The sequence below is a fragment of the Prionailurus bengalensis genome, chromosome B4 (genome assembly GCF_016509475.1).
Source record: "Prionailurus bengalensis isolate Pbe53 chromosome B4, Fcat_Pben_1.1_paternal_pri, whole genome shotgun sequence".
NCBI lineage: Eukaryota > Metazoa > Chordata > Mammalia > Carnivora > Felidae > Prionailurus > Prionailurus bengalensis.
In genome coordinates, this window is record NC_057358.1 from 130372215 (window position 1) to 130513473 (window position 141259).

General features: G+C 54.4%; 1 protein-coding gene and 1 long non-coding RNA gene across 2 annotated transcripts; both read right to left on the reverse strand.

The window, feature by feature from the left end:
* Positions 1 to 14717: 14717 nt before the first annotated feature.
* MYH9 (myosin heavy chain 9) lies at positions 14718 to 107702 on the reverse strand. Its single transcript, XM_043563663.1, has 41 exons — positions 107367 to 107702; positions 76427 to 76778; positions 70911 to 71067; positions 57310 to 57337; positions 56434 to 56527; positions 52297 to 52389; positions 51710 to 51773; positions 51005 to 51103; positions 50516 to 50659; positions 49630 to 49725; positions 48676 to 48794; positions 46172 to 46324; positions 45077 to 45250; positions 43303 to 43476; positions 41346 to 41460; positions 39001 to 39194; positions 38558 to 38679; positions 37755 to 37824; positions 35917 to 36077; positions 34955 to 35063; positions 33437 to 33568; positions 32814 to 33020; positions 32362 to 32499; positions 31196 to 31319; positions 29094 to 29265; positions 28143 to 28355; positions 27624 to 27768; positions 26118 to 26324; positions 25879 to 25983; positions 25475 to 25627; positions 24166 to 24414; positions 22906 to 23118; positions 22567 to 22779; positions 22121 to 22282; positions 20091 to 20219; positions 19069 to 19157; positions 18855 to 18978; positions 18377 to 18585; positions 17802 to 17910; positions 17526 to 17698; positions 14718 to 16300 (listed from the first exon to the last, which is right to left on the reverse strand). Exons 2-41 carry the CDS (start codon positions 76757 to 76759, stop codon positions 16183 to 16185), a joined length of 5883 nt encoding a protein of 1960 aa, XP_043419598.1. The 5' UTR covers positions 76760 to 76778; positions 107367 to 107702; the 3' UTR covers positions 14718 to 16182.
* A 20281-nt stretch (positions 107703 to 127983) lies between these two features.
* Positions 127984 to 131006, reverse strand: LOC122473303. The gene is made up of 2 exons (XR_006294640.1): positions 130875 to 131006; positions 127984 to 128366 (listed from the first exon to the last, which is right to left on the reverse strand). It is a non-coding gene; the product is annotated as an uncharacterized LOC122473303 (long non-coding RNA).
* Between the last annotated feature and the right edge of the window lie 10253 nt (positions 131007 to 141259).

Sequence of the window (141259 nt, forward strand, 5' to 3'; positions counted from 1 at the left end):
CGTCAGGCTCCGCACTGACAGTGTGGAGCCCGCTTAGGATTCTCTCTCTTGATCCCTCCTCTCTGCCCCTCTGCCATTAGTGCTTTCTCTCTCAAAATAAATAAACTTAAAAAATACATATATACCTATGGGCATTTTCCCCCTTCTATTTATTATATGATTGTGATAAGGGACCGAGAAAGAAAACCACAAGAGGCCCTGACATTGGCTGGCTAGCCTGGCACTCCCTCCAGGTAATATTCCCTCCCTTGGCTAAAAAGAATGACTGTTACTTCTCTAGCAAGTTTTGTCCTTGTTCTGTTCTCTCCCCCCTTTTTTTTTTTATGCATATTTGTTTCAGCATAGAGTCCAACATGGGACTGGGTCTCATAAACCATGAGATTCATCATGGCCTGAGCTGAAATCAAGAGTCAGATGCTTAACTAAAAGGCAACCGACGGAATGGGAGAAGATATTTGCAAACGACATATCAGATAAAGGGTGAGTATCCAAAATCTCTAAAGAACTTATCAAACTCAACATGCAAAAAAAAAATAATCCAGTGAAGAAATGGGCAAAAGACATGAATAGACACTTCTCCAAAGAAGACATCCTGATGGCCAACCGACACAGGAAAAATGCTCAACGTCACTCCTCATCAGGGAAATACAAATCACAACCACAATGAGATACCACCTCACACCTGTCAAAATGGCTAAAAGTCAACAACTCAGGCAACCACAGATGTTGGCGAGGATGCGGAGAAAGAGGATCTCTTTTGCCCTGTCGGTAGGAGTGCAAGCTGGAGCAGCCACTCTGGAAAACAGGATGGAGGTTCGTCAAAAAACTAAAGATAGAACTACCCTACGACCCAGCAATTGCACTACTAGGCATTTATCCAAGGGACACAGGGGTGCTGTTTCAAAGGGACACACGCACCCTCATGTTTATAGCAGCACTATCGACAAGAGCCAAAGTCTGGAAAGAGCCCAAATGTCCATCGATGGATGAATGGATAAAGAAGATGTGGCGTATATAGACAATGGGGTATTACCTGGCAATCTGAAAGAATGAAATCTTGCCATTTGCAACTACGTGGATGGAACCGGGGGGTATTATGCTAAGCGAAATTAGAGAAAGACAAATATCATATGACTTCACTCATGAGGACTTCAAGACACAGAACAGATGAACATAAGGGAAGGGAAGCAAAAATAATATAAAAACAGGGAGGGGGACAAAACAGAAGAGACTCATAAATATGGAGAACAAACTGAGGGTTCCTGGTTGGGGGAGGGGAGAGGGGCTCCATGAGGAAGGGGGCACTAAGGAATCGACTCCTGAAATCATTGTTGCACTAGATGCTAACTTGGATGTAAATTAAAAAAAAAAAAAAAAAAAAGTCAGACGCTTAAGCTTAATCGACTGAGCCAGGCATCGCCCTCTGTCCTCTCCTGGGCTAGATAAGATTACTGAGACACCCACTGATAGAAATGCCCCCCCTTTCGGCAGCACAGCACCCCATCTAGAACGGCCCTGTTTCCTTAAGAGCCTCCCTCAAAGCCCAGATCCTAGAATCCGTTCTAACGCCCTCTTCCTCAACCACAGGAGTGTGCCTGGCGGCTTCAGGCTGAAGGGCACGGAAGGTAAGGGTGTGGATCTACACGGTGGGTATCATGGGTTCTACCGAGGAGGAAAGAACGCACACAGGCAGCTGTCAGGGGATCAAGGCAGGCCCAGCAAGGGTGCGGCCGGCTCCCAGCAGGTTATCTTCCTCTGTCCAAACCACTGCTGCCCTGGTCATTTGCTGACACTGATCCGTTTCTAGCTACTGATCTTTGCTCTCAGCCTTGATGTTAACGACAAAGCAATGCTCGCGGCCTCTGCTGCTTTCCAGCCCGCCAGTTCCCACGCACCTCCACCTCCTCCCAGGCCACCGGCCTCCCCCTCCACCCTGCTGCCTCTCATGTTGGGGCCTGGACACCAGGTATGTGTTTTCTGGGCGCCTCTGCAGCGACGGGCAACTGTCCGGCCCGGCCTTGGCCACAACAAGACACAAGGGGAAGTCGGCTTGGGGGGGGGGGGGCCTGGGGCCTTCCTCCTGCAAGGGACAGGCGGGAGAGGAGATCTGGCTGGCCGCCTTCTCCTCCTTCTGGTTTGAATGCTGCATGACCCTGGGAGCCCAGGCAGCCAAGTGACATCATGAAGCATGAGCACCAGAGACCAGGAGGACTGCGTGGGTAGACAGAACCAGACCCTGGATGACACCAAACGTTTGCAGATGTGTCTGCAGCCTCGGGCTCATCCTTCCCGTCCTGTGCTGTTCTTGGCCTGGCCCTGACCCTTGTCGTGGGTGTCTGCTGGGTTTTGATCCTGGACGTTGCTCCCTCCTGCTTGGTTCGTGCGTGGCGGGGGGGTCCTCACTAGCCTGCTGACTGGTCAGTTCCCGGCCAGGTTGTGGGGAGGAGGAGAAGAGAGGGGCCTGTCCCGTGCGACGACGTGGCCCAGACTGGGAGCCTCCCATCCTCACCAGCTCTAAGCTCTCCAGATGCGGTAGGGCAGAGGTTCTCACCAAAGCATCTCCCTGCAAATGGCTGCGGGGTATCCTCCTCGGGTAGGGAAAGGGGAGGCGAAGACAGCACCAGGTTCAAACTCCTTAGCCTGGCGCCCCATCCCCCTGGCGCTGCTACTCCTGTCTTCCTCGTTGCCTTGGTCCAGGCACCCTCACGGACCCCGAGCTTCCTTGCTTTTTTTTTTTTTTTTCCTTTCTCTTTTAAAATTTTTATTTTAAGTAGGCTCCATGTCCAACGTGGACCTTGAACTCACAACCCCGAGATCAAGAGTCGTTTGCCCTACTGGCCAAGCAGGTCCAATGTTCTGCCCCTTGCTTCTGATTAACCTCAGCCTCCACACCTGTGCTCAGGCTGCTCCATCCCCCTGGAAAGCCCTTCCCCACCCTCCTTAACGTGTAAACGTTGATCTGTGCTTAGGTGCCCAGCTCAAAGGCTCCCTCTCCTGCCTGCTTCTCCCCCGACCCCACCCTGTTACTCTCCAGGCTCTCCTTGCCTGTGCTCTGTCCTCTCCGTGGTTCTCTGTATCTTCTCCAGCCTTCTGTTTCCTCCACTCTGAGCACGCAGAGGCCCTGTCTGTTCCCTGCCGCATTTCCTATTCTGCCCGGGGGCACCCTCTGCCCTCCAGGGCACAGCCAGGCTAAGATCTGGGGTGCAGGAGTCACGGCACACCCCAGTTTCATTCACCGTTGAGTAATTTTCTTTGTTTTTCCTGTCTATCTTGACGAGAAGCTCTTTCTGGCCGAGAACAAATAAGACTGTGCCTCAGGTTTGATACAAATTACCCTATTGATTTAGTGCGCTTTTGACAGGCCTCTCAGATTTCTGAGAGTTTCCATTCACTTCTTCGTGTCTCCGTACTCCAGCCATAATATTTTTATACGAGGAGACAGAGGAAGAGGAAACCGCAGAAAAACATGGGTGTCCCGATGCCTGAGACCCAGAAAGCGCCTTCCAAAGCCTCCCCTCCCCCCAGGGTGGCCAGGCCAGGTGTGGATGTCGGGCCCAGCTCCCTCCAGCCTTAGCCCAATTTTGTTCACTAACTGCTGCCCGTTGGGGAGAAGGGTGGAGGCCGCTTCCTTACTGCTCCTTGGAAAGCACACAAAAAAAGCCGTGTTCCTTTGGATTGCAGTGGCAGCCATTAAAGACGTTCTGAAGAAAGAGAAGAAGTGGGGGGGGGGGGGAGGAGGAAGAGGAAGAGGGAGAGGAGGGGGAGGGGGGGAGAAGTAACATCTGGGAGTAGGAGGAAGAGAAGGAAAAAACCAAAAAGCTTGTGCAAACTCAATCAATCAACCCCAACAATGGGACGCCTGGCTGGCTCAGTGACTGGAGCGTGCGACTCTTGCTCTCGGGCTTGTGAGTGCAAGCTCCACGCGGGGCATAGAGATTACTTAAAAAAAATAAACTCTTTAAAAATCAATCACTCAGTCCCAACAGAACCCATACGTAAGCGAGAAAGAAAAAGCTACAAATATCCCGGAAGAAATGTTAAACAAAACAGTAATGATGTTGAGTTGGGGCTAACTTTTCTAATCAAGATGGAAATCCCAGACCATAAAGGAAAAGGTACAGCTATTTGACCTGCTAAAAATGAGAAATTGCAGGGGCGCTTGGGTGGCTCAGTTTGTTAAGCGTCCCACCCTTGGTTTCAGTTCAGTCATGATCTCACTGTTCATGGGATCGAGCCCCACATCGGGCTCTGCACTGACAACAAGGAACCTGCTTAGAATCCTCTCTTTCCCTCCCTCTCTCTCTCTCTCTCTGCCCCTCCTCCGAGCGCCACAGGTCTCTGACTTTCTCAAAGTAAATAAACATCAAAAAAAAAAAAAAAAGGAAAATTGCACAGGACACCTTAGGAGACACGACTGATGGATGCTGAGAACAGACAAGAGCGGGGCAGGCATGATACGCGAGAGATCCTCCAAATCAACATGAAAACACTGAAGCCAGTTTTTTAAAAGATGTGAACAAACAGTCGCCAGGGGAAGGGACTGGCCCAGGGTCACACGGCTCTCGGCGGGCAGGGTGGAAGGGAACACCAGATGTTTGGGGAGAAATGAGATTTTAACGACCACATACTAGGTCTGACTCGGCCTGTGTGAACACACAGGGGTAAGTTCACGCCCCCACAGTCGTCCCCAGGAGTCCCCGGCTTGGTGTTTTAAGAGTACAAAGGTGGGACCGTATCACAATGTGGCCCTTGTCACCCCAGCACCGCCTCCCTTCTTGCTGACAGGGGCACCCACGCCTGCCTCTCCTCTTACTGCCCCACGGCACGCGGAACAGAGGGCCCGGCGCGGGGCAGCGGGGGAAGCCCGGACGTCCTGCTCTGTCTCCCGGTCCAGGCACCCTGGGCCAGAAGGTCCCTTTCTGGCCCTCAGTTTCCCCGCAGAGCCTGGCACCCAGCAGGTGGCTCAGAGACACTGTGGGTGACGCGACCTTGAGTCCTTGACCGTTTGCATCTCAGAAGAAATGCTTTGCCAGTCAGGTCACCGCAGGGAGAGGCTCCCACTCACCTGCCCTCCTTCACCTCCTCTGCTTCCTCCAAATTCCCCAAAGGGATGAGCACCCCTGCCCACTCCCCACACCTCCCCCCTCCCCGATATCCACCTCCCTCCTGGGGTCTGCTCAGGTCGCTGGCAGTCTGGAACCTGGGATGAGTAGTGCCCCCCTCCCTCTCCACTGTTTCGGGGCACAGGGTTGGAGGGGGAGAAGTCAGACAAACCCGGCTTCAAATCCTGGCTATGCCGCTCTTTGGGGCACGACCTTGGGCTAGAAATCCGAGCTAGGATCCCTCTTCCTTCAAGAGCTGTTTGGAGGGTGAGTAGAGGGGCAGGGGTTCCCACCCTCCACACTTACCAAGGAACCATCTTCTGAGCTGAACACCGTCCGGCTTTTCTTTAGCCGTGTGGACCCAGTCACCTGCGGTGTGTGTAATTAACACACAACTCCGGGCCCAAATGCATATGGGACTGAAAGGGAAACTGGAAGTCTCCACTTCAGAGCCACTCAGGATGGACACACACAAGCACAGGGCCCGTCCCACCCCCTCAAGTAGGAGCCTCAGATCTGACGTTCCAGGTCCTTCTGGCCCCATCCCTTCCTGCCTTGGGCTTCTGGAAGGAAAACCCGCCGCTGAGGGACCGAGGAACCCTCAGCCAATGACCCCTCGCCCACCCCCCCCACGGGGGTCTGTCCCCAGGCCCCTCCTCTCCGCCCCACCCACCTCCCTTCTGGCATTATCCACCTTCCTATCGCCAGCACTTAGGACCGACGCCAGACATACCCAGATGCTCGCTGCATATTTGCCGTTTTGCGGCTGCTTCAATGCCATCCCCGCGTGGCCTCTAGGCATTTGGGTTGGCAGATCCTTCGCCAGGATCACCTGCTTGTACCACCTGGAAAAATCAGGCCTATACTTCAAAGCCCAAATCTAGCATCACCTCCTCTGAGAAGCCCTCCACCCTCCACGCAGGCAGAGTCCGCTGTCCCCTACCGTGCTCCCGTGGCACCGGGGGGGAGGAGTCTAAACCCGCGGCACGCATGCCACCCCACCACGGTGTCCGTGTCTCCTCTTTGGATCTAGTCAGGTCTCACCAGACCTGTCGCTGATGGCAGGGACAGCCCCAGTGCCCGAGGAGGCCCGTCCTTGGCGGCCGGTGCTGTTTGCAGGACAGGGCTGAGGCCAGGCTGCTGTTTTCTAACCTCTGCTTAGTTCTGCTTGACCACAGACCTCTTTCTAAGCGCAGGACTTGTCCGGGAAGGCGAGTGTCAAGAAATGGAAAATGAAAGCAGGTAGCTAGGCTTCCTCCCTTGTGTGGTTCCGAGGGGACGCATGGACACAGGGCTGGACGGTGGGCCCGGGACGGGTGTGAGTTTGCAGATGAGGAAACACGGCTGAGGGGAGAGGGGGTGGCTTTCGTGCAGCAGCTCAGGGCAGGGCGGGGGAGGGAGCCAAGCTCAAAGGCGCTTTGTCACTTCGACCCTTGACACTTGCTTCGAGTTATGTTTTGTCCACCTCTGCTTGTTTCGTGATCTTCTGGTCATTTTTTCTGTAATTCCCCTTCCTCCTGATTCTTCCGCTTGACGGCCAGATAAATCCACTGTGAGGTACAGAATTCAATGAACTATCCATACACCCGCGGCCCGATTATCTACTGAGGACGCAGAATGGATTCCAGACACGGATGGACTCCACCAACCAGGCTGGGGTTGCAGACACGTCAAGTGAGGATTAGGCATCTTTTGACTCCAGGGACGTGCGCTGAGCCCCCCCCCCCCACTTGGGGACCCTAGAGATCTAGCGACTATAAAATAGGGCTCAACTTGACCCCCAAGATCACAAGAAGAGTCACCCAGGATGACTCTAGTTCCAGAGTGGGGCGGCGGGGGGGGGGGGGGGGTTGGGGCAAAATCGTTGGTCAGCAAGCAATTTCAGCCCACTGTGAAGGCAATCCCAACTCAATGGGAAAGGGACCCTAACATTGCTGAGGGAGGTGTCCCCCAGCATCATCTGGTGGAGGCTGGGGGGAGTCAGCAGGCGGGCACACAGCTAGCACCCCCACGCAGTCTCTCCATCCCTTGGGGAGGCGGGCTCGGTTCAGCCACACTGGACGTTATGACTTGTATGTTTCAGTGTACCTGCTGCCGAAGCGAGCACTTGACTCGTATGTTTCAGAGCAGGGACCCCACCTCCTGGTTCTCCCTTTCTCTAGGGACAGTGGCGGGGGGGGGGTGGGGAGTGGGGAGCTGTAAACTGGGCATGTGACAATGGGGACATCTGGAGTCATCGGGTGGCTGGCAGAGACAGACATCTTAGGATTTCAGAGCGTGGTGAATGCATCCATGCTGATGGCACCTGGTCACTCGGGGGACGTGGAAGGGGAGCCACGGGTCTGGGTCACGCGTTGCAAGGCCGTTAGCACCACGCAGTGGACAAATGCTATTTGCCTTTGCTCACATCGGTGGTAAAATCGGGCGCCGAGTAGCAACTGTCAAGTTCAGGAAGGCTTACAATAAAGTATGAAGATGACAATTCAGGGTGCCTGGGTGGCTCAGTCCATTAAGCGGCTGACTTCGGCTCAGGTCATGATCTCGTGGTTCGTGGGTTCGAGCCCCGCGTCGGGCCCTGTGCTGACCGCTTGGAGCCTGGAGGCTGCTTCCGATGCTGTGTCTCCCTCTCTGTCTGCCCCTCCTCCGCTTGCTCTCTCTGTCTCTCTCTCTCTCAGAAATAAACGCTAAAAGAATTTTTTTTTAAATTACAGATGACAACCTCAAAAGCATCGTCTTAATAATTGTATGTTGAAGCCAAGGCAGGTAGATGTGTGGTTAATGTTAATGTGTGTATGAGGTTTAAGAGAATTGGACGCATTCTCAGAGTGAATAAAGCAGCTTTTGGATTCCAGTTGAAAACAGGTAATTGCGTAATCAATTTAGATGAATGATTTCAAGTCGGAAAGTACTGAGGGTGTTGCAAATAAACTTCAGCCCAGAGGAAGCAGCTTCAAGTTCAGCAGGTCCCCAAACAGGATGAGTAAGCCATGGTGGGCGTGGGGATGGGCTGTGAGAGCCACATCACCAGACATTTCCCGGGCGTGTGTGTGTGTGTGTGTGTGTTGGGGGGGGGGGCCCGAGAACCAACCTCTACCCCCAGCAGTCAGGAGATCGAAAAGAAAAACTTCTTGAAGACGTCTTTGCAAAAAGGTGACTTTATTAAAGCATGGGGCAGGACCCTTGGGCAGAAAGAGCTGCACTGGGGTTGTGAAGGGTAACTCATTATATACCCTCAGGTTGGGAGGGGGTCAGGGATAGAGTATGTTTCTAAGAAATTTTGTAAGCAAGTTTTCCAGGACCTTGAGGGGCTAGCTGTTGCTAGGGAAACACCATTTATCACCACTTAATAAAACCTCAGTCATGAGACCCCCCTCAGATGCATATGGGAGGGCATAAGCTTGGAGCATGATTGCCAGCATATATCCTGGGGCAGTTGACATAAAGGAAGTAGGCTTCTAGGACCCTCGAGGTTGGAACAATGTTAAGCCAAGGTTCTCTTTTGCCCCCAGCAAAGTGTCATCATCAAGGGAGCTGAGCTCCTAGAGGGAGGTCACTCTGCTGGTTTCCAGGACTTGGCAATGGGCTGTAGGCAGTAGGGAAGTTAATTTTTCACTTGCCTTAGTTTCCCACATGGCAAGCACTTAAACCCCTTTCCTTTGTTCTTGGGTAGCCAGGAGTGTCCGAGGAATATCACACAGATCCCACCTGGGGGGCGGGGGTGGGTGCTGGCTTGTACTCAGCCTGCCTTATGCTTCCTCATCAATAGCATCTAGCTGCTGTGGAAAACAGTATGGCGGTTCCTCAAAAATTTACATATAGGTGACCATCGGGCAAAAAAAATTACCACACGACCCCGCACTTCTGCTTGGGGGTATACACACAAAATAACAGAAAGAGAAGTCTCCAAGAGCTATTTGTATTCCCGTGTTCAGAGCAGCATTACAACATCCAAAGAGCGGAATATCCAAGGATGGACGGGTGAGAAAAACACGGTCCACCCACACGGTGGGATATTATTCAGCCTTAAAAACCAAGGAAAGCCGGACACCTGCTGCAACATGGATTGAACCTTGAGGGCATTATGCTCCGGGAATAGGCCAGTCACGAAAGAGAAAGATACCGCACGATTGCGCTTAGATGCGGAACTTGGTCACATTCATAAAGACGAAAAGTAGATGGTGGGTGGGCGGCGGGTGGGGGCCAGGGGCTATGGAGGGGGTTGTGGGGAGCGGGCGTTTGAGGGGGCAGAGTTTCGGTTCTACGGGATGAAAAGAGCTATGTGGACCGATGGGTATTTTGTGTCTGGTCTCGGCCTAACGGATAACCAATGCTGTGGTCGGGACGGCCTTTTGGTTCTCATCAGGACTGCAAGGTGGCCCGCAGCAACGACCAGCGAGAAACTGAAAAAAATACGGGTTTATTGCTTACCAGACCAGGAATTTGATCAGCACATTTGGGATCACGCAGCAAGTTCACGGGTAGAGAAAGCGCGTGTACAAGGGCCTGGACTTCTGCTTTTACTGGGGCTGAGGGTGGGGGCCTAGGGTTTTGAGGGCTCACTCTTTTCTTTTAATGTTTATTTTGAGAGCGTGCGCGTGCATGCGTGGGGCGAGTGGGGAAGGAGAGCAGAGAGAGGGGGGCAGAGAGAGAGAATCCCGAGCAGGCTCCACGCTATCAGCACAGAGCCAATGTGCGGCTCGGTCCCGCGACCCTGAGATCATAACCTGAGCCGAAATCAAGACTCGAACACTCAACCGACTGAGCCACCCAGGCGCCCCATGGGCTCACTATTGGTGACTAGGAAGCTTGGGAGAAAACAAAACAAAACAAAACAAGCGACCTAAATGGTCAGTTATCGAATTCAACTAAGATTTCTTTTTTTTTAAATATATATATTTTTAATATTTACTCACTTCTTGAAATATAGAGACAGAGTGTGAGCAGGGCAGGGGCAGAGAGAGAGGGAGACACCCGAGGGGCCACCTAAGATTTCTAAGACAAAGAAGCCTCTGGTGAGGGAGACAGCTCCTTATCTAGCGTGTTTATGCAGATAGCCCTCTTTGAAGTGGATGCTCTGGCAATCAAAGCTTGAATCAGAAATTCTATTACAAAAAACACAAACCCACAAAAACCCCAAAACAAACAAACAAAACCAATGGTGATGCGGTCCCACAGCACAGAGAAAGTGTTTAAAAAATTTTTGTTTAATGTTTTTATTTATTTTTGAGACAGAGAGAGACAGAGCATGACCAGGGGAGGGGCAGAGAGAGGGGGAGACACAGAATCCGAAGCAGGCTCCAGGCTCCGAGCCATCAGCACAGAGCCCGACGCGGGGCTCGAACTCACGGACCGCGAGATCGTGACCTGGCTGAAGTCGGACGCTTACTGACTGAGCCACCCAGATGCCCCAGGAATTAAAATTTTTAATTAATTAAAAAAAAAAAAGGACAAGGGCACCTGGGTGGTTCAGTGGGTTGGGAATCTGATTCTTGGTTTTGGCTCAGGTGATGATCTCATGGTTTAGGAGTTCGAGCCCTGCATCGGGTTCTGTGTTGACAGTGCAGAGCCTGCTTGGGATTCTCTCTCCTTCTCCCTTTGCCCCTCCCCTGCGCGGGCACGCACACGCTCTCTCTCTCTCTCAAAATAAAGAAATAAACTTAAAAAAAGCAAAACATATGGGGCTCCTGAGTGGCTCAGTCGGTTAAGCGTCTGACTTCAGCTCAGGTCACGATCTCACGGTTCATGAGTTCGAGCCCTGCGTTGGGCTCTGTGCTGACAGCTCAGAGCCTGGAGCCTGCTTGGGATTCTGTGTCTCCTTCTCTCTCTCTGCCCCTCCTCCACTTGTGCTGGGTCTCTCTCTGTCTCTCAAAAATAAATAAATGTAAAAAAAAAAAATTTTTTTTTAAAGCAAGAAATAAGAGTATAGTTACCGTGATGAGTCCTGAGAAATGCAGTGAATTGTCCAATCACATCGGACACCTGGAACGAATATAACACTGTATATTAACCAGACTTGACTACACGTAAAATGAAACAAAAAACAAACCAACGAAAGGAATGAGTCCTTAAAAGCCCCACCTTCGTGGAAGAGAGTGGTGCATGGGCGCCTGATCCCTTTATAAGCTTGGCAAGGCATCTCCACCCAGGACGGTATTCGCTACAAGAGCCCTGCGATGAAAACCTTTCTTCTCCTCGCCTCGCAGAAAACTATGGTTCAGATGGGCGAGATGATGTGCTCAAGACGTGGGGGGGGGCGGGCGGCCTCCCTGCTCTGGTTTCTTGTTTTCTTTTCTGGCTCCTGCGCTTTCCCGGGAGAAAAGGGGGGGCGGGCCCTGCAGGGGGCGCTCTCTGCGGCTCCCTCTCCACGCAGCCTGTGGCACCAGCAGGAAGAAGAAAGATCAGCATCATCTGGACGAGGGAGGACACTCTCCAGGTAGGAATTTCGTCCTCTGCTTTTAAGAAACAGGAGGAGGCTCCCTCCCTGCCCAGACACACCCGGCCAACGAGCAGCCGCCACACCCTTGAACTCTTCTTCTTCCCGCTGAACTCGCATTCAGAGCAACCCTCCCCAGTGTCCTCCCGACGGGTAGAAAAAGCCGCCTTCCCTTTGTCTCTCCAGACTCGCGTGTGGTTCGCCATGGTCTGTCCCGAAGGGCGATTCCTCTGCTGTTCCCGAAGGAAGTCATTTCGCGGGTGAAAGCGCTTTTGGATTTTTAAGGCTGGCAGCCCAGAGGGAGGGAAATCCTTAAAACCCTCAAGTATTCCAGAAATGTACTTTCCGGCCCTGAACTCTCCCTGTTGGCTCGAGATAAGTCCATGAGACTTCACGTACCGCGAGATCTTGCTGCCCAGTCTCAGCGCTCAGCTGGTGGGGGAGGGGGGCGAGCCCGGCAGTCTGAGCCCCCGATGACGCACGGCGGCTGCCACTTGGCATCACGGGCTCCTGACCCAGTGCCCCGCGTCCAGGGGGTCAGGAAGGCGGCCCTGGCCTGCTTCCATCAGCGCGCCGTGGCCCAGACTCGGCCGTGTCCAGGTCTCCCGTCCGTGACCTGCGCACACTGTGGGGACGCTGCGCAGCCCTGCCTGAGTTTGCCTCCCCGATTTTCGCTGTGACTCAGTTTCCTTGCTTTGGGGAAGAGTACATACCCGACAGGGGTGCTGAGGGGGCGACGAGAGGCAAAATAGGGATGGCGCTCGGCTCACAGTAGGTGCTCAGTTAATAAGAACTGATATTTTCTTTATGTAATGTTTATTTTTGAGAGAGAGCGACAGAGCGCAGGTGGAGGAGGGGCAGAGAGAGAGGGAGGCACAGAACCCGAAGCGGGTTCCAGGCTCTGAGCCGTCAGCCCAGAGCCGGACGCGGGGCTCGAACTCACGGACCGCGAGATCGTGACCTGGCTGAAGTCGGACGCTTAACCGACTGTGCCACCCAGGCACCCCTGTAATGTTTATTTTTGAGAGAGAGTGACAGAGCGCAGGTGGAGGAGGGGCAGAGAGAGAGGGAGGCACAGAACCCGAAGCGGGTTCCAGGCTCTGAGCCGTCAGCCCAGAGCCGGACGCGGGGCTCGAACTCACGGACCGCGAGATCCGTGACCTGAGCTGAAGTCGGACACTTAACCAACTAAGCCACCCAGGCGCCCCTAGTCACAGACTTAAAAAGGAAAACAACCACAGACTCACAAGACAAAAAAGCACGGTCCCGTGTCCCTTACACCCAACTTTCCCCGATGGGGACAGCTCACGTAACCGCAGTCATTGTCAAGGCCAGCAAACGGACCCTAGCACCGCGAACTAGCTGGCAGACCTCACTCAAATTTCACTCGTTCCTGCACGCGCTCGTTTTAGACATAAAGATGGTCCTGCGACGTGTTACCACCGGTCCAGTTCAGGTGACCATCGCAACACTCGAGACCCTTCTGTTGCTGCTGGGGCGCTCCACAGGACCGAGCCTTGAGGGTGACACCTTCTCAGGACGTCCCTAAGTCCTGGCGACCGCCGATCTGCTGCCCACCTCCATAATTTGGGCCTTATGAGAATATTTCACAAGCGGATTCGTACAGTGTGTAACCCTTCAAGGCCGGCCTACAAACAATTCACCCAGAGTGATGCCCTCGAGCTCCATCCGGGTTGCTGCCTATATAAATAGCTCTTTCCTTTCTGTGGCTGAATAATCAGTCTCTAAAGGAGGGACAGGACCTCGGAGGCCCCTCCCAACCTCCTTCCGCTGTGCCGGGATCCCCCGCGGAACCCCCACGTGTGGAGGTCTCACCTCCAGGAGCCGGTGGCCCTTCCACATCGCTTGGCTCTTCTGCAGGGAGAGTCCAGGGCACGGCTCCCTCGCCTCTGCCCCTGTCTTTCTCTCTTTACTCCCTCCTTGTCCTTTTCCAGAGTGCACTCTGTGAACCTCCTTCCCCCTCTGCCTGGTGGGCGGGTCAGGCAACCCAAGACTGCCCAGCCCTTGTGGGCAGAGGTGGGGACCCGGTCCAGCACTACCCCTGCGCAAAGTGCAGCCAAGTCACGGATCTCAGAGGGGAGAACCGGTATTTGCCGAGTAGCTGCAGGGGGTTGAGTGGGGGGGGGGGGGTTTCCCCTCAAAAGATGTGTCCATGACCTAATCTCTGCAACTCCTAACTGTGACTTTATGTGGAAAGACCTTAGGTCTCTGCAAATCCTCTAAGTTAAAGATCTTGAGATCGTCGCAGGTTGTCCGGGCGGGCCCTAAATCCGATGGCTAGTGTCCTTACAAGAGACACAGAGGAGAGACGACAGGGAGCTGGGGGGAGGGCCCAGGCAGAGGCAGAGATTTGAGGGACGCCTGGAGCCAGAGAGGCAAGCTCTCCCCTGGAACCCCCAGGAAAGGGCAGAGCTAAAAGGAGGAAAAACACCCCTAGCCCTTGGGTGGCGCGCCCCCCCCCCGCCCCCAGCTCTGTCATCTGCCGGGCCCTCGAGTGTCCTCGCTGGAAGCTCACAGCCTTCCTTAGCAACCGAGGTGGCCAAACAGAGGTCCCGGGATGCTGGCGGGCGGGGCAGCCACTTGGGTCCACAACGCTGACCAAGGGGGTGGGTGCCATGGCCCTTCTCTAAGGAAGGCCTTCTCCCCCTCCTTCCCTCTTGTTCTCACTGCCCTCCAGGTGCCCAGCAGGGGGCCGGGGTTGTGCTCAGCCTATGTTAAAAGAACGAATGAACCAATGAGCAGATGAGAGCTTCAGCGGTCCCCAGCAGTCCCGTGGAGTCTCCCGCGCTGACACACGCAGGCCCAGTCACCGCCTCCCTGGGTCCTGTTTATACACAACTTGGGATGAACCCCCACACAGGGCAGGCTTTGCTTCGTCTGATGACTCCGGAAGCTCCTGGAACTTAGCATCCCGGTCTGTGTCCCTGTCCCCAGTCAAGCACACAGTCGGTACTCAATAACGGAAGCGGACTGAGGTTTCTAGGAGTCCCTCTTAGCGGACTGAGGTTTCTAGGAGACCCTGGCCACTGGCCCAGCCTCCGCCATGCTGAGCTACCGGAAGCTTCTAGAAGATGCGCAAGTAGGTGCCCGCTGCGGAAGCAAAGCACAGTCCCTTCCAGGCCACCCGCTCTGGCAAGACAAGACACCGGCAGACACATGGCTCGTAGCACGTGGTACTCTTTATTGTGACGCTCAGTGGAAAACATCTGTAAACCAGCTAACTGTAGTGGTGACAGCCGTAACGCATGCTAAGGCACTTTTATTATATAAAAAAGGGGTGGGGCTGGGAGCTCCGTTCACTCCTTTGTGACAGCAACTGGGACCTGAATTCAGAGCTTTTTAGGCATATGTAGCTTTCGTGTATCTTCATGATTTGTTGAGTTTGTTTCCTTTAAAAAAAAAAATGCCTTCTTTGCCATAAGTAAGTCTAAATGCAGCATATACAAAACAGGAACACAGGTGAATTAATTCAGCAGCCAGTGTAGACCAGCGCAGGACAAACTATTCTCTTCTAAACGTGGTTCCAAAGGAGAGGCAGTGATAAAGACTTGGAATTGTATCATTTATTATAAGAAGGGGAAAAAAAAGAAAACTTTTTTTTTTTCCTTTCAAAAACATCTGTGCGGATGGCAGAGATTCAAACCGTACTCAGTCAATGCTGCAGATAATCTACCCTCGGGCCCCAGTCCTAGAGTAGGTACGAGATCACGGGAGGGCCACTGGCCCTTTGCAATGAATGCTCTGGCTGTCAGACTTGGGACAAGTCCCTTAACCATTAAATATATTTGGTCCCCAAGAATGTTGGGAGAAGCCACTGCGGGCCTTTCCAGCTTGGCCCCTGGGCCCGGTCTGCTTGGCCCCACAGCCTCGCTGTGGCAGGGGGCAGGCTGCCCTCGGCAAAGGAGGGAGGGGGGCCGTCATTGCACTTGAGACGCTGTAGAATCAGGAAGAGGACAGTGGCGCTGCCCAGAGGGGGTGGGGAGGAACGACCCTCCTTCCCCACCCCCCCACCCCCCGCATTCTGTGCCCTGCACAGAGGTGGCATCCCTGGGCCTGCTCCTGCCCGATCGCCCAGGGCCCACGGGAGTGGGGGGCCGACGGGCCGGAGGGTGTGAGGTCACCGTGTGTGATTGCCAACAGCAAAGAAGGAGGGGGAGCTGGTGGCGGAGGAGGGGGAAGGTGACAACTCTGCTGGGGTGTCGAGCTATCAAAACTTCTTAGTCTGGAGAAAAATAGATTCGTAGAAAACTCTCTTGCCCGTCCCCGGTGGCCTGCCCGCCTTGCCTCACCATCTTGTGCTTTTTGGCAAGAGAGGGCCAAAGATCCTGCTGGTTGCTCTGTTCCCAGGCCAGGGGCCCAAGACTCTGACTCTTTGGTATCAGATTCTGGGGGGCGGGAGGGGAGCAGGAGGCGGCTGCAGCAGAGGAAGCCAAACGCCCTCAAAAAGGCCTGGGGGTGGGCAGGGGGTGGGGTGCAGGCCTGAGGTCCCCTGGCCTGGTGGGATGGGGTGGGGAGGTCACGATCACAGCAGTCCCAAGAAGGCGGAGGGGGTGCTGCGGGGGCTAGGAAGGGGAGGCGGAGTCGTCTGTCGGTCGGTCCGTCCGTCTCGGGCAGCAGGAGGAGAGGTTACTCGGCAGCTTTGGCCTCGGCCCCGTCGGCTTTGCCGTCCACCTCCTCGTCCGAGCAGTCACCAGCACCTTTCCGGGCCATCCGGCGGGGCACGACAAACGGCAGGTCTCCTCGCCTGGGGGCAGAGGCACGGGGTCAGCAGGGCCGGCCAGGGTGACTGAGTTCAGCTCACACATTTCAAAGCGCTTTAGAGGGACCCCAGGCCCCAACATCGCACGGGGAGAAGTAACACGGAGCCCCGGGAACACAGCCTCCCGCTTTAACCCGAGACACTGGTGAAGACGAACGTCAGCAAGTTGGGACCGATCGAGAGGGAGAACGCCCAGAAGCAGAGGCACCTTCTGCAAAATGCCACCCTTCGCTCAAACTTCGAGCACACGGGTGTAACCAAGAGATACAGAGTAACTCCACACGGTACACAGATACCAACACCCTCTTCCCCCCACGTGCAAGAAAATATTAAGTCCTGGCTAGAACATCTGCTCTCGTCGATGTTTCACATTTTTTAACATTGATTTCTTCTTGAGAGAGAGAAGCAGGCTCCAGGCGAAGTCAGACGCTCAACCACGTCTTATCTTCTTTAGGCATAAAAGCAACGAGGGGCTCCTGGATGGCTCAGTTGATTGAGCGTCTGACTTCGGCTGAGGTTATGGTCTCACAGTTCGTGGGTTCGAGCCCTGCGTTGGGCTCCATGCAGACAGCTGGGAGCCTGGAGCCTGCTTCCGATTCTGTGTCTCTTTCCCTCTCTGCCCTTTTCTTGTTTGTGCTCTCCTTCTCTCTCTCAAAGATAAATAAACATTAAAAGGTTTTTCTTAAAAAAATTTTAAATTTAAAAATTAAAAAAAAAAAAAAGGAGATAAGAAGTGAGACCTGGGGGAAAGACCCATCTGATACTTCTTGAACGGAAACGCTCCTCGAGAAACGCAAGGCAGCCATCCTTGTGGGCACGGACCTTGTGACTGGGCACCGGGACTCACTCAGCAAATGTTTACAAGGCACCTAGCACGTGCCGGGGACGTGCCCGGTCACTTCCAGCAACTTCTAATGCAAAAAACGCAGCACGGAAACATCCTCGTCGCGTTGAGAGCGGCCACGTGAACAGATTTTTCAGATGAGATGGGAACGAATTACCCAGACTTCACGGTTTACTCAAAAGGCCGGGCAACGGCCCAGGGGGCAGAGCCGGCCCAGGGCCAGCGCGGAGCACGGGGCGCCTTGCCCACGGACATCTAGTTGATGAATGGAACCAGTTTCTAGGAGCCGAATTTGGTGAAACGTGCTCTTCGGAGCGCACTGACTTTCGGGAGGAGAAGGAAGGGTGTCGAGGGGGCCGGGCTCACCTGAGCTTGTTCTTGAGGGAGCTGACCTCGCGGTTCATGGCGTCGGCCGTCTCGGTGGCGTCTTCCAGCTCGCGCTGCAGTTTCCGGCGGGAGGCGTTGGCCCGCTGGGCCTCCTCCTCCGCCTCCTCCAGCTGCCGCTTGAGCTGCTTCAGGCGGGTGGATGCCTTGTCAGCCTGCAGAGATGTGTGGCCGGCGGCCCCGGTTAGGGGCTCTGATGCGGGAGGCCGGGGGACCCCTCGCCAGCCACGACCCGGGCGGCCCCGCGCGCAAACACACCTGGTCCTTGAACTGCTCGGCGTTCCTCCGCTCGTCATCCACCTGCAGCAACACGTCCTTGAGCTTCTTCTCGGCCCGACGCACCTGCTTGCAGGCCGCCTGGCGCTCCCTGCGAGGCACAGACACGGTGGCTCAGGGACCCTCCCTTCGAGGGTCCAGCCACACGCCACCAGCTGGACAACCTGTTCTGGGGCCTCGTGGGCATTTCCTCCCCAGGGAGGCCCTGAGGCCGAGGCAGGCCACCTCCACCGAACACCCCAGGTCCCCTAAGGGAGGCGCCGTGACCAGCCCCGTTTCACAGATGAGGAAACAGGCTCAGGGAGGGAGGTGACATAGTCCAAAGAGCAGATGTGGAGCCAGTAAAGGGGAATTGAGATGTGGGGCCCAGTGTGACCCCCCCCCCAGTACCTCCAAAGAAGCCTCAGTCTCGCTGAGCCCACAGGAACCCCCACCTGCATCTGAGTCAGCCCCCAGACAGCTGTCAAAACCCCCGCCGTAGAGGTGGCCCTCGGGCTCCGACCCCGGCCCCGTGAGGCCCCCGCGGGTCGCTGCAGGAGCCGAGCAGGGGCACCTACTTGGTCTCGTTGTCCAGCTGCTCCTCCAGCTGTGCGATCTTGGCCTCGAGGGCGGCGATGGAAGCCTTGTATTTGGACTTGACAGTGCCCTCCATCTCCTGCAACTTGACCTTGAGCTCCTTGTTCTGGCGCTCCAGCTGCTGCCGCGCATTCTCGTTTTTCTGGGCGTGGCTGCGCTCGAGGTTCAGGTCGGTGTTGATCTGGTCGATCTGCGGGAAGGAGGGCCGGTGACCCGAGGAAGGCTGGGGACCCTGGCTGGGGCACACGTGAGGCCGCTGGGTCCCCAGGGCTCCCTGATAACACCAGGCCCTGGGGCCGGCAAGCTCTGGGTCTTCCCAGGAAAGGGAGCTCCTCCAGAGCCAGGGTCCAGGACGTGCTCCCCTAAGCACCGCGAGCGCTCGGCTTCCGCCAGCCGCCGTCTGGGAGGAGCAGAGCCTTGTCTGGAAGGAATGCCCGCGCAGCCCCGGCCCCCGCCCACCTGCAGGTTCGCCTTCTTCAGCCGGTCGTTCACCAGCTCCGTGTTGCCCTGCTCCTCCTCCAGCTCCTCCTCCAGCTGGGCGATGCGGGCCTCCAGGCGCCGCTTCTCCTCCAAGGCCAGGGCTCTGGGCGAGGGCAGGGAGGAGTGAGAAGGGGCCTGTCCCAGAGGCGGGACACCCCCAGCCCCCAGCCGAACACGCCATGCCACGGCTCACCCTTTGCCGCTGCTGTTGGCAATCTCGTCGGCCAGCTCGTCCCGCTCCTGCTGGGCCTGGCGCTTCGCACGCTCGGCAGCTGCCAGTTCCTGCCACGGGGACCCAGACGGTGACCCCCTGGGGCGGCCCAGAGCCCCGAGAGCCCCCCCCCCCCTTTCCTGGTACTCTGCAAGTGCCACGTTCCGGGAATCCTGGCCCTTCCTCTCGACTCCCCACCCAGGCCTGCCTCCTCCACGAAGCCCTTCCTCATGAGCCCCTCTAACTCACAGGGCTGATTCCTTCCTCTCAGACCATAGCTTAGGCACCACGTGTTTGCAAAGCCCCTACGTGTAAGTGTTAGGAACCAAGCCATATGCTGGGGATGGAAATAAAAAACCGTCCTGCCCTAACGGATATGCTGGTTCCTCTGTGTTCTGGGGAGACTGGAAGTCGGGGGGATAAGGCAGGGATGTAATTAGGGTGAGAGCATGGGGGCTCTGAAAGCCTCAACAGAGACCCACACGTGACCTCAGAGGGAGGGATCAGCCCAGGGGCACTGGGCAGCCAGTCGGCTCACGGTACAGGAGACTGCCTAGGGCCGCTGGAAGGTTTTCACAATATGCCCCTCGCATGTGACCCACAAGGCTGGCAGGTGGGGGGCATGCCGCGCACCAGCGCTGGAGAAGGACCCTCCTTCCAGGTGCCAACTCCCAGCAGGAGGCGACGATTACCACCAAGCCTCATCTCATGCAAGGGAGCTGACCCCAAATGGTGACAATTTAATTCACACACACGTTTTACTCACACGAGGGAGCCTTGCTGCTTAACGAAACCCCTCGGGGATTTCCTTCATAAAGCAACCCCCCCCCCCCCCCCCCCATTGCCGGAGTTGGGCTAGTTCCTGGCCAGCAGCGCCTGGGGCGGGGCGGGGGGGGGGGGGGTGGTGGTGCCCAGGCTGGGCGGAGGCCCTCCGCTGCCCCCTGCTGGCCAGAGGGCAGCGACCCCCGAGTGCCCCCCGACTGCCATCCTCGCGGCCTGCCCACCTCCTGCAGCTGGATCATCTCGGCCTCCATACTCTTTAGCTTCTTCTCGTTCTCCTTGGCCTGTGCCAGGATCTCCTCGCGGGAGGTGCGCGTGTCTTCCAGCTCCCGTACGTAGTCCTTCATCTGGGCCTGTGGTGGGCAAGGGAGGCTTGACACCCACTGCCACAGCTGCCAGCCCCCCCACCCTGCGCACGGACACCCTACCCACAGGCACCGGAGGCTGGTTCTCGGCCTGACGCCACATTTAACCAACTCAACAGCGATAAGGACAAATGTCTCTTTACCCTGTGTCCTTTTTACACTTTTGTGACCACTAAGGTTACAGGGCATGGTTTTGGCAGTGTTAGTCACTGGTTACACATTAGTTCGAGCTGCTGTCTGGGTTTTGCCTTCCACGACTTCCTGTTGACTCGAGTCTGGCGCTCTGGAGCTGTCCCCCCCGTGCCACCCACCGCTCTAGGTCAACGCCCACCTGCCAGGTCAGCCCCGACCAGAGGTAGAAACCCATTTCCTCTGTTCTTCTCCTGTGATTTAAACTCTAAAGATCTTGGTCAAATAGGGTTTTGTTTTGTCTTTTTTCTCTTTCCTTTTTCCCTTTCTTTTTTTTTTTTTTATAAAATTTTTTTTCAACGTTTATTTATTTTTGGGACAGAGAGAGACAGAGCATGAACGGGGGAGGGACAGAGAGAGAGGGAGACACAGAATCAGAAACAGGCTCCAGGCTCTGAGCCATCAGCCCAGAGCCTGACGCGGGGCTCGAACTCACGGACCGCGAGATCGTGACCTGGCTGAAGTCGGACGCTTAACCGACTGCGCCACCCAGGCGCCCCTCCTTTTTCCCTTTCTGCAGGTAAATCCCAAATTGGGATTCTCCAAGCCAGATGGTACCAGGTGGAACCACCACCAGCAACGAGAGCATCTGGGCCCTACGACCTCGTCCACCGACACCGAATTTGGTCTTCCTGTTGCTGGTTTTCTGGGTGTGATGTGGCTTCTCAAGGATGTTTTTTAGGATTTATTATCTTTAACACTTATTTTTTAAAATTTTTTTTTTAACGTTTGTTTATTTTTGAGAGAGAGACAAAGCTTGAGCGGGGGAGGGGCAGAGAGAGAAGGAGACACAGAATCCGAAGCAGGCTCCAGGCTCCCAGCTGTCAGCACAGAGACCGATGCGGGGCTCGAACCCACAAACCGCGAGATCGTGACCTGAGCTGAAGTCGGACGCCCAACCGAGCCACCCAGGCGCCCCTCTTTAACACTTATCTTGGTCAACACTGAGTTACATACAGAAGTGCTCAATCACTATATCATATACCTGAAACTAACATAACTCTGTACGTTAACCACACTGAATTTATCGTAAGAATAAAATTAAGGGGCGCCCAGCTGGCTCAGTCAGTTAAGCGTCTGACTTTGGCTCAGGTCATGATCTCCCAGTTCGTGAGTTTGAGCCCCACATCGCTCAGAGCCTGGGAGCATGCTTCAGATTCTGTGTCTCCCTCTCTCTCTCTCTCAAAAATAAACATTAAAAATTTTTTTGAATAAAATTAAAATTAAAAACATGTAAGCGAGTAAAACTTGTGAACTTTAATCACTGGTGAGAACTCTCCAAGTATGTGTTCTGTGCTCTGTGCTGCATGTAGGGTTCCGTGCTCAGGTCGGAACCTCCCATCGCCGTCCCCCAAGGCTGGATTGGGTGGTTACGTGGGCCAGATCTGGTTTACTCTGGAAATCTGCCACCAGGTGACTACTTTCCTAACGTCATTGAGTTTCCAGGTTTACGTGGGTTTCTTTGTTTAATGGGCGCAAAGCCTACGATCTTAATGCAAGTTTGCTTCTGTTTTGCTTCCACTTGACCCCTGGGTCTGAGTCCCCACCCGTGAGATGGGGCTAAGGGCACGCGGGTCCTTCCTCAGAGAGGGGAAGGCGGTGCCCCTCGGCACTCAGCAGCGCCCCACTAGTGTCCCAGACCCCTGCGAGGCCAGAGCCGCGGGGGCAGCCGCGCCCAGCGTGGCCCGGCCTGACCTCACCTGCAGCTTCCGCAGCTGCTTGATGGCCTCGTCCCGGTTCTTGTTGGCTGAGTCGACGTGGGCCTCCAGGTCTTTCAGGTCCATCTCCAGCTTCTTCCGAGCGGCCACCGCCATCGAGCGCTGCTTCTTCTCGTCCTCCAGCTCTGCCTCCACCTCCCGCACCTAGGGGACGGGAGGGCGGTTCGGGCGGCTGCACCAGCCCCCAAGCCCTGCTCCACTCCGTGCCCGGGGGGGCTACTTGGGGCCAAGGACGATTACTGACCGAGAGGGTCCCTGACCCCGGTGACAGAGGGCTGGGGCGCAAGGACGTGGGAGGGGTGGACAAGGAGCCCAAGACAGCCCGGGGAGAGGAAGGAGAAAGGAAGCCGACCGGAAACTGGGGGGCGAGGGGGGCGCCCCTGGCCACCTCTGCCCGGGGGCAAGGGCAGTGGGAGGGTCGCCCGCACCTGTCTGACCAGCTGCTTCTTCTTCTCCTCGCTCTGCTCGTCGCGGCCCTGCAGGTCCCGCTCGAACTGGGCCTTCATGGCCTGCAGGTTGACCTCGAGCCGCAGCTTGGCGTCCTCGGTGGCCTGCAGCTCGTCCTCCAGCTCCTCCAGCTGGGTCTTCATCTCCTCCACCTGCTGCTCCAGGGCCCGCTTGGACTTCTCCAGCTCGTGGACCTGCCCCCCGCCCCAAGGGGACCACATCAGAAGCGGAGGGATGAGGCCTCTGGCCGCGGTGTCCGCTCAGCCCCTCCCCCTCCCCCCCCCCCCCCCCCCCAGGCCGGCCACCAGGTCGGTGCTCACGCTCTTGCCGACGTCGTCCTTGGAACTCATGAGGTCCTCCATCTCTGTGCGGAACTGCTTGTTGAGCCGCTCCAGCTCTGCCTTCTGCTCCATGGCCTCCTCCAGGGCCCGGGCCAGCGACAGCGCCTTGGTCTCCTTCTCCCGGGCCTCCGCCTCCGCCCGGTCGCGCTCCTCCGCGTACTTGGCAGAGATGGTCTTCTCCTCGGCCAGCAGCTGGGGGAGAGGTGGTCACCGTGAGCGTGTGGACCTCAGGCGGGCAAAGCACGCAGACCCGAACTCCTCGGGGGATGAGGGCCCCAGGCGCTGGTCCGAGGGGAGGGGACGGCGAAGAGCAGGCACAGGCCACCGCTTCTGAGCGTGGCGCGCGCCGTGCGGGGTGTCCTCGGAACCAGAGGAGGACAGAGATCACCTCTGCCGGTGCGCTCTGAAGTCTGCTTGCAGCGCTGACCATTTACTAATCGTGGTCCTGCAGGTCCCACGGTGCCCCTTCCGTGGGAACCCACGGGACACCTTCCCCTCTCAGAACCAGAAAAGGCTCTGCTCTCCTTAACAACCGGTCAGTGCTTCCCCTAAAAAGGATGTCGGTCTGGCCGCTGAGAGGCCCAGATCCCACCTGTGCCCCTCATGAAGGATGCCCGGGCAAGTTCAAGTTTCCGGTGTCCACCCTCCACGTGGGCCCACCCGCGGCCAGACCTTATTTCCCCACCTTCCTGTTCCCTCTGCCCCAACACCTCTTTGTCCCCGACCCGCTCCTTAAAGGGCCAGACGGTGAATGCGTGAGACGCCGCAGGACTCTGTGAAACCACGAAAGCAGCCGGAGACACCGGCACGTGAGGGAACGTGGTAAGGTCTAACGCACTTTTGCCCACGGCAACAAGTGCAGGGTCGTACCCGGCCGGTTGGGCCGACGCCGGACTTACTGTTTTTTCTATCCTATCCCACCGTCTGTGTCTCTGTAAGCTGCCTCAGAGTATTTGGAAGGAGACAGAGGTACGACACATGAATAAAAACCCTAAACAACAGGGGCACCCGGCTGGCTCAGTCGGTAAGACACGTGACGCTTGATCTTGGGATCGTGAGTTCGAGCCCCACATCGGGGGCAGAGTTTACTTAAAAAGAAAAAAACATCCCCACTCATTGTAAAAGGGGCTCATCATAGGCCATTTGAAAGACGTAAGGAACCGGAAAGGGGAAGAGACGCCCTCCCCGAGGGGGACCACCGAGCCCCTCGCACGCGAGGCCATGCCGTGCGGCACGTACCTGGTCGAACTTCTTCTGCTTCTTCTCCAGGTTGGAGGCGGTCTGGCGCTGGTGATCCAGGTCCACGAGCAGGTCGTCCAGCTCCTGCTGTAGCCGCGTCTTCGTCTTCTCCAGCTTGTCATAGGCGGCCGCCTTCTCCTCGTAGCGCTGGCTCAGCCCCTCTAGGTCCTTCTGGAGCTTCCTCTTGGCTTCCTCCGCTATCTCCAGGCACCCCACGCCGTCCTCCATTTTCTTCTTCACGTCCGTCATCTGGACGGGAGCACAGACTTAGGGAGGTAGCCGCCCCGTGCCCGGGACGGCGGCTTGCCTGCTACCTCACGGACGGAGGCCAGGGCACGGGGATGCCCCTCTTCCACCGGGGCAAGAGAAACGGGGTTTCCGCAGAGGGCCTCTGCCTAGAGTGGGCAGGCCAGGGGGAGGCCTCCCAGTCGTGACGAACACCAAGCCTTATTTTACAGAGATGGACCAGAGGGGAGGCTCCTCCATCGGCCTCTCCCCACGGACAGAGTCTGCGGGAGGCAGGAGTGCCACAGACACCCGTCCCACAGCCCCTCCCTGCTCCGGGAGACACAGCTGCCGCCCCGTACGTGACAGCTACTCCCACCCAGACTGTCACACGGGCTCCGGGCCCACCCCGAGGAGGTGGGGTGGGTCTCCTGGCCCAGCACACTGAAGACCCAAAACAGGACGTAGAACGGGGCTCTTGACCTAGTTCTGGTTGTGGGCGCTCTGATGGTCTAGAAAAAGACTATGGCGTCCTTCTTAGAACGATGCTTTAAGGCGCATAAGACATATAGGATCACCAAGTAAACCGATACGGAAAAATGCGGTTACCGGGTGCTTTTTTAAGCCGTGATACAGTAACCCACGTGCTGCCCTAGTAGCACGTCTAATACCAGCTCCTGAAGTGGCGGGGAGCACGAGGACACCCCCAAAGCCCTGCCTCAGCTCCGACGCGGTGACCGGCAGTTTCTATGGAACCCCAGCACCGCTGCGGTCATGGCTCACTGCCTGTATTCCTAACAGAAGAAAACGCTAAACGTCAGCCAGATTGGTGGCCAGACAGATGTGACGTCGCCTCTAGCCAAGTTCACGGATCCCTGAATTCTGCCTGGGTCCCCCTGGCTAGGAGCCCGGGCCGGGGAGGGTGCCCGGCTCGGGACGGGCCTGAGGGTCCAAACGTGCAGGCGGGTGCCCCGCCGGAAACCACCCCTCCCCCTCCCCCCCCCCCCCCCCCCTTGCAGAATCCAGCCAGTTTTCCTGGGTCATGCGTGCGGCCCGGGGCACGGAGGGGGAGCCGGCACTGAACCTGGGCGTGGAGGGTGGCGATCTGCTTCTCCAGGTTCCGCTTGGCCTCCTCCTCCTCTTCCAGCTGCTCCTTGAAGGAGTTCTTCTCATCTTCCATCTGCTTCAGCTTGGTGCTCAGGCCCAGCTTCTGCCGGTTCTCCTCCTGCAGCAGCTCCTACACCGAGGACGAGCGGGGGGCAGGGGCTCAGGAGGCGCCGAGTCAGAGCCTCCCGGGCCCCACACCCTCGACAGGATGGAGGAGCCGGTCCCTCTGATTCGGGGGACAGCTGGGGGCGCCAGGAGGACCCAGAGACCCCGTGGATACAGGGGAGGGCGGCTCATCAGATGAACCGGGGCAGCCGATGCCGCAGGGGCTCAGCGTCCTCCCAGGAAAGGTCCGGGGCAGGGACCGGCCGCCATCCTTACCTGTGTGTCCTGCAGCTGTGACTCCAGAGCAGAGAAGTCCTTGGTGAGTTTGCTGGACTTGCTGTCAGACTGGGTGAGGAGACCGGTCACGTTGTCCAGCTCAACCTGCACGGGGACGGAAGAGACAAGGGACAGGGACTGTGACTGCTCTGGCCCCACCTCGGCTCTCAGGCCAAGGTGGACCTGAGCTGCTGTCGAAGGCACCCCTGCCCAGGCCCGGGTCCCAGCAGAGGCCTCACCTGCAGCTTGGTGACCTTGTCGGCCAGCTCCGTGCGCACTCGCTCTCCCTCGTTGAACTTCACCTGCAGCTCCTGCAGCTGGGCCTCCACTTTCTTCCGCTTATGCTCGGAGTCCCCTTTGCCCTGCAGCAGGACCTTCACCTCGTTGGCCAGCTCCCCTCGCTCGTTCTCCAGGGTCTGCTTCGCCTTCTCCAGGTTGGCTTTCACCTGGTGGGGACAAAGGCAAAGATGTGCCAAGGGGACGTTGGTGCCCCGGCGTGAGGCTGGTCTTCCTAACGGCACCGGGGGAACCACCAGGTCCAGAGACAGAACTTGCCGCCTCTGCAGCAAAGACACGGGCCAAGTTCAGGGGATGGTGTGCGGGCAAGAGGTGTGGGCTCAGAAAGCCAGGCCCGGTCCATCCTCGTCGCTCAGCTGGACGGGGTGTTTGCACGTGCCCTCCCCTCTGAAACGATCCCTGCCAGCCTCCCTCACCAGGCAGAGGGGACGTTCAAGTGTAAGGTGTTTTCACGGCTCATCTACCATGACTTTGGCAACATTATCATAAGATGAGGGAAATTATAACTGCTCAGAGTCAGGCTTCCGGTAAAGCCTCTTTGAAATGTGATCTTCCGGGTAGTAACGTAAACATCTTCTAAAAGATATAAGAGTGGCGTTTACAGACTCAACTGCACACGCCATTCTACTTTGCGCTGAGCTGGCTTCAGGGTCACAGACAAGTTTGAGGGGAGCTGTATGAACTTGAAGGCGTGTCAGGTGAGAAAAACTGAAGGGCAGGGAAAGGCTCCCCCAGAAGGGATGCTGGTGGACACGGCGTGCTTCTGAGAACAACACGCAGGCCTCAGAATATTCTCAGGCCGCCGGCAAGAGTGGCTTGGCGCTGGGAGCCACAGCACTCAGAACGTGTCTAGAGAAACTGCCTGGCCCAGCCACCTGCCCAAGACTAGCGCGGTGAGCAGCCCAGGGCTTCCCACATAGATCCAGCTGACCGCTGAAGGTGCTCCACAGAAAACCCTAAGGCCTCAGCACCAGGCCACTCCAATCCCTTGAGGCTTTCTGGCCTGATGGGGTCCTGAACAAAATACCAGTGATGCTAATTTTTGAACAACTTACTGATCCCTTATTGTTCACCTGTTCTACGCGCCGTCAGCCCCACCCATCATGTATTTGCATGAGACAGACTATCGCTACACATGGGGAAACTGAGGCAAACAGGCTATTCTCCGTAGGCTCGGCCCTAGCGAGTGGCAGCTGGTCTCCAGGATGGCCTCCCTGGCCAGCAGCCCGGCACCGCCCTCAGTGCCGGATTGGCCCCCGCCAGCAGCCCGGCACCGCCCTCAGTCTCGGATTGGCCCCCGCCAGCAGCCCGGCACCGCCCTCAGTCTCGGACTGGCTCCCCCAGCAGCCCGGCACCGCCCTCAGTCTCGGATTGGCCCTCGCCAGCAGCCCGGCACCGCCCTCAGTCTCGGATTGGCCCCCGCCAGCAGCCTGGCACCACCCACGCACTCGCTTCGTCTGCTCTAGCTGCTCAGCCAGCTCTTCCACAGCCTGTGAGTGCTTCTGCCTCATCTCCTGGATCTGCGCCTCGTGGGTCTTGGCCTCTTCCTCGAGGGTCTTCTTCAGAATGTTCACTTCCTGTTCGCGTTTGGACCTGGAGAGAAGCACCCTCAGGATGGAGGCCAGGCCTGGGCATGCCGCCCGGGGCTCTTCTTCCCTGGTTGCAGATATGCCGGCAAGGGGCAGCGGCCGCCCAGCCTTGCTGCCCAGGCACCTCCTTCCTCGGCTGTGCATCCTCCAGCCTGGGCTCGTGGTCCCACTTTGTAGAGAAATCCGTGCCCTTTCAGCCTTAAAGCCCGCCCTAGCCTCACCCGAACTCCAAACCAGATTTTTCAACACCCTAGGGAGGAGCTGCCGAGGGGGCATTATCCTCTCTGCCTTCTAGTGCCGCCCGACCCCCTTCCCGGCCTCCCTCTCCCTGCCACCCGCCCCCGCCCCCAGTGACAGCTCCTTGGCCTCGTGGCAGACCTGAGCTCTTGCTGGGCTGCCGTGGAGTCCAGAGTGTCCTCCAGTTCCGTTTTCAGAGCCTCCAGCTCCTCCCCGAGGTCCCGCTTCTGCTTCTCAGCTTTATTCCTGGAAGCTCGCTCAGATTCCAGGTCTTCCTGGAGTTCGGAAATCTGTGATTCCAGCTCCCGAATCTTCTTCAGGGCCATGTTCTTCTGGGTGGCTTCCTCCTCCACTCTGCCAAAGAGAGCACGGACATCAGGAGGAGGTCCCTTCTGCCTCGGGGAGCAGGGTCTGCAGAAGAGGCTTTGGAGAGGAGCAGCGGAAGCCGCTTCTGGAAGTCATAACCATGGCTCTTAGGCGCTCCTCTCCGCAAAAACAACATTGGGAGCTTCCAGCAGGTTTAGGAGCAAAACCACTTTGAGACCTAGAAAACCTCACAGAAGAATCACTTCATTTTCCAAACATAACTCAATGCTCCAAACATAAAAATAAATAAAGATTAAGTGTTAAAACGAAAACACTTGAAAAGGGACTAAAATGTTACAGCCCGTCATGACAGCAACTGAGTAAAAACACGAAGGTTGCCGTAGACAATCTGTGAGGGATAATCACATGTCAGTGCAGGTTCCATGAATTGGAACAAATGTGCCACCCTGGCCCGGGACGTGACGGTGGGGGAGGCCATGGGAGGAGGGGCCTATGGGATTTCTGTGCACCTTCTGCTCAATTTTGTTGTGAATCTAAACCTGCTGTAAAACAAAGCTTTTTTTTTTTTTTTTTTTTTTTAAAGCACGCCTGTAGCCAGTAAGTTTAAAATGCAAGAGAGGGAAGAAGGCCTGTGGTGGTTGTGTGACATAGCAGATGACTTTTAGAGGCCACACTCGTAACTTTTAGCGGACAGGACAGGTCTTGCAGTGCAGTGACTCCAAGATGACAGGGTTGGGAGGTGCGGGGGGGGGTCGCTGCCCTCACCTGGCCAGCGCGGCTTGTAGCTCCTCCTCTTTCTTGGCCAGCTGCATCTTGAGCTCGGCGATCTGGGCCTGTAGCTCGGCGATCTGGTCGTTGAGGTCGGTGGAGTCTCCCTCCAGCTTCCGGCGGGTCTTCTCCAGCTCCTGACGCTGCTTCTCCTCCCTCCGGAGGCGCTCTGGGGAGGAAGCGCGGGGAGACCCGACACAGCCCTGAGCGCCTGCTGATTTTTCCGTCTTTGTTTTCCATTTTTTACATAAAGTACTGAGTTTTTGTTCCGTACCATACGTGAACCTTCAAGGATCACCGCACGCAGACACTCGTACCCAACGCCTGGATGAAGACACAGCGAGCTGCCAGGTCCAGCCCCCCCCACCGCCCCGACCCTGCTGACCTCCCCACTGGGGACCTACTCTCCCTGAAGACTGTGTTCACAGTTCCCTTGTTTTTAAGGCTGTACCACGTCTGTGTCCCTAAAAAATATGTTTAACTTTTCATGAACCTAAATTACATGGGAACGTCCTGTATGAAGTTTACAGTTGGTGTACGGGATTCGCGGCCCAATGTCTGGCTTTACAATTTCCACTAGGACGTCACTCAGGTAATCCCTCAGCTTTGTCATGTGTCATCCGAATAATAAGGACAACGAGACAACCTGCCTCATTACACTGCAAGGCTCGTGAACGTCAGTCTCTACACTTACGACAGCTCCTAGCCCAGGGTCAGTGCTCACTAAGGGTTAGCGACTTTTATTCCTCGACTTGCCTTTGTCACTCGATATCGTGACCTTGAGATTTGGCAAGCGAAGTGTCACTGCAATGGATCCACATGGACCAGTAGAATGTTCCGTTGTGTGAACATAACCACAGCTCATCTATTTGTCCTACAACTGACGGGCATTGGGGGTTTGTTCCCTGTGTGCCCCCAGAATGGTGCTGCCCGGAGCGCTCCTGCCCGGGACCCCAGCACACAGGGCTGGGAACGTTGGGTTGGTTGTGGGCACGTGAAGCTTCTACCTCACCAGGCAACGCCAGATGGATCAAGGCCGCCTACCAGTTTATGCTCCCACCAGCCGCGCGCGTGTGTGTGTGTGTGTGTGTGTGTGTGTGTGTGTGTGTGTGTTTGGACTGCTCCACATCTTTGTTAACACTCAGCAGTGTCAAACTAACCAGACCCTCTCTGTGTGCACCTGCCCTTGGGGCTGTACCCTCCTACACCTGGATGGCTGAGTGTTTCAGACTGTTCCGGGCCAAGGCAGGGAGTCCGTGGGGGGAGACCTCTGTCAGCACCTCGCTTCCCCTTGCCGGTCTGACTCGCCTCATCCCATACAAATGTGACGGGGCCGGGGGGACCGGGAAAGCCCTCCTGCAGGTCAACCTGGCTGGTGTGGGCCCTACGTCCAGGGGGCATCAACAAGCGCCCCAGACAGGCCGGGCTGCCCTGTGTCTCCACCAAGGGAGCTGGGGTTTCTGGCACAAGCTCAGAGCACCCCCATGGTGCCCTCTCCCATCCACGCCTCTCCAGATGCAGGGGTGAGACGTCTGCAGACAGACACAGACCTGTGTTCTATCTACTCTGTCCTCCTCCAGGGACCCAGGGAGGCAAAGGCACGATTGTCACCCTGCCCCACGTCAAGCAACGGCCTCTCACGGCACCTGGCCAGCAGAGCATACACAGCGTGTCTCTGTGTGGTTGAGTTCAGTCCCCATGGCCGCCCGTTCACCGTGTCCCCCTTGGCGGGAAGAGAAATGAGGCCGACAGGATGACAGAGCTGGTAAAGTGGCAGAGCGAGGGTCGCACCCAGAACCTCGTAGGAAGTCAGTCTTGTGCAGCTCATGGCACACAACAACGGAGAGACGCCGAATCGTTCTCTCGAGAGCTCCTCATGTTGAGGACACCCCTCCCCAGCCCAGCCAGTGCCTGGAGGCCCAGGCTCCCGTAGAGACAGAGTTGTCCCTAGGCTTTCAGAGCAGTGGCTGGGAGTTGCAGACTGAGAGCCTGCCTGCACACACGAACGTGAGACCAGCACAAGAGCGAGGCCCAGGCTGGCCCTGGAGGCGGGGGGCCTGGTCCCCGGGTCCGTCAGCTCCCGCCCACCGCCCTCTCACCTTCCAGGTCGGTGATCATCGCCTCGTGTTTGTTCTTGAGTTTGGCAAGGCTCTTGGATTTCTCCTCCTCTTCCATGAGGTTGGTGGTAAATTCCGCTATTCTGTCTTCCAGAAGCTTCTTTTCCTGCGGGGGCGAGGAAGGGTCAGAGCTTAAAGTTAGTTGAGCACAGAACGCTTCAGCTCTCCTTCAAACTATGACTCGCCCGGCAATTTAGAATTGGACGAAGGGGCGAGCCTTAACTACTTGATTCACTAGGAGTTCCTGGATCAGAGGGTAATTTTGAAAGGTCACCAGCGCCCCTGAAAGAGCCGGATAAGCTTCCTTAGGGTCTACAAACGTGGGTGCCCAAGGCCTTCCTGGACCTGTGTCACCCCTCTGGGCTTGGGTTAGAACGGCGTCCAGGTGGCAGCTAGCATCGCCAAGGGGATTCACACACAGTGACACCGCCCTCTCTGTGCCCCACGCTCATCCACTAGGTGGGCTGTGACCCACCCCCCCTTACTTGTGTTCCCACACAGCCCCGGCTGCTGTCCTGGCTTTCTGCTGTGTGGCCACCGCTAGGGTCCTAACGTCAGCAAGGTGCCCCACGAAGGTGACCCACCCAGCAAGCGCCGTCGCTCAGCATGCATCTCGGTCTCGGTCAGAGTCTGCAGGCAGGCGTCCTGCCCCTCAACCCCTCAGTCCCCGCTCTGGGGATCGAGGACAACATTCTGCCCCCCCTCCTTCCTTCTGTGACACACCTCTGGGCTTTGATCCGCTCACTGGCAGACTCTGACAGGGACCCGACTTGGCTCTGAGAGAAACAGCCACCACCCTGGAGACGGCTGGAGGAGGGCACCCGCCCCACAACACTGAGCCACCAAGGTGCGGAGAGCCCGCTGGTGACTGAGGCGCGAAACCCCTCAGATACGAGTCTCGGGAGCCCGCCAAGAGCCTGAGAACAGAGGCCAAACCTTCCCCTTGGGCCCCACTCCGCTGTGAGAAACATCCCTTTGAACAGGACGCTGGCTCCCAGAGAATGCGGACACCCCAGAAGAGGAGCTGTGACCGTGACCCAGCAGAAGCCGCAGCGCCACAGGCAGGGGGAGGAGGCCGCGGGCCTCGAGCCGCCTGCGCCCGGCCGCGCGCCCTCCGCGGCCCCGCGTCTCCACGCTCGGGGCCTCACCTTGGCCAGCTTGCAGTTCTGGTCCTCCATGATGATCTGGTCTTCTTCCAGCTTCTTGAGCTTGGCCTCGGTGGTCACCTTCTCCAGCTGCAGCTTCTGGCGGGCGCTCTCCTCCTCCTCCAGCTGCTCCTCCAGTTCCTACCGCGGAGCCGGGGAGACCGTGAGGGGTGGCGGGCCACGTGGCCCGCCCCCCGCTCGTGGGGGTTCTATCTGTAAAACTGGGGTACGGGGACGAGGGGCCCGGTCCGGTCGCGTGGCCCCTCGTTCTGCGGTGCCGCCACGAGCGAGGCCGAGCCGATCGCCCCGGCCACTCACGCTGGCCGCGACGAGCACCGGGGCAGGGAAACCAGACGGGCCCGAGGCCCCGCTGGCAGCGCAGGCGGCCTCCGCGTTGCCTCCGGTCCCGTCCCCGCCGCCCCATTTCCGGCGTCCGGCCCCGCCCCCTCCTCTACCTGGATGTTCTGCTGCATTTTCTTCTTCTCGGCCTGCAGGTGCTGGCAGCGCTCCTCCTCCTCCTCCACCCTGGCCTCCAGGTCATGGCAGATCTCTTCCAGCTCCTGCTTCTTGGCGGTCAGGCGGGCCCGCAGCTCCTCCGCCTCGGCACACAGTTCCGTTTCCGCCTGGAGCTGCTCCTGCAGCTGTAACTTCTCCGCCATGAGCTGCGGGGAGCACGCGGAACACGTGAGCCCCTGCGACCTCCTCGGGCCACTCGGGGCTGGGTGCTCTCTCGCTCGGTTCCCATGGCGGGGGGCGGGGGGAGGCTGCTTCGGCTCCCGGGCGCTTCCTAAACATCGTGTTCTTTATCCTTCACCGCTACTCCGTGACCTGGCCACGGCGAACCCCAGGATGCAGGCTCAGAGAGGCTAACCTAACACTCAGGAACCTCCCATCCCGCGGGGGGGCCCTCCCTACCTCACAGGACCCCGATGGGGGACTGTGGAGAGACGAACGCTGCTTGACAGTGACCGTTGACATCTCCTTAAACCCCAAACATGCCCCACCTACTGGTGGCCAGCAGGTGGCAGCAGCGGGAGCGGATGCGCGAACCTCCGGGGCGAAGCCTGCAGATACCTACCTGGGACTGGAGCGTCTCCATCTCCGTGAGCCTGTTCTCAGCAGCCAGCTGCTTCTCGCGGACCTTCACCAGCTCCTCCTCCTTGGCCATCATCTCCTCCTCCTGCCGGCTCACCTGCAGCAGCGGCTTGACCTAGAAGGGGAGACGGGGGCACGGCCAAAACATGAGGCCTTCCCCTCACCTGCGCCCACGCAAGCTGGCGAGACTGACGGGAAGGAGGTGCAAACACACACGAGCTTTCTGGGGATCAACTCGGTGCTGTGTGCCACAGGCCCCTGCCCCGCTAATTACACGTCAGGGAAACGGCCCCCACGTATGCAGGAAGGTGTTCAGGACGGCGTTGTTTACAACGGTGAGAAACTGGGAATGAGCTGAAGAGACACCGTGGGGAAAGTAACCAGGTAAAATACGACACATTTCCAGGGAACAACGTGCTAACTTAAAAAAAAATTTTTTTTCTCTCTGCCCCTCCCCTGTTCATGCTCTGTCTCTCTCTGTCTCAAAAATAAATAAACATTAAAAAAAAAAATTAAAAAAAAAATTTTTTTTTAACATTTACCTTTAAGAGAGAGAGACAGGGCATGAGCAAGGGAGGGGCAGAGAGAGAGGGAGACACAGAATCCGAAGCAGGCTCCAGGCTCCGAGCTGTCAGCACAGAGCCCATTGTGGGGCTCGAACCCACGGACCGTGAGATCATGACCTGAGCCGAAGTTGGCCACCCAACCGACTGAGCCACCCAGGCGCCCCACAACATGCTAACTTTTAAAAAATGATGCTCGTGAAGGAATTATAAATGGAAAATATAAAACACAAGATCGTCTACAGAAATCAGAGCTCAGCTGGGTAAGAATGCATATGGCTTACTGAGCAAAGACTTAAGGGAGAAAAGATAGCGAAAATAAATATTGAGACATCTACTCAATACTGCCGTTGGCTTGGGGTTGAAGGGATTACACGTGAGCTTTTATTCTCTTCTTTAGGCTATTTTTTACAAACAAAAGCAGCTGAGGGGCCCCTGCGTGGCTGCGTTGAGTGAGCGTCGTTGGACCCTTGATTTCGGGTCAGGTCACGATCTCATGGTTTGTGAGATTGAGCCCCACGTCACAGAGCCTGCTTGGGATTCTCTCTCCCTCTCTGCCCCTCAACCCCGCCCCCTCCCCCCAATAAATAAATAAAACGTTAAAAACAAAGCCGCTGAACGACGGCGTGCGGATTCTGACCCACTGCCCCGCGGCTGCTTGGGGGCACAGCGCGGGCAGCACGCGGGGCCGTCACACCCCGGGAGCTGCTCTGAGCCCGATGGCAGGCTGCGCCGCGTACACCAGGCACGACACGGCTTGCACACTCCAGACCGGGCGGGGCAGGGCCGCCTCGGGCTCACGCGGTCAGGGAGCCACCCCGGGGGCTGTGAGTCCCGCACAGAGGCCGGCGTGAGGTCGCTGTCCCCCTCCGCCGCAGCTGGGGCCGGCAGAGCGCCCACCGGGCCACGGGGAGGCGGGGCCGCCTTCCGGAACCCACCTTGGTGAAGAGCCGCCACCACTGCCAGTTCCGCAGCTTCAGGTAGGCGGCGCAGTTCCTCTGCAGGACCTTCATGGCCGTCAGCTGCTGTTGCCGCTTGGCGAAGGCCCTGGGTGGAGAGACGTGGTCAGGGCGGGGGACCGCAGACCTCTGGACAAGAGTGTAGCGAAGAGGCCCGGCCTTGGCGCTGAGTCCTGTGGGTGACCCCACAGAGGGCGACAAGGACCCCGACCGCCCTCCTTCACCAAAGGAGAAGTGGGTTCGAGGGGTGAAAGTCCCTCACGAGCTAACTAGGTCCGAGTCAAGTGTGACGGCCGGTGGCTGAGGACACGTACTGACTTTAGCGTCCCACCCTCCTGCCACCTGCTACCGGGGGCTTCTGATTGGCAGGAAAACGTCAGCAGCTGACGTCCTACAAAGGGGGGCTCAAGGTGTCGACCGGGGGCTTCTGGATAAATGAAGACTCCGTGGGTCCGATACCACAAACCCCTGTTCTGTCCCCCAGTGCTCACAGCTCACGTGGAATGTACATCCCTCAGCACAGACCCGGTCAGGAGACTAACGTGCAGCTCCCACACCCGCTGTCCTGCAGCACGTGAGCCCGACTCTCAAAGGAGCTGCTCTGGACCCAAGGACAGTCTCTGGGCCCCGGGAGCACAGGGGACTCTGGGGACGACCAGGTCCCGGGCATCATCCCCACACGAGGAACTGGCAAACAGGACTGTTTGGGACAGGCAAATCCGAGCACAGAGTCACCCCCTTCCCAGCCCGTCACCTAAACCCTCAGACATAAACTCAGAAGGCAGGGAGCAGGGAGCTCCACGTGGGCGTCCCTTGGACCTCCGACTGGCGTCAGGGCATCCCAGGCCACCAGTTCCCAACAGTCCCCTGTGCGGCAGGAAGGCTGCGAAGGGCCCGCGCACAGGCAGGCTGGGCAGAGGCGGGCCCCTCTAAGGACTTACTTCCTGGCCAGGTAGCCTCTGCAGCAGGCCTGGAACCCGATGATGACGTCGGTGATCTTCAGGTCCCGCTCCTCCTCCAGGTGGGCCAGCACACCGGCCCGGAAGAAGACCTTACTCTGGCCGATGCGGTACAGGTTGCTGTCCAGCTCCAAGGCTTTGATCTAGACGGGAGCGGAGCAGGCCGTTCACCACGTGCCACCACGGGGCCCTCAGAGCAACGCGGAGAGCCAGTGGTCTGTCCCCGAGAGGCTGTCTGCCAGCGGCCGCTTCTCCGCTGGGCAGCCTGTGCGGCCCCGGAGCCAGAGAAGGCGGGCTCGGAGGATGCCGGGAGGAGGGGCAGGTGGCTTCCCACACAGGGCGCAGTGACGCATGAGATGGCAGAAAGACACAGAACCTGGACGTTAAAGGGACCTGAAGACCTCTCCTTCGACCTCCTGCCCCCGCACACCACGATCACGGACTACCAATGCCCAGCCGCGCTGCCCTCAGAAAGAGCTGGCCGAGCGTCGTCAACCTCCTCACCCAGGACTAGGACACGCTCCAGTTCAGGCCAAGCCCGGCACCAGACGCTGATTAGGTGCCTAGGGCTTTAGCCTCTGGGAACCCACCCTCCCTCAGCTAGAAGATGGGAATAAGGCTTTGATTTTTTTTTTTTTTTTTAAACAGTGAACAAAGAAAGCAAGTCATAGTGCCTCCTCCCCAGGACAGCTGCGGGAACTGAAAGGGAGCAAAGTGCTCAGCCTGGGGCCACACGTACTGGGTAAGGAGCAGATCTCAGCGGCCAGTGCCATCACCGGGCAGTTTCGGCACGGCACAAGGCTCTCTCGTTTACCCACCGGCAAGGGGCCGCCTGTCTTCCTGGGAGAGGAGGATTCTGCACTAGCTCTGAAAAGGCAGAGCCTGCAGTGGGCGGAGTCAGGTCCGAGGGAGCTTTGGGGCCCACAGACGCCCCGGTCATCCCGGAGGAAGGGGAGGCTGGGCCAGAGCCAGCGTGGGTATCTTCCCTCCCTGCACCTGAAGGAGGGGCCTTTAACCTGGACAGCCACTAACTGAGTCTCCTGGAGAAAGGGTGGCCCAGACACCCTCCACCGATCACGCCTTCTGTCCCACGGGGCGGGGCTGGTGAGCGCGGGACAGTGGGGAACGGTTTCCTCCCTCCTACCCCACCTCCCTATCATCTGACGCAGAGTCTCCCACACAGTCGGCGTTGGATTCCTTCTTCCCTCTTCTCTTTCTGCCAACGCCCTAGCCCATCCTCCCTCCTCTTTGGGAAGAATGCCCAGTAAAGGAGACCAAAGGCAGTGGCCGCTAACCCTGGACCATCAGGAACAACAGGACGCCCACAAAGTAGGAAGTAAGACACAGTGGGATCGGGGCCCGGCTTGGCTGGCATCGCCACAGGCCGTCCTTCATCCTGGCAGAGTTCAGAGTGCCCAATGCACATCAGGCACTGCTCTAGGGACCGAGAGGAAACGTCTGGAAGCACGGACTGCGCAGGTTGGGGCAGCTGCAGTGCTCGGGGCCTGCTCCCCTGGTGGGGAAGTGCCCTCTGCTGACCACACTGGGCGTGACAATCAGAGGAGATATGAGCAAGAAAGCGCGAGAATGTGCCCCAGAGGAAGGGAGAGCCCCTCCTACGTCAGAGCCCTGCCATGGCTGGAGCACCGGTGTCCTCTACACGGCCCTGGTCCCCCGCTCGGAGCGCCTGGCAGGATCAGGACCAGAGCAAGAGGAGCACAGGCGTCATCGGGTGAGAGGGGCACTTGTCCGGGCACACGGGCACCCTCCCGCCCGAGGGCCCACCCCCAGAGGGAGGCGCAGGTGGCAGCCGTACTCACCATGAGCACACACGCCTGCTTCCCGTCCATGAAGCCCTTAGGAATGGAGTTTGGTGTCAGGATCTCGTATCTGAGCGAAAAAGAGGAGCCTGGTCAGCCACGCTTGCACTGGACCCTTGCTTGGATTCCACGTGGCCTGGGGCGCACGGAGAGGAGGACAGGCCCTACGGGGCAGCACAGCTAGGCTTCTCTCCCCCACAGTCTCCCGAGGGAGGAAGACATTTGGCAAATCCCACCCTGCTCTTTTCTTAGGCTGAACGGCACAGAGAGGCCGCCTGCGTGTTTTCCAGAAAGTGAATGGAAACTCACGTTGGACTGTTTCGGCCACTCGAGGGCGAGCTTTCGGTTGGGCTCCCCGATTGCTAACTGCCCACTGTCCGCATCTCTAACCCGGGAAGGCCGCGCTCCCCTTCTCCCCCAGGGTGCCGCAGGGCCTCTAACGTGTGGGATGGCCCCAGAAACAGGGCTGGCACTGAACGCAGCTGTGAGGCAAACAGGACGGTGTCATCAACGCCCCTCTCTGTGCGCACGGCCAGAGGCTGCAGTGCTCTGCAATCTCCATTTTTCTACAAAGTTCCTCTAACACCCCAGTCTCTGGCTGATTCCTTTTGAATTTCTCTTCCTGGTTCCTCCAACAGCAGCAAAGCCTCCCAATCGCTAGGAATAAAAATCCCTTCTCACACAGAGGGCGGCACAGAGAAGGAGCGGGAGCGGGCCGGACCTCAGCTCTCCGTGGACGGGGACACCGCTCCCTCGCCCAGGTGCCCTGCCCCCGGAGACGCAGGCTCCCGGCCGAGGCTCACCGCTGCCGGAACTCCTGGAAGACCACCCTGTTGGGAAAGCCCTGGCGGCAGATGCGGATGCCTTCCAGAACCCCGTTGCAGCGCAGCTGATCCAGCACCAGGTGGGGGTCCAGTTTGCCAGCCTGGAGAAACAAATAACGTGCATGTGGTCTCGCCCCCGTGTGGAGGATTGATGGAGAAAGGCAGGGCAAGGCCCCCTCCGGACTCAACGGGAGAACAGCCCCCGGGAACGGGCATCACTGCGGCCCGCGGGTTTGGACAGCCACGTTACCCGACCCAGGTCTGGGAACGGCCACAGAGAGACGGTGTGCCCAAGCAGGAAGGTGGCTACGATCACAGCCGGGGCAGGGCGGGGGGCGGGGGGGCCTTCACTGAGGCTCTCAGGGTGTGTGGGGAGGAATCAGTTCTGCCCGGGGAGACAGACAGGGGCCTAGCGCCCGCACCTTCTTCTCGTGGTTGGGGATGATGCAGCGGACGAAGTTGGGGTTGGTGTTCCGCAGCGTGGCCATCAGCTTGGCCAGCTGCTCCTTGTAGAGCTGCCCCACGGTGCGGAACATGCCCTTCCGAGTCTTGAAGGCCCCGGGCAGCGCCGTCTCCGACATGCCAGCCACCTGGTCCAGGCCGATGATGCGGTCCACTGTGGAGACCACCCAAACAGCACATGAATACTCAGTGGTCCTAGCGGGGGGGGGGGGGGGGGGGGGGGGGGGGTGGGGGAGGGACAGGAAAGAGACGGACAGACACCTGGACAGAAGGAGGGGGGACTCCGGAACAGTGGGACTACTTCTAAGAATCTACACAGAGAGCTGAGATCAACCTCAAACGTTCAGCAAACTTGATGTTGTGAACAGGAAGCAGGAAAGGGTTGAGAGAGCCGGCTAAGCCATTAAGGGGGACGGTCTACTGGCCAACCCCACATTCACATTAACCATCTTCAGCCCACTGTCGAAGCTTCTATTCCCAGAGAGATGCGATAAAGCTTCCAGGCTATGCCGCTAGGCTGGTTCTAAGGAGGTGTTAAAACCTGACCTGCAGAATCCTCTAGTCCCATGGTCCCACGAACAAACAGGGGCACCTGGGTGGCTCAGTTGATGAAACATCTGACTCTTGGTTTCGGGTCATGACCTCACGATTCGTGAGCTCGAGCCCCTCACCGGGCTCTTACACTAACAGTGCTGAGCCTGCTTAGAATTCTCTCTCCTTCTCTCTCTGCCCTTACCCTACTAACGTTCTCTCTTCCTCTCAAAATACATAAGTAAACTTACAAAAAAATTTTTTTTAAACCCAACCAAACAGACAAAAAAAAATCAGTGTTCTGAATTCCCACTGACCTTTGCCGTGAAGCTACCTGCCATTGTCTATAGGACTCTGGATGATTCCCTCTCTGTCCGGGAGCCTCCCGTGCAGAGCTCCCTAAACCAGGGACCCGGGACGGCATGTGGCGTCACGAGCAGAGAGGTCTCAGGAACTAGTGCTGACAACGCATATTCTGAAGTCTGAAGACCCCCCCCCCCCCCCCCGCCCTTGCATCTTGCCAGGTCTCCGAGCTCACGGGTCTTCATCGTCTAAGACACCCTCTGAGGAGCAGCCCTTGCCGCCAGGGCGCACGCCCAGAGCCATGAAGGAACTGCTTCCTCCCAGGTGAGACCAAAGTAACCAGCAAACCTCACCAAAGTGGCCAGTGATTTGAGGTCAGTTTTAAGCCAAGAGCCAATGTGAACGTTGAGGGCTTCTGCTACTGGATATAAAAGCTAAGGCTTCTGTGCCAAAGTCTGCTTCCTATTCCTTTGCGGCCAGACCTCTAATATTTATTTGAAGACGGCAGAAAGAACAGGTGCTCAAGACCGAAGCGGGCAGTGAGGACAGACTCGATGATCCAGTCGATTAAAATGGGAGCCATTTCTGACCTTAGGAACCCGGGGCCCGTTTTACCGGCTACAGAGGGTTTCCTGCGAGCGGGTGGCTTGTGGCCACTCAGGTTGCCCGGAGGAAGGTCGGATGTGCCCCATAATAACCGGCCGTTTCATGTGAGCACGTCCTGCCCCCTGGAGGCCCGGCCCAGAAGGGGCAGGCCCTGGTTGAGAGCACTGCACGCAGGCACAGATGCGATTTTAGCCTTCAGGTGCACGTACATGGGGCAGGGGGTGCACAACACCTAAGTCTCATGCTGAGGCAGCACAGCCATTCAAGCAGCGTTTCACGAGCATCTCTGCACGTGCATTTCTGAGAAGCATAGGAATTTTCACACTTGCTGTTTTCCGCTTTCAAGATCCATATAGATCAACATCGACCGCCTGCCCGCGAGCCGGGGGCCGGACTGGGGAAGAGGACAGGCAGGCAGGAAGAGCCAACGGGGGAGGGCGGGGGCGGGTAAGAATATCTGAGCAGAAGCGTGTCTCACACAGCCCCGGATGCGGCACACACAAGGGTCACCCCTCCGGGTGGCCAGTCACCTGGTTCTAGGTGGAGAATGGGAAAGCGTTGATAGAAATAGGCTCTCTGAGTGTTCTGCATCTCTGCAACAGAGAGGTTAAAGCAAAACCAGGCAGGAGGAAAGGAGGAGTGGACGGAAACAAGGAAAGAAAACAACTCCAGAGCCACCGGCCTGCCAAGGAGAGGCGGAAACGCAGTAAAGTGCGGGGGGGGGCGGGAACCTGTGTGGCGAGGCTTTGGGCCGCCGTGTCATTCCCGCGGGTGGAGGCCACCTGGCCTGCGTCAGGCGGACCCCCGCCCCGTGTCCTGGGACCGCAGGGGAGGCGGGAAGAGAGGGGGGGCGCAAAGGGCGTACCATCCTTCCACAGCTCCGAGACGAACTTGTCGGAGGACTGGTGCAGAAGCGTGGCGATGTTGTCGTTCAGGGGGTCCATGTTCTTCATCAGCCACTCGTCGGCTTTGTAATCCACCTGCAAGGGTCGGGGCCGCGCGGGTCACAGGCTGCTCTGGGGACGCCAGCTCTCACTGCGGGCCCCAAAAACAAGCCGGCCCCGCGGGGGGTGGGGAGAAGCCTAACAACGCCAACACCCCCTGAGGTGGTATTTCCTTCCCCAAGAAAGAAACTGAGGCGTGGCAAGGGCGGCGTGACACGGGAGGGCGAAAAGCTGCGCACAAGGACATCCAGCAATGGGGGACTAAGAGATCTTTGTTGTAGCCAAGGTCACAGAACAGTCTGTATTATTATTTTTTTTTTTTTCTAATACAAACATAAAGAAAACAACCCTAGCAGGACATAACCAAAGTGTTCCAGTGTTTCTTTCTGGCAACAGAACAAGGACTTTTCCGATCTATCTACCTATTTACTTATTTTGTTTTTTCCAGGACACCCGAGTTTTCTCTGAGCTTGCACGATTGTTGCCTTTTCCAAAACACGTGAATGGGCAATCCGCTGTACTTTCACTGTGAAGCTCCCCGAACAGTACAGATGGCGTGCGGGCCACCTTGGCCTCCCGCTTCCCAACGCATGGCACCGCGCAGAGGTGACCCCTGCTCTCGGGCCACTGCTCCTCCGCAGCCCTTTCTGGAGGTTCTCCCACACGCGCACTGGCGATGAGGTGTGTGACCCTGGCTTCTTGTTCCCTAGGAGCACAGTCACCTCCTGGGAGATGACAAAAGCCGCAGGGACGGCGTCGTGGCCACCTGGGCACAGCCGGCAGGCTTGTCCCGTTAGCTGCGGTGCCGCAGCCCAAGCGTGGACACACGTGGACACTTTCATCGCTCAGGCTCGTCCCAGCGGGCTTTCGGGGGTGCCGACTATTTTGTGTTATAAATAATACTCTGCAACAAGAGCGCGGCGAGCGTCACTGCACGTGCATTTCTAACAAAGGCAGAGGTGGAAATGCAGGTTCAGGGATATTACCTTAGGTGGCTATAGACACAGGGTTTTTTAATGAGTATTTTTAAAGGCAAGAGCTGCGTGCTTCAGCAGCTGTAGGGACCAGGCGGGCCAAGCAGGAGCGGCCAGGTAGCGTGGGGCCACGGGCAGGGGCAGCAGGCGGGGACCAGGTGTGACTCAGGGTCAGCTATGCAAGCTGGTGGCTCTCCTCGCCTGATTCGCCACCTGCTCCGGCTGCAATGACTAATTAGGAGCATCAACCAAGCGACACGGAACTTGCTGCAACCAGCTTTATTCTACGCACAGACCCCTGTGGACTCGGGGTACCCTCTTCGGTTAGGGATGAAGGCAGCTGTGCCATTTTGGGGCCGAGCAGGCTCGGTGATGACCAAGCCGTCACCTACAGTGGTGGCCCTGAACCAGGACGACAGTGCCCACCCCGTGTTTGGCGAAGCCTAGACATTTTCGTCACGTCTAGGGAGAGTGCTGCTGACCCCTGGTGGGCAGAAGCCAGGAGTGCTGCTAAACATCCCACAAAGCACATGATGGTCCCAGGCGACGCACGTGGTCCAGCCCACAAGGTCAGGAGCACAGAGGCGGAGTGGCCCTGCCCCACAGCGCTGACCTGTGCCGAGCACCGGGCTTCGCAAGCTCATTTAATACACGTCACCGTGCACGGCAGCGGTTACCTATTTCCTAGATGAGGCTCAGAGATGTTGACTGGCCCAAAGTCACGCTACTTAACGAGTGACAGAGTTCTAGTTCAAACTCTAGAGTCGAGGCACACTGCTGGGTGAGTCACTAGACAAGCAGTGCCCCCCGCCCCCCGCCCCACTCCCTGGGCTGCCCAGCTCCTCAGCCTAGACGGAAGCATCTCCACCTGTCCGGCACCTTTCCGTGCAGGTGCTCCCCTCACCTTGCCTGCGTAGTGGATGATGCAGAAATCGGCTTTGTCCTTCAGTTGCTTGGGCTTCTGGAACTTGGGGTGGGTGCCCTGCTCCTGTACCACCTTCTCCACGAAGCTCTTGTCGGTGGCTTTGGGGAACCAGCATTCCTCGTCCAGCAGGGCCAGGATGCCAGGGGGACCAGCCTGGAAAATGCACAGCATCACACAGGTGAAGCCTGACCTGGCGAGTACACCCTACCCCTGCCCTCCCGGGAAGGCAAAGGTCAGTATTCAGAAGCCCCAGAATCTCAACAGAAGGTAGACAGCGTGTGCCCCCACACTCAGGGTAAAAGAAGCATTAGCGAAACTCGATTCAAGAGTTCTAGTTTAGGGGTGCCTGGGTGGCTCAGCCGGTTAAGTGTCCGACTTCAGCTCAGGTCATGATCTCACGGTTTATGAGTTTGAGCCCCGTATCAGACTGTTGGCTGTCAGCACAGAGCCCGCTTGGGATCCTCTGTCTCCTTCTATCTCTGCCCCTTCTCCTCCCTCTCCCTCCCTTCCTCTCTCTCTCTCTCTCTCTCTCTCTCTCTCTCTCTCTCTCAAAAATAAACATTAAAAAAAAAAGTTCTAATTTAAAAAGAAACTTCTGGGGTCTAGTCTGTGGTTGACACACCTCAGCCAGATGATCCATCATGGAGTTTCTCCAACCTAGTGCACTGGAAATCCCCGGGAGGTCTGATGGCTGTCCTCACAGGTGCCTCTGCCCCTGGAGTCACCCCGAGACACCGCCCCACAGGCTGTGTCTGCACCACAATGTGGTGAGATGCAACACTTAGGTCAAGTCCTCCGAGGAAGCCCCAAGTACACTCAGTTGATAAAATCAGAAAGCAGACTCAAACACCATGGAGACTGGCTGACAAGACTCAAAGCCAGATGGGATCTTGTTCATTGGAAAACTCGACTGATTCAAAAAAACAGAAAACAAAAAAAACCCCAACTCATCACAAAAGTAAATTGCTTCACGTTAGGACCGTGGGGTCTTTTAACCCCTGCTCCCCGCCCTGACCAATGGTTTCAAATGCACCAACTTCTTCCTAGGCTTTTCCAACTACTTAGCAGTTCGGGGTAACTCTGGTCTACACATTTTCAGTAGCCCAGGACTCCAGGAAGATGTGGGTTCATTCAGCACTTTAACCCCATCAGGAGGGAATACAGACAAAGAAACAGCTCAGGCTCCATTAAAGAGCACACCCTGTCCAACCTAGACCCCAAGGGCACCTGGCAAGAGCTTTCACTCTGAAGTGAAGGAAGAGGGGACGGCTCTCTGGTCACCACCACCCACCAGCAGCCAACGCTCTGGGGCGGGAGCTCTGGTGCTGAGCTAGTCCTGAGGGGGGCAGACGGCGCTTCAGCACCTGTACGGGGAACAGCATTCCACGCCCTGGGTCTGCACAACCTACGCTGCCTCAGAAGCATCCGGGGACAGGATGTTACGACCTAAATAAAACCAAGCCTGTTTCCTTAAGACAAAGGCTTGTTGCGCCCGCCCCTTAGGTAAACACTGGGTGGTCTTCTGGGACCGAAGCACCAGCCGCATCCCCACCTGGTCGGCAGCTGGGCGAGGCTCCCAGGCCGCAGGTCGGAGCCCATGACCTTATTCTTGCAGGTGACACCGCCAGGGAGAGGAACCAGACACGCCCCCCTCCCCCCCCCCCCCCCCCCCCCCCCACAGCCAACACGGCGTGTCCTCGTGAGGGGACGAGGGACCAGCCGGGCCTGAGGTCTGGGCAGGTCTGGCTCTTACTGGCTTCTCGATGAGGTCGATGCAGGGCTGCAGGTCGAGGCCGAAGTCGATGAAGTTCCACTCGATGCCCTCGCGCTGGTACTCCTCCTGCTCCAGGATGAACATCGTGTGGTTGAAGAGCTGCTGCAGCTTCTCGTTGGTGTAGTTGATGCACAGCTGCTCGAACGAGTTGAGCTGCAAGGAGGAGGCCACGTCAGAGGGCTGCCCGCCCGCCGCAGAGCCGCAGCGCCTCGGGAAGGAGGGGACGGGTGTTGAGCACCTCAGCGCTGGCCCCGGGGAGCCCGGATGGGCGGGCGCCTTCCCTCATCAAACCCAGAGCGGGGGCTCCTGTGGACCTTTCTAGCAGCCTGGCAGAACCTCTCTCAGAACAACGTTTGAAAATGAATAAAACAGTTTGCGAAGGAAAGAAGTCCTGTTGAAATGCTAATTACCCAAGTACCGTGACATACTAATGACATACATAACAAGCACAGGCTGTGGGCGTCCTAACTTGCAACATTTTGAAGCGGATGAACATAAATGATGTTACAACGTCCCCACAGCAACTGCTGTGATGTGCAAACATCTGATTTCCACCGGAGACAGACCCTAAGCGCTGCTCAGGCAACTGCTGTTTCCATATGTTGCTCAACTCACAACGAAAAAGCAATGCATCCCTTCAGTGACACGTTAGTGAAAAATAAAGAGATAATTCCCCACCCCCGCCTCCCAAAGCTCACGGCCTCTCCGAGATATGCCATGGACCCCAGGTTAAGAACGTCTGATCTACCGTAATTATCATTTTTTTCCTACCAGACTTCAGTCTTCATGGGCAGAGACGGTGTTTTGTCCCAACGCCCAATAAATAGTTGCCGGAAGAGTAAAATCTCAGAAAGCACCTGCCCACGAACAGAAGGGCAGCCACACGGTCCCGCTCTCTCTAGCCCTGCTGCTTGGGGGTGGGCATGCTTATTTAAACTTAAGATACGCCCCACTGATGTCCCCTGCCTCCATGTGAGCCAGGAGGTGGCCCGCTCAGACTCCTGTTGGGGCCACAGGAAAGAAGACGCCCGGCCAGGAAGAAGGTGGCCAAGGAGGCACGAGGGAGGAGCTCACATCAAAGATCTCGAAGCCAGCGATGTCCAGGATCCCGATGAAAGAGGCGCCCTGCCTCTTGGTCTTGTCCAGAGCCTTGTTGATCCGCAGCACCAGCCAGCGGAACATTCGCTCGTAGGTGGCCTTGGCCAAGGCCTCGATGGCAAAGTCAGCCTGGTGGGGGAAGGGAGGGGACACACCCCGGGGGACAGAGTGTCAGGTCCAGGGGCCTTTAAACCTGGTAACCCTTTGCTCCAGGAAACCCACCTGCAGGGATCTGCCCCAGAGAAACAGCCCTCAGGATGCAAAAAAAGCTTCACACACAAATATGTTCACTACAATGTTATTTATAATGACAAAAAGTTGAAACAGCCTACGTACCCAGCAATGAGGCATAGCATCAAGTACTTAGATATTTGCAAAAACCTTTCTAAAATAGATGGGGATTGGGGCGCCTGGGTGGCTCAGTCAGTTGAGCGCCCGACTTCAAGTCACGATCTCACGGTTCGTGCGTTCGAGCCCCACCTGGGCTCTCTGCTGTCAGTGCAGAGCCCGCTTTGGATCCTCTGTCCCTCCCCTGCTTATGGTCTCTCTCGAAAATAAATAATAAAAAACATTAAACTAGGGGCGCCTGGGTGGCGCAGTCGGTTAAGCGTCCGACTTCAGCCAGGTCACGATCTCGCGGTCCGTGAGTTCGAGCGCCGCGTCGGGCTCTGGGCTGATGGCTCGGAGCCTGGAGCCTGTTTCAGATTCTGTGTCTCCCTCTCTCTCTGCCCCTCCCCTGTTCATGCTCTGTCTCTCTCTGTCCCAAAAATAAATTAAAAAAAAAAAAAATGTTAAAAAAAAAAAACAAAAAACATTAAAATAAAAAATAAAATAAAAAGTGGGGACATACTGAGGTATCTACAGAAAAAATGGTAAGACGTGTGAGGTTCCCTTCAAATAATGTGCGAGGAGGGGATGGGGGAATAAGGTTAATGATGAGCCAAGACTGGCCAGGAGTCAGTGACTCGACGCTGCCCGAGCAATGGGCACACGGGGCTCAGTACCCTGTTCTATTGTGCAAATGCTCGAACAGGGTGACAGCTAAGTTTTAGAAAGAAAAAAGCCTTGCAGGAAATAAAGAGCTGCCCGATAACTGTCACTGGCTAGGACTGTGATCGTTTCTTCTTTGCTCTAGACTTTTCTATATTTTCAGCATCTGCGGTATTCATGCAGTAGTTTCATCGTGGAAAAATAAAGGTTCTTTAATTATTACGGAAATGGGGGCACCTGCATGGCTCGGTCGGTTGAGCGTCTGACATCAGCTCAGGTCACGATCTCCCTGCTCGTGGGGTCTAGCCCCACATCAGGCCCTCTGCTGCCAGCACGGAGCCCAGAGCCTGCTTTGGATCCTCTGTCCCCCTCTGTCCATGTCCCTTCCCTGCTTGTGAGTGTGCTCTCTCTCTCAAAATAAATCAACATTAAAAAAAAAAAAAGAAGAAGAAGAGGGGTGCCTGGGTGGTTCAGTCGGTTGCGAGCCCAACTCCAGCTCAGGTCATGATCTCACAGCCTGTGAGTTCGAGCCCCGCGTCGGGCTCTGTGCTGACAGCTCGCAGTTCGCAGCCTGGAGCCTGCTCCGTGCTGAGTCTGTCTGTGTCCCTGCCCCTCCCTCGCGTGTGCGCACGCGCTCTCTCAAATATAAATAAACATTAAAAAAATTTTTTTTTAATCATCAGGGAAATGAACAGTTAGTGACAACTGTGGTCTTTTCGGAACAATGTTCTTGGCTGTGGTGGGATGGCTCTGTACCAGTGATGGTGACAGCCACCAGAGTGGGGCTACAGCGGACGGCACCCTTAGGGAAGAGCGAACTTGAGAGCATTTTGGGGAGATGGCACCACCCGCGCCGACAGAGGGGCCTGGCGGGGCGGGAGCTGGGCTCCCGGGGGAGGCTGCGGCTGAGGGACATCGCTGCCGTCTCTCACCACACACAACAAGACAGCAGGCGGTGGAGAGCCAGCTTCTGGGCCCGGGCTTGGAGGGCGGCTGCCGCCGTCCTGCACCTGAACGAGCTGTGCTAGAGACACAGCAGGTTCCCGTTTCACTCTCTACCAGGACGGGACTTGCCCCCGCACCCGCCGACCGATTGGTCTCGACGTCGCCCTGGCGCAAAGAGGCGCAACTAGTAAAGGTCCTTCCTGAGCGAGGGGCCTCGGGTCCCTGGGCCTCTGGCGGCATACGGACACCCCGAGACCAGCTTTCTCATGTTCTCACGGAGGGTAAAGACCACCTGCTCCCTGAGCTGCTGTGAGGGCTGAATGAGGCACCTGGCCAGGCGCCTGGCACAACAATGGCCCAGGGCAGGCCCCAGAGAGGCCACCGCAAGGAGGCTGCTAAGGAAGCGCCCCCCCTACACCCGCCCCCCCCAAGCCGCCCCGCCCCAGCCAGGGGGCGTACCTCTTCCTTAGTCTGAGCCTCCTGGATGAACCCCCCCCCCAAGGCCCCCCACCTCCTCCTCCCCGCCCTCCGGCCACAGGGCGTACCTGTTCCTTAGTCTGTGCCTTCTGGACGTAGTCCCGTCCCACCTTGATGCGCGGGGTGAGGATTCCTCTGGTGAAATCTGTCACGTTGATCCCCAGGAGGTGGGACACTTTTTGGGCGGCTGGTATTTTCCGAAGAGTAAGGAAGGGAAGGGAGAGAAGTTTTAATTAACCCCAAGAGAACGGGTCCCTCTGCTGGAGCACGAGGTGGTGGCTGAACAATCATCACGGGGACGACCGGCTCGGGGCCCCTCCGCAGCAGGGCACGGAGTCCTCGGCTCCCCTGTTAGACCCAGCAGCCATGGCGACCTGCACCCTCACCAGCCACGAGCGGCCAGGAGGCACCCATCCTACCTGGGGGCCCAGCACCGGTTCCTTCGCACAACCTCAGCCACACAGTACAAGAGTGCATCCCGCCCAGGGACAGTACTGCGAGGAGCCGGCCCCGATCCCGCTAAGGGGCACAACAGCACACATCCCGCGGAAACGCCTTTTACGCCCAGACACCCACGTGTTCAGTCTTTTCAGAAGCCCCTCAGAAGGGCACATTAAGGCTGATCGCTTAAGTGGGGCCATTTGCAGGACTCAGGGGGACAGCGGTGGCCGAGGCGTTTCACGGTCCTGACGTGTTCACGGGTAAGGCGCGCACTGAGACGGAGAGGCCGCCCACATCGCTGTTTTAACTGGGACAACTGGTTTGGCCTCCACGACAAAAGAGGGAAGCCCTGGTCCATATGATCAAGGGGTTTTCTAACTCATTCTGATGCCGCCTCCCCGAAAAAGCACTAGGGTCACGTTCACGTACAGTTTACAAAGAACCCGAAGTGATAGCCAGGCAGAGATACACAGGAGACGAAAAACGGAGGACGGTCTGGAATTTCTACCAGACTTCTCCTGAGCAAATCCAAGCCCAGACACCAGGCCCCACATTCCAGGCGAGGTGCCCACGGATGTTACCTGTGTTGTCAGGCATGGATGCCTGGTCGGTGTTACGCTCCTTCTTGAAGACGATGTTGCCGAGCTGAAGAACTCCCGAGATGACCCTCAGCAAGCCTTGGGGTGCAACCAAAGGCAGCTCAGAACCAGGCAGGGATTGGAATAAGCCCCTGGGTGGAGGCAGCCGCTCCCCTCCTTGGGGGGCGTGGACAGGACAAGCCACACGGTGGGCACAGCCCCCCTGCAGGGCTCACGGTCAGGGCCTCGGGCAGACCTCGGCTTGGGCAGCCCTATGCTTAGATCCAAGCTCTGTTAAAACTCCTAAAACTTCTAAATCTGGGCCAAGGACGTGCCTCTGGCCCAAGGGCCCACTGCCTGTTTTTATAAGTAAAGTTTTATTGCACAACATTGTACCCACCGTTTGCATATTATCTGTAGCTGAGCCAAGGTGGCTCCGACCCTCACGTTAGAGAACAGGGTGTGTTCTCCCTGTCCCCCACTCTTTCGAAAACAAAGCCTGAAGGCCTCTTTGCCCTCTTTCTGGGGAAACAGGAAGACACAGGCATGCTCCACACTTCACCAACGCAAAGATCCTGGCCCCTTTCCGACGAAGCAGGAATATTCCCCTCTCAGCAAATGCAAGGACCGGAGCAGGTAAGCACCCGTCCTTTGTCCTCCTGTGCAGAAATGCCTGTGGTACCACTGGGAACAGACAACCCTGACACTCAGATACGAGGTACTGCTTCATGCCCACTCGAGGCCTTCCTCCTAGCCTCCACAGGACTCCCTGAGAGCCAGAGACAACAGGAAGCGCTCCCCGGGCCCGTCAGCTGCCCCGTGCCTCCTAGGGCACGATGACCAGCCTCCTGCCTCCCCTCCCTCCCCCACAGGAGGACCAGCCTTGTACCCATTTGTTCCTCTTCTGGGATGCCCATAATCCTCATGGCCTCCATGGTCTCCTGGAACATGTCCTTGTCCTGCTGCCCTGGGATGGTGACGTGCCCGTTGGACAGGAAGCGGTATTTGTTGTATGGCTCCAACAGGAGATCAGCTGTAAGGAGGGTCAGTGAGGGGCTGTAACCAGGGTTCAAGTCAGCACTGGGGCCTCAGAGGTTTGGGAGGATGGGAGGCACCCCTAAGCCCCGAGGTACCCCCCAGAACTACGGAGCAGCCAGGAATGCCCTCTCCCCAGTGTGAGACTGACATTCACGTAGCCCCCAAGAGCATCAGGGCCCCGTGATTCACAGAGGCAGGCTCGACCGCCCCGACTCTTCTCTGGCGTGCTCAAATCAGAAGGCCGAGGCCTCGGAAGGCTGGCGTTTTCATTTCCCAAGTGGAACATGTGGCCCGACCAGGGCCCGCAGCCCGCGTGCCAGGCTGCCGGCCCACTACTCACTCTTCAGGTGCTCTCCAGCCCCAGACAGGAGGTAGTAGAAGATGTGGAAGGTCCGTTCCTCCTTGGCTTGGCGGATAGCACGAGATTTCTCCAAAAGATCTTGGCAAACATTAAGGAACTGCGCAAGCAAGCAGGGCGGAAGGCCACTCCCACCCGCCCCGCCCCCATCAAAATTGACTGAACTTTGCCAGGCAGAAAATGGCAAAATCGAACAAAAGCAAACTAAATCGGCTCCTTCCGGGGGCACAGCCTGTCCAAAAGCAGCTCTCGCACTTGGGAGCCCTGTCTGGGTAAAGAGCCCCCTCTCACAAGGGGCTGGAGCACAGAATGTTCCCACCAGCAAGGCTACGATGCCTGTGCCAAGGAGAAATGAAGGAGCATCCACTCAAACCCTGCCCCTCTGGGAACCGCACTGGAGGGTCTTCTGTCGTCGCATCCCTTTCGAAGCAGAACTCTGTCCTGCCAGTAAAGAAAAACCTGAGCTCGGGGTTGGGTGTTCCATGAGCTTCTCCGGGTACTCTTCCTGAAGCCACAGGTAAGGTGTCCTAACAGGCCCGTAAGGAGGAAGCTGCTGGAATCAGGAGACAGCTTCCTCTCCATCAAAGTCTTGTCCCTCCCCTCTAGACGCGGGACTCCAGGCCCAGGACTCCTCTCCATCAAGGTCTTGTCCCTCCAGACAAGGTCTCGTTTCCAGACCAAGGATACAAGTCTCAATGTTGGCTCCCACGATGTAGCCATTGACATCAAAGTTAATGCGAATGAATTTGCCCTAAGGAGAGACAGATAAAGAGAATCAGAAGCCCGGTCCTCCAGTTTCTAGCTCCTGCGGTATAGCCCGAAGAGGGAAAATCAAGAGACCGTGCCCATGTCGGAGGCCAGGGGCCCGTGCAGTGCACTGCATGGATACTCAGGACTCAGTGCTGTGCTGCTTAAAGCCTGGGCCAGGACAAGATCCAGAGATGCCCAAGTTCATCCGCTAAGGCACAGGAGTGCTCCTCGGTCCTCCATCTGGCTGTTGGCTACAACAGGACAAGGCGCGGGACCGGCAGGTAACTCCCCGCTGTCCCCCCTTCCCCCCCAGTTCTCTGCCACCTGGGCTGAAGCAGCCACGTGTGCAGGTCCCCACCAGCTGGAGCTCACCCCAGCCTACTCCCCGCCACAGGCCGGGAGGCAACCAGGTCCGAAGCTGCCTCACTTTCAGAGGTGAGAGCGGCAGCTGGAAGGCGACGCGTGCCAAAGCCGTGGGTGGGAGCCTGAGCCCCGCGAGCTGGGCATGGCCGGCCACTACTCACAAATCGGGAGGAGTTGTCGTTCTTCACAGTCTTGGCGTTCCCGAAGGCCTCCAGGATGGGGTTGGCCTGCAGCAGCTGTCGCTCCAACTCGCCCTGGAAAGGAACCCGGGGATGCAGTGAAGGCCAGGCAGTAGCTCGGGTCGTCGAACCTGCTCCGCCAGGCAGGGGGGCCAGTGGCAGAGCTGTGCCTACACGCCCAGCGCGCCAGGAACAGAGGGCGTTCCGGCCACGCCAGCCGCAGCCTGGCCCCTGTGTCACTCGGGAGCGACCTTCCCGCCAGGTGTTGAACTTACGTCGCCGGACTGACCGATCAGCACCCCCAGGAAGGGAAGGTGGGTGGCTCCCCCCAGCCCGACTCTGGAGGACGCGTCAGGAAGCAGCACCGTTTCTCCCCCTGCGCAGAGCCCCCCCCCCCCCCCCCCCGGAACAACGGCTTCCCTCTGCCCTCTCTGCCCGATACCCAACAACATTTTTTTCCTTTTCACAGGACAAGGTGAGAAGGAATCAGCTCCATAAAAGACACCAGCTCATTTCATCCGTGTCCTGATAGACACGGCACTTGCCCTGCTGGACCCTGTCCCGCCACCTACCCACCCCCACAGACGTGCTTCCAGAGTGTCCAGTGCGTGAGCCGGGGATCAGTGAGGCCCACCACGGGTTCTAAACTGTTTATCGACAACACCAATAAACTCTACTTGTGGTCCCAAGCCACACATGTGGCTGACACACCCTAAGCCTCCCTATCCCCGGATCCTCAGGATAGGCAAAACAGGGTGGCCCCGAGGTCATCCGGCTATCAACCGGCAAAGCGGGCGCCAACTCGCGTCTTCTCCGAGAGGTGCCAGTCACCGCCCTGTCCCCCAGCCCTGTGTGGGGCTCTACCCCGCCAGCCTAGATCAATTTTGGAAGCAGCCATCACCTTCCCAGCAGGCCAGGCAGTAACGGACACTGGCTGCGGAAAATTCGGCTCTTAATACCTGGGATCTCTCTAGGGGGAAAGAACATCACACAGGGGCCAGGCCGGCTTTTGTATTTATTAGCAAGGCTGGACTCCGGCCAGGATTTTACGGGAACGGCTGCCTGTGAGTGATGAAAAGGAAAACTGGAAGTAGCAGGAGCTCCCGGGAGAGTCGTGAGGTTCAGCCTTCCAGGCGCACCTGCTGCTGACGAGACTCGTCTGCAGAGCACTGAGCCAGGGGCTGGAAGGGGCCGGGGCAGACTCTCCTACTCCAGCAGCCCGTCCTCGGCCAGGGCTCCCCACCCCCCCCCCCACCCCCCCCCCACCGGACACCAGGGAGTCTTTTGTTTTCACACCACACGATTAAGTGAAGGAGGGTCAGTGGAGCCACGCTGAGGAGCAGGGATCAAATCCACCGCACGGGCTGAACATGTGTGCTTGGCACCAGCCGTCGCGGGACACCGGGCCCCTGCCCACAGGGCTCACGCGAGCCTGCGAAGTCAGCGGAGGCAGACCACGGAGTCCAATTTGGAGGAGCGCCGCTCCCCCACCCACTAAGACGCTCCTCACAGAGCACAGGCCGGGCCACTAGGCTGGCTGGGCCACTCCCGCTCCTGTTTCCGCAGACCGATGGGACCACGGTCCCCACCAGAGCCTGCCACCTGCCCTGGCTTGGGAGCCTCGCTAAGGTCTCTGTTGTGGGACCACACGCTGCTGCCGTGGCACATGGGACCGCTCAGCCAACTGGGGGCAGCCACTTCAGATTCCGGAGCCGAACTCCGTGCAGACAATGGTGGTGGCTAACCTATGGGTTTTTCCTTATTGACCCATACCCGGGCACGGAAGAGACCTTTATTTCTCAATAAAATCTGCACGTGACCATGACCTTATGAGGTTCTGTCAGTAACATATGCTCTAGGTCTAGAATTAACCCATCCGGTTTCTGAAGGGCTTCACTGGCTGGTGTTTCTGCCAGTGGTCTCCAACTAGTATATAAACAACAGAGGGAGGAAGAGGAAGAACGGCCAAAGATCAAGGCTCAGCCTAGGGAAGTCTACCTGGAAAGTCCCTCTCCCCGCCCCCCCCCCCCCCCCCCCCCCCCACGCTGTGCCTCGCCAACCGGCAGCCCCGGCCGGAGCCCGGCCCTCCCGTGGGCTTCGTGAGGTCGGGGCGCTCCGGTGGGCAGCCTTGGGAGAAGCATCTGGGTCACTGCGAGGGAGAGCTGCCGCCCAGAGTGTGCCGTGACAGGCTCCAGAATACGAGAGCCATAAACCAAGTTCAAGTGTCTCGTGCCCCAGCTGTGTGTGGAAAATCACTGTACAGCTTTAGGCAAGGAAATCCACTAAACTGTCAGCGGCCTTTACAACTGAGGGCCTGAGCAGTAATTGGAAGCCAGAGGCAACCTATTCAATCTCTCCACTTGGGGACAGAATGGCCTGTCACACACTGTGCCTGGAGACATAGGATGTGACAAGTTTGTTCCCCCTCATCACCCCTCCCTCCAACAGGCCGTCTCCTCCGAGTGGGGCGCCCAGGGCCTGCCGTCCCGTCCCCCTCTGCAGCTGGAGTCCCAGACACAAGCCCCACGCGTCTATGTTCTGACTCTGTAACTGCGGTCCTGTCCCCCATCCTCCAGGGCAGGGACTCCAAGGTCACCCTCCAGAGACCCAGGCACATACTAGACATTCAAAGAATAGTTGGGAAATGGATTTTATGGCAAATTCAGAGACGGAAAACCACAGCCAGAGGATTCCTAGCCTCGCGGCTCTGTTTTTGAAATAGGCCTCCTAAAGAGAATGGAAAATGGGGGTTGGAGACAGGGAGCAAGAGAAACTTTATTAGTTTCTAAATATAACTCCTGACGCCCCACGGAAAAAGATTTAGAATGTCTTGAGCAGTTTGGCACATGAAAAGTTACTTTTGGTTCGATTCCAGAAGACTGTACCCATTAGGACATTCAGGACACACCCCAGGTCTGCATGCAACAGACACACACCGCTACTTACTTCCACACGCTGCTCACGGCTCCCCGTGAGCCCCCCGTGGGGCAAGGGGCAGCCACGGAGAGACGGCGCAGTCCCCCCTGATGGCTTGAGGGGACACCACGGGCACTTGGAATTCACAAGGAAGCCTAAGAGTGTGTGCTTAAGAGAAAGGCGAGAGAGCACCACACGGGCATGCTTAGGACTGATCATCCCCAACCCTGGGACACTCCAGTGTGGGGCCTTCCGGGTGCTGCTTCTGACTGGCACAGTGCTGGCAGGTGGCGGGGGGGGGGGGGGGGGGGGGGGGGGAGAGGAGAGAGGGGACGGCCATCTCCATCTGGTCCAGACACCAAGCACGTGGGGCTCCGGGACAGCAGATTCCCATTCCACCGGACCTCGGTCGGGGTTCTGCACCGGGGCCTTACAGCTGCCGTGGGCACAGGGAGCTCTGGGCACGACCAGAGTTTCCGAGAACGGCTCCGGCGACGGGGGGGGGGGCCCGTACCCGCTCTGCGGGGGCTGTCATTTCAGAGTGCACGAGAGGTCACCGCGTGTCACACCCAGCCCCTCCTCCCAAGACAGTCAGTGAGCCGAGCCTACGAGGACAGGTCTAGCCGCAGAAGGTGACAACGGTGTGGAGTGAAAAGCTGCTCAGGAGAAAAGACATAAATCAAGGGCACACGATGGGCAGAACACGCATTCCTGGTGCAGAACGTGCAGTAAACGTGCAAGCTCACCTAGTGAGGACACTGCTGGGTTCGACCATAATCCATCAAGAGGGAGGGGGAGAAAAAGGGAAGTGAGATGACTTTCTAGTTGCCCTTTCTCTCTTCGCTGGGGGACCGTCCACCCAGAGGCATTTCAACAGCAGGGTGAGGAGGCGGGGGCTCAAAAGCTGGCCTGCCCGAGAGGCTCCAAGTCTCCGACAACTTGAGAACCGAGTTTGGGAATCTCTAATTAGCCGTAAACGCCGGGAGCGCCGCTTCGCAAAACCTGGGGGTCTCCAGTGTCCACAGCCACTCAGAAAGTTAGGAGGCCGGGGGAGAAGGGGGCTGGCTACCACCGGACCCGCTCCCCAGACGGCCGAGCTGCCGCCTCCCGGGAAAGAGGGTCCGGCCTCTGCTTCGATCCCCCAAACGCTCCGAACTACGAATCGTGAGATGCTCTTCCTCAGGGAGGAAGGCCCGCGCTCACCTGGTCCTTCTTGCTCTTGTGTGAGGAGGCCACGTGAGCCAGGTACTGAATGACTTTCTTGGTGTTCTCCGTCTTGCCGGCTCCGGACTCACCCCTGCCAAGAGAGCCAAGAAAGTTCTCAGGGGGGACGCGGCCAAAGCCTTGAAGCGCAACGCACCCGGGCCACCGCCTCCCGTTCCGCTAGGTGTCAGTGAGGGACCCAACCCCTTGCGGCAGGAGGGGGAACAGGCGAATAAATGCTGAGTTCTGGAATCCTCACTCCGGCCGCTTCCCATGGGCCTCGGGAGGCCCGACAGCAGACCGCCCGGACCCGCTGCCCGGCCTGGTCACCTGGGAGGCTTGCTGTCACAAAGTCTCAGGATCGGCTCTGGGCAGCTGTTGTCTCACGGGCCAAAGGCACTTACACGTGTCCCTTCGAAACCACTTGAAGGAATGCTCTGTACCATCAACTCCCCCCACAGTGGGGTTTATTTATCTCCTCGGTAAGTGCCGGGGGCCAGGGCGAGCAGCCCCGGTGTCTGCTTCAAAGCAGGTAAAGAAAGCCACTGTTCAGAGCTAGAAGGAATGTGCTCTGGAGGCACCCACCAGTTCCCAACTGTGCTCTGTGGAGAAGATTCCTGCTTCTCTCTGCTACGGACCTCCCCGCACGGTACGAGGAAGCGGAAGGGGAGCCCACGTCTGGCCCCGAAACTAAGCTTATCTGTGCTGCGGGACTGCTGAGCGGCTAACCTGGGGCCTGGGGGCCCATCCCATGGGGAAAGGGCAGGGGCCCGACTGGGAGCGGAGCTCAGCAGCCTGGGTCTCGGCAGGAGTCTGCACAGCAAGGACAAGCCAGGGGGTGACACGAGGCCCCGCCACCCGGGCAGAAACACTTACGTGCACAGAATGGACTGGTCCTCTCGGTCTGAAACAAAGAAGACATCAGGTTAACTTCCGCCGGATACAAAAGCCTCCCTGTCAGGCTTCTGAAGAGCTGCCCCTTCCCCAGGAGCAGAAGGTCTCGGCCGCTGCCCTTGCGGAGGGCCCCGCACGCCGGCCGGCATCCACCCGCCCGATGCCCCACTCGGACAGGTGCCAGTGTCGCTGGGCGTCTGCCCCTCCCCTCCCCCCACCACTCCGGGAGCTCAGCCTGCCCACCCTCACTGCCCGGCACCCCCCTCCCCCACCAGGAAACCACCTCCAAGAAAGCCCATCTCCAGAGAGCTCCCCAGGAGTCTGCTGCACCGAGGGCGGAGGGGAGGCCTGCCCTGTTACGCTGACCCTTGGGGCGGGGGCCGTAGAAATAAGGCCCGGCAACGTCGGTGAGGCGGCTGGGTACAGGCCGGGCAGACCGGGCTGGGGCACAGGGCCGCCTCTGCCGCGGGGTGTGTGGGACCTCCGACCCGTGCACGGGCTCCCGGAGCCCCCGCCTCCTCCCGTGACGGGGAGACGAGCACCCGTGCACGGAGGCAGCAGTGCGGGCTCTGGCACGTGGGAGTGCTCAGCGAGCTGGTTCAAGGGCGGCTCGGAAGGAACGCAAACATGTCAGAATCACAGCTTCTGACCGGCGTCTGGGACAACCTGGGCCTCTAGGCCTGGCCGTCGGGAACTTTCTACGACCGTCCCCAGCTGTGACTCCCTTAGCAAGTAAGGACACACCAGCTCGCGCCCCTTGTGTGCGGGAGGAACAGTACCGACCACGCTTTGAAAGCGAAGTCTGACAGAAATGCTGGAAGGCGTCTGGGCTGACCTGGTTCAGGGCGGGGTGTCCAATCCTAAGCAATGGCTGAGAAGACAAACTCATGGTTTTCCCCTTTTCACCCGACCCTGCGTAATCCCCTCAACTCCCTGAGGTCAAATCCGACTGATATTTGAGCTGCCGTGAGGTCTGCAAATCCCAAGTCTCGGTTTCCTTATCCATAGAGTAACTATGCTACTAACTCCCTGACAGGATTAGCGTGGAAAACAGAAGTAACACATGTAACGGATGGACCGGCACGTCAATAGGACGAGCTCCGCAAACGGCCGCTATCTACTTCCCCGTCGCGAAGCGGGAGTCCTTAGTGAGGAGGAACAGAGGACTGCTAGTCAAGCCCCAGTAGAAGAGCACTGGCTGAGGAGTCTCAGAGGAGGACCAGCCACAATCAGAATTCGTGGTGCTGCACAGAAACCAGCGCTGGTGGGTGGTCTGGAAGGACACGCTCACTGGCTGCCACTGGCTGCCACTGGTTGGCCAGGGCCCTGCAGGATGGGACGACGGGAGAGTGAGAGTGACTCATGGCTCACTGTGTTCACGGCCTCAGAGGACGGCTTTAGCTGTTCAACACCAACAGACACCGCTCAGCTAGGTCACCTGCCTCCTGGCAAGGAGAGCCTCCAACGTGCCCAATCTCGGCGCATATGCGTTCACACGCGTCTCCAGCCCTTGTGTGTGGGTCGCTCGGGAGGGAAAGAGGACATCCAGACAGAGAGAGGCAAGAATGAGCCTCCCACCCAACACAAACGGCAGCGCCCCCCCCGCAGCCCTCCCTCCGGCCCCCTAGCAAACATCAACAGTGTGGGGGTGCAAGGGAACTCAGCCAGGCACCTCCACCCACACACCCCACACCCTGCTCACCACTGGGCACCTTCTCAGAGCAGCCCCCGGTCTCAACTTTCCCACCAAACGAGGTCCTTCAAGACCGACCTCAAGACCACGCAGCAAGGGCCCAGGGAGCCTCTGCAGGGTCTCCGGAAGACGGGGGGGGGGGGGGGGGGGGGGGGCGGGGGCAGGGAGGGAGCAGGGGCTAAGGGCTGGGGAGGACAGGGCAGTCCCCAGCACCCGCCCTCTGAGGACAGCGTGGCCACCAGCAAGGTCTGAGCAAACCCAGCTGTGATCCCAGGCCCTGGCGCCCCCACCCCCACCCCCTCACATCCCTGTGGGGCCAGCCCCCGCCGCGGACACGTTCAGTCACTGCTCCACAACTGGGCAAGAATGTACCTGTGCGGGCTGGCAAGTCGTAAGGCAGCAGCGGCCGACGCTACCATAAAAGGAAACATCCCCATCCCTTCCAGAAGGAACCGTTTTCCCAGGGCTGCCCAGGCCCCGTCCCTGGGATGGCTAGAATTCCTCTGATTGTGTGTCAGATGCTGAGCTGCCGAACAACAGGAAGCAGAGCCCGCAAACACACACACGTGCAGACACACAGCCGCGCAGAGCCGGACAGGCTGCGTGCGGGCCCATGCGCTTGCGGGCACGTGCACACCCACGCCCGTGGACACACAGGTACAGACGCGGGTGTGCATGAACACGAATGCAGACGCGCACACGGGTGGCACGCACAGAGGCCTGAACACGCTTCAATTCCCGATTCTGGACCCAAGTGCTAGGTGGCCTCCATGCACTTCACCTCCTCCAGGCCTTCCTCTCTTGACCCTTCACCCCCAATCCCTGAAGCACCACTGTCAACATGGCCTGCAAGGACACACTCCAATGCTCTCATTTGATAAAGAAGTCTGGATCCGCTTTGCCAGAATACTCTTTTGGGCAAACGCTTTTGCAGAGAAAAACTGATGGAGCCCTCTCTCGTCTCCTCAGCTCTGGTCTCTACCCCTTGGGGCCCCAAACCCACCTGCCTGCAGTGAAAGGACACCATGGCCCTGTAAGTCTGGAAAGGTCTTTTCAGTTCCTACAGTGGGTTTGGGTCTGTTATCTTGCGGCCTCACAGGAGGAGGCAGGGGACGAGGCGGGCACTGTCCCTGGTTTGCGTGTGTTTCTTCTCCTAGTGCTTCTGGATTTGTTCCTCAGCTCGGAAGCTCTTCTGGGTACGGGGATGGTTAGAATTCTCAGCAACCAGGAAGCTCTCTGCCTGACTCAGTTTACTTGGTCAGACCCCCCGTGCATTCCAGCGGGGACCCTCCTTAAGACCTTCCCCACACGGTAACCTCGTGGCACACAGACACTCCAGAATTCAGGCTGCTGTGTTTTTGTTTGACTGTTTATTTATTTTTGAGAGAGAGAGAGAGAGAGAGCGAGCACGAGCAAGGAAGGGGCCGAGAGGGAGGGAGGCACAGAATCCAAAGCAGGCTCCAGGCTCTGAGCTGTCAGCACAGAGCCTGATGCGGGGCTCAAAGTCACGAACCGCGAAATCTTTTTTTTTTTTTTTAATTTTTTTTTTTTCAACGTTTATTTATTTTTGGGACAGAGAGAGACAGAGCATGAACGGGGGAGGGGCAGAGAGAGAGGGAGACACAGAATCCGAAACAGGCTCCAGGCTCTGAGCCATCAGCCCAGAGCCCGACGCGGGGCTCGAACTCACGGACCGCGAGATCGTGACCTGGCTGAAGTCGGACGCTTAACCGACTGCGCCACCCAGGCGCCCCAACGAACCGCGAAATCTTGACCTGAACCGAGGTGTGACGCTTAACTAACTGAGCCACCCAGGCACCCTCAGGCTGCTCTGCTGTGATCGAAGTCCTTATTTGGGCCTATAGGGACTGAAGGCTTATTTGAAAACACCCTTCCTTCTGCCACACCAGGAGGAGGCAGGCAGACAGAAAGACGACAGGAACCCTATGGCCCAGAACCAGGCGAGTGCACCCATCAGAGGCAATCCAGTTCTGAGAAACAGGTTCCCTGCCGGGATGAAGGCATCAGACTGACTGTGGCCCCTAACCTCTCCTGCCCAGCCCCTAACTTGGTTGGGGGTTGGGTAGAGATGGGATTATAAAACCTCTCTCTAGTGGTTTTCAACTCTTTAAGAGCAACTTGCTCTCAGATAAACTCTTGAATTTCCAACTTGAAGAACAGGAGATAAACACCAGAGCTGCCTCGGTGGTGGAGACAGGGCTCCTTAGAGCACACTTAGACAACCACTACCTGTGTGTCTGGAGCACTGACAGAAGAGAGAGGACAGCGTTCTGATTTCCACTCTGTACTCTCCCTAGAGATGCCTGGCCCCTTGACCTCTCGGAATCGGAGGCCAGGGCCTCACCAGCAGGGCTGCTCTAAGGACTGAATGACATGGGTGCCTGAAGCACGTGGTACAGCACAGACGCCTGGAAACGTTGTCCTTAATAACCCCAGGCCCTTTGCACCTCCCCTGTGCACCCTCCACAGAACAACCACAAAAAAGGTTTTAAGTTACATGTTCACTGATGGGGCCATTCCCTTTCCCGATTTTATTTGAAACCCAAAATGCCCTAAGGCCTTTCAGAGCTGATACAGGCCTCCAGCCCGGGACAGGTGTTTCTAGCCGGCTCAGGAGGCCCAGCTCAGGTGGGAGGAGGGGAAACCTGACCACAGGTATTTCACCCCAGGTACAGACTTCTGCTAGGGGCTTTATCGCTCACTTCCTCACTGAGAGGAGCTGCGATTCTTGTCCATAAAAGGCCACAAGGCTCGCAGAGTGGTGACATCAGCCCCGACAGGAAGTACCCAAGGAAGAGAATGGGCCTGCTTCACCAACAGCCGCTGCCGGGACTGACTCATCAAACGCTCACTGAGCTAAGGGCTCCCGAGGGCCGGTTGCTCTGGGGCGGGGGGGGGGGGGGGGGGGGGGGGGGGGGCACACCTGAGGAACGCCCTGCCCTCGGGACCCGTCTTCAGATCAACCAGGCTTCTAGAGCAGTGGAGATGGGCCAAGAAAAAGGAAAACGAAGGGCAGTCTCAGGTCGGGTGCACACCAGTGTGGGGCGACCCGTGACAAGCAGGCCTAAACTTTCCCCCACCGAGGCATGTGCCTGTCACGAAAACGGCAGACAGACCCCAGGGTGGCTCACGGTGTGAACCCTGCAGAGTGTCGCCCGGGAACAAAGCGCAAAGGCCTGCACTCCGGGGTCGGTTCTCTCAAGAGCCCTGTGGAGTGTCGGGCTCTCGTGGGCCACAGGGCAAAGCTTTCGCCAAGTATGAAACGTGGAGACACCTGTGGGTTCAGGCTCAGAACCTGGGGGCTGGGAAGGCCCCGGGGAACATCTGGCTCAAACAAGTCCGTTCAGAGGGCAGGACACCGAGTCCCGGAAACCCTCCTACGTTGTCAAAGGCACGCAAGCTGGGCCACGAAGCCGGGCCTCCGGGTGTCCGGTTCTTCCCTGTGGACGCTTCCTACAGGGCAGGCCGCTCGGCCACCAGCAACGCTGCAGAGCAGGAGCCGTCTGCTTTCTCAAGAAGGGTTCCGGGGGCCTTACAGACCCACCTGGTACTTTCTCCAAAGCCAGACCCGTTCACCCGGGTTGCAGGTGCTTGGGAGGCAAGGAGAGAGGTGAGAAAGGCAGAATGATGCTCCACGTCAACACGGGCCGCAGGCCGATGCTAAGCCTCAGGCCCCGTGTGTCGTGGAGCCTCTGGCAGACCGCCCGCCTCGCCGCCCGCAGCCAGGGACTCCCAAGCACACAGCATGGTAGGTGCCAACGGTCTCGCCAAGGCACGCGGGTAGGTCCAGACCAGGAAGATGCCAGATCAGCAGCAACCTCGGCCAGAAAGCAGCTGGATGCGGCCCAGTGTCTCCACCCACACACTCCCCCAGGCGCGGCTGTGTCCGAACCCCCGCCGAGTAGGCCCAGGTCCCTCGTCGCGGGAGGCCTAGAACGGGCGCCTCCCCCATCAGGCACCTTCGATAATTAGAAAGAAGCCCCAGGGACCGCACTGAACGTTCCCCATGGTAGAGGGCAGGCCAGGCCCCAAACAAGTCCTCTTTCGGCCGAAAGGCACCTAGCTGCTCACACCGGTGACTCCCGGGGCGCGGGCAGACCTGTCAGAAGCCACTGCTGGTCGTTGGGACACCTTGTCCCTGGGCGGGGCTGGGAGTGTGGGGCGGCTGCTGAGACAGCCCTGGCAGGTCTGTCAGGGTGGAGGGAAATTCAAACGTCACACGTGAGTGCCGACATCTCACAGCAAATGCCACCTGGCCGCTCAGAGAGACCGTGTCCCAAACGCTGGAAGGCCAGCCTGCCTTGCTCTTAGACAACATTCCCCTCAGGGCAAAGGAGAGACAGGCAGGGGGGCTGGGCTAGGCCCACCAGAGCCCCAGGTCACAGCTCCACTGTCCAGGAGGGACGAAGGGAAGCATGGGAGGGAAGGACAGTGGGGCACCAGGAATGAGAGGGACTTGGCCAGACAAAGCTCAGGACCCACTTGGCCCCACATCAGAGTACAAACAGGCCTGGCTTTTAGAAATGCCCCCATGATGAGTGTCGTCAGGCTTGGTGGAGGACAGCAGGAACACGGGTGCTGGGAGGCGAGCGGCTATAGCACGTGGAGCTGCGTCCCGAAGAAGCCAGTGGCCCCGGTCGCCTTGAGAAGGGGCCATCAAACGAAATGAAAGGCGTGTTGGTAACTGTTAGGCCAGAATTTGCTCCTGGGGCCTGGCCTCTGTCCTTGGCTTTCAGCTTAGCGTGTCTGTGGGCCAGCAAAGGGTGGGGACCAGATCTTCATCCAGTCCCCAAGTCTGGCTGGAATGACGGCCTCAGCCCCGGCCAGAGCTGCCTGTTGGCCAAAAGAACATCAAGGGTCCTCAGAGTTCGTGGCAAAGGTGGCCACCGGGCCAACAGCCTTGGTCGAGACCAAAGGAGTTTGACAGAAGCCAGTTAGAGAATCCTGACTTTCACGCCGACACACTTTCAGCTCTCTTACTCTTTAGTTTTAGAGACTTTGTCTTGTTCTCATCGGACAGCTTCATTCCTGAAATCAGGCAGGGGAAGGAAAGCAACCCATTCCTCTGAACACACGGACGATCAGTCCTGACCTATTGGAACATGACTCTGCTGGAGTCTGAGCCAGAACTGGACAGAACAAGAAATACGGCTGGTAAGCGGCATTCACAGGCCGAGAGGAGGGGCGTGTCCAGGGAGGCTAAAAGCACGAAGCTCCTGGGCCATTACAGACTTTGCAGGTGCCTTCTGGTTGTTTGTCCGTGGGCTGGAGAGGGGTAGTGACGGATACACTGAGCCACGCTTTGGACCACCCTCAAAATTTCAGGTTCCCGGAGGGCACCTCCTTCTCGCCTCCCACTGCAGATGGCCCAGAGCAAACCCCAGCAGACCCACTGGGTGGGATTCAAAGCCAAACAAAAAAGTAAGCCTAAATAAAGCCGAATCCTTGAAAAGGATCCACGAACCGCAGATTCCTCTTCTAGAAAGAACATTTTACAGAAATGGGACGGATAGGCACGACCACATTATAATTAAGCAGCCTCACTCTGAGGACCGGGCTCTCCTACTGGGGGACCCGACCAAGCAGCCTCCTGCGAGGGGCTGTAGGACAGCACCTCACCCCCACCCCGTCCAGGATCGGGTGGGCCCAGGGTCGCTTGTCACAGCACGCCCCACCCCCGGGGTCCCCACCTTATGTCAACAGAGGATCCCTTTCAGCACTGCTGAAAAGAGCCACTTCCAAGTGCACAACGTTTTCCTGAAGCCCCGCTGAAGCCATGTCGACCCGCAGGCCTCCGGCTGCCCGCTGGGGGCCACGGACAAGACGGGAGACCGAGGGAGACTGCGTCTGCCCGAGCACACCTGTGTGCTCTGCGGCCGCTGCTGGGAAGGTGGCTTTGACGAGTCACTTCCCATGCACACTGCTACCAGAGCCTGAACTCTCCCGAGTTGTTCTCGGAGGAGATTAAGAAGCCTGCCCTGGAGCGAGCATTTGGTGATCACTTCCGTTAAGCGAGTGGGAGCATGGAGGGAAAGAACGCAGGACGTGGAGGGCAGAGACGGTGAAGTCAAAAACTGATTGCAGGCCAGGCCCCTTGTCTCATCCCCGCAACCCCCCCCCCCACGTACGTTTTCATTGAGCCAAGAGGCAGACAAGAGGAGGAAGGCTCAGCGACAGCGGCCCCCCATCAGTCAGGAACCCAAATCGAGGGCAACCCCAGCCGCTCTTCTCCACATCACAGCTCTGGCTCACAAGACAAGTTCCTCCTAAAGCCGAGGCTGCTGGCGTGGGTGACCCGTGCCTGTCTTGTATCAAAGCCGCTCCCACCAGCCCCGCAGCCCTAAGGCGAGGCGAGGCTCCCTGCTCTGTGCTAGGCTCTCTCCCTCCTCCTCAAGTTCATTCACCTGCCTCTCGGGACCTCCTCCAGGTGGGCCCAAGTCTGGTGCACAGAGACCACCTGTGGGCAGGGGGCACGCGCCCGTGGGGAAGGCAACCACACGTGGGCACTTGGGGCCTGGCCCCAGACCTCCCTGCGGCTGGCGGGGGCCTCTGCGTGCACGGTAGTGCTTCTCTGGCAGGGCCCGAGCCCCCTGGCCGGCACGTTCCTGCTTAAGTGGAGTCATCCCATCTGTGGTTTCCTCGGCCGCCTGTCCTGGTGCGTGTGTTCACGGTCATGTTTCCCCGTCCCCACGAAGCACTTCCCCAGCGCCTCCCCCGCTTGGTGCTTTTTTCCCTCAGAAAGGCCTCGGAAAGCAGAGAGTTCAACAGCAGCAGTTGGCAGAGAGAGTGTGGAGAAGGAACGAGGGCCTCCAGCCAGCCAGACACACAGAAGTCCTCCAAATGCCAGCCAGAGAGCGAGGGGCAATGGTGCCCCTGGGGGACAGGCACCGGGACGGGGGGACGGAATCAGGAGGCCCTGGTCTCTGGCGCTGAGTGGGCAAGTCAGTTAGCATTCATCTCTGGGCCTGTCCCTTCACCGGTGAATTACAGGGATCACACTCACATACGAAGACAGCACTAGAATTCAACCCCGGGTCACCCCGGAGGTCAGCCTGCCGCCGAGGGCGCTCGGACATCCGCCGGACACTCTGAGCAGCTGCTGGGGCACCAGCCGCTTCTCCGGGCAGCTTCTGCTGAGACGCAGAGGTGGGATTAGCCCAGAGCAAAGGGTTAAATAGTTCTCAGATTAGTTTAGGCCTGGAATGAAAGCAGACCCCGCTGCCACTCCCCCAGACACGCTGGGAGCTCATTAAAATACCATGAAGTCACCGAAAGCGAACCGGACCTGGCATTCTACCTAATCGGCACAGAAGAGGTTTTCTGCTTTCGCTGAGGAGAGAGCTGCGCTCGAGTCAGATTCTTTCACTGGTCGGTTCTCCCCTAAGAACATGCACACAGCCTGACCCCCAGAGGGAGAGCCCAGAACGCCAGGTCCCGCCGGGAGCCCGGGGTGCCATTTCCCAACCCCATGGCGCCTTCAACAGGCCGCGTGCCGCTCCTGCCCCGGGACGTGCCCTCATGCCCCACAGCGCTATCCCCTGCCCGGCAAGGGGCTCACGCTCTCGTCCAGCGGCCCTTTACGGAATCCCGAGGACCAAGGACCGGCTCAATCCCTGAGGCAGGAAGAACCCATTCATGGCCACGGCAACATACGTGGAAAAGAAGCCAGGGTTGGGAGGGTGAACCGACCAAGTCACCGCAACTTTAATTAAACCCAAGGTCGAGGCTTAAAACAAACAGAACTGCCGGGCACGTCTGGGCTACACTGTAACCACTTGTTGACGCACACCTGCCAGCCTTTCCGCAGGAGCCGGCCTCCCCGGTCCCTCCCCGACCACCCCAGGCCTGGGTGGCCACACCTTCCCCTGAACTCCCAGGACACCTGCTGCAGCCGCGCAATCGACACGGTGGCAGCTTGTCTTCTTCTACAGCCACGGCCCCAGATGTCTGCGTGCAAACACGTCCCATCCCTCCGCCTGGACTGCCAGGGTCTCCAGTGCCAGAGTAATGCACTAAACCTCTTGGTATTCCGGCACTTTCTACCTCCTCTCTCCACAGACTAATCCAGGGTGCCAAAGGCTGCCATGCCCCATCCTGTGCCCATGGCAGACAGCACTAATCAATCCCAGCAGCATCCCTTGGCATTGAGTCTTGGATCCTTGGCAAGGCGGAGGCACTACTGACCCACGGAAGCCGACACTCAATAAAACCACTCTGCAGGGCTCAGTCCGGTGGTTCCCAAGTGCAGGCAGTTTTGCCCCCCAGGGAACATCTAGTAGCAAAGTCTGGGGACGTTTCTGGTTGTCACAATGGAGAGGGAGGGTGCCGCTGGCATTTAGTACAAAGGGGCCAGGTTGCTGCTAGACATCTACAATGCACAGGACCAGCCCGCTACCCCCAGCAGAGAACTACCCGGCCCCAAAGTCAAGAGTTGCCAAGTTTGAGAAGCCCTGGCTCACTCTGACAAATAGGTAGGGTGACCATAGAATTTATCACCCAAACTGGGCTGCTCTTGAAAGTGAAAATGGACACCACTAATACTAACTGCGGGACAAGAGGCATACGTTAGAACTGAGGCAAACCAGAGAGTTTAAGAGATGAAAGGCAGGGAGGTCCCGGGAACAGGCAAAGAGCTCCTCTCATAAAAGTCCCCAGACAAAGCCACCAACTACCCTATTTGGCAGAATAAATGCTAGTATGTCATAAGCCACAGGCAGCTCAGGGAGGAAACCTTTTTCTAGTCCCTGTTTAGGGAAAAAGCAGAAAAGGAACTATCTGGCTGTGCCTTTTAAGAGGTGAGTAGCAGAGAACAACCCTGTTTCCCCCCAAAGCCAGTGCCAAGGAGCTCATCTCAGAGCCCGCTGACCCCGAGGTACCACTGTCCATAATTAAGTCCTGTTAAGTAACTTCCTCTCTGCTCCAAGAACAAGAGACCTGTGGCTAACTGCTTTGCAGGTCAGCTGTGCCCAGCGAGAAGGGACTCGGAAATATTCTCAGTGGGTCACCGTGGGGGCTCAGGGCTGCAGCAAGTCCAGCATCATGCAGAAGGTGAGGGAAAACCTCTCAGACGGAGGGTTAGAAATTACGTGGGCCTGAACTCCCACAGATCGTTAAAAAGAAGCACCAAGGCCCCTGTCTTCCTGGGCCCACAGTGGATTGGCATCCCTGGTCTCCAAAGGATGAAACGCCCACCCACTTGCTCTTGTAATTTGGGAAGCCCCTCGCTTCCTATCAAGACCATTCTGTTAGGGCCAAAGCTTCCCGGTCAACATGAAGGAAAGCTCCAGCCTTCTGGATATCCCTTTCCGTTTTTCAATTATCTCCAACCTATGGAGCTGACTTGTGCTCCTCAAATTTTTTTTATTGCTGGATAAAAATTGGGCAAATCTCTTTAGGAAGGAGTCACGCAAGACATGGGAAGAAAGGCTGGGAGTCCAGTTCTAAGGACCCCCAGCTGCTGGTGCCATGTTCCACATCATGACATTGCCCTTGCCACAATGGCTTGTCCGAAAGTAAAGGAAGGCCACATGCTAGAAAACCGTTCAAATCCAGGATCCGAGTGTGGGAATGTGCCCTAATTCAGCAACGCAGAGCTCAGGAAGACTCTGGGGTGAACTTGCACTGGGCCAATTAAGACAGCTAGGAGAAAAATGACTCATAACCTCTAGAGACACAGACTCAGGCTCTTCTGGAATCTCACAGAATGTTCTCCCACCAGACTGCTTTAGTTAGCACTTTAAAACAGACATCCCACTTTAAAAGTAATGGGCTGGTTTCCCCAAGAAATTTTCATCGATGTAAACATAAGCCAAAGGCTAGGCCAAACTCGTACATGCTGCAGAATGCATTGAGCTTGGCAATGAAATGCCTTCCCCACAACAACTATGTGTACGACACGAGACAGACCCGCGGGCCGCCCCTTCAAACCACTATGCCACAGATAAAGCTGCTAATACAGCAAGGTTCTCTATCACCACTGCCCAGCTTCGTGGCCAAGTTTAAAGGAAACAGGCAGGCGCGTGTATTCGGATTTGGAAAAGCACTATCAGTATGAGGTTTGGGAATACAGCCCGGCCTGGAAGTTGGGCTTGACTCAGAATGACATTGACATGCCGCCATAGGCCAAGCACCTGGCTAAGCTCGAGAATATAAAGGCAACATGGGCCCTGTCTGTGTCTAGGAGGGAAAAACAAGTCTGTGAGCACCTAAGTCAAATGAAGTATCACCAAATCTAGTCCAGACATCCTCCCTGGAGGGCAGGAATGCCTCAGTCTGGTCTTTCACGAGGGAGTAGGGACTTGCCAGGCACTACAGGCAGCTGGCACGGGCCAGGCGGCCTGAAGCAGAAAGGCCTGGTAGAGAAACGGATGAGGTCCCCATAGCAGGAAAGTCAGAGGCAGTGGAAAGACGATGACAAAGGGCACTGCATGCTGCTGGCGGGTTGCAGAGTTACCTCTGGGGCCACGGAGGAGCCTTTTCAAGACTTCTGAAGATTTTGAATCAGGGGGTCTGATCAGATTTGCATTCTAGAAAGATGACCCTCTGTCAAAAGCAGAGGGAGGGCTCTATTAAGAGTGAAGGTTAAGAGGTCACAGCAACAGTGCAGGCAAAACCCTGCAGAGGCCATAACTGAGGTCAGGGCCAAGGGACGAAAGAGGGGAAAGGGGGTCGTAAATATGAAGAGATAAAACCCATAGAAAGTGCTAATGGACTTGAGAAAAGGAGGGAGAAAGAGAGAGAGGAGAGCAGAGGAACCGCTGGGCCCGGGTGGCTGGGTAGACGGAGAAATGGCAGCCAGGAGCAAAGGGCCAGCATCAATCAGGCGACGGTCCCGATCCTCCCCCAGAATGTGCCGGTCAAGGCACTCAACTGGATGGGTCCGTCATCCAGAGGAACAGCTGAGCAAGCGGTGAGGCCGTGAGGAACACCGACGCGCGGAGGGGTGGCCAGAGATCAGGAGAAGCAGAGAGAGGGTCACACAGGAAGGAAGGGCTGTCACAAGGGGCGGTCAAGATTGTCCAACACTGGGGAGAGTTAGGTAAGATGAGAACACGCGAGAGCTGTGGAAACAGCAACACAGGGAGGGTAACCTTTGTCAGAGTGGAGAAGTGCTGGGGCCAGTGGGGCGTGGTACTTCCTCTCTCAAGTTCCAGTGTGAGAAGACAGAGAGTGGACACAAGCTGGGGGGGGGGGGGGGGTGCAGAATCCAAGAGAGACTTAGTGTCTGTTTCTTAGAGATAAGAAAAAGTTAAGGGGCACCTAGGTAGCTTGGTCAGTTAAGCGTCCAACTCTGGGCTTTGGCTCAGGTCATGATCTCACAGTTCGTGAGTTCGAGCCCCGCGTCGGGCTCCGTGCTGTCAGTGCCGAGCCTGCTGGGGATTCTCTCTCTCCCTCTCTCTCTGCCCCTTCCCTGCTCATGCTTCCTCTCTCTCCCTGTCAAAATAAATAAATAAACTTTAAAAAAAAAAAAGAAAAGAAAAGAAAAACTCAAGTGCGTTTCCAGATTGTGAGGAAGCAACAAGAGAAAAGACATGAAAAACGAGGAGGAAAAAGGAGTACCTGGTAGAAGACGGGACCTGTAAGTGAGGAGACTGGCACATAGGGTCTTGACAAGAATGAGAAATTGCGATAACTAGGAACTCTATTTTTAGAGCTTCTAGAATGTTCTCTCAACATACAAACATGCCCTTTGATAGCCACTGGCCTCGGCTCTCACACTGGCTCAGAGACCTCCACGATGCACTGCGCCATCACCAACGCCAATCCAGGCCCCAGATCCCTGTGACCGTGAATGTGGATGAGCACCTGCAAGGGTTGTCCACGAGGCTGCACGTGAAGACTGAGCCACAGGGAAGGTCAAGGCACTCACCTTGCATCATACTCCTGTAGGCAGTGTCTGTGATGGCATAGATGTGGGGGGGCATCTCGTGCCTCTTCTTGCCCTTGTACATTTCCACAATCTCCTCGGAGTAGATGGGCAGGTTCTTATAAGGATTGATGACCACACAGAACAGGCCTGAATAGGTCTAAAGAAAAGAGCAGCAAACAGGAAAGGGTTAGGCAGTCTTGATTCTCAAGGGGGTGCAAATTGGGTGGCAAATTTGCACCTGCCACCAAGGGCCCGGATTCGGGCTGCTGTGAAGGCACCCCGGGACGCCCTAACTCTCTGTGCCGCGCCCTGCCAGGCCCGCTGCGGGGGCATGGGCACGGCACCATCTCTGCTCACTCAGCAAGGGTCCTCCCCCGACGGCGTGACCGCTGCCAGCTCTGTGCGCCAACAAGCAGGTGCCTCGGGCAAGAGCCGTGGCAAGCTGCGCAGACGGTACAAGTCCAGTGACAAAACTCAGATCCGGGGACAATAAGAGATGTGTCTGCCGTCACGAGATGCACAGAGAGAAAAGACCCGGGCTGCAGCAAAAGCAAACTGTGCAGAAACACAACGTATTCAGCCCTCAAGGACTCTCGGGGAGACAGGCAAGCCTACACTTTTCCAGCATCGGGAAAACCCCGATCAGACCTTTTGTGGGCTAGTATATCGCTGACAGCTCTCCCTCTCGAATCGTCTAGAGACATTCACGTGAGCATCCCTCAAAAACTCAACCATTTTCATGTCCCCCGTGAGCCTTCTCCAAGACTCGAGTCTTCTCAGAAGGGGGAGCCCGATTAGCCAACACCCTTCACGTGAGGCACCCAAAAATACACCCAATACTCCAAGTCTGACCTGATGGGATTAAAATCCGACCCCAGAGTCAGCCGTCCTGAGTTCAATCCCAGCAAGGGCCAAGTTTCTTAACCGCCCTCTCCCTCCATTTCTCAATCTGTAAAGTGGGGACAGCCGGACTCTATGCCTCCCTGAGCAGTTTTCAGGATTGGCACGCACCCAGGACAGCCTTGGAGGAGAGCTCGGAGAAGGTCAGGAAAGTAGGGTCCAGTGGCAACTGGCTCTGTCTTTCTTCAGGGGCTTAAGGTAAATTCGTGTTAACTTGTGACTACTAATTCTTTTTCTAATAACCTGCTCCTTTGTCTTCCAAGATCTGTCTCCCGGGCCAAAAAAAAAAAAAAAAAAAAAAAAAGACAGACTCCGAACAAGTTGGGCATGACTCCTGAAGCCACCCAGGTGGTAGGTGCTCAGACGGGGGGCGGGGGGGGAACGCAGCCCAAGCCCCCTCTTCCGAGGACAACACACCAGAGTTCCAGAAGCAGCCACGCAAAGCTGTGATTCACACACACCTGCAGCCCTGACTCTGTTGAGTGACAGCTGAAAGCCATGAAGCAGTTAACGGCAAAGCTGGGAGCAGCCCTTGGTGTCCCCCTCCCCCTCCCCCTCCCCAGGCCAGACCTCCCTGGTCAGAGGCCAGTTCTCTGAACTCCTATCTTTTTGTTTTCCTCATTACAAGTGGCCTCCACCCTCACTGTCCACGGCTGTGCCCCTCGGTCCAATAGCAGCCAACACCCACAGGGCACTGTGCTATGTGTCAACCCAGCCCCATCCCGCCCTGCCCTCTCCGCTCCTGCCAAAACGGAAGATGGGTCTTGTGGCTGAACCCCAAGACAGGTTCCACACGGGAACCAGTCGCAAGGACAAAGCCCTTTCCAGCTGCGGCCAAGGGCTATGGCACGTGGACTTTCCAAACAGAAGTTAAAGACTCAAAGCAGAGTTCCAGGAGAGCCTGGGTGGCTCGGTAGGTCGAGCCTTCGCCTCTTGATTTCGGCTCAGGTCATGATCCCAGGGTCGCGGGATCGATCGAGCCCCGTGTCGGGCTCCCGCAGAGCATGGCGTCTGCTTAAGACTCTCAGTCTCCCTGCCTCTGCTCCTCTCCTGCCGGTGCACAGGCTGGCTCACTCTCTCCAAAATAAGATGAAAATAAAAGCGGAGCTCCAGAGGGACCCAGTAACCCACAGTGGTCTGCAGGCCGAAGAGCAGCCAAGTTTGGAAAGGACCAAGTGCATCTGGCTGCCTCTTCTGTTTGGAGGCGGGGACTCGGGGCCCTCAATTTTCTTTCTTCCTGGGATAATCAGTCATTTGTTTTCCCTCCAACGACTCTTTCACAAGGGACCAGGAAAGCTCCGAAGCAGAGAAGGCCACACGTGGTGTGGGCCACCTGCAGCGCGGGTATCACAGGAAGATAAGAGGAAAGCAGGGGGCTTCTGGTTTTTCCTCCATGGGACTGTCGGGCCAGGATGAGATAAGGCCAGGGAGCAGTGAGGTCATCCCAGGAGCTCAGAAACAATTGAGCTCTGTTCCTGGGGTTTGAGAAAACCCACACTCTAGGAACTCGGCCCGATGAAAGCCAAGGACACAGGGCCACACTTTTAGGGCGTGCCTCCGAGCCAGATGTTTGCAAACAGCTGGTCATGACAGCAGAAGGGGACCGGGGGTTCCCGGGACAAGGCTTTCTGACAGCTGGGTGGGCAGATGGTCCTGTGGACGGTTCTCTCTGGAGACCTTCAAAGTTCTCTGGGCTAATCCCATCAAACCAGCGGCCGTGAGCCCAGCAGCTCAGGTGGGAGGAAGGAGCCCTGATGGCGAGCCTCCCTCTCGATGCTTGCGGAGGCACGGACACCGAGCAAGTGGCTTTGCTCCCACATGGCTACTCCAGGAAGCTGCTCCATTCACGGGCCACAGAGGCTCTTTGTGCCCAGCCGCCCCCTGTCCCGGGGCCTCACCCCCCAAGGAAACAGACAGAGCAGCTGTGCACAGGATTAGCCACGCCGCCCACAATGCCAGGCGAACACGCTGCACAAAGGCTCCCCGGTCGCAATTTGGAGCGTCGTGTGCAGAGAGGTTGACTGTGAATGAGGCGGCATCCCCTGCCCAGCGGCTCCGATCCCCCCACAGCTCTGCACCTGCTGGGGTCCCCATCAGGGCGACTGCGGAGACAATCGACTTCTCTTCCGGGGAGGATGCTTAGGAAGAGGCTGGTCTGAGGCACACGGGAGGCAACAGAAACAGGAGTGAACGCCTCCAACCAAAGAGTCCTGCCTGCCTCCAGAGGGAAACACGCGCTAGCGGAGGAGAAACGAAGCAACCATCATTGGACCCGCTTTAATAATATTTCCCTTTGTGGGACAGAAGACTGCAGCCAGCTAAGGCGGGCGAGGGCAGGCCCCGCCCCCCTGACGTGTGTCGCACTCGGCAAATCCCTAGCAGGACACAAGCTGAACAGAGACCCCCAGCAAAGGCCACGCAGAGGAACAGCTACCTTCACTTAGAACAAACGGCAGGAGCGGCACAGTCCGGACCCTGCCGTGAGCCAGGTGCTGGCTGGCGTTCACACACTCATGAGTCCTCGCCTGCGAGGAAGTGGGGTTCCTCGTAGCCGCGGCGTGTGGTGGGGGAGGGATCTGAACCAGGACCTGGAGGCCCCAAGTGCCGTGACCTTCATCGCCCTGCTTCACCAAGCAGAGCCTGTGTCAGCTTAGGGGCACAGCAGAGTGGGCACGATCTGCTGTGGAGCCTGCCTGGGGGGCGTCCCACTCTCAGACAATAGGACTTGGCTCCCAGCTGCCCCAGCAGACAAACGATGCTTTCTCAGAGGCCCCTTGTTTTTCTACCAGTCGCCAATTCTGAATTCCAGCGGTTAATATCCTTAGGGACAGGGGCTTTTAATTCTGCCCATACGACATTCTCACCAAGGAAAAGATAGCTGGGCCGAGGGTCAAAAAACCCCAAGCTCCAGTCTCAGGATGCATGATCCTGCACTGGGCCCTTGCCCCCTCTAGGCCTCAGTTCTCCTCACCTGCCGTATCAGCAGGTTGGGCTAAGCTGGCCTACAAAGGACTTTTCCAAGAAGACGGTTCTGTGTATTTCCTTTCTGGTAGCTCCTGACTAATCAGGCCCATCCCCAAAGGGTGGTCTTCAACGGCAGGACATAAGAACTTCATTATCATGGACTGATTTAGCAATCGGCAAGGTAACACAGCCCCGGCATGCGGCTGGCCCGGTCAGAACTCCTGGGCAGTCAATCCAAGAGGTTTGGGACTTCACAGAGGACTCTGGCACGTGGCAGGGCACTCGGAAGTAGCAGTCCAGGATGGCAGGGCAAGTGCCCTGTGGAAACATGTGCTGAGGTCACCCTGAAACTGTATAGAAAACAAAATGGCCAACCCTGTGGGGGCCACTCGCCATCCGTGTGCCAGGAGGAGCCCAGCACCTCCTTGTATTGCGTATGTGATCATGAGCTGACCCCTGGGTCTGAGGCTTGGGCTTCCCATCTATGAAATGAGAGGGTGGTAAGCATCTCGAGATGTTTTCTTCCTCCAATTCAAACAAAGTTTTGAGAACTGTTTCATTCAGCTCCAAGACCAAGAAGGCCAAGGTAAACATAACAACATACCTAAACAAGGAGCTATTTTAGGAATAAGAGCCAGGTAGTTCTTCCCTACCTGGGACAAAACTAGAAGGAAATACCTGGGACACTGAACAGAAGAAATAAGAAATTAGCAATAACTTTTGTGACCCTAAGACTGAAAGATCTTGCAGCCTATTACACAGGAGATGGGAAAACGCTATGGCGAGGAGCTGTCTCTGTGCACAGGTAGCCCTGCTAAGCCAGAAGAAAGAGGGTGGCTCAGTTGGTTAAGCAACTGACTTCGGCTCAGGTCACGATCTCACGGTTTGTGGGTTCGAGCCCTGCGTCAGGCTCTGTAACTGACAGCTCAGAGCCTGGAGCCTGCTTGGGATTGTGTCTCCTCCTCTCTTTGTTCCTCCCCTGCTAGTTCTCGGTCTCTCTCTGTCTGTCAAAAATAAATAAGCGTTAAAAAAAAAAAAAGAGAGAGAGAGAGAGAGAGAGAGAGAGAGAGAAGGGACCGCGCCTTCTCTGCACGCCACGGGCCCTTTACACGTGCTGTTCTCTGGACGCTAAGCCTGGCAGGGCAGGGGCACCGCCAAGCGGCACGGACCAAAGGTTCAAGTCCTCATCTCCGCTCAAAGCACACTCCCCAGGGAACTAAGCCACACCCACAGGCCTCTAAAAAGAACAAGATGGTGGAGGCTCCACATTAAGACTGAGCAAATGGGGAGGAGGGGGAAGGGGACCAGGAGGTGCAGGAGGAAGGAGCGAGGCGGGAAACCAGGGCATGGCAGTCCCTTGCTTTAGAAGGAACTATCCTTCCTGTCCCCACCGAGACTGAGGACCAAGGCCCGTGGGTGGGCCCCCACACACATACATCATGATGTTCTCCCTATGTGTGGTCTCAAACAGGCTTCCTGTCGTGTTTCGGGCTACGCGAAAAGGTGAAATAATGCCGTGACAACATTCCGTTAGGATGTTCGCGTGCCAAAGCTGGAGGATGTCACCGCAGCTTTCTTCAAGACCCCCAACGCTCCGGGACAGACCCGGGCCTCCCGCGCCCCCTGCGCCCTGGGCCCGGCCCCGCACTCACGTAGATTAGCCCTGAGTAGTAACGCTCCTTGAGATTGTGCAGCACCGATGCTTCGTTGAGGCACGTGAGCTCGGCCATGTCCTCCACCTTGGAGAACTTGGGCGGGTTCATCTTCTGGATGTCATCCTTGTTCACTTTCACCTTCTTCCCGTTTTCCACCAGCTCCACGATGGCCTCCTCGCCCACCTCTTCCTTGAGGCTGGCGGGCTCAAAGCCACTCTTGTCAGAAGGCACCCAGACCAGCTTCTTAGCCGCCCAGTCGGCCTGGGCCAACGGGTTATTGATGAAGTTTTTATCCACATAGAGATACTTATCAGCAGCTTGCTGCGCCATGGTGACTTACAGCCAGGACCTGCGGGACAAACAAGGACACAATGTCAGGTACAAGCCACATCAGCCACACGAGGAGCGCTGAGCACCTCCTGGCTTTGCAAACGGCACGGCATTAGAGCAGAGCAAAACTTCCGCACTGGGAGGCACTGGGAGAAAGATGTACACGACGGAAAAAAAACGAGTTGTTGTCAGAGATCTTGCGAGAAACGAACGGTAAGGTATATCCTAGGATCCAGCCACAACCAAACAAATCTATAAACGACCGCCGTGCCGGATGACGAGTGTAATTTGAGTCTCAAGGCAGACGCAACCATAGTCACTGTGCTATACCTGCTGAGGCAGGAAAGTGACCACGCAGCTCAAGAGGACCTCCCACGAAAACAAGTTTCCCAGTAGCCCCCGCTACCGCACGTAATGGAAGTCGTCAGTTCAAAAAACTTTTTATTTCACGGAGTTCCACCAAGAGAGAAAAAAAACACAAAAAACAAAAAAAAATGTGGCCAAGAGATGTTAATTCCATCTTGATGATACAGCCCAAAGAAATCAGGGGAGAAGAAAAGTCAGGCTCCGGGAAATATCATGAGCAGCGAAAGCACCTCCCTCCCGGGGCACTAACGCGGAAAGCACCCCTCACCATTTCTGTCCAGGAGAACTGAAGCACATGTGTGTCTTTTTTTTCAAAACTCATTTGCAAAATAAAGATGAAACAATAGCCCCTCACGCCGGTGTGGCTTAATGGTTTATGAAATGCTTTCGCATGTCCTTTGCTGTCTCCAAAGATCCTCGTCATAACGCTGCAGAGTGGGTAAGAAATGTGCTTCGGCCCGTTTTACAGATGAGGATCCGGGAGCTTCCTGGAGGTTCAGGGGCTTGTCGCCCAGGAAGGACTCAGGACTCCCGGTCCCGTGGCCTTTCCATGGTTACCACAGTGCTTATTCCTGCTCACAGGCTGAGGCAGGGGCCCTCAGGACTCTGAACGCAGGACTCTGAAACCATGGTCCAAGATAGAGCCAGCCCACAGCCACCAGGGGAGCAGCCCAGAAGCTCACTGCCCAGCTCACAACGCAGGAAGGCCTTTCCCTTGTGAGGTCAAGGCCCCCTCCCCAGGCTGGAGGTTTGGGACAGAGAGAACAAAAGGAAAAGTCTGGGCCGCCCAGGCCTTATCTGGGCTCGTTAAATGCTTTCCAGATCAAGACTAAGGGGCTCCCCTGGACACGCTCCAGGAAAAGGGTTGTTTTCCAGGAAATCTGCTCTCTCCCCAGCCCCCACAGGAGGGAAGGCAAGTCCAAGGAACAGAGCCTGGCAGCCTCCCCCAGCAACCCCAGCCGGTGGCTTTGTTTACATTCCCAGCCAAGCAAACCCCTGCGTCCCCTCTTGGGGGACCAGGGGCATCATCCACCTGCAAGGACCACCCCCTGAGAGAACGCAGGGCCCAGAGCCAGGCAGCAGTCCACAAGGCAGGAAGGGACGGCCTGGCCTCATCTTCCATGTGGGGCTGGGGTCTAGGCCGCCTACACGCCCCAGCCTCACCAGCTTAGTTCTGGCTGTCCCGGTTCCCACACTGGCCAGGCCATTCAAGCAAATCGGAGGCTTCCCTCTGCCAGAGTAAATATCAGCTGTCCTGTCCCTCTGTGCCATCCATCTGACCACTGGCCAGGTAGCCTCCCCAGTCTCAGGACCCAGGCTCCCGAAGCCAGTCTCCCCCTCATGCCACTGCCCTGCCCGAGGACTGGCAAGGAACACAGAGCACACGGCTTCGCGGGCTGCTGGGTCTCAACCTTTTTGCAAAGTTCAAACCAAAAATGGACAAGACAATCTCCTATCAATACGTAAGAAGGATTCACTTGAACCCTGTCCCCCCAAATCCTAAGTCTGCTGCTGGTTAAGAGTTCTCCTAACCCAGCCCAGGGAAGACACCCGAGGATATCTATCACATGCCCTCTTACGAGATCCCTCCAAAAGAAGGGAAAGGGGGACAGTCATTAGGTCCCTAACCTACCAACATCAACCTCGCATCACCATCAATCGCTCTGCAAAAGAGCTTTCATTATCCCCAATTTATAAATGAGGAAACAGGCTCCAAGAGGGCAAGTGACTTGCCTACTGTCACCCCATCCAGTCATGGGTCCACCAGGCCCCCCGGCCTGGGGTCTCCTTAGCACGCTTGTGCCTAGGGTCCCACGGAAGAAGTCGGGCTGGCGTTGAAGCTGGATCAATCGGTAAGTTGAGTGGGACACGGGGCGTGTGGGGGAATACATTCCACAGCGGTCAACACACAGTTACTGGGCTCTACCAGGCAAGGCAGGGAGGCTGAGGGAGCCTTCCCTGTGTGGACCACGTGACCGGTCCAAAAGCAGGGCACACTAGAACTGTTACATTCTTGCCCTCCTGGTCTTCCACCTGTGGGTGTGCACTGGCCGGCCATGAACATGGCAGCCGCTGGCAGGGGACCACTCCACCTGGCCCCTCATTCTGCCCTACCTTCAGGCCTCAGTGGGAGGGAAGGGGGCGCTTACGGGGCAGCACTGTCTACCCCCAATGGCCACCAGAGACCTGGAGGCCAAGCCGCACTTCCTATAAGAGAGGGAGGCACGCTGTGACCACCTCAGAGCTAGACCAACACAGGGAGCTGCCCCTCTCTGCCTCTGGGGGTGCCGAGTACACAGGTGGGCACCCTATATGTAGGTGGTCCTCCGTGCCCCTCTCTGAGCAGAACTTTCATGAAACTCAGCTGAGCCCTGTTTGGCCAGGCCGGGGACAGAGCCATTTGGTGTCACTGCTCTGCTGGAGTGATGTGGGTCAGCAGCAGTGCCAAGGTCAATACGCGGGTTGGATGGCGGCGGTGGGGGGCAGAGGTCACCACAAACAATGGGGTTTATTAAAGCCCTCCCACCAGCGCAAACAAGAATATCCATATTCGGTGACCGCAGCTGAGCTCCGGTGCCCACCTGAGTCAGGTGAAGGCGCCCCCGGGTCCCAACAGGGCTGCCAGCGATGCACTCAGGGGACGGTCAACTCTAAGGGCACAGATGGACTAAGCCGTTAGTCAAGAGCTGTTAGAAATGAAGAGGGGAAAAAGAGAGAGAGAGAGAGAGAAAGAGAGAGAGAGAGAGAAAGAGAGGGAGGGAGGATGAACAGAAGGAAGGAAGGGATGAAAAGGGGCATCAAAGAAGGGATGCTAGGAAGGCATGCGGCCACTTCTCCCCTTCCTAGCCTGGGACCATGCTGAGTGGCCCCATTTGTAAAAACTATACAAAATATAAAAGTTTTGAAAATGAAAGACAAATATCCCCATACATTCCTGAGATCCTCCACCCCCCCCATCAGTTTGCCCTTTCTTTTTTTTAATGTTTGTTTATTTTGAGAGAGACAGACAGACAGAGTGAGCGAGGGAGGGGCAGAGACAGGGAGACACAGAATCTGAAGCAGGCTCCAGGCTCCGAGCCGTCAGCACAGAGCCCGACGCGGGGCTCGAACTCATGAATCATGAGATGATGACCTGAGCCGAAGTCGGACGCTCAACCGCCTGAGCCACCCAGGCGCCCCAGTTTTCTGTCTCTTTTATGGTCCTTCCGGTCCTTGTTCGTAGAAACACTTGAGACTTTTAATTATCACAGGCAGAGCACGGGGTTTCACGTTGTGGATTTTTCCCATTTACTATAACCACTTCCCCGCTGGGCCATTAGTTTCCTTGTTGATCATTTTCTCCAAACGCTTCATTTTCCAGGTGATGAGGCAGAGGCTCTGAGAGGGAAGTAATCCCACTTGGACACACAGCTGGGGAAGCGAGGACCCAAATTCAGGACTGCTGGCTGCAGGGCCTCCTTGAGAAACACTGTTCATGGCTGCAGGATATTCCAAAGTGATTTTTTTTTTTTTTTTAAAACCACCACGCACTAGGTTTTCTCCTTGTATGGTGGACCATCTTGAGATCAATTCCCAGAAGTGGAGTGACTGGAACAGGGGAACATCCAGGCATTGTTATGGGCCTGACAGGTACGGCTCAAAATGTTTTCCCCCAGGGTCGGCGGGCTCGGTCCCGTGAACAGCGTCCCCATGCGGCGGCCACCAAGCCAGCACTGGGAAAACTGTCTGCAGGAGTAAGGCCGGTGGTTCGGCTTAGGGAACCTCAGGAAACTCTGGAAATCTGTGGGACTCGCAGGCCAGCAAGGAGTTAAGGAAAAAGAAGGCAGCTTTCCCCATTGGAGATCAGATCCGGCAGAGGCCGGCCCTTTCCACACTGGCTTCCTGCGGGTGCCAATACAACGCCAAGAAACCCAAGTAGTTGCCTTTTTAGGCCATAATCGAGAGGACACGACCAGAGGCTAAATTAGGACTCACAGGAAATGATGAAACTGAAAGTAAATAGGTTGACCAAAAACCTCTGCTTTCAACCCAAAGTGGAATTCCTTGACTATCTGCCTTCTCCCCTTTCCCCTGAACACCCACTGGGACCTTTTTACTCTTTTTCCCAAGGACCCCCTCTCTCCCCCACCTTCCTGCCCTTTGCTTGGTTCTCTTTTTAGTTACTTGTGTACTTGTTTAAGAAAGGAAGGGCTAGCCCCTAAAAGACAGAATTTATTCTGCCGGGAGCTTCTCGATTCCTCGACAACGGGGTTTGTGTAAAGCCTTCCGTGGCCAGGTTCTAGGCCTAGGGCTTCAAGTTCTCCCAACCCGTCTCAAAGCTACCCTGTGTGACGGCCTGGGAATAAGCTCTCCATTTTCTCCATCCCCGCAGGTGAGGGAAATGAGGCCCGCACCAGTCACAAAACCCAGGTTCAAACACAGACACACTCGGCTTCCACCGCAACTGCCTTGCCTGTGAGCTCTCTGGTGCTGGCTAGAGAGAAAACAAACCGAGAACCCCCCGGTCAGTTAAGCAAACCAGGGACACGGACGCCCATGCTGCCGACTCGAGGCTGCAAATCCCACCTCCTGGTGCTGGTCTGAAGCAGGAACGCGTCACAGTCCCCTCTTGAGCTGCTGGCTCTAAAAGAAGGGTCAGGGGTCTGACCTTGGGTGAGCGATTTCCGTTCTCTGAGCCAAGGTTCCAGTTCAGACCCGGTGGGCTCAACTCAAACACTGAAAGCCTGTTCCAGGTTCATCACTGATGTTTTCAAGGAGGCCCCTCTGATCCTTTGTCCCCACCCCACCCCAGAGGGCCCAGGTGAACATGTCCCTTTTCTTTGTTTTTCTGGCCATTGCTTTGGAGTTAGTGAAACTATCAAGACGCCTGAGTTCCACTGTTACCAAAAGGCTCTACGAAGGCAGCTGCTGAAATGATATAGAAATTGTCAAACCCCAGGGCTCCTGGGTGGCTCAGTCGGCTAAGCGCCCGACTCCTGATTTGGGCTCAAGTCACCATCTCATAGTTCGTGCATTGCCCGATTGCCCTGCAATCGATCGGGCTCTGTGCTGACAGAGCAGAGTGTGCTTGGGATTCTCTATCTCCCCTTGTCTCCCAAAAATAAACAAGCGTCAAAAAAAGAGAGAAATCGTCAACCCCCGTAGATTTTCTTATTCAATGAATCAATACATACTGAGGGTCTGTTTGCAAAAATATCATGACAAAGGTATAAAGGACCCAAGGAGTTTATAATGTAGTGGGATGACAGGACAGACACCCATGCCACTAGTTAAAGTGCCAACCTGGGCAACGCAGCCCGGACAAGGGGACCACAAGTGGACAAAAAGCAAGCGCTCTGGTTTCCTTCTGTCCTGCACGCTGCTGCACGACGGGCATCCGATACACAGATGTGCCGTATGGATGACGAGGAAGCATTTGTTCTGCGGCCTTGGGCGCATGCCACCTCTCTGACTCAACCGTGCATGCTGTCTTCCCTATCTATCGAGGCTGTTTAATTCAACGTACACTCCTTGAACGTGCACAACAATGGGGCAGGACGTCTGTCACTGTGGAACATTTGCTGCGGAGGGGGGTACCGTGCAAACGGCCAGCTCCAACATGAGACTCGGTGGAGAAAGATGAAGGAACACGTAACTCGCTGCAGGAACAGAGAGGAAGGGGTCATTCAGCGGAAAACCCAAAGCACCAGGGAGTTCCATGGAAGGGATGGCATGTAAACTGGGTCTTAGGAGAGGGGACGAGAATTGGTGGGGGAGGGGAAGAGTTGGTAGAGAAGGACTCAAGCCCAGGGAGAAGAGGGGGCGGTCTTTCCTAAACCGTAAAACGATGTGGTCAGTTAAGGTAGGGCTCCCTAGCCTCGGCACCCTGAGCATTTGGGGCCACGTAAGCCTTTGTTGTGGGGGCTGTCCTGTGTATTGCAGGATGTTTAGCAGAGTCTCTGGCCTCTACCTTCTAGACGACAGTAGCAGTCCGCCCCCGGTTGTGACAACCAAAACTGTCTCCAGACATTGCCTAGCATGGGGGCTGGGGGAGCAAAACTGCCCCCAGTCGAGAACCACTGATTCAAGGGGCGAGCTGCATGAGCAAAGGATGCACGGAAGCCAAAGTTCTGCTTTGTAAATACTCTCTGGAGTCTGAAGTGGACACTTCTTAAAACAGAAGTCCCCAGTGAAAAGTGATTCCCAGGACCCAAACGATGACCACTACGGATGGCATGGTCACCAAGGAGTGACTGCCCCTGTAATACACTGTATTTTAAGGGATCTGACCTGACTGAACTCATTACTGGACTATACTCTAAAGATTCCCGAATGTCAAGAAAAGAAAGAAAGAAAGAAAGAAAGAAAGAAAAAAAGAAAGAAAGAAAGAAAATGAAGAAAGGAAGAAAGAAAAGAAAGGAAGGAAAAAAGAAAGGAAAGAAAGGAAAGGAAAGAAGGAAGACAGAAAGACAAAGAAAGAAGAAGAAAGGAAAAAAGGAAAAAAGAAAGGGAAGAAAGGAAAGGACAGGAAAGGAAAGAAGAAAGGAAGGAAGACAGAAAGACAGAAAGAGAGAGAAAGAGAAGAAAAGGAAGAAAGAAAGAAAGAAAGAAAGAAAGAAAGAAAGAAAGAAAGAAAGAAAGAAAAGAAAGAAAGAAATCAGGCAAAGGAGGCTGATGTGCCTCCCCAGGCAAGGCACAAGTCTCCAGGACCTCCAGCGCAGCCGCTCCACAATCAAGTTCACTGGCAGGAAGAGGTCGGGTGATTCACGGAAGCCAGGCAGCAACCATGCTCTGGGGGGCTGTTCACATGGCTGTGCTGACTCACCTGGGAACTGCATCAAATGCCATTTATTGAAAGGTTTCGACAAATCAGGATTAATCCCAAGGATGATACCTAGATAAATGTATCCCGCCCAGAAACCTCCTCCAAACCCCCTCAAGTACGTCCGAATGCCCAGCAGTCGATGCCTCCACCCGGAGAACCCACAGGTACTGGGACACCTGAACCCCCCCAAACCCGCACTCCCTTCTGGGTCTCCATCTCTGGGAAAGACACCGTTGGCCTGGTCGCCCAAGGCGATCACTGTAAACTCCTCTCGGGGGGATTAGCAAAGCCCTCTGTCAATCCCACGGCCAGTGCCCTGCTCCAGGACTGCATCCCCTCCATTCCAGGCTGCACAGCAGCCTCCTTCCCGGCCTTCCACGGGGGCTTCTACCTCCTTCCAATCCATACCCCTGCTGCCTTCAGGATGACTCAGCAGCCCCGTTTCTATGCGTGCTATATCCTCTTCTATCGATAATCACTCGCCAGTTCGAAACAGTTCAACGGCTCCACACCTCCTCCCGAATAAAATCTCATCATCTTTGCAGGCTGAGTAGGCCCTTCGTGATCACACCCATTCATCTCCAGCCCTTCCTCATAACCAAGTCCTGTTCACAGCTGGCTCTCCTCGTGCCCCCTCCTCTGCACCAGAAGCCCTCCTCTCTCAAATCTCAGCGCAGGCTCCGTCCTCTGCAGGGCCCTCCCGGATTGTCACCACGAAAGGACTTCCCATAAGCCATCACACGGCTGAACTGTGTCGGATCTGCCGTTGCCTCTGAGCACAGGAGGCAGGTCTCATTCGGCTGATTTCAAACGTCTAGCGCAACGCCTGACCCCAGCAGGTGCCGTTAAGGTTTCCAGAATGAATGTATGAGGAACAAGGCAAAGAGGAGGAAGGAGTCACGGAGGAGGTTTCTAAAAAGGTGGGAAATCGCCCTGAGCTGTGCGGAGGGCCAGAGGGTTAGAGAGCTGGCGGCACCCAGGTCCCAGCTGCTTCACTGCTGCAAAACCCAAGCCATTAATGGACCAGTTCTTATATTCCCAAAACGAGAAGCGAAAGAAAGCACACCAGGGCTTTCAATCCACGATGAGAATAGGAGTGAAAATAATTTATTGGTCCCCAGAAGCTTTGCAGGAGGTTGAATAAACCACCTCAGTTTTCTGGAACCTTCTAGTGCTTCCTGATGAACCAAGGTGGAGGCACCTACCATCTACCACCAGAGACACCAGAAGTGACTTGGCTGGTGTGGCGTGGCCTCTTCCCTAATCAGGATCCGTGAAGCCACCTCGGGCTGCCCTTCCTGCCTCTCCTGGGGCACTCGGTCTGCTAAGCAAGTGCTGTAAATGCTGATCTTTGGTACCAATTCTGCACAGATGGAACTTGAAAAAAACCACTGTGATGTGCAGCTCCCATTCTGTGAATCCCGAGACAAGTCCGTAATGCTCTGTCATGGAATGGAATGGGCACAGATCTGGAGTCACACAGACCTGGCTTTGAATCCCCCGCTCAATTCCTGTAATCTTTTTTTTTTGGTTTGTTTAATTTTTTATATTTATTCATTTAGAGAGATACAGATAGCATGAGAGGGGGAGGGGCAAAGGGGGGGGAGGGAGAGAGAGAATCCCAAGCAGGCTCCATACCATTGGCACAGACCCCCCAACGCCAGGCTCAAACTCACAAAACCACGAGATCATGACCTGAACTGAAACTGAGAGTCGGGTGCTTAACTGACTGAGCCACCCAGGTGCCCCCAATTCCTGTAACCTTGAAGCTGTCACCTCAATTTCCAGGCTCTACAGGAAGAAGAAAAAACTCTGTTATCAGAGGACTTGCAACTCAAGCTCCCAGGAAAGACTCTGACACCAAGTAAGAACTTCCCGATCTTGTCCTCCTGACCTCATTAGCCCTAATCCTTCCCTAGAAGGACACCTGGGGCCTATGAGAAGTTGCCAGAAGTTTGGTGACTCTTTCTCCAGGCTCCACCAGTCCCCCGAGAACAGCATGGCACAGTGCAGTGTCTCCCAACCAGTCATTTCGCACGAAGGAAGAGGGTTTCGTGGCCAAACGCGGTTGGAAACCCGCCTCCCCGTGGCCCTCCTGCAGTCACGATGCACACAGAGTGCCCTGAGGAGCCCGCAGTTAAGGATCCCCGTTTCACAGTGTCCAATCGGGCTAAGTACCCTGGGATGTCCTGCAGGAGAAACGTTCCTCGGGGCTGGCCTGGGAAATGCTGGGTGGGTGGGATGTGCCGCGGCAGGAGGGCTGAATTGGGGTCCGGCTTGGCACTGAGCAGCTGCTTGGCTCTCAGGCTCAAACAAGATAATGGACACAGGAGCCGCCCTGCATAAACGCCGGGGCTGTCGGAACAGTCATCCGCAGGGAGGACTCAGTCACTCTGCCAACCGAGGGCAGACCTTACCGCAGCCGCCCACCCACAGGTGCTCCGTCTCCCCAGGGAGGGGGAGGGGGAGGGGGAAGGGAGGGTCCTCCCGGGGCCCAGAGCCCAGGAGGCAGAAGCTGTTGAGGACTGGGAAGGATGGGCCCCCTTACCCTCCCCCCCGACCCGGCCTCAGGAATGCTGTTTGCTTACAGAAGAAGCTGGGACTTGTTGCCATGAGCGGTATTCCAACCCAAGCCTGTGTTGATGCTTAGCAGATAAGAAAACCAGACTAGAGACAGGCCAGAGAGGAATTTAGCACCAGAGCCCCACAGACCACCCCCCTTTACCCTTCCTTCCTCAGAGGCCACATGGAGGGGCTTCCCAGGACCCCTCAGAGCCCAGGAAACACTGACAAATGCTCACACTTGCCTGACTACGGAAGGCAGGGCCTGGGATCATTCTGACTTTGCCCTGCGTCCAACAAACCCAGACCATCGAAAATGACACCAGCATTTTGTACGGTCCGTCCTCCTAGGTAGGTTAAGGACGGAAGGTGCACGAGGCTAGGTGGAGGGAGCAGCTGCAGAGGGGATAACACAGCGGCTTACCTAGGATCTAATCAGCCACGTTGAGGAATGTGGGTTTTAGTCTAGGGACGAGGGGAGGCTACCACCGTGGGGGGGGGGGGGGGCGGGAGGGTGACATCACTGGATTTGTATTTTAAAGAGATCACTTGGACCGGCCATGGGAAGTGATCAGTTGCAAACTGGCCTGGATTAGCCAGGAGGGGGGTTTCCAATCTAAGAGAGGGAAGAACCCCAGGACAGGGCTAGGGAGAAAGTGGTAAAACGTCACAAGACAGGGGCAAATGAAGGCACAGATCTCACCCTCGGACAAAAAAAGCCTGGCCGGGGGAGAAGCAGGACTCGAAGCCCCCCCGCAGCCATTTCCACCTAAGTAAGAAGCCCAGCTTTTCAGGGCCTCTCCAGCCACAGCGCCTTGGGCCCGGATCTCGGGCATGATGATGTCACACAGACCAGATGGGTCACCTCCTCTACGATACTGTCCCTGTCCTCCACGCCACAAGATACATTCTTCTTTTTTTTTTTTTAATATTTTAAATGTTTATTTATTTTGGAGACACAGAGAGAGACAGGGCATGAATGGGGGAGGGTCAGAGAGGGAGGCACAGAATCTGAAACAGGCTCCAGGCTCTGAGCTGTCAGCCCAGAGCCCGACGCGGGGCTCGAACTCACAGACCGCGAGATCATGACCTGAGCCGAAGTGGGACGCTCAACCGACTGAGCCACCCAGGCGCCCCACAAGATCCATTCTTAATGAATGAATCAATCCACCAATCGGGCCAGAAAGCAGAGCAAGAAGATGGCCCTGTTGTTCCATTCAAGGATTCTGCCACTGAGAATGCCCATCCGCCTAAACAGAAAGGTCCCCGTGGCCTTTACAGCCCAACCAACTCCTGCACCCAACGTCTCCCAACTGTCCTTCCAGTCCCCCCTCTCCTGTCCCCTGCCAGACACTCTCCAGTCTAGACCCGTTCCTCTCCCATCAGCCCAGCAGCCTTTCTTAACACCCCAGGAGATTATTCATCTTGCTTCCCCAGGCCGATACCAGCAAAACCAGCCTTATACCAGAACTACACTGCTTCTCTACCCACTTTCCATTTGGCCCTCACACACCTTGAAGTCAGGGGCTGTCCCCCTGACCCCATACACAGGTGCTGACCTAGCCCAGGGTCCACAGAGAGGGCCCTCGCTCAGTGCTTGTGGAAGTGAACTGAATTGTTCAACACACTTGGGTTCAAGGCTCACGTTGTGTCTTCTGGGGGCCTGGCCGTCCAAGAAAACAACCATTCCCAAGTTAGCCCTCCCAAGCCCTCCTGTCTGATGTCGGGGTGGGGGGAGCACATCAGCAGCTTCTGCTCAGGCCCCTGGCCGAATCTGCAGTTACGTCACCTGCACTGGACCCTTGACTTTGCATTTAATTGTTCAATATTTGTGTAGTGAGACCACACACGTGCCTCGCCTAGCCGGAGAGACGGCAAAGAGAACCAAGATATCTTGGGCCAGTGTCTCCTCCCAAATTGCCGGGCACAGATCAGCCCCAGCCTCACCCCCCGGTGTGACAAGGTGGACAGAAGCTGCCCTCCCCTTAGGAATGCGCCCTGAACACACTGACCCTGCCCTCCCACCTTCCAGACCTTGCTAGGCCTAGGCGGCACGCATGTGCACAAGAGGGAACTTGAACCCTTCGGACTCCTGCAGCGGAGGGGTTATTCCCTCCCTTTGGTTCTGCCGAGAGGACGGCTTTTCTTTCCTCGAGCACGTGAGCACAGTTTGCTGAAACCCAATGCAGAAAAATAACCATACTGAAAAGATGTAATTACACGGCCACTGTCTCAACGGGAAAGTGCAGTGCCCTTGGTTTCCTGAGTCCACATCATGCCGGCTGAGAAATGCAACCCGAGATGAGAAACTAAAGACAATTTTTGAAGAACACTCTGTCCAGGGCCTACCAGGCCTACAGCAGCCTGTTATTCTGAGTGCTGTTTAAATAACACACACACACACGCACGCACGCGCGCACGCAAACCCAAAAAAGCACTGAGTAGTGTAACCACTACCACCAACAGCCATCCGAACCCTATTCCTGCTGAGCCGAGGGCTCTAAGGCCACACAGATGGGGCCCAGTCACCACGGGGTCCCCGCTGCTTGACACAAGGAAGTGCAGCATAATACTGATGACCCGGAGTCACGGGGAAGGTGACAGTCTCCCAAAAGGTCCAAAGTCCAGGCGTCCAACACCAGACTCTCTGCCATCCATTCTCAGAGGGCATGACGCTAAGATCGATAACCCCGCACCTTCTCTGGTTGTTTCCCCCTTTAGCAGGCAAGGCAGCAGAAGCTCGGGACAGGTGGCCTCCCGGATCATATCACTGCCCTCCTCCTCCTCACCCACCCTTCCAGTCAAATCTGATTCATCCGTTTCTAAGAGACACATGACTGGCCAGGGGTCAACACAATCTTCCTGAATTGATCAAGCGTTTCATACAAATGGACTCTGATAATGAGCTTCATCGCTGAAAGGAGACAAGCCTTTCCAAGTGGTGATAACTTATTCATGACCTTCCCAGAAGGCATCTGAGAAGGAACCCGACTCAGGAGGCAGCCAGGCTGGCCCAGGAATTCCAGACCCATCGCTTAACTAAACCAACAGAACAAACTCTGCTTCGTTGACTCGGCCCCCTGGGCCCTAATTTCTCCATTTACAAAACGGAAGTGCGACCAGCTCCCCCTCAGGACAGCTGTGAGCACATGAGAGCATGTGAAGGTACAGCCCCCACCAGGTCTAGCTGACAGTCCCAGCTCTGCAGTGTAGTCAGCGCACTGCGCAACTCACAGAACAATTGTGAGGATCACAATAGGCTAACGGAGGAGTGTGGTGCTTGGTGGCGCCCCGGGGCCTGCAGGCCCCCCCTCGCCACAATCTTTTTGCCTCTTCTCTCAAGAAGTCTGTGTTGCCACTGAGCTCATAATGAGTCAGTCATGGCACTGCCCTCACACAGCCCACTTCGGGGGGTTTGAAGTCACATCCTGCCTAGCCTCACTCAACATGATTTATTCCACCCCAGGAATGTAGCTCATTTCCCAGAATTTTGTGAAGAACTCGAGTTAAAGAGCTTGATCTTGCAAGGGACTCCATTTATAGGCTCAGCTGCAGTGGAGGAGGAGACTCAGCTCAGCTCAGACCTGTAGGCGGGAACCACACAAAGTCAGTACTGAAAGAGGCCGCCGGAGCATCTCACCCTGGAGTGGCAACGTTTCTTTTTTTTTTTTATTTCAACCCACGGTAAAAAAAAAAAAAAGTAAAATAAAATAAAATAAAGACTATTCAGATAATACACACAAACATGTCAAACGAAAAGCTTCGTGAAACGATAGATACAGACTATTCACCTTGATTATTTCCCATTCGAGTCTATCTTATTTCATGTCTAAAAACCCTGGTTGCCACCCGTGAAAGTAATTTCACGACCCACCAGTGAGGTCTCAGCTGATGGTCTATAAAACACCAGTCTGACTCCACTGTCACTGGGTAGATGAGGCTTAGGCTGGTCCAGTGACTCCCCAAGACCACAAGTTGGGCCAAGGAGCAGCTCAAGTCCAAAGCCAAAGCAAGGCTCTGTGGAGGTCAAACCTCCAGCAGGTAGGATGGCAGCCGCCTCACATGACATGTGTTGGGCATGTTCGTGGCCTGCTGTTCGGTCACCTGATCCCGACAACCTCAATAAAGCCCTGGTAGCCATCTTGCTCCCCACCCTCCCCCTTAAAAAAAAAAAAAAAAGAAAGACTCCAAGGGGGCGCCCAGGTGGCTCAGGTGGCTGAACACCTGACTTTGGCTCAGGTCATGGCCTCGCAGCGCAAGAGTTCGAGTCCCGCGTCGGGCTCTGTGCTGACAGCTCAGAGCCTGGAACCTGCTTCGGATTCTGTGTCTCCCTCTCTCTCTGCCCCTCCCCCTCTCACTCTGTCAATCTCTCTCAATCTCTCTCAAAAATAAACATTAAAAATTTTTAAAGTAAAAATACAAATAAAAAAATCAGAGGCTCAGGGAGATAAAGCACACTGCCTGGATCTGGGCACTTAGGAAACATCCTTTGAGGACCCGGAGCCCAGGACGGGGAAGGTGGCAAGGACAGAGTTTCCTCGGTGCAGCATCACAACAGATCCAATCCACTATGATCAGAACATCACCCCTCCAAGCCCCAGCTCCAGCCCCATGCCGAAGAGACGCCCAAAAGTGACATGAGAGGGACAGTTGGATGCAAGACAGATCAGATGGGAGAGGAAGGCCACTGTCCTGCAGACATGAGCTCAGAGAAGCTACTCTCCCTGTACTTACACCCGTGGGGTGGCACAACCTAACCCTAATGAACAGACCCTCATGCCTGCAAATAGCCTGTGAATGGCTTGTTTACACGCACGTGCACGCGCGTGCATGCACTCTATAAACAGGAAACCCAACGTTCTCTCTGGATCGTTGGTTCTGAACGCTTTCGGCCAGTAAGGACCCCTTTGAGGACTGGCTGACGGCGGTGAACCTTTTGCCTACCACCTTAGGGGGCCCACCGAGACCCTCAAGTACAGTCCATGGACTTTTAGAAGCCCCACACACACAGGTCCCCAGTTCCAATTTCAAAGGCAAAAGGACTCTGGCATGGCCTCCTTCTCCACCCAGGCGGCATGAACAAAGACTTGAGAGGATTCTCGTCCTTCGTTCCGCTCCAGAGGGGTAATGAGGATCTCACAAAAGAGGTCACAAAAGAGGGAGCAAAAGACAAACTCTGCAGTCAGGACAAGCCAACAGTGACCATTGTCGTGGGAAGTGAAGGACTCAGGATGGTTGGGGCAGGAGGCCACTTCCCCTGGGCTGCTCCAGATCACCCTGAGCTGCAGAAACAAGAAATCCAAACCTGCACGCCGAACTGTCCCTCCTCCCTACACTGCCATCACTTAGGACTATTCTCAAGTGAGCCAGCAGGTGCCAGCCCTGGGCACACAGGCTGCCTGGAGGACAGGGCCGAGCTCCCCAGAGAAACCAGGGTGGGCAGGCCGCATCCCAGAGCCTTTGGCCTCCCTGGGGGAAATCACCCAAGAACTAGTCGCAGAGTGGAGATAAAACCCGTGTATCTCCCACGCTACAGAGAAATTAGATTACTAGAGAAGGCTAATTAATCCCTCGAGGAGGCTGTGGTGATGCCCCCGTCTGAAAGGCTGGCCACCCCAGCTGTCCTTGAGCAGGGAGCCTGGCTGCAGCAATGACCTCACCACATCCTTCACCAGAAACCCGGCTGCTGATTATTTAACCACCCGCCAAGAACTGCCCCTTTGCCCGGGTCTGGTTCCAAAGGGGCCAAGGCCGAGGCCGCACAGGAGAGAAGGAAGGAGCAGCGGCCCCTGCTCTAGACAGCTGCCGGATTCGCACCGAACCCATCCCACAGACATGTGCACACACACAAACCTGTACACACACAGGCAGGTGCACACAGACACGTGTGTGCACACTCCAGGGATGTGGGATCAGGGCAAAATGCGACACTTCTAGAGTCGGGCTGGCCTGGGGTGAGCGCGGGAGTCTCTACCCAGAGCTTGAGGGACTCTCTGGGAATGTTAGTTATTTTAAGGAGGGGGGGGGGGGCGGTGCATAGAGCGAGAGAGAGAATCCCAAGCAGGCTCCGTGCTGCCAGCACAGAACCCAACACAGGCCTCGAACCCACGCAACTGTGAGATCATGACCTGAACCGAAACCAAGAATTGGATGCTTAACCGACGAAGCCACCCAAGCGCCCTTCCGGGAATGTTATTTGAGGGCTCTGAACCTCCCTGTCTTCATCCGTAAACCGGGTGTCACCGGGCCCACGCCCCACAAATAAAACCTGCTAGCACTGAGTTCTGGGTGCTTTTCGTAGGAGAGCTTCCCCAGCCCACACAACCGCGAGGTACGTTCTTCTAGGATCCGGTTCTGCAGATGAGGAAACTGAGGCCCAGAATGTCTAAGTGACTTGCTCAAGGGCACGCAGGTAGTAGCAGCTGGTGGCTGTGCCCCGGAAGTCTGACGAGAGGCCCTAGGGTTTTCATGCCTGACCACTCGGCTCGCCCTCTGAGCACCTGGTGAGGCAGCAAACGCGTGAGGTCTGTAAAGACCAGACAGAATCATCAAGAAGGGGAAGGAGCCTCCAGTGACCCACGATCTGCCCGGTCACGCACCGCAGAGGCGGTCCTCCTGGCTGACGCCAAGCCCCTCAGTCAGACGCGTTTCCCTGGCAAACTCCTCTTTAACCTGACTCCCCCCACCCCTCCCAGCTGTCCCCTTCGGAGCCAGGAATTCAAAGCGCCTGTAGTTGTCAGAGGCTTCCAGCCACAACCAATGCGGAATGTCCCCGGTCCAGGAGCACAAAGGCTGCCTGGTAAAGCCCCCGGAAGAGCTTTGAATCCTGCCCCTGATCTTTGCTCTGGGTCCGCACAGAGGATCACATTCTTCAGATTCTTGTTTGAAAGCCAGAAGGGGGGGAGGGGGAGGGGCATCCACTATTTCAACCTAAGGCTAATTAAAGCCCACGACCGACTCGTTTTAAAGGGGAAGAGGGCCGTCCTTTCCCAGCCTCCCTGTAATACACTGGTCTGCCCTGTGTGATACTGCACTAGTCTGCACCCGGGCGCTCTGCATCTTGGAAGGGTCCTCACTTTGAAGACGCCCGGGTTCCAGCACTAGTAAGTGGCAGAGGGGGGAGGCCACCAGATCCCCAGGCTCGCCCTCGGAGGCCACTGTCCATTCCTTCTCTGACCCGAGGCTCGCGGTGCCGGCCAGAAGGTCAGCAGAACCAACTCCAGGTGGTTTGGACGAAGGAGTTGGAGCCGGTCGGAGGCGAGAAGTCACAACACTGATGGGGGGCCTGTAAATGCCACCGAGCAATTAATCCCATAATGAGGCATTTTTAACGAGCACTGGGCGCGACACAGCCACCTCCAACTCGCTCTGGCAAAAGGAGGAAACAGTTGGCGGGCGGCAGGCCCGGCTCTGGGCAGACGGCAGGTTGAGAGCAGGGCAGAGCAGCTCGGGAGGCGGCGGCATTGGAAAGCTGCGGGAGAAAAGCTAGTTGCCCTGCAGGAACCGGGCTGACCCGACCTCACACACCTGGCCGCCCACCCCCACCTGCTGCCCCCCCCCCCCATGCCGATGGGTCTCGGAGTGACAGGAGGGGCTGTATTTTACACCTGGGCCCATAAGCCAGCGGGGCGGCACCAGAACTCACTGCTTTAAGGCTGTGTGCAAAAGCATGACCGCCTCCCGACCCCAGGTTCATAAACATCCCCCCCCCCCCCCCACTGACTGTGTGAAGTGGGATGAGAAGGCAGGGGAGGCAACGAAAGCAGATACAGAAAATAATCGGGCATCAGGTCAACGTCGAGGAGCAGGGGAGGATCCGGGCTCTCTCGCCCGCTACCTGGGGCCCGGCCCTCAGGTTCTCTGGGTCTCAGCTTTTCCAGCTATAAAGCAGGAACATTTACACCGCCGCCTTCATGGGACTGGGAGACTTGCATTGCATCAGCCTGAGCGTGACTTCAAACTTTGTATCGAAAGCAAAAAAAACTGATTAAAACAGGGTTTTGAAAATGGATAACAACTGATATTTTTATAACAGACTGGCACTGCGCTGGACAAATTGTGTCTAAACAGGGGCACCGGGCTGGCTCGGTCGGTGGAACATGCAACTCTGGATCTCGGGGCCGTGAGTTCAAGCCTAGAGCTTACTTAAAAGATGTTTTTTAAATGTGCGTATCAGTAAAACAGATAAACAATAGAGCCAAGCTTTACTGAGCATCACAATCCTCTATGGCGACTCTACCTCATTCCACACATGAGGAAAACAGGCATGGAAAGGGGGCGTGGCTTGTCAAGGCCAAAGAGCTGGCAAGTGAATCAGGATCAGGACCAAGGGTCTAACCCCAGAGCCCCCTGCCTGTTACACAAGGACCAGACATAGACACACTACAGTGGTTAAGACTGAGACCCCTCCTTCCACCCAAGGTGTTGCAGAGCTAAGCGGAGGTGCCGATGATAAACCGCACACCCCGCGTGAATATATATATATTCCTGGTTCCTCAAGCGGACCTTACGTGCCCGCCAAGGGCGAGGCATGGTACAAGGGTCTCAGGAGCAGCACCTCGAAGGGGAGGAAGCAAGACCCAAAAGTAGGTCAGCCAGCATAGAGAAAGTGCCGAGGGGAAGCATTATCGGGCAGCAACTCGGGTTGTAAGTCTAAATTCCCCGCACCGGCATTCTATTAAGTGATACCCGTCACTCGTGTAAAAACAGTGTTTATGGCTCATCAGAGGGGACAAGCCATCTCCAAGAATGACTGGTTGACAAGAACTGGGAGGGGGGGTGGGGAGCGGGATGCGATGACCCGGTGAGGAGGGCAGAGCAAGCTGGAACAACCCGGTCCCTTCCACGAGCCCCCTGATACTTTGCAGTGGTCCTGGGCAGCAGAGAGGAGGAAGCAGGATAGAAGGAAAAGGGGCTCTGGGGAACGAGGGACAGAAGGAAAGGGGATGGGGATTGACACCTACTGGGAGCCACCAGGAGCGGGAGTTCACAGAAGGGTTGGTGAGGCACTCAAAGGACACTGAGATTAGCCACACTTTACAGAGGAGGAACCTGGGGCTCAAAGCACTTAAATAAACTGGGGAGATCAAGAAAAGCCCCTCACACCTGGAAGAATAGGAAGAATGCTGCTGGATTATTAGAGAGCACCCCCCCCCCCCACTGACAACCACACCCACTCCCTTCTGCCATTATGGACAGACTTGTGTCCCACACCCCCCCAAATTCACCCATTGAGGCTCTAACCCCCAGGACCTCCAGATGTGACTGTGTTTGACAACGGGCCCTTAGGTGAGGAAGGAACAATGAGAGCATCAAGGTGGCCTCCCCCATCTGACTGGTGTCCCTGGAAGAGGAGGAAGGCAGGAGACACCATGGATGCGAGCACACAGAAGACAGCCGTCTGTAAACCAGGGAGCGAGCCCTCAGGAGATCTGGGCTGCCAGAGGCGCCTTGCTCGTGGACTCCCAGCCTCCAGAGCTGTGAGAGACAAACTTCTCTGGTCGAAGCCAGCCCACCCGGGGGACCCCGTACATGCCCTTGTCTGACCACTGCGGTCCACCATCCTGACCTGCCACAGCGAGCCTGTGTGCCCGGCCGCCGTCTGCTTTGCCACTCTAGAGTGCGAGCCACAGACCTGGGTCGTAAACCAGTCATGCCTCCCGGGCCCCTACGCAGGCTCCACCTCACCACCAGCATATCTAACGAACAAATAAACCGAGTGAAAATGGGATGGAAACCCAGCTGCTACCTCTGGAGTCACCCACTCCCTGGCCCACGGTCCACCACCGACTCCTGCTTTATCGAACTCTTAGTCCCTGTTCCCACCTCCAATATAGGAGCTGGCCCATAATTACAGATGGTATAAATTCCAAGATAATCTCCAGCTTATAATCACCACCAAACAGAAGTGTCAACAAAGTGACAGGAGATAATCTACCAAGTGCTGAAATGCCCAGCTTACGTTTGATTCTTATTAGCAATTTTCAGTCAATACGTAAAAAAAATAAAGTTTGGTTTGGTTTTGGGGTTTTTTTGAGTGTGTGTGTTCAATGGGTGGCACTGAGGACAGTGACAGAAACTCTCCTGGTCAAACGTCACCCCTGGGCAGCCTGGTACTGACCCAGATCTGCCCGCGGGCTGCAGAGGGGGCTGGCGTTGGTGGACAAAGCCTGAAACGTGAACAGGGCCCGGAAGTGTCCCAGAGACCACACCTGGGGCTGCCCCCACCCTCTCACTCCCTTGCCTGGTGGGGTTGACAAGCTCCTTTCGGAACAGCAAAGGACTTGTCTCCTGCTCTCTAGAAGACGGCGGGATTCAGGGTAGGCTCCCTTGAGCCAGGAGCTGCGGGGACAGGACAGTGCAGGGCAGGGAGAACAAAGAAAGGAACACCTGCAGGAAGCCAGTGATGTGGAATGAAAGAAAATACTAGAACAAAGCCACTGCATTCCTTTCTAGACCCTTGGCCACCCATCCTCTCCCCTCATGCCCAGCCCAGGCCCAAATGACTCCCTTACCATTGTAAACATCTATCTACTCCAAAGCAGCCACTAAGATTCTGAAACTTTCTCTTCACAACAAAACTAAAGTGTTGCAACTTGTTGCTACAATCCTGAATCTTCCCTGGGCAGTAACCTCAGCAGAGCCAGTGGCCTGCCAGCTGCTTTGGGACCTTTCAGAGATCATCCCTGCCCATCCAGTGCTGTCCCTTACCTAGGTACAGAGAGGTCTCTCGGGAGGGCCAGGGGGCGGTTTCCCCAGGGGACAGCGCCCCTCGGAACCTTCCTCCCAGGGTGTTTGTTTTCTGGCCCAGGCCCGCGAAGCTGGGTGTGGGGGTGCGGGAGCTGGAGATCTAACTCCAAAGAGCCCAGAAAGATCTCCCAGGTCCTTGCTCCTAAGCTGTCTCACCACTGAAGACACAGTGGTCTTCCGTCAACTCAAATTGGGTGCTCAAGCCGCCATTTTCTCCTAGGCTCACCTCTAACACAACCCACAACACCAGAGTAAAGTGCTTTTTCCTGGAGTCTAGACCTGAGCCCCTTGAGGGCAGGGCCTGTGATGCCTCATTCGGCTACAGCCCAGCCACGTAGCAGTTTCTTGCCCTAGAACAGATGCTCAGGATGTATTTGCTGAATGAATCTCAAGAGTCACTAAAACCCATGGAACTTTCTGGCAATGGAAATAATGGTTCTTCCCCTTTGCGGACCATAACATAGCCACTAAGATAATAACTGTGGAGACTGTTGCGACACAGGAAACTTTATGTTGCAGTGCTGGGTGAGTCAGAGCACAACAGTATCTGTTCTGCTCACAGGTTTGTACACCGGGCATGTGTGTGGACAGGAAACCCAGAAAGACGCAAACCGTGGACGGACTGAGGGGCAAATCTGCTTCTTGTCAGCTTTGTTATTATACTGTTTTGCTATAAACAACACTCCCCTTTTTACTTTAAAAAGCAAACTAATTCCAGTAACAATTACGTCTCTCTCAACACTCTGTGAAAAATCACACCCCCGGCCCTTCAGCTGGGAACAGCGTGCTGACCACAGAACCAGAGGCCACAGGCAGAACTCCCACCCGGAGGCTAAGGACCTGGGAAGGGAATCCTGCACTCCCACGTTTCCCAGGGAATGGCACAAGGAACTAGACTTTAATGGGCCATATGGGCCACGGAGGGGGCTGAGAGAGGGGCTGGGGCCCGGCGCTCCTCAAGACGAGAGGCAATCTTTTAGTGCCTGAACAACAAAGCTCCCTGGACACATTCCAGGCTACATCCCTACCTGCAATGGGCTTGGATGCCCCCTCCTCCTGGAAGCCTTCCCAGAGCCCCCTGGGCCCTCTCCCCTGGGACAACTGTCAGCTCCTGGAAACAAGGGCCCCACTTCCTTCACCTCTGCAGTCCCAGCACCACCCAGCCCAGTGCCTAGCATATAGAGTAAGCTCTGAGGCATGACAACGGAACAATGAGGGGCAGATAAACGAATTAAGGAAAGAAAAAATGCATGTTTGGGGTGCCTGGGTGGCTTCGTCGGTTAAGCATCCGACTTCTGCTCAGGTCATGATCTCACGGTCCGTGAGTTCGAGCCCCGCGTTGGGCTCTGTGCTGACAGCTCAGAGCCTGGAGCCTGTTTCAGATTCTGTGTCTCCCTCTCTCTCTGACCCTCGCCCGTTCATGCTGTCTCTCTCTGTCTCAAAAATAAATAAACGTTTAAAAAAAATTAAAAAAAAAAAAAAAGAAAAATGCATGTTTGCAAGTGGGCTGAGGCCAAGAAGAGCCCACTAGTCAAGATGGCGGCCGAGCCTCCAGCTGGCTGGCTCCCCAGTGAAGACCAGCCAGGGCCCAGCCAACAGCAGCCAGGACTTATGCTGCCATGGTCTGTCACCTGCCCTCCCTTAGGACCAACCACACACATCTGAGGAATGGCGAGTTGAGGCTAAAGGTGATGTCAGTAGCCAAGGCAACGCTAGGGATCCAGCAACCTTGCTCTGAGTAGACAATCGCACCCACAGGACAGAGGCCCCCTTCTGCAGCAGCCCAAACCTCTGCTCCTTTCACGAATTTTTGGCCACCTGTGCAAGACCAGTTCTTGGGGAGCAGCCCACCCTCAAGTGAGGAAACACAAGTTCAGGGGTGAAGGTCACACAGGGGTCTGGAGTCAGAGTGCCAGAATCTGAATACCTGCTCAGTCTCCTCATCTGTAAAATGGGGGTAACTTCTTATCTATGAGACTGGGGTAAAAAATTAAATGAGATAATTCATGTAAAAGCACCAGCAGTGTGCCTGGTACACAGACATGACGAGTCTCTCCCCCAGTGTCCCAACTCCCCGTTAGAGGGTAAGGCCGCTGAGGATGGAGCTGGGCTCTCTGCCCTCCACCTCTACTGAAGCCCCACCGAGCCCAGCACGGTCAGGCCATGCAGCGGGAGCCCCAGGAGTCTTCGGACGACTGAGATTTGCCAAAGAAATTTGGGGTCAATACCCTCCATACCCAAGAGCTGGTCTTAAATATTAAAAATAGACAAAAACTTTAAGATGACTCCCAGCCACCACTTTTCTTAGCCCGGAGATTTCCAGACAAGTGCCTGGCACCCATGCTTTGTAGAGTGGAGAGCGGTGAGTGGTATTTTAAAGCCGTGGCTGCCTGGACCTCCTCGTCCCAGGCTTACAGGCAAAGTCACCAGTGAGCCCTGAACTCCACTGTGTTAACCAGGAGCCGCCTCTGTGCCAGGCACGAGGTGACTTATGGATCCAGACTTGAGGGAAGACTCTGCCTCTGACCTCCAGGTCCTCAGTCCGGTGGGTTCCAGGCTCTTCTCCCCCATCCCAGACCAGTTAGACTAAGTCACCCCAACCGGTTCCAATGCCTGTCTTTATGTTTATCAGACAGGAAGCTCCTTCTCCAGCCCAGTGACTTCATGCAAAACACAGGAAGTGCAGTGGCTTTTGAACACAGGCAACTCTAAATAAAGGGGCCTCTCCTGCTTTATAACGCCCTTTTTAAAAAATGCTTAACCCAGCTCAGATCCCTAACCCAGCTCAGATCCATGTGCCAAGATGAACTGTACCGTGTGGTAAGAAGGCTGCAAAGGTCGAGACCCTGAAAACCTCAGCATCCGACCCAGGAGATCTGGCAGGTTCCTCAGCCTTCTTCACCTTCACACTTTGTTATCGAGGGACAGACTTGTCAGACGCATTTAAAATCTTTAAAACCTGACCACGCATCTCCTACTGCCCACGGAGGACAGACGATATTGGTTAGACCATGAAAAAGGAGGAAGAAGGAAGGGGAAGGAAAGAACTGGACCACTTCACTTATCTTTACATGTAATCACCAGCCTGAAAAAAACAGGCATCTCCGTGTTGCAGGTGGGGAAACTGAGGCTGCAGTCTAACAGCTGGAGCACAGGCGGGGGGGTCTGGTCCCAGCTCTGCCTGATCCCAAAGCCCTTGTTTTGTTCCCTCCACCACGGGCTTCATATTGAAAAGACAAGAAACCCATCAGCTCAGTGCTTAGATGACTAGAAATGACTAGAAATGACTAGAAATGAGGACCGGCGAACAGGCAGCGGAGAGCCAGTGTGGCCATCCGAACGGCCCGCCCTGCGGCCTGGCGCTCCCCCATGTGAAATATTGATTTCTGGGCCGTGCGAGCTTTCAGCCGAAGGGGCCCTGTCCAGCTGGAAGAAGTTCAGAGAAACCGAGAACACTTCCCACCCGATTTCTTAACCAACCGTAGTGCCCCTCCCCACCAGAAGAAAAGGATGAAGGGTGTGGAAGAATAAACTCCTGAGGACAGATTAAAGGGGCTAAGTGTGTGTTCCTTGGCTAAACAGTGCATAAAGGCCAAGAAAGGGAAGATAACACTTTGAAAACACTCTTAAAGGAGGCTAAGTGATTCTGAAGGAAACCAGGAGCCAAAGCTTCCCACCGCCTTGCAACAAAGAGCTGGGGTAAATCGCTCCCCCCTCTAGTGGGGGGGGGGGGAGGTAACTGTCCATCCAGCTCAGACACTCCTTAATTCTAGGTAAATTCAGCAGGGAGGGTTTTATTGCTGTTCATTTTCCTTTGGGGCAGGGCGACACTGGGAATTACAGTTCAAGTGAAAAGGGAGAAGTCTTGAAGGTGATGAGTTCCCAAATTGGGAATGTCCACGGAGGTGAGAGAAAGCTCCCCGGGGTGGGGGGCCTGTTCTTCTGGGAAGGAAGGACTGTAAGGACCGGTGAGGACCTTAGAGGCACCAAGGAAGCAAGTGAGGGCGGGGTGGGGGGGTGGGGGGGGGGAGACAAGCTACACCTTCCTCTTCCCTCCAGGCCGCAGCCCAACCTGCCTCAGCAGGAAGCCACACCCTTTGGTGGCAACTTCCGGAAGGCCCAGCAAGGCGAGACTCCCTCAGCCAGAGAGGAGGGTTCCTGGTGGAGAGACTGGAGGTGAAGAGGGCCGCTGCAGACACTCCCAGGAAGGCCTCGCCCTCAGCCAATGGCCATCTGAGAGGCTCCCCTGGGCCCACCTGCCCCAGGCGTGTGCTGTGTCCCATTCTGGGTGCTAAATCACCTAGAGGGCAGAATGGGGCCTGAGAAATGCCAACAGAAGCCCTCCTAAGTTACTTTTTAAAGGGACACACATCAGGTGCAAGAGGGCAGCTCCCCTCAGGCTTCCCAAATGTACGGTGGGGAGGTGGGGAGGTGGGGAGGTGGGGAGGTGGGGAGGTGGGGAGGTGGGGACTGGGGCGGGGGAGATCCCAGCCAGCCTCCAGCCTTCAAACCATCTGCCATCGGGTGGCAGGCCCACTTTAGACCCAGGCTCATTCTGTGTGCTCATGTGTGACTCATGCCATTCCTCCAGGAGGCCCAGAGGCTGCCTGGCAGGGACACAGGCCTGTCTGAGACCCCGATGGGGGGGGTCTTCGGCTGGCTGCGCCACAGGACAAAAAAAAGCCAACTCAGCGGTGAGCAGAGCTGGTGGCTTCTCCAGTACCCACATCATCCAAGGCTAAGACAGTCTCTCTTGAGAAGGGGATCAGGGCCCTCCAATCCAAAACACCCCTTTTGATCACATTTTCTCAAGAATTTGGGCTTTTCCACTGTTATTAATGCATTAAAAACCCAGACGTCTGAGGGGCAACTGGGGACAGCGTGGGAAGGGGAACGCTAGTGGCTTCAGTGACTCCAACTTTATTTTTTTTTTTTAATTTTTTTTTTCAACGTTTATTTATTTTTGGGACAGAGAGAGACAGAGCATGAACGGGGGAGGGGCAGAGAGAGAGGGAGACACAGAATCGGAAACAGGCTCCAGGCTCTGAGCCATCAGCCCAGAGCCCGATGCGGGGCTCGAACTCACGGACCGCGAGATCGTGACCTGGCTGAAGTCGGACGCTTAACCGACTGCGCCACCCAGGCGCCCCAGTGACTCCAACTTTAAAAAAGAAGAGAATCTGGGGGCGCCTGGGTGGCTCGGTCAGTTCAGCACCCGACTTCGTCCAGCTCAGGTCATGATCTCATGGCTTCTGAGTTCAAGCCCCGTGTTGGGCTCTGTGCTGACAGGTCAGAGCCTGGAGCCTGCTTCGGATTCTGTGTCTCCCTCTCTCTCTGCCCCTCCCCTCCCTCTCTCTCTCTCTCTCAAAAAGAAATACAAAAAACTTAAAAAAAGAAGAAAATCCAAGTGAATAAAGGTCTGGTTTCGCCCAATGGTCAGAGTGCGCTCCCCAGGAAAGAACCATGTGTGATGTGGAGCCAGGGGAATCATGGGAAGCCCGGCAAAAGGGTATCCCCCAAATACTTTCCAGACACACACTGCGAGCTTCCTTTTCTCATACGAAGAAAAAGCCATCATCTATCATTTCCCAGCACACGAGGGAGTGGATCAGAATAGGCGTTCGTTTGAGGGGTTACTCTGGCAATATGATCTCATGGGGGAAGAAAACGTGACCCAAAATGTTCCAGCCATGAGAGCAAGCCAGTCCATTTCTAGGATCCTTCCTCCTTCCGTGCACACAATACACACTCAATATGGAGTCTAAAGCAATGCACTTTGAAGTGGAAACCTACAAGAATGGCCAGAAGATCCCCTTATATTGACACGTAATAAAACCAAAAAGGCATTTACTGAAGAGTAATGCTCATTTCCTGGGCCTTCTTCCCTTTCTGGAGGCAGCCACTATTGCCAGCATCTCAGAATCTTTCCATGCAGAGCCCAGGTGACATACTTTGTTTTACCAAAAAAAAAAAAAAAAAAAAAAGGAGCACCATATATCCTGCTATGCACCTAGTTTTTCCCATCTGCAACGTATCTTGGAGAGCACGCCCTGTAACTACGTACAGATCAGCCTCATTCTTCTAAGGGCGACAAGGATCCCCACTGTGCCATGATTAATTGACCCTTTTGATGGACAGTTTGCTTCTTCTTCTTCTTTTTTTAATGACAATGCTGTAAAGAATATGCTCCGACATTTCCTTTTGCGTATTTGAGTTTTTCTGTGGGTTGAGCTCCTGGAAATTAGTCAGAGGGACTATGCTTTGCAGACACTGCCAAAGTACTTTTAAAAAGAGAGTTGTTAAAACTTACACTCCCATCAGTAGGGCATGAGGCTATGCTCTAAACACTTGGGGCATCTCCGAGAAATTAAGATTACTGAATCTTCCAGTTTCCCAGGCACTCTTGTGTTTCATAGGTGGGCACATAAACTGTCATGATGTCTTTGTAGGATGTTAGGGCCCTTTCTATCCAAATCAAGTTTTCCTCCAACCAGAGCCGGAAGGCAGATCTCAAGGCCCTTGAGTCCTGTGCTCTCTCCATGTCACCCCTTGGCTGTACCCTAGACTTCCTAGATCACAGGAAACCATGTTTTAGAACTAAAACCACAGATAGTTTGCACACCTTGTGCCTGGGCCAGAGTCCTGAAACCAGGCTACGCAGCACAAGCTCATTACCAAGTGCATCCAAAAGCATCAGCGGATGGGTCCCAGACCCACCTAGGGTTTACAGTCCACAAGGCGTGCGCACGCACGCACACACACGCGCGCGCGCGCGCACACACACACGCGCACACACACACACACACACACATTTTTAGAAAGCAGAAAGAGCACTGAGCAGGAAAGAGCCAGGAAAACCACCTACCCTTCCCTTCCTTGTTTCCTCACCTGAGGACCCAGGGAGGTGAGACCGGCCGTTTACATATTTTTTTTAAAAAACTTAAATAGCCACTATGTATGAGGCCCTTGACACACCTTATTTCTTTTAGTTCTCACCTCTAGTCCTTCAGGGTAGGTACTCATTCCCATATTACAGATAAGGACACTGAGACGCAGGGAGGTTATGCGACTTGCCCAAGGTCATAAACCTAATTAAATGGCAGGGTGAGGATCTGAACTCTGCCTAGCTCCAAAGCTCACGCCCCCACTCTTCCCAGATCTAAGAATGGGACTCTGTAAGCCACAGGAGCACCACCACTCCCCAGGGGGCAGCCAGGACTCCGTTCGGTTGTCACCAGAGGCCTTGAGCCCAGAAGTTCAGCGCACCAAGGGTTAAGGCGGAGAGGCAGTGACTCTCTGGGGCTGCACAAAGGGAAAATGCACTTCCTGCCCCTGCGGGCAGAGATGCTGTTTTATGCTCAGCAAATTAGGACGTTTGTTTAATTAAGACGACACACAGATTTTGTTATTCTAAATATTTTTGGAACATGATGCTGGGGAGGAAGCTGTCAAGGCATGAGTTTTTTTTTTTTTTCCCCCCCTTTGCTTTGGGTTTCTTTCTCCCCCTTCAAGAGAAGGGTAAGGCCAGGCTCAGGGGAAAACAACAGCCAACCCCTCCTCTCCTTTTGAAATAAAGATGTCAAGCTGGTAAGGGCTGTCTTAAGCACTTTATTGAAGGATTAGCTAGAAGAGGAAGTGAAGAAAACACAGCTAGTCTGGTTTCTAGCAATACCCTACCAGGCCGCACAACAATGCTGCATTTTCTGAGTGTGCTTTGCTCCTTCTAAAAAGCTAACAGATCCTTGTTTTGTTTTTTCTGGAGCAAGAACAGGCAAGAGGCAGCCTGTGATTCACATGCGTCCTTCATCCTGCAAGAGGGAAGTTCTCCTATCTCCAACCCCTTAGGTTAAAGAGTTTAAAATGAAAAAACAAAAACAAAAACAAAACAAGCAGAAAGCCAGGACCCTGATCCTCTCTCTCCCGGACCTTCATGTGCCCCCCAGGTAAGCAGCCCCACAGAACGTCCCTCTCCAGCTGCCCTTCCCAGAACAGAGCCTGCCAATCAATCCAGGCACCTGGATCTGCCCAAAGCAGAGCCTTTTGGTGTCACCCTGCAGCCAAGTGGGGGGCACAGTGACTCTCAAATTACACTAAGCAATCTCTTGATTGCTCAATTACGCACTAATAGGAGGCCTCGCTTTCCAACACTGAGGGCTTGCCTCAGTTTGCCCAGCCTGCAGCCCTGCAGCGGGCTCCCTCTTCCGGGGCCAGCCTCCCTCCTTGTCCCCCTAGCTCCAGACACAAGTGCTCCCTCTTGGAATTCCTCGAATCCTTTGTCTCTGCTGTGCTTGGGACGCTCATCACAGGCTGCCTTTGTATTTCAGTCATTCAGATGCTATTTCCCCTTGAGGACTGTAAACCCCTGGAGGGCAGAGGTCTCCTCCAAGAGCCTCTGGGATGTCAGCAGAGTGGACTGGCTCCTTTCTCTTAGTCCCCATGACTCACAGTACCTTTCTGAGGGCCATGTCATCTACAGATTTGTCTCGGCTCTCCCTAAGTGCCCGAGGGCAGGGGCCAGGTCTTACTCAACCTCACACCCCCCACCACCTGGCAGAGTCCTTGGCACACAGCAGGCAGTTAAATATTTGCTCAATTACACATCTATGTACCCTCCCCCATGCATCTAGCAGCCCTGTATATAAACTGACTAATATTAATCGGGTGATTGTCTAAACAGGCCTTAAAGCAACCTCCCTCCTTACCAAAAGGGGAATAAACCACCAGGTGAGGTTATGAGGCAGGTTATCGGAGGAGTCAGAAATGGCCACAGTGTTGCAGGAAGGAGCTGCTGCTCTCTTCCCCTTCAACAGTTACTCAACAGTTACTCTGAAATCCTGTTAAACCCAGAAAAGGATGCAGTGAACCGAGAAGCTGCTGGGCCTCTCAACTGCCCAGCAAAGAGAGCCGCCTGTCTCCAGGACCTGCCAAGACCTGGGATTTCCCGGGAATCTTTCTCCCCACACCGGTTGGGTGGGGCCACAGACTGCAGCTGGGCCCTCACCCTGCCCCCAAGTCAAGGCAGCCGGCCACCTTGTCCGGGAATTTGTTATAAACGACTGGGCTCTCTGCAGGGATGTGGGGGTGCAGTCTGCCCCCCCCCCGCCCCAGCCGTGGCCCCTGGACAGGGTGGAGTGAGGCCCCCAGTACAGAGAAGCGGGGGAGGGAGGGTAAAGACCCCGACTCTTGGCCCAAACAGGGACGATGCGATAGCCCCGGGCCGGTCCTAAAGGCGCAGGGCCCGGCTCCCCGCCCCCGCCCGCGTGGGGCGGCCCCCAGGTGCGGTGGAATCAGGTGCGCTCCCGGGCGGGCGCAGATGGCTGCGGGCATTCCTGGGCCTTCCTCTCCGGGGTAGCGGAAGTCAGAAGTCAACGGCTGAGGGGCTGTGGAGGAGGGGGGTAGTCTTTCCTGCCTCGTCCGGCCCCCGCAGATCCGCGGTGCCCACGCACCCGCCCGCACCTCTCCCGGTCCCCCTCCTCCGCCCGACCGATCGCAGCCGGGCGAATGAGGAAGTCGGGAGCGGAGGGCGGAAACTGAGCCGAGCGCAATGTCTACAGCAGGACAGTCCGAGTCTGACTCAGGAGGACGCCCTGACAGCTGCCAAACGGTCCCCGCCTGCCCGTTACCTCCGTGGCGAGAACGCCTGGAAAACTTCCAAAGGAGCCGCTGCCCCAAGCCCCCCAGCTCGGCTCACCCGTTCGGGTCCAGGGACAGCGGCTCCCCGGAAGGGGTTAAAAAGTTTGCCCAACTCGGGCACTTGGCGAGGCGAGGGCGGGGCGCGTGCCCCGGCGGCAGCGGGAGGTCGAGGCTCCCGGTGCCCCGCCGGGGCAGTGCGCCTGGCAGGGGGAGGGGCGGAGGGTTTCCGGGGAGCGCCGGCCCCGCAGCCTTCCCGGCTCCCGAGGCCTCGCCTCCAGCGGCGCCGTCCCCGAGCGTCGCGCAGGGGTCCCGGGGCCCCTCCCGGAAGGATGCGGTGCCCCGGCCGGGCCCCGCGGCGTTCGCGCCCGCTCGCGCCGGTCGCCGGCCGCGCGGAGGCCGAGAGCCACACGTCGGCCCGCTGGCCCCAGACGCCGCGCGTCCCGTCGCCACCGCCCCCGCCCGGGGCGGGACCGGCCGGTGGGGCTCGCTCACCTGAACCTGGATCTGCGCCGGGGAACGGGCGCTGCTTCTCCCGAAAGGGCTTTCTCGAGCGCTCGGGCGACGGCAGGGGTGGGGGGCGAGCGCGCGAGGCGGGAGCTGCAGGAGGTCAGTCTCGCTCAGCCTTCCGTACCCTTCCCGGGAACCGCGGTGATCTGCGCGCCTCACCGCACCCAGCTCGGCTCCTCGCCGCCTTCCCGCCCCGCCCTAGCAGCCGCCCGCCTATTCCAGCCCGGCGCCGGCTCCGGGGCGGAGCCTGGGGCAGGACTCCGCCCCCTGAGCTGCCTCGCCCACTCCAGTCCGACCTCGGTTTTGATGGACAGACACCTTGGCCCGTGGGAAGGGGGTGAGAGGAGCCTCTGAGACCAAAGGCGTGGTTATTCATCCTCCTCATCCGCCCCCACCGCCGCCCGCTCCACCTTCCTCCGCGCTTCCTAGGCGGGAGCCCCGCCCCCTAGGGCGGGTCCGACGAACAGCCAGGTTCCAGGGGGGGATAGACACAGGGAGAGTCCAATCAGGAGGAGGAGGCTCGCAGAGGGCTCGGGCAGGGATTTTGGTGCATTGCCGCGGCCGGGCGAGGCAGGGCGGGAGCCGGCTGGGGAGGTCCCGGACTCTGACACCCCGCCCCTCGAGCTGTTTTCCCGGTCCCGTGCCCTCCTACCAGAAGAACAGATATTAAGTACCATATATGGGAAAAGTGCTATTTTACATAATTATGGTGGCGTGGGGGGTGGGGGGGTGGGGGCCGGCGTGGACTCAGCCCGGGATCCGCTGCGGGCGCCCTGAGTTCGATTCCTGACCCTGTCTTTAGACCCCGCTGCGGTCTTCTGGCCTCCCGATCTTGGCTCAGACGGGTTCTTGGGGTGCACTTCCAGGCCTCTTTACCTTCACACCATTAATTGGCACATTCCCTTTCAGATTTTTGTTACGAATTTGTGTGTGTGTGCACTTTTTCTCAGGTAGGCAAAGCGCCACTCTTTTTGGTCACTGCCCACTACACGAGGATAAAAACTTTGTTATTAAAAAAAATTTTTTAGAGGTGCCTGGCTGGCTTAGTGGGTAGAGCATGCGACTTGATCTAGGGGTTGTGAGTTCAAGCCCCACGTTGGATGTAGAGGCCACTAAAAAAATTTTTTTAATAAAAAAAAAATTGTACTTATCTTTTAATCCATTTGGAGTTCAGTTTGGTTGTGGAATGAGGGGGAAAGCTAAAACAATTTTCGTAAAAGCCCAGTTGTCCACACACCATCTTCTCCACTGATTCATCACCTTTCTAACATATATGCTGGGACCTGTTTCTGAGTTGTATCCATTGACCTTTCTGTGCTAGTTCCAAAATACTTTAATGATGGGAGCTTTATAATATATTTTATATCGAAGAGGGAGAATTTCTCATTACTCTTTCCTTTTGGAATGTTCATACTATCATGATTAAATTATAACTTCAGAAAAAATTTATGATGTAAAGGCAAAAGAACACTAGGGAAAAAAATGATGCAACCCTAAGAATTACTACCAACAATATACAAAGAGCTCTTCTCAGTCATTAAGAAAAACCCCAAGTACTCTAGGGGCGCCTGGGTGGCTCTGTCGCTTAAGTGGCTGAAGTCAGCTTTGGTCATGATCTCCAATCCGTGAGTTTGAGCCTCCAGTCAGGCTCTGTGCTGACAGCTCAGAGCCTGGAGCCTGCTTCAGATTCTATCTCCCTCTCTCTCTTCCCCTCCCCTGCTCATTCTCTCTCTCTCTCTCTCTCTCTCTCTCTCTCTCTCTGTCTCTCAAAAATAAACATTAAAAAACGAACAAACCCCAAGTACTCCAAAATAAAAATGGTTCAAAAAAAGGAATGGGCAACTAAGAAAGAAGAAACATAAATGGCCACTAATTATGAAAAAAAATGAGTCATTAGAAATGCAGACAGAACAACATGGGATGCCATTTTTCACCTAACAAACTTAAAAAAAAAATAATAAAAGGATACAAACACCCACTCTTAGGTTTAGAGATATAGGCAAGAAAGTAAACCGATCAGTTGTCTCTGAAAATTCACCGTAAAAAAATAATTGGAAAAGTGCACAGGGGCATCTGGCTGGCTTGGTCAGTAGAGCGTGAGACTCTTGATCTTGAGGTTATAAATTCAAGCCCCATGATAGGTGTAGAGATTACTTAAAAATAAAATTTTAATAAAGGGGCGGGGGGGGGGGGCGCCTGGGTGGCTCCGTGGGTTAAGTGTCCATCTCTGGATTTTGGCTCAGGTCATGATCTCACCGTTGGTGGGGTCAGCCCCAATCAGGCTCCGTCCAGACAGCATGGAGCCTCTTTGCCCCTCCTGCAAGCAGGGGCTCTCTCTCTCTCTCAAAATAAATAAATTAATTAATTAAAAGGTCATGATCAGGTCATGATCTTGCGGTTCCTGAGTCCGAGTCCAGCATCGGGCTCTGTGCTGACAGCTCAAAGCCTGGAGTCTGCTTCGGATTCTGTGTCTCCCTCTCTCTGTGCCCCTCCCCCACTCACACTCTGTCTCTCTCTCTCTCTCTCTCTCTCTGTCTCTCAAAAATGAATAAACATGAAAAAAACTTAAAGGAAGAAAGAAAAATGCAGACAGTGGTTTAAAAAGTATTCTTTCCAATAAATAAATAATAAAAGGTATTCTTTCCAACATTGTTTATCGTTACTAAGTATTAAAAATAAAGGTATAAGAGATTGAATAAATGTTGATGCATCCATATCTTGCAAAATACTCAGAAAGACACTAAAATTTTATTTAGATTTGTAATTACTGATTTAAGATATGTTAAATAAGGAAAAGCAAGTTAGAGAATGTTGTTATAGCAGGATCTCATTTATTTTTGCACAGTGTTTGTGTGTCTGTCCGATGTGTGTGTGTGCATGTGTGTGTTCTCAGAAAGAGAGAATGAGGCTTAAAAAGGAATAATAACGTGTAAATAAGGGTTATGTCTTTTTTTTAATGTTTTATTTATTTATTTATTTTTAAAATGTTCATTTTTAAGAGATAGAGTATGAGCAGGGGAGGGGTTCAGAGCTAGAGGGATAGAGTATCTTGAAGCAGGCTCTGAACCAACAGCAGTGAGCCCAACGCAGGGCTCAAACTCACAAGTCATGGGATCATGACATGAGCTGAAATCAGACACTCAACCGACTGGGCCAGCCAGGCACCAAAAGGGTTGTGTCTTTTTTTTTTTTTTTTTTTTTTTTTTTTTTAAGAATTGTTTATAGGGGCGCCTGGGTGGCGCGGTCAGTTAGGCGTCCGACTTCAGCCGGGTCACGATCTCGCGGTCCGTGAGTTCGAGCCCCGCGTCAGGCTCTGGGCTGATGGCTCAGAGCCTGGAGCCTGTTTCAGATTCTGTGTCTCCGTCTCTCTCTGCCCCTCCCCCGTTCATGCTCTGTGTCTCTCTGTCCCAAAAATAAATAAGCATTGAAAAAAAAAATTTTAAAAAAAGAATTGTTTATATTGAGAGACAGAGACAGAGAGCATGCGTGGAGGAGGCACAGAGAGAGGCACAGACTCCGAAGCAGCTCCAGGCTCTGAGCTGTCAGCGTCAGCACAGAGCCCGATGCGGGGCTGGAACCCACGAACCGCAAGATCATGACCCGAGTGGAAGTCAGACACTTTTTTTTTAATTTCTTTTTAATCTTTGTTTATTTTTGAAAGAGAGAGAGAGAGAGAGAGAGAGAGAGAGCAGGGGAGGAACAGAGAGAGAAGGAGACACAGAATCCGAAGCAGTTCCAGGCTCTGAGCTGTCAGCACAGAGCCCGAGGCGGGGCTCGAACCCACGAACCGCGAGATCATGACCTGAGTCAAGTCGGAGGCTTCACTGACTGAACCACCCAGGTGCCCCAAGGGTTACCTCTTAATAGAAGGATTGTGGCTGATTTTTTCTTTTGCTTCTCTGTGTTTCTAACACACATATCACTTGCATAATTTTATCCCAAGTAGAAGAAAGTGACTCACTTCGATGTCACCTCTTCTAAAATGTCTTCCCCGACCCTGCAGGCCAGCTTGGGCGCGTGTCCTTTGTACAATCACATCACATCATCTTTCCCTTATCTCTCTCATTGCACACTGGATTTTAACCCTCCGTCTACTGGCTGTTTCCTCCGCCCCCGCTGGAAGCTGCCTGAGGACACATAGGGGCCGTGCCTTGTTTGTCTCTGTGGACCTGGAACTAACACAAAGCCCAGCATAAAATGGTCCTTAGTGAATGCTTGAGCAGGACTCGGCATCTGTTTCCTTATCTGTAAAATGGGTATAATCACTGCGTCTTGCTTGGTCCCAAGGATGGCTGGCAAGAAGAGAGGAGACCCGCGCCTCAAGGTGTTTTCTAAACTGCTAAAGAGTATGCACTTACAATAGAGCATGAATGATAATGTTCATTTCCATTTACCTCATAGCCCCAGCCTCCTGGCACCACCCTCTCCAGGGAACTGAGGTCGCTCAAATGGAAGGGCCTGTTGGCCAGGCCCTGAATTCTCTCATCCCCATCCACTAGCCCAGATGCTTCCCTAGCTAAAGAAGCCCTCCTTGGCTCAGTCTGTTAAGTGTCTGACTTCGGCTCAGGTCATGATCTCGCAGTCAGTGAGTTCAAGTCCCACATCGGGCTCTGTGCTGACAGCTCGGAGCCCGGAGCCTGCTTCAGATTCTCTGTCCCTGTCTCTCTGCTCCTCCCCCACTCACACTCTGTCTCTCAAAGATGAATAGATGTTAATAATAATAATAAAACGTAAAAAATAAATAATACACATTAAAAAAATTTTTTTAATAAAAGAATAAAGAAGCCCTCCCACCTGCTATCTGGCCTAACCCCTCCTCTGTCTCCCAAGAAACTGAATCCTTGATATAGAGTCTACACTTGAAAAATTTTAGGAAAATATTTCATCTATATTGTCTGAGAATTAAAATAGTATTATGGTTGGTATAGAAAATATTAAAAAGCAAGAAAATTAAAAGCACCCATAAACTTACCACCACAATATAGCAACTATTAACAAACCTTGGTTCTTTCAAATGTTTAGACACACACATACATATTTGAATAAAATGGAGAGGGCCACATATATACATGGTTGTCTGAGATATTACAAAGTTGCCACTGAAAATAAATGAAGAAAAGTGGTCTTTTTAGTAAATGGTGCAGGTCAATTGCATATCCACCCGTGGAACCATGAATCTTGATCCCTACCCTCACACCGTTTAGGGAAATAGTTCAGGAGGAATCAGAGGCCTAAATATGAAAAGTAGACAATAAAACTTCTAGAAGAAAGCATAGGAGAATATCCCCATGACCTTGAAATAGGCAAAAATTTATTTATTTATTTATTTATTTAATCAATCTTTATTTTTGAGAGAGAGACAGAGTGCAAGTGAGGGAGGAATAGAGAGAGAAGGAGACACAGGATCCAAAGCAGGCTCCAGGCTCTGAGCTGTCAGCACAGAGCCCGACGCGGGGCTCGAACTCACGAGCTGTGAGATCATGACCTGAGCGAAAGTAGGATGCCCCACCAACTGAGCCACCCAGGCACCCTGACAGAAATTTCTTAAGACAAAAAAGTATAAACCATAAGAAAAGATCGTTCGATTGAATTTAATTAAAATTAAGAACATCTGTTCACCAAAAGACACATTGAAGAGAGCAAAAAATAAAATTAAAAAAAGAGTGAAAAATCAAATCACAGATTGGGAGAAAATAATAACAATATATATGTCAAAGGAGCTGTATTCCAAATTTATCAAGAACATCTAGGGGTGCCTGGGTGGCTCAGTTGGTTAAGCTTCCAACTCTTGATTTCAGTTCAGGTCATGATCTCAAGGTCATGAGATTGAGCTCTGCATTGGGCTCTGCACTGGGCTCTGCTTAAGATTCTCTCTCTCTCTCTCTCTCTCTCTCTCAAAAAAAAAAAAAATCTGTGTTAAGAAAAAGACAGATGGGGCACCTGGCTGGCTCAGTTGTTAGAGCATATGACTCTTGATCTTGGGGTTATGAGTTCGAGCCCCACGTTGGGGGGCAGAGTTCACATAAAAAAATAAGAAAGAAAAGACACACAACCCAATTTGTTCCTAAATGGGCAAAGATCTGAATGGCCGCTAATATAAAAGAGGATATCTAATTATCCAGGAAACAAATAAAAAGGTGCTAAACATCATTAGTTATAACAGGATGCAAATTAAAACCACAATGAGAGAGCACTAACCCCCAACCCACACGACTCAAATGAAGACACGAAATGTTGGCCAGAACGGGAGGTCCTAGACTCTCCAGAATTACTTGTGAGAGTGAGTGCAAGTTTCTACAACCACTTTGGGAAAATGTTCGGCCGTGTCTACTAAAGTTGAATATACATTATATCCTACGATCCAGCAAGTCCACTCTTTTTAATGTTTATTCGTTAAACATAGCATGAGACATAGCATGAGCGGAGGAGGGGCAGAGACAGAGAGAGAGAGAGACAGACAGACTCAGAAGTAGGCTGCAGGCTCTGGGCTGTCAGCACAGAGCCTGAGGCGGGGCTCGAACCCACGAATCCTGAGATCATGCCTGAGCTGAAGTTGGACGCTTAACGGACTGAACCGCCCAGGCGCCCCCAGCAAGTCCACTCTTAAGTATATACTACACCCAAGAGAAATGAGTGCTTGGGCCCAACAAACATGTGTAAAAATGTTCTTAGCAATTTAAAGTAGCCAAAAACCAAGAGGAGAAAAGTATATGGATGGTAAAATGAATACATGGAGTATATCCATACAGTGGACTGATACAAAGACAGGAAAAAGGACAAACTAGAGATAACATAAAAAAAACACAAAGACTTGGGGCGCCTGGGTGGCTCAGTCCGTTAAGCGTCCCACTTTGGCTCGGGTCATCATCTCACGGCTGGTAGGTTCGAGCCCCGCATCAGGCTCTCTGCCGACAGCTCAGAGCCTGGAGCCTGCTTTGGGTTTTCTGTCTCCCTTTCTCTCTGTCCCTCCCCTGCTTATGTTCTGTCTCTCTCTCTGTCTCTCAAAAATAAATAAACATTTAAAAAATTTAAAAACACAAAGACTTAAAAAAAACCCACACACAAAGACTTAAATGTGAACTGATGAATGAATAAACAAAATGTGGCATCTTCGTACAATAGAATATGAGTCAGGTGTAAAAAGGAATGAAATATTGACACGAGCTACAACACGGGTGATCCTTAAAAACATTATGCCAGGTCGAAGTGGCCGGTCACAAAAAAGCACACATATTGTGTGATTTCGCGTCTATGAAATTTCCGGGATAGGCAAATCGATAGAGACAGAAAACAGATTAGTGGTTGCTGGAAGCTGGGAAGAAAGGAAGAAATGAGAAGTTAGTGCTAATGGCTAGGAGGGTTGGGCTTTCTTCTGTTTTTGTTTTTGTTTTTGTTTTGAGGCAACGAAAATGTTCTAAAATTGGATTGTGATGGTTGTGCAACTCTGTGAGTACACTAAAAGCCTACGGAACTGTCTACTTTATGTATTTATGTGTTTACTTATTTATTTTTAAGTGAGCTCTGCGCCTAACGTGGGGCTCGAACTCACAACCCAGAGATCAGGAGTCATATGTTCTACCAACTGAGCCAGGCAGACTCCCTCCCACCGCCAACTTCTTTTGGAATTGTATACTTTAAAAAGGAGAAACTAGGGGCGCCTGGGTGGCGCAGTCGGTTGAGCGTCCGACCTCAGCCAGGTTACGATCTCGCGGTCCGTGAGTTCGAGCCCCGCGTCAGGCTCTGGGCTGATGGCTCAGAGCCTGGATCCTGTTTCTGATTCTGTGTCTCCCTCTCTCTCTGCCCCTCCCCCGTTCATGCTCTGTCTCTCTCTGTCCCAAAAATAAATAAACGTTGAAAAAAAAAAAAAAGGAGAAACTATACAGTATGTGACATAGCTCACTTAAGCTGTTGTTTTGTTCTGTGTGAAGTGAATGAACCTCTCAGACATACTGTTTGAAAGAGTTTAGATACCAAAAAAAAAAAAAAACAACTAGAAGCCGTATAATACAGGCAAAATCAGTCTCTAGAGGCAGAAGCTGGAATGGAGGTTCCCTTTGAAGAGTTTGTGAATGTGAGGGGGGAGCCTTCTGGAGTACTGGAATGTTCTATATCTCGACCTGGTTGGTGGTTACTCTGGGTCCACGCAGGTAAAATTTATTGATTTGTGATCTACTGAGTTGTTAGCCCATTTTTTTAAATTTTATTGTTTATTTTTTTAAATTTACATCCAAATTAGTTAGCATATAGTGAAACAATGATTTCAGGAGGAGATTCCTTAATGCCTCATTAGCCCATTTTTGACTTGGGTGGTTTGTTTTTTGGTGTTGAGTTTTAAGAGTTCTCTGTATGTTCGGCATATCAATCCCACATCAGATCATTTTCTCCCATTCTGTGGGTTGCCTTTTTACTTTACGGATCATAGATGCGAATGCACAGAAGTTCTTTTATTTTCATCACATTTAACTTGCCTATTTTTTTGTTGCATGTGTTTTCCAGTCTTTTTCTCTTAATCAGCACTTTTTAAAGATTTTATTTGTAAGTAATCTCTACACACAACACGGGACTCTAACTCCCAGCCCTGAGATCAAGAGTCACATGTTCCACTGACTCTGCCACCCATGGGCCCCCATCAACATTATTTTTTTTTAAGTTTATTCATTTATTTTGAGAGAGAGAGAGAGAGAGAGAGAGAGAGAGAGAGCATGAGCAGGGGAGGGGCAGAGAGAGAGGGAGACACAGAATCCAAAGCAGGCTCCAGGCTCCGAGCTGTCATCACAGAGCCCGACGCAGGGCTCAAACTCATGAATTGCAAAGTCATGACCTGAGCCAACAGGTTGGACACCCCATCGACTGAACCACCCAGATGCCCCAATACCAACTCAAAAAATTTTTTAAGTTCCAAAATATTAAAAAAAAAAAAAAAGGAAAACATGTAAATTACCTATAGTTCTCTTGCCCAGGATTCTTGATGTGTTTCCCTGTTTTCAGCATCTAATGATGAACTCCCACCATCATGGGTCTTGCCAAACCTGTCTGTGCGCCTGACTTCCAGCTCTGGTCACATTTCCAGCCTCTCCATGCCAACCGACTCAACCCAGAAGCCTCCCCTCTCCTCCGCCTTCTCTGGGAGACTTCACTCTTGCTGAGACCATCTTACCCAGGCTTCCTTTCCTTCTCCCTAGGTTCTCACTGCATTCTGTCCCTTACCCTCTCCTCCTCCCCTCCAGACAAGGATCTTAGCGTCTCCACTGTCTCCTCCCTCTTCCCCCACTTCCCGATATTTTCCACCTCCAGAGTTGATTGTCCTGAAGTATGGCTATGAGCATCAGCTCAGTACAGATTTTTTTTTTTAATGTTTATTTATTTTTGAGAGCCACAGAGAGACAGAGCATGAGCAGGAGAGGGGAGGGGGTGAGAGAGAGGGAGACACAGAATCCAAAACAGGCTCCAGGCTCTGAGCTGGCAGCACAGAGCCCGACGCGGGGCTTGAACCCACGAACTACGAGATCGTGACCTGAGCCACATTCGGACATGCAGCCATCTGAGCCACCCAGGTGTCCCTCAGCACAGATTTACTGAGCACTCACGGGCAGGCTCGGGGCCAAGGACTTGGCACATAGATTGCCTTATTGCATCTCCGTCTCCGTGCTTTGATGTGGGTACTATTATTCTCCCCCGTTTCACAGATGAGGAAACTGAGGCACGGAGGAGTCAAATAATTTGCCTAAGATCATAGTAGAGCTCTCAGTTTCTAAAAACATTATCATCATTACTTGTCAATCACTGTCAACAACCCAATTGTTATTATGACTTTTTTTCTCTCCTCACTTTACAGAGGCCAAAACCAAAGCCCAGAATGTTGAGCAACTTAATCAAAGTCCTTGGGCCCATAGGTAGGCAGGCTGGGATTTGAACCCCGATCTCCTGGCGGCACCAAATCCATGACTTCTCACTTTGCTGCGCTGTGTTGGTGGACTCTGCCCTGACCCTCAAAGACCCGAGCACATCCTGCTTCTCTCCAGCCCTGGAACGTTTCTAGTGCTTTCTGTGTGCCGCACAAACTCCTAACCTGGTATCCTAGGCCCCCTGCAATCGTCTCCAGCATCCTGGTAAGCCCTGTCTCTCCCTGGTCTTCTGCAGGGTCCTATACCCCAAGCGGCGGCCGTTCCCTGCACTTCGAACCCGCCCATTCTACAAATCGGCCACCGTCACGCCACTGCTCTCATACCTTTTCTGCCAGTTCTGCCCCCTGGGCCCCTACCCACCTTCAGGACCCCCACCCTCCACTGGAAAGTGACTTCTCCGTCCACTTGGCCTGCAGCGCGATTACATCTCTGCGGGGTTACTGCTTCCTTTCTGTCGTGCGTCTGTCTTGAGCTGCCCAGATCAGAGCCCAGACTCTGCCATTTACGGAACCTGTCTGTGCCTCAGTGTCCTCAGGTGTAAAATGAAGACGATAAAAGGGGCGCCTGGGTGGCTCAGTCGGTTGAGCATCCGACTTCGGCTCAGGTCATGATCTTGCGGTCTGTGAGTTCGAGCCCCGCGTCGGGCTCTGTGCTGACGGCTAGGGGCCTGGAGCCTGCTTTGGATTCTGGGTCTCTCTCTCTCTCTCTGCCCCTCCCCTGCTCGTGCTTTCTCTCTCTCTCTCTCTCTCTCTCTCTCAAAAATAAATAAGCATTAAAAAAAATGAAGGTGATGACAGTCATTGCAAAGTTGGGTTGTTGCAAGAACGAAGACGCCGGAATGGTTTGTAGGATGATGATGATTGCGTGTCCTTGTACCTCCTCTCCTCCAGGAGGTTCATTTTGTCATTCCCCAGAGATTCCCTGAGGGCTTATTTTTTGCCAGACCCTGCTCCAGGGTCGGCGGCTGACACCCGGCCCAGATCTGCTCGGGTGCCGCTCACACAAGTTCTGACGGGCTGCTTGGGTGCTGCAGACACAGCGCTGTAGGGGGCTGGGGAGGCAAAGGGCGGCATCTGGGGGGAAGGGGGAGGAGTTCGTCCCAGGCAGAAACACTGGGCACAAGGCCCAGCGGCGAGAAGACAGACTGTGAAGGACCCTGAGCAGCCCAGAGATGCGAAGAGTCAAGGAGGCGGAAGGGGTCAGAAGGGGCTTGCTGCAGAAAGTAGGGTTCTGGGACCAGAAAAGTGGCAGCATCGGCCTTATCTGGGAGCTTGATTTTTTTTTTAATGTTTATTTATTTTGAGAGAGAGAGACAGACAGACAGAGCACCAGTGAGGGAGGGGCAGAGGGAGAGGGAGACGCAGAATCCGAAGCAGCTTCCAGGCTCTGAGCTGTCAGCACAAAGTCCGATGCGGGGCTCGAACCCACGGACTGTGAGATCATGACCCGAGCGGAAGTCAGACGCACAACCGACTGAGCCACCCAGGTGCCCCCGGGAGCTTGTTAAATGCAGGGTCGCAGCACCCAGGCTAGACCCACCGAACCCAAATCGGCATGTTAACAAGCTCCCCAGGTGTTTCACGTCATCTTAAAGTGCGACAGGGGCGCCTGGGTGGTCCAGGCGGTGAAACGTCCGACTCTTGATCTCAGCTCAGGTCGTGACCTCACGGTTCGTGAGTTCGAGCCTCCCGACAGGCTCTGCATTGTCAGAGCGGAGCCTGCTTGGGATTCTCTCTCTTCCTGCCCCTCCTTCCGCGCATGCACACGCTCTAATAAATAAACATTAAAACAAAATGAAGTGTGACAAACACTGGGCTCAATCAGGAGGTGTCCTGTGGTCTTCCTGAGGGGTTTCCACCGCATCAGACGTTAGAATCCCTGGTGAGGTTTTAATTAAATCAGTGTCTCAGGAGAAGCGTCCTGAGCACCTCTATTTTATGCATTCATTATTCATTCCGAGACTGATTACTGAGCACTAGCCATGTGTGCTCTCTCCCTAGGACCATGCCTTCTGCCTCCCTGGAGTGGCACTCAGGGCCCTCTCTCTAATATGCACCCAGCGGACATTATTCCATGAATCTAGTGCAATGTCACCCAGGTACCCCTTCTACCTCGGGACGGCTGGGTCTCCCGGCCATCACTCAAACATTCCCACTGCCCCCTTTCTCTTGAGCCTGTGAGTGTGGTGAGTCCTTCAGGAGGCCTCCCAGACCACCTGGTGCAGCTGGGAACCGCGGCGCTCCCACCGCACTCCGGCCTACCCTCGGTCACGGTGACTTCACCCCGTGAAGCTTGCCTGTCTGCGGACGAGGAGGCCAGGAGCTTCCGAAGGACAGATCAGTGCTCTGTTCGTGCTTATTTCCCCAGGACCTGGCGTGGTTAAATGTTTGTAGACTGAATGAACACACACATAAGCTAATAAAAATTAAAATGAGGACACGTGCCAAAGAAGTACACCAAAGCTAGGAAATGCAATTATTCATGTGTGTGTGTGCGCCCCATGGTTTCTCCGCACAGATGGGTGCTGGAGAATAAAGAACCACGCTTCTGGTTTTTTCCGACAGCTTTCCTGCGATATAATTCACATCCCATACATTTCGCTCATTGAAAGTATACGGTTCGTTCAGTGGTTTTTCGTATATTCACAGAGTTGTGCAACCATCACCACTATTTAATTCCAGAACATTTTCCTCACTGCCAAGGAACCCCATATCCATCAGAGGTCAGTCACCATGTCCCCCTTACCTTCTCCCCCAGCCCTAGGCAACCATGCATCCTCTGTCTGTCTTTATATCTTTGCCTGTTCTGCACATTTTATACAAATGGAATCATACAGCCTGTGGTTTTTTTGTGTCTGGCCTCTTTCACTCAGCATGGGTTTTCAAGGCTCATGCATGCTGCAGGATGAGTCAGTACCCCGTTCCTTCCTATTGGTGAGTGACACGCCACACTTTGTTTCTCCATTCGTCAGACCGCAGTCACCAACCGTCGTGCAGGTATGTAGCATTTCGCTCCCGCTGCAACGTTTTCGTGCTATCTCCCTGCCTCTTGACGTGTACCGTTTCAGAAGGGTGGCGTTTGTTCCCATTTTGCAGATGAGTGAAACGAGGCGAGAGTGAGCAGTTGTGACTTGCCAGAGGCCACAGGCCATCGAATGGCAGTCATAACTCGAAGCCCTTTTTCTCTGTGCCGTTCTGTCTCCCTCCACAATCCACTTTCTTATTTTTTTTTTAACGTTTATTTATTTTTGAGACAGAGAGAGACAGAGCATGAACGGGGGAGGGGCAGAGAGAGGGAGACACAGAATCTGAAATAGGCTCCAGGCTCTGAGCTGTCAGCACAGAGCCCGATGCGGGGCTCGAACTCACAGACCGCGAGATCATGACCTGAGCCGAAGTCGGACGCTCAACCGACTGAGCCACCCAGGCGCCCCCACAATCCAGTTTCTATCGCGTGTCTCTTTTCCCCTCATAAACCCCCTCTTCGTGGTGTCCACAGTGCCCTATGGCCACCGGGCCCTGGGCACACGGAAGTTTTGGTTGTGAGCCCAGGGAGGGTTTTAAGCCTTTATCTCATGTGGGTTTATAAGGCAAGAGTCTGCACTCTTTCTAGCCTCAGAGCAGACAGGCCATTTCTAGGTTGTGGGTGTGGGTGGTGAGGACATAGGGGAGACTGTGCTCCACGAGGCCTCGACCTCGCTGTCCACCCTGCACAACAGGGGCCTCTCACACCTGCCCCGGGGTTGCCCGGACCTCCCAGTGGCCACTTCCTTCTGCTTGCCACGCCCCTCCCTCCCCAACAGAGAACCTTAACGGCACTTATCACCCGGGGGACGCAATGTGTTTCACGTCTGCTTCCCCAAACCTGTGAGCTCCAGACATAAAGGGTATTAATCATCTATCACAGAAACTGACCCTTAGTAGGAACTCAGCTGGTATTGGTGGAATGGATGGATCTTTCCATGTTTCAATAATAGCCCTACAAGGGGGCCGCGGGCTGGCTCAGTTGGTAGAGCATGTGACTCTTGATCTCGGGGTCGTGAGTTTGAGCCCCACGTTTGGTGCAGAGATTACTAAGGACAGTAATAATAATAGTGCCTATGATCTATCGCATGCTTACCACAAGACATTTTATCCTGACAACAACACTTTGATGTGGTATCTAATCTCCTTTTCACCGAAAAGGTAAAGTTGACTGGCCCAAGGTCATAGATAGCAAGAAACAGACCTGGGATTTAAATCCGGGACTACTTGTCTCCCAATATGCTGTTCTTCACCAGCAGCGGGTCCCCTCATAGGACAAGTGGGAATTTAGAATCAGGCCTTCAGGAGTGGATGATTTTAAAAAATTAAAAAAGAAAACAAAAGGAGGACCCTGTTGCCCAAAGCTTCTCAAATTCTACTCACCTGTGATCTCTATTACGCGCTCCTACTTCAGGTCTCAAGAGAGAAACCAGCTCAGAGAGGTTAAGTGGCTACCAAAAAACACACAGCACTCAAGGCTAGGCCTGCTTGTTTCCAAGGGCAGGCTTGCATCAGTATACCACAGTCACTGAATATTTATTCCTCTTGTCATTGCTTAGGCAGAAGTCTCGGTTTCCACTGAGCAGCTTTAAAAGTAAATGACTACACTCAAGTCCTGGAGAAATCAGAACCCTCCCACATTGCTGGTGGGATCGTAAGAAGGTGCAACCGCTCTGCAAAACGGTGTGGCAGTTCCTCAAACTCTGTTTGGTAACAGAGTTGCCATCTGATCTAGAAACTCCACTCCTAGGTATCTACCCAGGAGAAATGAAAACATATGCCCACACAAACACTTGTACACGAATGGACCTGAATGTCCACAGCAGCGTCGTTCATGACAGCCACACACACACACACACACACACACACACACAGGAAACAACTCAAATGTCCACGAACTGATGAGTGGATAAGCAAAATGTGGCATATCCATACAATGGGATGTTACATGACAATAGTGTGTGTTACCAACTCTTCGTAGACGACATGATACCCTATACGGAAACCCCAAAAGATTACACACAAAAAAAAAGCCTGCTAGAATTGATCCACAAATTCAGCAAAGTCACAGGGAAATAAAATCAATGCACAAAAATCGGTTACATTTCTATACACCAGTACCGAAGCAGCAGAAAGAGAAATCAAGGAATCGATCCCACTTACAATTGCACCAAAAGCCATAAAATACCTACGAATAAACCTAACCAAAGAGGTGAAACATCTATACACTGAACACTATAGAAAGCTTGTGAAAGAAACTGAAGAAGACACAAAAGGATGGAAAAATATTCCATGTTCCTGGATAGGAAGAACGAATATTGTTAAAATGTTGATACTACCCAAACAATCTACATATTCAATGGAATCCCTATCAAAATAACACCAGCACTCTTCACACAGCTAGAACAAACAATCCTAAAATTTGCATGGAATCTGAAAAGGCCCCGAATAGCCAAAGCAATCCTGAAAAGGAAAACCAAAGCTGGAGGCATCACAATCCTGGACTTCAAGATGTATTGCAAAACCGTAACCGTCAAGACAGCATAGTACTGGCACAAAAACAGACGCTCAGATCAATGGAACAGAATAGAGAATCCAGAAATGGACCCACAAACATATGACCAACTAATCTTTGACAAAGCAGGAAAGAATATCCAATGGAATAAAGACAGTCTCTTCAGCAAATGGTGTTGGGAAAATTGGACAGCGAAATGCAGAAAAATGAACCTGGACCACTTTCTTACACCGTACACAAAAATAAACTCAAAATGGATGAAAGACCTCAATGTAAGACAGGAAGCCATCAAAACTCTGTAGGAGAAAGCAGGCGAAAACCTCTTTGATCTCTGTCACAGCAACTTCTTCCTCAACATGTCTCCGGGGACAAGGGAAACAAAAGCAAAATGAACTATTGGGACCTTACCAAAATAAAAACCTTCTGCATAGTGAAGGAAACAGTCAGCAAAGCTAAAAGCAACCGACAGAATGGGACAAGATATATGCAAACCACATATCAGATAAAGGGTTAGTATCCAAAATCTATAAAGAACGTATCAAACTCAATACCCAAAAAACAAATAATCCAGTGAAGAAATGGGCAAAAGACATGAACAGACACTTCTCCAAAGAAGATATCCAGATGGCCACCCGACACATGAAAAAATGCTCAACATCACTCATCATCAGGGAACTACAAATCAAAACCACAATGGGATACCACCTCACACCTGTCAGAATGGCTAAAAGTTAACAACTCAGGCCACAACAAATGTTGGTGAGGATTCAGAGAAAGAGGAACTCTTTCATACTGCTGGTGGGAATGCAAGCTGGTGCAGTCACTCTGGAAAACAGGATGGAGGTTCCTCAAAACACTAAAAATAGAACTACCCTACTACCCAGCCATTGCATTACTAGGCATTTATCCACGGGATACAGGTGTGCTGTTTCGAAGGGGCACATGCACCCCAATGTTTATAGCAGCACTGTTGACAATAGCCAAAGTATAGGAAGAGCCCAAATGTCCATCAACAGTTGAATGGATAAAGAAGATGTGGCATATATATATATATATATATATATATATATATATAATGGAGTATTACTCAGCAATCAAAAAAATGAAATCCTGACATTTGCAACAATGTGGATGGAACTAAAGGGTATTATGCTAAGCGAAATTAGTCAGAGAAAGACAAATATCATATGAATTCACTCATACGTGGAATTTAAGATACAAAACAGATGAGCCTAAGGGAAGGGAAACAAAAATAATATAAAAACAGGGAGGAGGACAAAACATAAGAGACTCTTAAATCACCACTTAAATATAGAGAATCTCTTAAATATAGAGAACAAACAGGGTTGCTGGAGGGTTTGTGGGTGGGGGGAAGGGCTAAATGGGCAAGGGACATTAAGGAGGACACTTGCTGGGAGGAGCACTGGGTGTTATACGTAGGGGATGAATCACTGGAATCTACTCCTGAAGTCATTATTGCACCATATGCTAACTAACTTGGCTGTAAATTTAAAAAATAATAAATTAAAAAAATAGTACATGTTACAACATAGCGTAATGAAAACATTACACTAAGTGAAAGAAGCCCATCACAAAAGGCCACTTATTGTATGATCCCATTTATACGAAATGTCCAGAATAGGCAAATCTATGGAGTCAGAAGGTAGACCAGTGGTCAGAGGGGAGGAGGGAGTGGGGAGTGACCGTTAATGGGGACGGGGTTTCTTTTCAGAATGATGAAAAGGTTCTGGAATTTGATAGTGGTGATAGGTGCACAACTCTGTGACTACGCTAACAACCACTGAAAGGTACACTTTAAAAGAGTGAATTTTGGGGCTCCTGGGTGGCTCAGTCGGTTAAGAGGCCGACTTCGGCTCAGGTCATGATCTCGCTGTCCGTGAGTTCAAGCCCCGCGTCGGGCTCTGTGCTGGCAGCTCAGAGCCTGGAGCCTGTTTCAGATTCTGTGTCTCCCGCTCTCTCTGACCCTCCCCCATTCATGCTCTGTCTCTCTCTGTCTCAAAAATAAATAAACGTTAAAAAAAATTTTTTTAATAAAAATAAAAAAAAATAAAAGGGTGAATTTTGTGGTATGTGACTTATAGATCAATAAAGCTGTTATTAAAAAAAGAAAAATATGGGGCGCCTGGGTGGCTCAGTCGGTTAAGCGTCTGACTTCAGCTCGGGTCACGATCTCGCGGTCCGTGAGTTCGAGCCCCGCGTCGGGCTCTGGGCTGATGGCTCAGAGCCTGGAGCATGCTTCTGATTCTGTGTCTCCCTCTCTCTCTGCCCCTCCCCCGTTCATGCTCTGTCTCTCTGTCTCAAAATTAAATAAACGTTAAAAAAATTTAAAAAAAAAAGGAAAAGAAATAAAAATGAAGTGACCTTTGTCTTTTCCAGCTCCGTGGAAATGGGTATGGGAAGGAGAGACCGCCGGCCAGTACACCCATCCCATGCCCCTGCTGTGACAGAGCATGGCCTCCTCTGAGCAGGAACCAAGGCCCCAGCAGCCAACCTTGGCATATTTGACTTGTAGGAGTGTCTCTCAGCCTCTCTTCCCTTCCAGAGTGTGTTTTTAACATTTGGCCTCATAGCACTTCTGTGTGGCAAAGGACTTTATGGTTAATGTATCCTTTCTGAGTGACATCCATTCTGAGATAGGGGAGCCATCTCAGTAGCCCAGCCCAGATGGGTGGTGGTGGAGTCAGGGTGACATCACAGGATCTCAGCCATTTTGGAGCAAATGCAGCTTGGACCCCCAGTGCTAAAGCCGCTGAAACAGAAAGGCAGTCACCCAGGATCTGACCCCCCCAACACCTGAGTTTGAATCTGTTCTACCACCTTACTAGCTTAGAGGTCTTGAGCAGTCTTTGAACTGCCTGGAGCCTCTATTTGCTCACCTGAAAAACGACGGTGATGATTTCAACCTCACAGGACACGGAAAGGTTCCTGGCTATCCAAGCTGGCGTCCGTGGAGTCCAGCAGCCTCAGCATCCCCCGGGAGCTTGTTAAAAATGCAGACTCTCAGGCCCCAACCTCGGCCCGTGAAATCAGAATCGACATCTTTTTTTATTTTTATTTTATTTATTTATTTATTTATTTATTTTATTTTTTATTTTTTTTATTTTTATTTTTGTTTTATTTTTATTTTTTTAATTTAGTTTTGAGAATATGCATGGGGGGGAAGGGCAGAAAGAGAAGCCCAAGCAGGTTCCATGCTCAGCGGGGAGCCTGATGGGGGGGGGGGTGCTCAATCTCACCACCACGAGATCACGACCTGAGCCAAAATCAAGAGATGAATGCTCAACCAACGGAGCCACCCAGGCACCCCCAGAATCTACGTCTTAACATCAGGCCCAGGGGATTCACAGAAGGTAAAGTTTGAGAAGCACTGGAAAGAGCTAGAATGAGGTAGGCAGGTGAAAACCTGGCACAACAGGATTTCACACACGGATGTTACGGTGTTTTTTTTTTGTTATTTACAAAGAGGGCTGGACTGAGGTCCCTGCTGTGCGATCATAAGCTGGGCGCCTGACCACTCTTGGCCTTCGTATCTCCATGCCCCTGCTAACAAGATCGGTTTGATGAGGTTCATCTGATAGAGCGCGTGGGAAAATGCTCTAAAAAGGCGAAGGCTGTATGTGTTCAGGGTTGTCTTGGCCAATGTGGACAGAGAATGATTGGCGAGATTCTGGAGAGAAGAGAAGGTCTGAAGCACCCACCCAAGCATCAGACAGAGGGGGCAAAGACCCTGCAAGCCGAGAAGAGTGACCGAGGAAGCGCTGCTCTAGCCTACCAGAACCCTCTCCACTTTGAAGTCGTTTAAAGGCAAAGGGGCCAAAAACCATAAAGTGCCCTCGGGCAAGATAGGGAGGTCTGGGCAAAGGTGAAGGGACAGGCTCACAGCGGTGGCGGGGGGGGGGGGGGGGGGGGGGGGGGGGGTGTGCTCCTGGTAAACAGGGCAAAGGTATCAAGCTGCAGAAGCCTTGAGTGCAGAGGACCCAGGCAGCCCTCCCATAAATGCCTGCGTCCGGTTTAGCTAGTCTTCAAAGGGCTGGAAATTCCTCCTCTACTCACACCTCCTCTATTGGTGGCCAGCACACAGGACCTGCCACGCATTTTCCGAGAACAGTTCCACATACTCACTCCCCAAATCCTCACATCGGCCCAAGAGGTAGGTCTCTTTCAACCCCCCATGGTACAAATGAGCCTACTGGAGCACAGAAAGGTCGAGTGACTTCCCCAACACCGCAGAACTATTAAGCGGTGGGGCCAGGCTTCAAGCCCAGGACATCTGGCTCCAGGGCCCCTTTCTAGAGCAACACTTCTTCAGCATTTTTAAAAAGGCTTTATTTTTTAGAGCCATTTTAGGTTCACAGAAAACTTGGAGAGATTTCTCCTATATCCCCTGCCCCCATAGACGCACAGTCTCCCCGTCGCAAACATCTCCCAACAGAGTGGGTGTGATATTGTTATTTATACACACATACATTGTAATATACACATGGGCAACTAGACTACAAAATGCGTTTCTCGTGTTTGATCTCGGTCAAGGTTCCCAGCTCAGAGCTCCTAAAACCCTTGGTATTTGCAAAGTGTTGACAGTAACAGAAGTGTCTTTTGTTACGTTAATGAGGTGACTTTTGGAAAGCACCTAAGGACGGGAGCTTGTAGCCAGTGGAACCCACTGAGAGCAGAGAGGTTTGGAACTTTCTGTCCTACGCCACCCCCCACCCCCCCCCCACCTCCAGGGAGGTGAAGAGCTCTTGAGGTTGAATGGATGGCTAATGGCTCATGATGTAATCAATTGCGCCTTTGTAATGAAGCCTCCATAAAACCCCAAGAGGATGGGATTCAAAGAACTTTTGATCGGGGGGCGCCTGGGTGGCTCGGTCGGTTAGTCGTCCGACTTTGGCTCAGGTCATGATCTCGCAGTTCGTGGGTTCAAGCCCTGCGTCGGGCTCTGTGCGGACAGCTCCGAGCCCGGAGCCTGCTTTGGATTCTGTGTCCCCCTCCTCTCTTTGCCCCTTCCCTGCTTGTGCTCTGTCTCTCAAAAATGAATACATGTGAAAAAAAAAATTTTTTTTTTCTTAAAAAAGACATCTTGGTTGCTTCCAACTTTTGGCAATTATGAAGAAAGCTGCTATGAACATCCGTGGGCAGAATTTGGTTTGGACAAAAGTTTTTACTTTTACTGTTTTTTTTGGTTTTTTTTTTTTAAGCCTGGAGATGGTGGTGGTTGTTTGGAGGCTGGCCTGAGAGCCATGTAGCAGAGAGGTCAGGGCTAGATGGGGTCCTCTAGGACTAGAAGGAGGAGGAGGACGACGATGACTAATCCAGCAGTTCTGTTCCTAGCATCAGTCTGGCACAGAGGTCTGGTGAACCAGGGTCACTAGCAAGTTCACGTGTGCTGCCTGATTAGTTAAGCTCCAATAACGGCCCTCATTGCAAACCAGTAGATGCTGGGTGCTGTGACAAGTGCTTTATCCATGGCGGTGTCCAAAACAGTGTTCTTAGAGTTTTTGGTCTTTTTACCTTCACACAACTGCAAGGAATGTATTTTATCATACAAATGCACTCACGTAAATGAAACAGGTGACCCCAAATACTCTAATATCTTCTAATCTAGATCTTTTTTTTTTTTGAAAAGATTTTAATGTTTATTTATTTTTGAGAGTGAGAGAGAGAGAGACAGACAGAGTGCGAGCGGGGCAGGGGGCAGAAAGAGATGGAGACAGAGAATCCGAAGCAGGCTCCAGGCTCTGAGCTGTCAGCACAGAGCCCGATGCAGGACTCGAACTCGCAAACTGCCAGATGGTGACCTGAGCTGAAATCAGACGCTTAACCGACTGAGCCACCCAGGTGCCCCGATTTCATTTTTTTTTTTAATGCCGGTCATGACATTGACTTCCTGGCACGACATGGAATTTTATTGACAATGCAGCATTTGGCAAGCCACTGAACCTCTGTGAGCCACCAGGCAGGCCTTAAAATGTTGTTCTGAGTGGTAAGTGAGATAAGGTATGTGAAAAGTTTAACACCAGATCTTTAACATTGATAAGGGCCCAAACCAGGGTTGAACTTGGAGCCAGGTTCTCCTTCCCACAATTCCGAGCTGCCTCTCAGAAGCCAAACTTGCCGGGTGTGGCTTCCCAAGGCTGTGCTACTGGTTACAGCTCAGTCATTTGGGTAGAGGCCAGGTTCGCCACTCCTGGAAAATATAAGAGCTGTCCTCATGCTCTCCTGGACCAGTGACAATCTTCTCTCTCCCTCTCCATTGCTCAATTTATTTTATTTTGTACTATTTTTAAGTGATCTCTACACTCATCATGAGGCTCGAACCCACAGCCCCGAGACCAAGGGCCACCTGCTTCACCGACTGAGCCAGCCAGCGTTCCTCCATTGTCCTCTTTAACTCAATGTCCACTTGCTGGGCACTAACTGGACACGTGGCTATTCCCTCTTTCTCTTCCTCAGCCTGGAACTCTCCAGAGACTGCCTGGTGCCCTCCTTACTTCATTCCGATTGCTCCTAAAATGTCACCTCCACAGAACCATCACTAAATCCCTAATCCAAACAAGAATCAATATCCCTGTCTAGGGTAACCCCTTTTCCCTGCTTTAGTTTTCTTCACGGTTTGTTACTACCTGACAAATTATACACCATGTTGGGTTATCCATTAACTCTTCATCTTCACTAAAACATAAACTCCAGGAGAGCAGGAACTTGGAGGGTTGGTTCCCTGCTCTATGCCCAATACCTAGAACAGCGGGGCACAGAGTAGGTGCTCAATGGATGTTTGCCGAATCAACAAAGGACATTAGGCCAAAGCTGGGGAGGTGGGCTGATGAAACAATGGGGGCCATGGGGAGCTGTGTGGGTGGACCTTGTGACAAATACACTCAGCCAAGTACCAACTAAGTGCCTGGAAGCACAGAGGAGGTAGAAATCAACTCTAACTCTGGATCAGGGAGGGGGCTGAGGGACCGCAGAGGTTGGGTGGAACCTCAAAGATGTAGCCGTATGGAGAGAGAGTGTCTGTGTAGAGGCAAAGGCAAGGGCAACGTCAGGGTAGAAAGGCGGGTTGGGCAGAGACCAATCTGCGGGGGCAGTAGCTGTGGGTTCAGGGATGATGGGCAGGTGGGAAGAGGCTAGAGCAGGATGTAGAGGGCTTTGAATGCCAGGCTGAAAAGTTTGGCATTTATAACTCTCTGACAGTGTCCTAAGAAGGTCCACTCATGTATCTGTATCTATATATCTATATATCTATATCTACACACATATGTGGAGCACATTTATATATGCACACACCATGAGAACCTATTAGAACATAAAATTCAGGGGCACTGGGTGGCTCATTCGGTTGAGCAACTGACTTTGGTCTTGGCTCAGGCCATGATCCCAGGGTCAGGGGACCGAGCCCTCAGTTGGGCTCAGCGCTGAGCATGAAGCCTGCTAAAGATTCTGTCTCCCTCTCTCTGCCCCTCCCCCCCCTGCTCACATGCTCTCTCTCTTTCAAAAAAAAATCAATAATATTTATAGATATGTAAAATTTTAAATTAAATTTAAAAATTAAATAAAGTAAATATTAAATATTAAATTAACTATAAATTAAAATTAAATATACAACGCAAAATAATATATACTTTTTATTTTTTTATATATAATTTTGAGATGTTTAAATTATTTTTTATGTAATCTCTACCCTCTAATGTGGGGCTGGGACTAGGATCCCAAGATCAAGAGTCAAGGGTCGCATGCTCTACTGACTGAGACACTATATATATATATAGATATATATATACACACACACTTGTGTATAGTGTATATATATTTATATACATATAGTTACATATGTACTTTATATATACATACTTTATATATATATAAATATATAACTATATATATTTAAAAATTATGTTTTAATAATTTCCCACGGTTCACAGTTCGGGCATAAAAGACTTTACGATGAAGATCTCCCTCCAGTTCCTGCCCTCCCCCGCCTCATCCCCCCCCCAAGGAAGTCCCGCAGAAGCAATCAATGTCACTGTACTTTGTGTTGTCCCAGCAAATGCGCGTTTGCACCAGGCCGCGCTTGCGAAGCGGCTGTGTGGGGTGTGGACGGGTTCCTGCCTCGGGTCCATCAGTAGGACGCCCGGCCTCATTCACCGCTGCCAGGTGGCCCTTCCCCCTTCTCCAGCCCGGAAGCTCTGCGTGCTCCACCCTCTGACAGGTAGATTTGCTTGAGCCCGCCCACTCCGGTCGCTTGAGCCAATCGAACACGATATGCAAATCGAGTCTCATAGGGCTACAACCAATGGTGGCGGAGGTGCAACAACGGGTTCCCCCGGGCTCCCCTTCTGACTCTGCGCGAAGTCTGTAAAAATTCCTTTCAGGGGCAAGAAGAAGTTGGCAAATGCGGGAGCTGGGGAAATGAGGGCGGGGACGTGAAGGGAATGCTGAGGTGGGAGGACACTGAAGCTTGAAGGACTGCTGGAGGCCATCCCGCCTGGCCCCCGGGCTGACCCTCTCCCTCCCTCCGCGCCCGCCCTGCCAGGTGCTCACACCGTCTCTGGTGAAGTCAGTACCGGCAGGCGCCGCCAGGCCGAAGTGAAAACCGGATGTGGCTTCTGCAGAAACCGACCCGAGGTCTGGGCGTGGGGCGAAAACCCCAGAGAGAATCCGAAGCAGCCTCAAAATCCTGCCTCTACCACTTGTTAGCTGTGTGACTTTGGGCAATCGGCGCCCCCTTACTAAGGCCTCGGTTTTGCCACCTGGAAAATGGGAATAATAACACTACCCTCCTAGCTCCGATGCGGGGATCGATGGGCTAGTCGGATGAAAACGCCACAGACTTCCATCTCTGCAAGCTACAGTACTTGATAATTAAAAGGCGATCACTTTGAAGTTAGATACACCAGGTGACCCGTTCCCGGTGTTCCCAACTATTTGTGGTGTGATCTTAGCAGATCACTTTACCTCTCTGACTCTTGCTTTCTTCAACTCTTAAGTAAAACATTTCAATGGCTGTTGTTGGGATTAAATGTGTCAAGGTTTATAGGGCACTTGGCACAGGGCCAAGCCACATGTGCCTAGAACCGTAGGTCCTCCTGGAACCTCAGTCTCGTCGTCTGTATTCTGGATACAACAATAATGTCTTCCCTGCCTGCCCCACAGGATAGTCATGAGCCTTAAATGTCTTGCGACACAGTTTATAAATAGGAAAACATTATACCAATGTTAATTAGTGATATGCAAGGCAGTCAGCACACTGGAAAGAGCGTGATGTTGGCCCTGACTCTGCCTTTTATTCTCTGTGTGACCTTGGACATGTTATTTTTTTTCTGTCCAAGGGTCAATTTCCTCTCTTGTAATATACCAAGGATATAGGGCCATTGTGGACATTGACAAAATGGTGTGTGGAAAATGCCTCCTTTATGCCCAGCACATGACAAATTTTAATAAACAGTCCCTATTATTACCAGCAAGTTTTTCTTTAAATATCCCTAGATTCTATTTCCAGAACCGAGGGATTGAGAGAAGGGCAAGAGCAACACTTGCTTCTCACTGTACATCCTCCCGTATCTTTTGACTTGTGTTATGGGAACGTGTTATTTTTCTAAGACGTAAAATTTAAATTAAAAATGGAAATACAATTAACTATGTAACTATAAGTAATAAAAATCAAAACATAGTAAAATTTAAAACTGATTTTTATATTTATTACTTTCCATTTTTATAGTTTATTTATTTTAAAAAATTTCAATCTTTATTTGTTTTTGAGAGAGAGACAGAGTATGAGCAGGGGAGGAACAGAGAGAGGGGGAGACACAGAATCTGAAGGAGGTTCCAGGCTCTGAGCTGGCAGCACAGAGCCCGAAGCAGGGCTTGAACTGATGAACTGTGAGATCATGACCTGAGCTGAAGTCGGACGCTCCAAGGGCCAGATGCTTAACCGACTGAGCCACCCAGGCGCCCCTAAAACTAATGTTTAATCTCATGGGTAGAGAGGCCTTGTCCGGGGTAAGAAGCAGCCCAAATTCAAAGAATAGCCTAGTGTCCACAAATGCTAGAGTTTACCACGGAGAGGCAGAGTCCTGCTTTTTTCCTAAGATCAATGGGAAAATTTCCAAACCCCAACACGGGGTCACCTCTGCAAGGACTGACCGCCCATCGGTGTAAACATTCTCGAAGCCACTGTGAAGTCATTTTCTATGGAAGGAGATGACCGGGACTAGGAAGACTGGGCTGGATTTCTCTCAGCATCAGAGGTATTCAGGACTCAGGGTGAGTCACTCCTGCCCAGAGGGCTTGCCCTCCAACCCCAATAAGGATGAACACCTCATTCCACAGTATTAGTGTTCCCCCGGCCCCAAGGCCTTACATGGGTATCAGCGAGCCATGGGCCGTCCAGCCAACCCACCCCCAGGTTCCTCCAACTGTCCTGAGATGCCTCTGGTCTTGGACAGCCTTTCTGTTCTTCCTCGTCTGGAGGCCAAGTCCTGAACTGACCGACACCACTCTAGTCTGGAAGCTCCCATTCAGCTGGAGGAAGGCAGGAAGGAAGAACACCAAGGCCCAAGGCCACCTTCCCTCCAGTGTCCGCTGTTACATCTTTACTGTGTATGGCAGTGACCTTGCAGTGCAGATTCTGTTTCTCAGACTGTTCGTCAAGGCAGCAGAGAGGGCACAGACTTTTACCTGCTTCCCCGTGGTAGGGACACGTGCCACTTTCGCTCACATCTCATTGGCCAGAAGCAGTCGGGGGCCCCGACCCAGCGAAAGGGTGTGGGCCGGTGCTGGGGAGTGACTGGAATATTCGGTGAATGTTGCTCTGTCTGCCACAATCTTTCTGCTCAGCCTTTAGGCCAATAGTAATTAACTTAAGAAAAAAAATTTAAAAAACAATTTTTTTTAACGTTTATTTATTTTTGAGACAGAGAGAGACAGAGCATGAAATGGGGGAGGGTCAAACAGAGGGAGACACAGAATCTGAAACAGGCTCCAGGCTCTGAGCTGTCAGCACAGAGCCCCACGCGGGGCTCGAACTCATGGACCACGAGCTCATGACCTGAGCCGAGGTCGGCCGCTTAAGACTGAGCCACCCAGGCGTCCCCAACACCAATTAACTTTAGAACCAGGGGACGTTAGGGTGGGAGGGACCCCGGGAGTCATCTCATCCAGCGACTTCTGAAGGTAGAAACATATCAGAACCTTTGGGTCGATGTCAAAAATGCAGAGTCCTTGGTTCTACCCCAGAACTACTGCCTCAGAACAGTCGAAGGTGGTGCCAGGGAATCTACATTTTTAACAAGCTTACCGGGGAATTCTCCAGTCTCCGTGTGGGGTGACGCACGGCGGACAGGAGCACCCTCTCTGATCACACGGGCTTCCAAGAAATGGCCCCCCCGCCTGAGTCGCTGCAAGGAGGCCTCACAGAACAGTCTGCAAAGCTGGGGTTTCTGCAAAGAGGTAGGAAATGTGGTTGGGAGTGCTCTCTGGACTCCTGCACACGCCACGGAACTGAAAGCAGGGTCTCGAAGAGATGTGGGCACATCCCTTTTTGTAGCCGCGAGATTCACATTAGCCAAAAAGGTGGAAGCCATCCCGTGCCTTAAAGACGAAGGACATTCTGACCCGGGCGATAGCACGGATGAACCTGGGAGACAGACGTTCTACTTAGTGAACTACGCCACTCACGAGGGGACAAATAACTCTATGATTCCACTTACGTGAGGTACTTCGACGAGTCGACTTCGGAGAGACAGAAAATGAGATGCCGCCTGCCAGGGGCTGCAGGGCAGGGCAAATGGGGCGTCAGTGTTCAAAGGGGACAGAGTTTGTTTTGCAGGTGGAAGAAAGTTCTGGAGATGGATGGTGGTGACGGCTGTACACAGCATGAACGTGCTTAAGGCCGCAGAACTATTCATTGAAGATGGCTAAAATGGTAAATTTTAGGTTATGTGTATTTCACCACCATTAAAAATTAACTAATTAGGGGCGCCGGGTGGCTCTGTCTGTTAAGCGTCTAAATTGGGCTCGGGTCGGGGGGTGCGTGGGTGGCTCAGTCGGTTGAGCGTCTGACTTCGGCTCAGGTCGTGATCTCACGGTCCCTGAGTTCGAGCCCCGCGTCGGGCTCTGGGCTGACAGCTCAGGGCCTGGAGCCTGCTTCGGATTCTGTGTCTCCCTCTCTCTCCGCCCCTCTGTTGGCACTCTGTCTCTCTTTCTCTCTCAAAAATAAATAAACATTAAAATTTTTTTAATTAATTAATTACAAAGAGTCGTCCTTTAAAAAATTTTTTTTTCAATTGCTTATTTATTTTTGAGAGAGGAGAGAGGGTGAGCAGGCGAGGGGCAGAGAGAGACACAGAATCCGAAGCAGGCTCTAGGCTCCAAACTGTCAGCACAGAGCCCGATGCGGGGCTCGAACCCTCAAACTGTGAGATCATAACCTGAGCCAAAGTCAGATGCTTAACCGACTGAGCCACCCAGGTGCCCCAAAGTGACAGCTTCATTTCAAATCCTAGCTCTGCCACTCCTGAGCTGTGTGAACTTGGGCAAGTTTCTTTGCCTTTCTGTGTCTCAGTTTCCTCACTTATAAAAATGAAAATAGTAGGGGGCACACGGGTGGCTCAGTCGGTCAAGCATCCGACTTCAGCTCAGATCATGATCTCACAGTTGGTGAGTTCGAGCCCCGCGTCGGGCTCTGTGCTGACGGTGCAGGGCCTGCTTGGGATTCTCTCTCTCCCTCTCTCTCTCTCTCTGCCCCTCCCCTGCTCTCTCTCTCTGTGTCACAAAATAAACTTAAAAAATAAAATGAAATGAAAATAGTAACGGCACCCAGGCCAGTAGAAGTCTGGCGAGGTTTCGATGCCTCCAGTAACGCACTCAGAACACTGGCTAGAGCCAAATATGCTCTCACCAGTGTTGCCTAGTATTATTTTCATACTAGTCACTTGGAGCCAGAAAAAGACACTAATGAGCCCTTCTCCTCTAGCTTCTCAGTCTCTTTCCCTAAGTTCCAGCAACCTAAAGAGACGGAACTGTCCCTGCGTGAAGGCACAGAGTGGGCTCGTGGAAAAGACGGGTGTCACGGCCACGCAGGGCGAGGCATCCCCTCAGCCCCTCCAAAAGTGCCACTGTGCAACTTTGGGCCGATTCACTTACCCCCCTCTGCCAGCATTTCCTCATCCAAGAAACGGGTGAACTACTCCACCTCCCAGGTAGATGTGAGGATTCAGAGAAAGAACAGAAGCGCTCGGGTCCGGCCCCCCGCAGGCACCCCACACACACATCCGTCCCTTCCTTGTGCCATTGAGCCGCGGCCAGGGGCCAGCGCAGCGTGCGCCCTCAGTCCCCAGGCTGTGGCTGCTTTGCAAAGGACCCGAGGAGCGGAGTCGCCGAGGACCGCTGCTTGGGTCCATGTGACCAGGATGAGGGCCATTAACGAAAGGCCACCAGCCCTCCAAGGCGTTGGGAAGAGCTTCTGCCTTCCTTTCAGGGCCTCAGATGGGGGTCAAGACATGCTCAGGGCGATAAATAAAGAGGAAGCAAACACAAAACCAAAGTGTTGCCTCTGAGATGAAAATACGTTGCTAAACACTAACCTCAAGGACTGATGTACAGAAACCACATGTCGGGGATGCTCTGGAATGTCACAAGCTCCGGTGGTTTGAGAGAGGCAGGCTGGGCCGGGGTCCAGGAGGCAGGACCAGGACTACCACCCCCCCTCACCCCCTAGGCAGCCCTGCTGGGTACCCTGGCACCTTCACGTCCAGGGTTCCGTGATCTCTCACACCCCACCTCCCACAGCCTGAGCCATCCATACGCCGCCCCCTGTGGCCACCCACTGGCCGTTCCTGTCTCTGCTGCCTCCTCTGTGGGGCCCTTCCATCCACCTGGAGAGCCCTTGCCGCCCCCCCCCCCCTTAGCCTCACGAACCTCGACTCATCCTTCAAAGCTGTGTTTAGACACCACCTCTGCTGGGAACCCTTGGCCGAACCCACCCCACCCCCCCAGACCCTCGTAACCCCTACGGTCTTGTCTATCACTACAATTCTACGAGGAATATCGGGTATCTGTGTACTTGCTTCTCATCCCTAAGCCGCAAACCCTTAAAGGCGGTATACCGTTAAGGATGTGGATTTGGAGCCAGACTGCCCTGGTTTGAATCCGGCTTCCCAGCTGTGTGACCTTGGGGGAATGAATGAATCTCCTATGCTTCAGTATCCCCGCCCCCCCCCCCCCAAGATAGGGACGGTAACAGCGTCTGCCTTATGGGGATTCTGTCAGTTGCTGAGTATGTCTATCTCAATTATGCATTCTGGAACGGGGGAAATAACCACGGGATGGGTTTGGGGGACCCGTTTGGCCAAGTGTCAGACAGACCTGAGCTGACGCTCCTTTGATCGCCCGATCTCTCCAAAAGCCCTTGCTCTGACCCGGCGGGGCCATCGTGATATTCTGGGTCTCTCATAGTTCATGTCAGTTCAGAGTCAGAAAAGTCTGATTATGTCCTTTCCCTAATGCACAGTCGCGGGGATAAAAGCCTAGAGTGAGTGCCCTTGGGGAAGAGTGGGAGAAAGAGTTAGAATGTAACTTGTTTTTTTTTTTTTTTTAATCTGTCCCTCTTTTCTCCCTCTTTTTTCACTGAGCCCCCTTTGAAATTCTGGGGCTTGTTACTTTATTTCTTTTTTACTTTCCATTCGATACATGTGTGGCAAGCCCATTTTTCTTTTGAGTCCTAAATTGGCTAAATTTCTTTTCCTGCCAGAGAAATGGCAAGCCCAATTTTAACTGTCTCGTGTTGCTTTTCTTTTTTACGTTGATCTTTTCTGTTAGTTTTTTAAATTTAAATTCCAGTGTAGTTGACATCCAGTGTTATACGAGTTTCAGTTGTGTAATATAGTGATTCAATACTTCCAAACAATACTCGGAGCTCAGCAGGGTAAGTGTACTCTTAACCCCCCTTCGCCTCTTTCACCCACCTCCCACCCACCGCCCTGCTGGTAACCATCAGTTTGTTTCTATAGTTCAGAGTCTGTATTTCAGTCTGTCTCTCTTTCTCTTTGTTTCATTCCTTAAATTCCACACGAGTGAAATCATTTGTCTTTCTCTGACTTCTTTCACTTAGCATTATGTTTTCTAGCTCCATCCATGTCTTTGCAAATGGCAAGATGTCATTCTTTTTCTTGGCCAAGTAATATTCCGTTGCATAGATATACCGCATCTTCTTTGTTCATCTATCAACGGACACTTGGGCTGCTTCCATAGTTTGGCTATTGTAAATAATGCTGCTATAAGCACGGGGGTGAAGAGTTTATGCTTTCCTTCTTCCTTGGTTCCCATTCGCCTTCCCCAAACGTGCATGAATCTTGTAAAGTTTCTTTTAAGGATTTCTCGCAAGGGTTTGGATTTTCGAAACTGAAATGTTGCTCTGCTTACTGCTTTGAGATCTGCCTCTCTGCATTGCTGCTATGCACGTCTTCTTACTCTTTGTCGATGCTCCAGTGTCCCTAGCATGGATCCGTGACATTTTGTCACCAACTCTTGATAGTACTGACCTTTCTAATAATCTGTGATGGGTGTCAGGTGGTATCTCACTGTTTTCATCACTGTTAACGGCCGTCTTCCCTGCTGGATTGTGAGCCTCTGAGGGTGCCAGTTCCACGCAGAAGGCACGTCTGTGTCCTTAACATTCTGCTCCGTGCCTGCCACACCAGGTATGTCAGTCTGTACCTTCAAAGGGATGAACGAATTAGTCTCGAGAGCCCCCCTCCTGAGGTCGAGTTTGACTCCTGGGGGAGGAGAGACACAGCCACGAGTGAGCAGAACACGGAAGAGCCGATTCGCTAAAGCCTCAGAAAGACACCGGCCGGGGCGCCTGGGTGGCTCAGTCGGTTAAGCATCCCACCCTTGGTGTCGGCTTGGGTCATGATCTCGCGGTCCGTGAGCTCGAGCCCCCCATCGGGCTGTGCTCTGACAGTGCAGAGCCTGCTTGGGATTCTCTGTCTCTCCCCCCCCACCCCCCACTATCTCTGCCCCTCCCCCGCTCGTACTCTCTGTCTCTCTCAAAATAAACAAATAGACTTAAAAAGAAGAAACAGAAGACGGCGGCCAAGGGGAGTTCCCTAGGGACTCCCAGACATAGCTGGAGGGAATGTAAAGGAGGGGATGTTCCCACAGAGCCAGGGAGAGCCACTGGGTTGCAGACGGGTGTCCGTGTTCATCTAGAAAAAAAGGGCTGCACTGAGATACGGGAAGACCCTGGCAGGAGCTGCCAGGCAGAATCCCCGGAGGCAGAGACTTGAATATCAAAGGGGAACAAAATTCCTGCTGCCAGGTGGTTGGGCCAAACGGACCTTGCTCACATGTTATTTTAGTGATGATTATTAGAATTTGGGGGGCGCCTGGGTGGCTCAGTCGGTTAAGCGTCCGACTTCGGCTCAAGTCACGATCTCACAGCTCGTGAGTTCGAGCCCCGCGTCGGGCTCTGTGCTGACAGCTCAGAGCCTGGAGCCTGTTTCGGATTCTGAGTCTCCCTCTCGCTCTCTGACCCTCCCCCGTTCATGCTCTGTCTCTGTCTCAAAAGTAAATAAACATTAAAAAAAATTAAAAAAAAAAGAATTTGGGATAAAATGAGAGCCACATGCCTCTGAACTATCCCGACCAAAAATCTCCCGGTGGGGTTTGCACAGAACCACTGGCTGGCAAGGGTCTGAGGGATGCTTTTCTGCCGGCAGCCTCAGTTTCCTCATCTGTACAGTGGGGACAATAATGGTGCCCATCTCGCTGCCCAGCATGTAGAAAGCACTCGGCAAACACCGGCGTTGACTGACTTTCTCACGGGCTTGGGACTAATGAGGGCCAGGGCACGGTCAGGGAGAGGCAGCCGGGCCTTCCTATGACCTCCCTTTTCTGGTTCCCGGAGGACTCTCTTGTGCTTGTAACTTGGGTCTCTGCATACCCTCAGTCAGTCAGTCAACAAACTCCTAAAGCAGCACCGAGGACACAGCCCCTACCCTCAAGGGGTCTGCAGGCACTGAGGTGAGGCTGTGATGAGGGAAAGACAGACCTCCATCCCCCCGCACGCACATCCTCTCCTTGCTGTCCCTTCCAGCTCTGTTTGAGCCTTGCTTTTTTCCCCACAAAATGAGACTCACAGGGTTGTTTTCATGTTCAAGGGAGAAAAGGGATTGATGGGAAAGAACTTCCCAGACTGCCAAGTGCATCTAAACAGATGGCCAGGACTATATTAGGAAAGCGGAGACCCACTCATGGAGTGATGCTAATGGTCAGTGGGTTCCAGCGCAGCGTAAAAACCTCCGGTTTTAAGAAGTTTTCAAATAAAGGAATGATGCTCTTGCCCATCCTTTGAGTAGGAAGAGACATGGGGGCAGTTGGTAGGGGAGGGATGGGCTGAAGTTTGGTTGCTTACCTTGCTTTCTAGACGGCCAGGACCTGAGCTACGGGAGGGTGGGGCACAGAAGCAGATGAAATCCAATGGCTGCCTTCCCCTCACCTAGCCGCCCAGAGGTCAAGGTGCTGAAGGGGTGGGGACACCAAGCTCAAAGTCTCACTTCCTGGGTGGCTCAGTCGGTTAAGTGCCCGACTTTGGCTCAGGTCATGATCTCGTGGTTTGTGGGTTTGAGCCCCGCGTTGGGTTCTGTGCCTGACTCCTGCTTCGGATACTGCGTCTCCCTCTCTCTCTGCCCCTCCCCTGCTTGGGCTCTGTCTCTCTGTCTCTCTCTCTCTCTCTCTCTCTCTCTCAAAAATAAATAAACATTAAAAAAATTTTCTTTTTAAATCTTGCTGCTTCAGCAAGGGGACAGTATTGGTTAGGGGGCAAGCAATGTTGCTGTAACAGTGTGGAAAGTATCATTGCTTCAGTGACACAGAGACAAGTTTCTCCCTCACGTGACAGTCCAGGGAGGTGGTCCAGAGCTGGCGTGGCAACTCCCCAGGGCTGGGCTTCCATTTTGTAGCTGTCTTCCCTCTTATCCATGTGCCTCTCCTATTAAGGACATGGGGTGGCCAGCCTCCAAGATTGTCCCCGATGATCCCTGCCCTGCCCCTACCCCCCATATTCGTGCCCCCGTGTTGTCCCTTCCCACACTGAACAGGGATGACTGCATGACCGATAGGGTATTTGGGAAAAGACCGAGTGTGACTTCTGAGGCTGGGTCATAAAAGACATTGGAGCTTCCACCTTGCTCTCTCTTGGGTCACGCACTCTGGGGGAAGCCAGCCGCCATGTCACGAGAACACTCATGCCCTGTGGAGAGGTCCATACAGTGAGCTGAGGCCTCCCACCAGCGGCCAGCGTGAACCTGCCCGCCACGTGAAGGGGCCACCTTGGAAGCGGACCTTCCGGCCACAGCCCAGCCTTCAGATCATCGCAGACCCAGCGGACATCTTGACAGCGACTTCGTGAGAGAC

Coding starts and splice junctions, on each gene's coding strand:
- MYH9 (XM_043563663.1), bottom strand. CDS start 76,759: ATGGCGCAGCAAGCTGCTGATAAGTATCTCTATGTGGATAAAAACTTC. Junction 41,461..43,302: donor TCATCCACTACGCAGGCAAG/GTGAGGGGAGCA, acceptor CGACCCTTGCAG/GTGGATTACAAAGCCGACGA. Junction 39,195..41,345: donor CTCGGAGCTGTGGAAGGATG/GTACGCCCTTTG, acceptor TGGTCTCCACAG/TGGACCGCATCATCGGCCTG.